The 144,179-nt window shown below is 38.5% G+C and overlaps 2 protein-coding genes and 2 long non-coding RNA genes across 4 annotated transcripts in view; 2 read left to right on the forward strand and 2 right to left on the reverse strand.

The window, feature by feature from the left end:
• SAYSD1 (SAYSVFN motif domain containing 1) overlaps nt 1-2,512 on the reverse strand; it is a 5,154-nt gene extending 2,642 nt beyond the window's left edge. The window contains exon 1 of the mRNA XM_083359695.1: nt 2,267-2,512. Within this exon, the coding sequence (XP_083215821.1) occupies nt 2,267-2,398 (132 nt within the window). The 5' untranslated portion in view covers nt 2,399-2,512. The remainder of the gene's footprint in view (nt 1-2,266) is intronic.
• Nucleotides 2,513-35,275: 32,763 nt separating this feature from the next.
• LOC310632279 lies at nt 35,276-62,793 on the forward strand. The gene is made up of 3 exons (XR_014490824.1): nt 35,276-35,414; nt 61,036-61,116; nt 62,727-62,793. It is a non-coding gene; the product is annotated as an uncharacterized lncRNA (long non-coding RNA).
• LOC310632276 lies at nt 38,510-45,891 on the forward strand. Its single transcript, XR_014490821.1, has 3 exons — nt 38,510-38,658; nt 39,515-39,667; nt 43,471-45,891. It is a non-coding gene; the product is annotated as an uncharacterized lncRNA (long non-coding RNA).
• Nucleotides 62,794-77,829: 15,036 nt separating the features above from the next.
• KCNK5 (potassium two pore domain channel subfamily K member 5) lies at nt 77,830-113,742 on the reverse strand. The gene is made up of 5 exons (XM_083349345.1): nt 112,927-113,742; nt 87,259-87,370; nt 82,248-82,414; nt 79,948-80,116; nt 77,830-78,985 (listed from the first exon to the last, which is right to left on the reverse strand). The coding sequence occupies exons 1-5, from the start codon at nt 113,110-113,112 to the stop codon at nt 78,165-78,167; spliced, it is 1,455 nt and encodes a 484-aa protein (XP_083205471.1). The 5' UTR covers nt 113,113-113,742; the 3' UTR covers nt 77,830-78,164.
• Between the last annotated feature and the right edge of the window lie 30,437 nt (nt 113,743-144,179).

Consider the following 144,179-nt stretch of genomic DNA (forward strand, 5'->3'; position numbering starts at 1 on the left):
TGCACGATGTCAGGTGACGTCATGAGTTTGACATGCCTGTTATATAGCATAATGAAAACAACGGCCTTACATCTGATTCTTACTTGCCTGCTCAATAACCATGAATTATTTAAATAGTCATGAACTTTTTTGCCGGACAAGCGTTAATCAAGTACAAGGCTAAGGTTATATTCATTCAGCATCCTTTTAGCCACCAATATTAAGTAATAGACTATCAGTGCCTTTAAACCTTTCACAACTTCTCATTTAAAATTTTGCTAACTTGTTTTCCAAGCAGTGGCTTCTCAGAGCTACTAATAAAGATTAAATACAATAAAACAAGTGGAAATGCAGATGCCCATGATTTTGGAATGTCTCCACACATGACATTCGGATGCAAAGGAAGCAACTTACATACTTATCAGGTGGGGGGATTCAAATATGTGAACAACCGGTTCTCTGTGTGATGCCTCTTCTGGAAGTCCATTGTGGGCCTGGGCAACAAAAAATTAGCTACCAGTTCTGCCAAAGTGGTGTGAACTGGCTGAATCCCACCACTGTACTTATCTCCTGCAGACTGACAGGACACCATTTTTGACATGTGACCATGTTTTGTGTAATAGTGTGGATTGCTGTGGACACTAATATCTATAAAAGACAAAAATGCTATATAAAACCAGACCATCTAAGATGTCTGGGCAAAAGACCTCATAGTAGGCATTAGATCAGATTCCTTTAAAAAACAGGCAAAAACTATAGACCACAGCTGATAAGAACTACCTGTATTCAGTGCCAGAAATCCCAAGAAACTACAGTATGCCACCTAGCTGTTTTCACAAGTACACATGGTCTCAACACCTCTTTCTTACCATAACAATACACATTTAATAGCTAAAGTAATACAATGAATGAAATATAACTGTATCAAAAAGATTCACATCTGGCCAAGCTGCTTGGCCATAGGCAAATTATTAGCAATCAAGCCTATCCACCCTCACAGAGTTACGTGTAGATGTAGTCCCAACAAAATAGGGAAGAACAGCATCACACTCCTCTTGTATCTCTGGATGAAATGTAGAATTAGCAGAAGCCCCCTTGCAAGAAAAACAAGTACATGTGCATATGCAGAAGAATTAAGAATTGCAAGTTTTCATGACTTCTGCAATTTCCAACTGGAGCCTTTGCAGGCACAATCACCATTATTATTATTTTTTACTGGCATTGGGGAAAACCACAGGGAAAGACAATTTCAAAAGGTGGCAGTTACCTGGCTGACCTGTACTGATCCTGAAAAAAAAATAAGCAAGGCTGGACCTGGTTAGTTCTGGAGAGACCACCAGGGAATCAAAGATGACTGGGAAAGTGAAAAAAAAAGGTCCAGCAAAAATGTGTGCTATCGTCTACCTGTCCATTATCAACTACCTGTTGACACAGTCACCAGGTAAGGGAGACTTTTAAGGCAGCTCTAAGGTAGATGGATGAAAGCTGGACCATAAGAAAGGCTGAGCGCCAAAGAATTGAAGCCTTTGAACTATGGTGCTGGAGAAGACTCCTGCGAGTCCCTTGGACTGCAAGGCGATCAAACCGGTCAGTCCTAGAGGAGATCAACCCTGACTGCTCTTTAGAAGGCCAGATCCTGAAGCTAAAACTTAAATACTTTGGCCACCTAATGAGAAGGAAGGACTCACTGGAGAAGAGCCTAATGCTGGGAAAGATTGAGGGCAAGAGAAGAAGGGGACGACAGAGAATGAGGTGGCTGGATGGAGTCACTGAAGCAGTAGGCGTGAGCTTAAATGGACTCCAGAAGATGGTAGAGGACAGGAAGGCCTGGAGGAACATTGTCCATAGGGTCGCGATGGGTCGGACACGACTTCGCAACTAACAACAACAACAACAAGGTAGATGGGGGAGGGAATTAGACATGTCTGGGCACTGTCGTTATTGGGATTCTCTCCAGAAACAAGGTTATAAGCGTGAAAAGTTATCTTATACGCAAGATCGCCCCTTTCGCGTATGCAGAAAAGGTGCCATCCTAGGACTAGCCGGCCTTTGGTAGCTCCAATACAGGGGTCTTCAAACTTGGCCCTTTTATGACTTGTGGACTTCAACTGGGAGTTGAAGTCCACAAGTCATAAAAGGGCCAAGTTTGAAGACCCTTGCTCCAATAGGAGAAAGGAAGCAGCTGTGAAAAGCGCCTGGCCCAGTCGCCCAAGTCTGCGGGACTGGGAAAGAAACAGCAAAGGGGAACTTGGCGACCCCCGTTCTCGGAGCGTAGAAACGCACCGACCTCCGTCGGAGCCCGGGCTGAGGCCTGCTCCCCGGCCTCAGCGGCGGCAGGTTTTCCCGAAGAGGTTGCAGGGCCAGTCGGGGGGCTGGAAGTGCGGCGATTCGCCCGGAACTCGGCCAGCCTCTGCTCCATCCCACCGAGGGGACAAAGGGAACAATCGCCGCTGCCCAAAGCCGACAGCGCCCGGTCGGCTCCGCCGTCGTTCACCGGCGGAAGAGGCGGGCACAGCCAAGTGGAATGGCCGGCTTAGAGAGGACCGCCCCTGGGCGGCTCGGCGACTCAACGGAGAGAGGAAAAGGGGGACGGGCCGCCCGTAAACCGGCTGCTATTCGGGGAACGTGACGCGGCTTTCCGCCCGAGAGCGAAAGGCGGGACGCTTGGAGGCGGTTGTGGGTTGTACTTCGAGGAGTAACTGGTTGCCTCTGCCTCTCCGCTTGATGAGCAACTTGGCCTTCTTGCGAGCGACCCCAGAGGGGCAACAAAGGAGTAAACTGCCGCTGGCCTCGCTTGCATTGCTTGTGCGCTGTCCCTGGAGCGCGAGGAGAGCCAGCTTCTCTTCTTTAAGGTTACCCTAGTTCAGTTTTCAAAAAGAGGGCGGTCAGCAGAGATCCCTTTTCTTTTCCTCCCTTTACAACTCTCTTGCAAATAACAGTAAGAACAAAACAAAAGCCCTAAGGCAGGGGTCTTCAAACTTGGCCCTTTTATGACTTGTGGACTTCAACTCCCAGAATTCCTCAGCCAGCGTGTCTGGCTGAGGAATTCTGGGAGTTGAAGTCCACAAGTCATAAAAGGGCCAAGTTTGAAGACCCCCTGCCCTAAGGGTATGTCTTCGAATGAGCTCCTGTGCGGTAAATGTCAGTGTTGCCCAAATGTGCGTGCCTATTACAGAATGGGTTAGAGAGCCAGCTTGGAGTAATGCTTAAGGCAGGGATATGTGGGCTGATTGGAGTAGATTGCAAGGGCGACTCCGGAATATAATGTTATCATATTTTGCCTATATCTTAAGTTATTGTACATTATTACAATTTCATTTTAGTTTGTATTTTATTGCTATTTCATCTTAAATTGTATTTTATTTTAATTCCATTTTAAATTGTATTTTATCAAATTCCATTTTGGATTGCTTTTATCAAGTTTTGGTGACGGTTTGTTGCTGGAACTTTGCACTTTGATATGGCCCAAGGGCTAATCAATAAAGTTGTTGTTGCTTAAGGCAGGGATTCCCCAACCACCGGTCCGTGGACCATTACCAGGCCGCGGCATGCCAGCAAGTGGTCCGCACAAACAAGCAAAGCCCCATCCTTGGGATGCAGTCAGTACACAAAACCATGCACCCTCTTTCCACAGAACCGGTCCCTGTGCCCCAAAGGTTGGGGACCTCTAGCTTAAGGCAACAGACTAGAAGTGAGTTCTAGTCCACCTTAGGCACAAAGCTAACTGGGTGAGCCAGTAACTTTCTCTCAGCCATATAACATTTTCCTGAATGTTAGGTTAAGACACATCAATCACATTCTTTTTTTTAATCATTTCATTTCAGTACTAGGGAGATTGGAAGCACCAGAAATTTTTGAAGTTCATGTTTGTATTATTGCCTGGCTTTTTAATCTGTCGGAGCAGCTTGAGAAATCAGTTGACATCATCCTTTGCTATTGATTTCCGTAACTGCACTGATAAAGGACAAGAAAGCAATTAATTTGCTTTCATGTACTGCTTTGGTGGGCTTTTAGCCCAGTCAAAGACAAAACTATTTAAGTGCTTGTCTTTTGAAGCTCTGGTTTTGGAATAATATTAATGATGTGAAGAGATTTAATTTGTTTTCTTCAGGACAGATTGATCCATTCAATATATTAAGGAATTGTTTCCTCTGTGACACGCATATCACTATATTTTGAATTCTTAAATGATGCTAATAAAACAGCTTGGGCCAATCATTGTGTCTCCGCCCAACTTACCTCACAGAATTGATGTGGGGAAAGTAGGAAGAGGAAGGTGTGTTGGATGCGTTTCCACCTTGAGTTATTTGCAAAAATAATAAAGGTAAAATAGAAATAAATAGCAGCTGCTTTTGGCTTTCTCAATTCCCAATTCAGAGGAGCTGATGTAACATACAATTAAAAAATTGTATGTTACAAAAAAGTTGTACATTCTATTCTTTGCTACAAAAATACCAGCACTTTAAAGAAATTGATTTAGCATAAAAGTTGTTACATTTTTAACAAAATATTATTTAATGAAAGTGTTACAAATCTGTGCTTTTTACTACTATTGCTAGGAGTGAACATCAAATATTATTCTTTTGAATCTGGCATATCTAAGAAGAAAATTATTGAACCACTATTTGTTTAAACAGTGACATTTTACAAACATATTTGTACACTGACTGATTTCAGAAAGCAAAATGCTGCAAAGTCCCATAAACTCAAAAAACATTTTCCATCCTTTTGGATGAAATGGTATATTGAATAATCATTCAGGAATGTAAGTAAAATTACTACTATTACAACGATCCCTTTGCACCTAAAAGCATAGTTTACGATGCTGCTTGCATAGAGATTTAACTGAGAGGGAAGTAAATGAGATACTTACATGGTATGATGTTTCTTCAGGCTCCTGATAGATCTATTAGTCATGTAGGTCTGACATATTGGAAATGGTAAACCATTTTCTGCACCCACTTCTGCTAACAATAAACAAATAAAGAAATCCCCAGATGATTCTACTGATTTGGCAAGTTTACTTTAAACAGCCCAGTCCTTTGAAGTATTATGGCAAGGTAATAAATAATAATAATTCCAAAATGTATAAGTATGTTTTTACTGAAAACAACCTAAATATCACCACCAAAGTGTAAAACCTGAGTTTTTCAAAATGCTTCATCAGGTGAGAGTTCCAAAATCAGAGAATAAGGTACTGTAGAAATAGAAAAGTTAAAATATTAGACTATATGATGTGTGGTTTAGAGTCTGTTTTAAAGTTTGAGTTGTGTATTGACTGCTTGAGATGTGAATAACACGTTACACCTAGCATTCTGGAACAAAGAAGAAATGGGTCACCTCGCATCCACCCACCCTTGCCCTTTTCTAATTCTTAAATCCAGCTGTACTTTAGATCTGTATTTTATTCTGGACAAAGTATGCAGTGTTGTAGGCTGGAAGAAAACAGACAAAAACAACAACAACCCATAACCACCATTAACACTAGCAAACCTGGAAATCAGCTTTTGTAGAATATGGGCTCTGAAGACAGTATTACAATTGTAATAGATCTCTGGCCCAATTCTGCAGCATGCATTTCACATTCATCCTCTTCATATTTCAGCTTTGTGGCATTGGGAGAAAGAAAAAGAATGTCCAAGAGAAAGAGAATGAGGAGAGCAAAACCCCAGGCCTCTCATCTTCTTGGCTACTATAAATAACTATTGCTCTTTGGTGACAGAGGTGAGCATCTCAGTTATGCTTGGCAAGCAAGAAGCTGAGTTTGCTTTTTCTTTAAGTTAAAGTACACTTGCCTTAACTTAAGGCAAGATTTAGGTTTAGATTTTATTAGATTTATATACCGCCCTTTTCCCGTAGGACTCAGGGCGGTTTACAAGGTGTTTAAAACATCAATACAAAAATTAAAAAACAATTAAAAATGATTAAATTCAGTCCCTGAAGTAGAAATATAAAAACCCTAATTAAAACTCTCAGCCTGGGCCGGGAAGCTCAAAGAGCCAGGTCTTCAGGTCCCGGCGAAATGAGCGAAGGTCGGGGGCAGTCCTAAGCTCCACAGGCAGCTGGTTCCAAAAGGCAGGTGCACCCACAGAGAAGGCCCTCCCCCTGGGTGTTATCTGCCGGCAGTCTTTTACCGGCGGCACCCTGAGAAGGCCCTCCCTGTGGGAGCGCACAGGACGAAGGGAACTTCATGCCGGCAGCAGATGTTCCCTCAAATATCCCGGACCCAAGCCATTTATTTTTGTTTATTTTTGTTCTAAGAAACAGTGCTCTACAGGAACCAGAAAAAGTTATTCTGATTTCTTTGAAAAGTTGGACAAATGGAAAGATGGCCTGTATTGCCTCTTTACTGAACAGATGTTATGGATATTTCATATCAGATTTCCATATGTTAAGGAGAGCACATTGCTACCAATTACAATATGTACAGATTTTAAAAGTTAAGACTTCTCTTCAGTAGTATTTCATAACAAAACATTTGGCTACTCATTTCTGTTGGAAATCTGAGGTCTAATTCTGAAACTAGAAATTGAACTGGCCTGAAGTCTGGGGATTTTTGCAGAGACCATTTTGAATCAATGCATAATTATATGTTGAATATTAATGTTTGCAGGGGAGGAAATATCCCACATTTGCCATCTGCAAACAATTATGTTAACATTTGAACTGATTGGAAAACTCTAGAAAGTGAATTTTCATTATGTCTTTGGGTTCTGGCACTGGAAAAAAAATTTTATGTTCCTCTTTGGCTCTGAACACACAAAGAACTATATATTCTGAAAATGAATTATGAACATTGCCCTAGAAGAAACCAGTTTTATTGTAAAATCACTCATAATTTACTTGGAGTTTTATCCTAATCTCCCCAGTTTTTTAAAAAGAGAACTTGTATAATTTCCTCTTGCTCCATTCAGAAGGTATGTAACGATTGATATGTTTTTTTATAAAGACAATTTTATCAAATGAATATTAACTTGTTATGAGTTGACCCTTATAGCCCATTTATCATAAGGAGGATCTGAATCCAAGACGAGCAAAGCAAACTAAGCAACCACTTAGCATCACGATTTTTAGAAACATAAGGATACAGCAGGCTATCAAACAGATTTATTCTAGTTTTCCTCAGTATTTCAAGAAAACCTGACATTGTGCACTTGTTTTTATATATATATTTTATTTTTATTCTTTACATACATATGTTAATTTTCCAAACAACGTGTGAACTGAGTTTATAATTCATTAATACATATACAAATTTCACTCTTTGGTTCTTTTTTCCAACCACTTATAAAATAAATCCCAGCTTTCATAATATTCTGTTTCTCCTTTGTCTTTTAGTCTCCGAGTTAATCTGTCCATCTCTGTGCATCCCAATATCTTCTTTATTAGCTCTTCTTCTGATGGTACTTGTTCATTTTTCCAGCATTGTGCATAGCTTATTCTTGCTGCGGTTATGATATGTAGAACCAAGTATGTATTTTGTTTATCAGTCTTTTCTGGTAATATACCTAATAAAAATAGTTTGGGATTAAATGCTACATGTTCTCCTAATATATTTTCTAGCCAAACATGTATTTTTCTCCAATAGGCTTTCACTTTATCACATGTCCACCAAATATGGTAATATGTACCTATGTTGTGTTTACATTTCCAACATTTGCCTGATACATTTTTAAAGATTTTTGCTAATCTAGCTGGAGGTAAATGCCATCTATAAAACATTTTATACAGATTTTCTTTATACGCAGTTGACATTGTCAATTTATCATTTCTCTCCCATAGTTTTTGCCATTCTTCTAACTCTATAGTATAACCAGAATTCTCCGCCCATCTTGTCATTGTCCCTTTAATTTGTTCACTTTCCACCTCTAAAGTTAACAAAAAGTTATACAATTTTTTAATTAATTTCTCATCAGATGTTAATATCTTATCAAACACATTTTGTTCTTTATAAAATCCATACATTTTCATATCTTTTTCATATCTATTTTGTATTTGTAAACGTACCCACCATGACACGTTGATACCCTGATATTCCAGTTCTTGCTTTGATTTCAATAACCTAGAATTGTAAGATTGCAGCATGATGTAGTCAAACAAGTATTATGACACATGACAGCACCTTGAATAATGGACTTAGCTTAGATACCATACTGCATCATAACCTCTTAGAAATTATGATAACTGGGTTCAGGCAACATGATATGTTTCAAGGAAGCAATATACTGTCCCTTTTGTATGATATGTGACACATATCACAGTTTTCTTATTCTTTTGTTCTTGTGGTGGAATGTAGTCTGGATTCCCAGGAGGGAGGGGGTGCATTCCAGAGGAGTAAGAGGCAGCTTGGTTCAGATAGTTTGTGTGAAAAAAAGAGGTTGAAGGTGGCCTCTCCCTAATCGTTCTGACTATATGCTTGTTGTAGAATGCTTCAGTATGGCAAGATCATGTCTTTAGATGTGGAGCACTAAACTAATCTGCTTGGAAGAATCAACATGTGTGTCAGACCCCCAAAACTCCCCATCTGTTCTCTCCTTTCTTCTATCTTTTTGGGGTCTGCCATTCTTGTTGGGGGGATGTGTTGCATGGGGGATTCATAGTATTAATTTTCACTTTCTCCTTTCTTTGTCTCGCCTCCTCTTTTTGAGTATGGAATGTGTCTCCTTATCTGGGAGATAGTTACAAGGAAACGAAAGCTGGAGAAGACCTTGAGACGCACGCCTACCATGCCAGTCAGCTGCCCAAATGGACATTATGAGTTTGGTGGGAGGGGGCATATTGCTTGCTTAATTATATCGTTCATGTGGGCTTTTCTTCAGATCTCGCCTTAAATTCCCTGCTATCACTAGTCCTTAATAAAAGTTTCCTTTTGAGACAATGCCTGTTTGAGGAGTTCTGCTTTCTTGGGTGATTAGTTGAAGTGGGTCTTGACAATGTGTCTTTCTTGTTTTTTGAAACCTGACAGTGCTGATTGGAATCATGTTAATGATGGTGCCACAATATAATCTTTCAGTAAGGTTTACTAAAGAGACATACACTGACTTCTATAATCCCTAGTTTGAGTTACAAGTGAAAACCCCACTGTCTGCAAAGTACATGCATTTTTATTTTTAAATGTTTGATCTATTGTAAAATCAGTTGTTTCCATCCTTTCAGGATATAATCCATAAAGTCATGTTTTCCTGAGTTTGCTGGGATGGATGTATTTATTGGAGCAAACTTACTTCTGCTTAAACATAAAAGCTAATATTGCAGTGGGGAAATAGTACAATTGTATCAATGGTCATCTGAATGAATTTTCTTCCAAATCCAACAGTGTTTGCTGGCTGCTTTGACAGCTGCCCTGAGGAGCAAATAACACACGTCTGAGTTAATACACCCTGCCATAAATTATCTTTTAACTGGGTTCGTGATAAAAGTAAGGAAGAATTAGTGCATAAAGAGGAATATGTGGATTAAGCTATCCTTGCTAACATGATTCCAATGGCACCCAATTTATGTGCTTTAAAATGTGTCTGCTTAAGTACAGACATAGAAATTATCTTAAAAAGTTAATAGAAATTGTTCAGGGGGTTTACACTGTTGAATTCCAAAGGATGTTTCATGAAGCATCTTTTAAAACTCTAAAAATTAAGTTGCTGTAGATTTACTGCTTCATTTGGTTTTTGATGGATTTATATAGGTTACATTTTCAGGCTACTGTTTGTCATGTTAGTTTGCTTGAAATTTCAAAATGAATAAATGTCTGTGCAAGGGCAATACAATCAAAGGATAAAGGCGTTAATTGATAAATGAAAAGCATTTTATCCATATTCATGGAATGAACAAAATCAACAACAACAAACACCATCTGCTAGCCAAATGTCTAACAGATGTACTTTAATTCATCTTATTTGGTTGTGTCTGCTAGTGCATTGCAGTTAAAGGTAAAATAAATGTTGCAATTAAAGTACATTTATTACAATATGCATGCTTGCATCCCAGAATTCCAAATGTTCAAGGTTAGGATTACTTCAACAGTGAATAGAACTTTTTATTTTTCTTTTCTATGTAATTTAATAGTTGTCATTCAGCTCAAAAGTCAAATGCTATATCTGCTGCCTACTGGATAGGTGAGCAGTTCATTGCATTTCATCTGCCTGCTGTTCACCTGGCAGATCCTCCAAGTGTCATGGCCCTACCACTGAAGGATGAAGACTGAGCCCAGGGGGAAATAGTGTCCCTGCCAGCCTCTGTCTGCAGCTGTTGTTCACCTTGTCATCTATGACCAATTGCAACTAACACTATAAGGGGTACAAAACCCTCCTGGATGTGATTGTGATGTATGGCTTTCCCTTTAGACCATTTCGTATTGACAAATGCATCTGTGCAAATCCATATTACCTTTTGTCTTCATGGGGACTATATGTGTGAACAGCTTTTTGCATCTATGACTATTTTAAAAATTCTACTGACTGTTGAAAATTTGGAGAAAACGTTGTGGCTTATCTCAGGATGTGACACCAAATATTGTGTTCTGTTAAATGAAAAAAAATATTGACATCTACAGTAAGTCCCAAAATGAAATGATGAAAAATCTTTCATAGTAATTTATTTTTATTTAATAAGCTTATATTCATGATGTACTATCATGTTCTCCATTTTTAACTCATAGATTTTTTTCCATTGATCTATGAAAAGGCTTCAGAACCGCCATCCTTGAATTAGATCTTATGCAGGCCTTGATGATTTGTATTTGAGACCCTTACCCTCAAAGTTTGCAAAATTTTGCAAAGTTTGCAGAAATCATCAGCGTGGGGGCAAGGCAAGTGAACTTCATATGCACAACAGCATTGAGATTGATACTGGGGTGTCTTCAAAAGCATAGAAACCTGATTCAGCCTTTTTTGGGGGGGGTGGGCGGGCTGAAGAATTAAAAACCAGATGGGGAAGAATGAAATGGAGTAGTTAAAAAACTGAAAAGCCATAGGTATATGGGAGATAAGACAGATCATATTCGATGCTGTTGTTTATTAAGAAGTGAGCCTGGTTCCACTTCCACTGTTTGGAACAAGAAAGTAGGAAGGGAACAAACACTAGTATGACTCCTAAGCATTTTGCACTATATTAAACATACACTTACATTTTTGTTGTTAGAACATAAAATATATATTACCCATTTCCCTGTATAATCTTTGTTCTGTGTACCACATAAACTAATGGATACTAATATGCAGAGTCTGAATTAACAGACCATAAATCTGACCTAATTTGGCTTTACTGGTTGATGGTAGGTTTAGGTCTGACTACAGAAGGAATTTATATTACTTGAACAATAAAGCTTCTTTTTCAAGGATAGCTTAACATTTGGCATGTTTAGTCAAGCAATGTTGTTTTCTGAAGGATTTTTAAAGACTCTTTTTCTCTCCCTTCAGTTTTAATACATTCAGCGCATTCTGCCGTCTTTTAAGAAAGTTTGTATATAAGAGCTTAAAATGCTAGTTCTAATGAACTTTTTGAAAACTGAATGGATTCTGTTTCCGCACAGGAGATGACTTTGAAATATACTGCATTTGGATTTCAGCAAAACAAATTGATTGTGCAACTGAGGCTTAATATTAAATTAATACCAAAGACAATGAAATACAATAGAGATGCACTCATTATTCCACTGCTGTCCAGTTTCTAGCTTTAGCTTATTGACAGGAAAATATTAGCAGTTTTCCATGCATTATATTATTTCCATGCATTATGTTATTTAATTGAGAGGACCAAACTAGTAGGATAATTCTAAAAAAACTGTCAGTTTATATGATCCGAGAGTGTGGTTTGTTATTCATTATTATAGTTATGTCAGGACCCACCCCAATCCATGTCTCAGGAAAACAAAACTCTTGGAGTCAGTTCTAGTCCAAAAGGAATCTTTACTAGGACATGCTTGGTTGTGGGAATACAAGACAGGACTTAGTATTGTTTTACAAATTGAGATTTTATAAAGGGTACCCGGTTCAACCCCACTTCCCTCAACCCCATTTGGTCAGCCCCCCTCATTCTACTTCGTGTCATCCCTTTCGTGGGGAAAAAAAGGAACTTCAAATCTTCATGGTTATTGCCTTCTTCCTCTCCAGAATTAAAAGAAGACACGGGCCAGATGCCTTCTTCTCTAACCCTCCCTTTTGTTCCCCCCAGTTCAAAAGGTTCCCTTGGTCCTTGAAATAACCTAAGGCAGGCTGAATCCACATGCGCTCCTCCTTCCTCGGGAGATGGCAGAATCCATAGGGGGGGATAATGTTTTAAACATACATTTATGAATGTGATATACAGTAAATGGATTCTGACAAGTTAACTTTTTGATGTATAAAAGTTTAAATTTGGGGGGGGAAGTGTTTCTCTCCCTTTTTCAAATATCTTGAAATAATTCCACAAAACAAACAGGGTGCCTTATTTTTCCTGGGCCATGCAGTTGTCCTATTAATGTTGAAAGTCAGCCAATGAGGAGAGGAAGCTAGTGGCAGAACCCGCCCCCCCAACACACACCCACTCCCACCCCCCACACACAAAACAGAAGGAAAGAGAGAGAAATAGAACGCTGTACAGGTAGTCCTAGGCTTACCACCACAATTGATCCCAAAATTTCTGTTGCTAAGGGGAGACATTTGTTAAGTAAGTTTTGTCCCATTTTACGACTTTTCTTGTCGCATTTGTTAAGTGAATATCACTGCAATTGTTAAATTAGTAACCCCGTTGTTAAGCAAATCTGGCTTCCCCATTGATTTTGCTTGTCAGAAGGTTGCAAAACCCTGGGACACTGCAACCGTCATAAACATGAGTCAGTTACCGAGCACCTGAATTTTGATCATGTGACCATGGGGGATGCTGCAACGGTTGTAAGTGTGAAAGACAAGTCATAAGTCACTTTTTTCAGTGCTGTTGTAACTTCAAACAGTCACTAAATGAATTGTTGTAAGTCAAGGACCACTTGTATTCCGTTGTGACATGTCTCTTTCAATTCAAGTGCTTCAGAGCTTTTCCAGTAGGTAGTCTGTTCAGGTGTGTAGCACAGAAGATGAGAAGAATCTCAGTGGAGGCTGAATCAAGCCCTAACTTTTTTTTACCCTTAGAGATATTTATATGTTGAAGTTTCAGTAATACATCAATATAAAAACACCCTCAAGTTGAGTATTTTTGGTTATCTAGTAAGTTCTAAGCTCGGACATTCAAAAGTAAAGGTATTTTTCATTAGCGTTGCCCACAAGGTGGCAGTGGTAGGATGTTGTGGCAGCTACAAAGTTTTTTCCATTGCACTGCTGCTGCACTTGACTTACTACTGCACCTTGCCCTTCATTTTTACATAAATCTCTAGCTCTCTTGGATTATAGCTCTATGATTTAATTGAATAGGCACTTTAAGCCAGCTACTCCTGATTCAGGATGTGTCTTCTGTATTAGTATTATTTCTGATTTTCACCAACAACTCTTGTAGAATCTAGCCAACAGGTTTGCAGTAAGTTTTGTAATTATGTTCAAGCATGAGATATAATTCCTTGATAATAGCATTATAGTCAGGTCTAACTCTCTCTTATCTCTTCTAGGAGCTGGCAAGACAGAATGAGCTTTATGCTAAATTCCAGAATCTTCAGCTGTATGGCTAAACTTCTGTAACTTTGTACTCACTGTATTCTGCAAGTCAAAGAGAATGTGGTACAAAATAGGGAGAATTTTAGTAGATTTTACTAGAATTAGACTTGCCATAACAGATGGATTCAAAGGTGGAGGAGGGGTAGCCACATTTACCATCTGCATTAAGGAGAATGCCTTCATTAATTTGGGATTAAATGCATCATTATCTTGGTGACACCCAATTTTACACTTCAAGCTCTGGTAGAATAGGTGATGTGATGGAAGTGTTGATTATGGCTGCAGGCTGTGCTGTGTACTATGATGGGCAAAACGGTCTATGGCTAGGAAAATACAGAAGCCTATTCAACCAATAGCTCTTGATGTGTAGCACTTTCCCCAAAGGACCTAGCATGCAGTCTGGGGGTCTGGATTTACAGCTCCTGATAGAGCAGCAGGTGGAAGCTGTGGTCAGAAAATCTTTTATGCAGCTTCAGGATATCTGCCAATAGCAATTTTTCTTAGGGCAAGAAAAGATTCATATCCTTGTCATCTGCCAGACGACTGCAATTAAATTTACTTGGGCTGCCTTTGAAGATGACTTAGATGCTACAGCTGGCACACAGAATGCAGTTGCTCATTTATTCACTTACTGAATATGCCATTGCAACCCTGCAGTCATCAAAATAACACCAATTTTGTTGAAACTGTATTTGTTGTCAATAAGTTCCTTATGCCAGCCGATATAAACAGAACACCATTTACAAGGTTGAACATCCTTATTGCCTTATCATAAACTTCCTGATAGAGGCAGGAATTAGGTAACTTGCCAGAGAACACTTAAGACTTGGAAGGGTCACTGAATCTGTGTGCCTATTGTGATCTGCTAGCAGGAGAGAGCAAAGACACAGAGATACAATAATCCTGGATTCTAGTGCCAGAAATTCCATTAGCCAGTCTTCAATCCTAAAGTCAGAATGAAGGACAGGGAGCAATGTACTTTCCACCAGAGGGGGAAGGACCTTGTGGTGCTCTTATATAGTCCTAGCTGCTTGTTTGGCTTGGCTTGTTGCTTTCTTTCCTCTCAAGGAGTGTAGTTATTGTCGAGGCACTCTGCCAGAACCTTGATCTGAGTCAGCCCTCACATGCTCAGGTTATTGAACCCTGGGGTTGACCCTGGTGTCAATTGCCTTAGGTCAGGGGTAGGCAACCTCGGCTCTTTTATGACTCATGGACTTCAACTCCCAGAATTCCTGAGTCAGCATAGCATAGCTGACTCAGGAATTCTGGGAGTTGAAGTCCATGAGTCATAAAAGAGCCGAGGTTGCCTACCCCTGCCTTAGGCTGACTCCCCTGATGTGATTCAAATGAGTCATAGGAGGCCATAACAGTAGGCATAGCTGACTCAGGAATTCTGGGAGTTGAAGTCCATGTCATAAATGAGCCGAGGTTGCCTACCCCTGCCTTAGGCTGACTGTCTACCTGATGTGATTCAAATGAGTCATAGGAGGCCATAACAGTAGGCTTCTAGCCCTACTCAAGGTGCTAGTGATTGTCTATACAGCTTTATATGACCATTGTTACCTGCAAGAACATAATCTCCAGGTAGAATCTACTTTCCCCACGTGGCCTAACAGAGGAAGAATGTTTGACTTTTTGCTGAAAATGGAAAAATGTTAAATGGTGATTTGACAATTCTGGATTTGACAGTTGAAAAACATTTGAACAAGGGATGGAGGAGATTATTGTAATGTTAAGGAGGGATAATGAGTTTATCTGTAATTGCTGTAAAAATGGATGGATTTTTACTGCATTTTTTCTTCCTCTTTTCCCTGTTTTTCCTTTCCTTTCTTTATATAGTTCTGTATCTTTTAGCTATGTAAAAACTTTAAATAAAAATTAGAAAAAAGAAAAAAATTCTCCTCTTCTCAAACATCCATTCCGTTTCTGAAAAATCATTGATTTCACATGTCAGAAAATAAATAGCATGAAATAATATGATTCAAACAAATAGTATCCAAGAATGCAAAAATACAATAAATGAGTGACTAATTCACGTCTACTGGCTTCCATTCTCAGCAACGTTTTATTCCCCCAAGGAAAATATGACTTCTATTGTCGAGGTCCAGCAAGATCCCACAGGATATTTGTTCGTGACATAATTTCATTTTTTTTTCTTCCCATCTCTTTAATATTTGGACTTTTCAATCATTTTCGTCCCGCCTTTTAACAACAAAAGAAAACAAAAAACTTTATATACACTTTGACCTCTTTTTGGTTTATACTTTTTCCCATGTCATGTTCCTCATCTAACTTTCTGCTTATTAAATAATCTTTCTTGAAGACAAGCAACCTGTTTTTCATAATTTGCAATATAGCCTATTAGATTTTCATTTCTTTTTTATTTATGTGAAAACCTGGAGCTTGTCCCTTAGAGTCAGTGGTATTTCTCTTTCAGTATTTGAAGAAAGACGGAGGGTGGCAATATTTTCAGTTTGTAATTTTATAATCTTTGAATTTATTTTGAATGCTTTATTGTGATGCCATTTTACATTTCATTATGAACACTTATTATCAGTGATATGGAAATTTTTATTTCATTCCATATTCTTCCAAAAATACCTCTTTCTTTTTTTACATATCAGAACCAGATGTTCTCTATTAAAAAGCATTGCTACGGGCTATATTAAAAAAACAAAAAGAATAAAAGAGAGTATGTGTCATTTAAGAACAACTTGGAATTTAACTAGTGCTGAACCCAACTCAGTTTTATACTAATTTTGACCATCTGATGAAAGAGTTCTGGGCCCTCTGCTCACTGTTGACTAATGACATCATGATCTATCACAAACAATGATGGCTTTGATGTTGCACCATGTGCCAACCTTTGTATTGCTGTGGCAGAAGGTGCTAAGGCAGTTGTTTACCCATCACCTTCTATCTTCAGAATTTACCACGTCACCATTCCCTGCTGTGGAAAGGAGATCATGCAATTTATCCTTCTTATTTGGACTCTCCTGATTGCTCTCTGCATTTTTGGAAAAGGTTATTTATTGTATCTATCTGGTAAATGCCGGAAGGTGAAGTGGAGTTTTTTTTTTTGCAAAGCATAGATACTCACATTGAGCTCTGAGTCTAGTCAGATTTAAATACATTTGATTATTATAGAACATCTGGTGAGAAGTCTTAAGAACAATTTTTTTAAAAAAAAAAACCTATGCAAATGTATATATCATGAGTTCTGGATACCTTTTTGTTTCACTGAAATTTCAACATGCAATTATACGTTCTTCCACGCCAGATGGCCAAAACTATGCCTTCTGTAGATTTCTATAGTGACTATGGAGTTCTGAGAAAGCAATTGCCACAACTCAGTTACACAAGCCCACCCACATGAATGGAGAAATGGCAAAAGAGTCAGGAGGATATATATGCACAGTTCCACAAAAAGTAAAGCCTTACTGTTTACACAAAGCATCACGCATTTCCCCTCTTGCCACTTGTCCATCTGTCCCTACTGGAGCCAACTGACAATGGTGTTAAAAATTCCGATTCTGTATATTTGATGGCAAATGGTCAGCCCAGATGTTGATATGTTAAAAGAGTATTTTCCTTCTGCAGCATGAATAATCAGGAAGTCCAGCAGAATTCATAAATTGTGCAGTGCCTTTGCTTTAAAGTGCCTTTGCTCACTGCCTTTGCTTTGCAGATTAGCTTGTCTAACATATTAACATATGTCTTAAGCGTTTAAGAAACAGAAATATTTTGTTTTGATATTGGGATATGAGCATCTAATTGAGCATTTATGCACTAAAATTTAGGACTATCATTTCTATTCTACTGAGCTGCAATTATTTATCATCCAAGGGCACTGTAATAACAATAATACTTTCTTTGGAAAAACTTGTGACTATTCAAAACACTACTCTGCTAAAAAGAAATGTGTGAGTGAATATAAAAGAGTGGTAGGACTTTAAGTCCATGAGAAAGTATGGCTAGAAAATAATTAGCATAGAGCCTATGAGATAAGTAATTTGGTTTTTTCAATATCTATGCATGCTTATTTTCATCCCTTAGGAAATAAAGTCATGTTCAGGATTCTATCTCACTGAATGAGCTGAGCATTAGAATGGATATTGCTGTTAAACTGGATTAACTCTCACCCCTATTTTCCCCTGCATGCCCTAAATCTCTTGTGAGTTCAAAACATAACAAGGAGCTACTGCTGCTGACAGACAAGGAAGGGAAAATGATATTCTACATTGATGTAGCCTTCCCTTTTAATGATTTATAATCTGTAATTTTCTTAATAAAGTTTCCTTTCCAAAATATATATCTATGACAGTCCTACTATATAATTCAGGGTAGATGTTCAGCATTCCTACTTGGTGCAAAAATTATAATCAAAATAACTATAATTATAAATCCATAAGCACAGAATACTATTAAATGATTGTGATACCATCTAAGACATCAGCATTTGGATATCACGGTGATTTTGGTTCTAGGTCGAATACTATCTAACATTTTCATATCGATTTGGAGGAAGAATTAAAAGGTTGTATATTTCAAAAACCCCTTCATGGATTACTGCCTTGTCATGGCAAAGGGGCTTGCGTAATTCAATGAAGCTATGAACTATGCCGTGCAGGGCCACCCAAGATGGAAAGGTCATAGCAGAGAGTTCTGACAAAACGTGATCCACCGGAGAAGGAAATGGCAACCCACTCCACGAAAACCCTATGGACAGTACCAAAAGGCAAAATGATATGACGCTGGAAGATGAGCCCCTCAGGTCGGAAGGCTTCCAATATGCTACTGGGGAAGAGCAGAGGGCTAGTACTAGTAGCACAAGAAAGAATGAAGTGACTGGGCCAAAGCCGAAAGGACGTTCAGCTGTGGTGAAAGGAAAGTCCAATGCTGTAAAGATTTTCTCTCCATAGGAACCTGGAATGTAAGATCCATGAATCAAGGAAAGCTGGATGTGGTCAAAAAAGAGATGACAAGACTGAACATCGACATCTTAGGTATCAGCGAACTAAAATGGACAGGAATGGGTGAATTTAATTCAGATGACCATCAGGTATACTACTGCAGGCAAGAATCTCTCAGAAGAAATGGAGTAGCCTTCATAGTCAATAAAAGAGTAGGAAAAGCAATACTGGGATACAATCCTCAAAATGACAGAATGATCTCAGTTCGAATCCAAGGCAAACCATTCAATATCACAGTAGTCCAAGTCTATGCCCCAACCACCAGTTCTGAAGAGGATGAAATTGACCAGTTCTATGAAGCCGTACAGCACCTTATAGAACTAACACCAAAAAATGATGTCCTGATTATCATGGGGGATTGGAATGCTAAAGAAGGAAGCCAAAAGATAACTGGAATAACAGGCAAGTTTGGCCTTGGCCAGACATCCTAGAATGTGAAGTGAAGTGGGCCTAAGAAAAGCTGAGCAACAACAAAGCTAGTGGAGATGACAGTATTCCAGCTGAGCTATTCAAAATCTTAAAAGATGATGCAGTAAAAGTGCTACACTCAATTTGCCAGCAAATTTGGAAAACTCAACAGTGGCCACAGGATTGGAAAAGATCAGTTTACATTCCAATTCCAAAGAAAGGCAGTGCCAAAGAATGTTCGAACTATCGCACCATTGCACTCATTTCTCATGCTAGTAAAGTTATGCTTAAAATCCTACAAGCTAGACTCCAGCAGTATGTGGATTGAGAACTACCAGAAGTACAGGCAGGATTTCGAAGAGGCAGAGGAACTAGAGATCAAATTGCAAACATACGCTGGATCATGGAGAAAGTTAGGGAGTTCCAGAAAAACATCTACTTCTGCTTCATTGACTATGCTAAAGCCTTTGATTGTGTGGATCATAACAAACTGTGGCAAGCTCTTAAAGAGATGGGCGTACCAGACCATCTTATTTGTCTCTTGAGAAACCTATATGTGGGCCAAGAAGCAACAGTGAGAACTGGACACGGAACCACTGATTGGTTCAAAATTGGGAAAGGATTCCGGCAAGGCTGTATACTGTCGCCCTGCCTATTTAACTTATATGCAGAGCACATCATGAGAAAGGCAGGGCTAGATGAATGAAAAGTTGGAATTAAGATTGCCAGAAGAAACATCAACAACCTAAGATATGCAGATGATACCACTCTAATGGCAGAAAGTGAAGAGGAACTAAAGAGCCTCTTGTTGCGGGTGAAGAAGGAGAGTGCAAAAGTTGGGTTGAAACTTAACATTAAGAAAACCAAGAGTGCGTATAGTCAAGGCGATGGTCTTCTCAGTTGCAATGCATGGCAGTGAAAGCTGGACCATAAAAAAGGCTGAGCGCCAAAGAATTGAGGCCTTTGAACTCTGGTGCTGGAGAAGACTCCTGCGAGTCCCTTGGACTGCAAGGTGATCAAACCGGTCAGTCCTAGAGGAGATCAACCCTGACTGCTCTTTAGAAGGCCAGATCCTGAAGCTAAAACTCAAATACTTTGGCCACCTAATGAGAAGGAAGGACTCACTGGAGAAGAGCCTAATGCTGGGAAAGATTGAGGGCAAGAGAAGAAGGGGACGACAGAGAATGAGGTGGCTGGATGGAGTCACTGAAGCAGTAGGCGTGAGCTTAAATGGACTCCAGAAGATGGTAGAGGACAGGAAGGCCTGGAGGAACGTTGTCCATGGGGTTGCGATGAGTCAGACATGACTTTGCAGCTAACAACAACAAAATATTTCAAAACATAAACTCCTTCTTACATTTTAAAGATAGCTGTGAAGTAAGGCCTGTCCATTTTTTAATGTCATTTCAAAAAATAGTTCATAAAAAGTTAAAGATTCCTTTTTCCTCTCTGTTTCTAGAGATTATCATTTCAGACTAATCCATCTGACTCAAGCTGGTTGATACCCCGCTTCATAAACCCGCCCGGTGTTTTTTTTTTTGTAATTAGAATAGAAGAAATGATGGTTCAAACATCCATACTCTCAATTTCACTTCAGTGAAATTCACTTCAGGAAAAATATGCGGGTGTTTAATTTCCCCCCCTCCTTCCTTTCATTTAAATAATCAAATATAATAGCAGGGTCAAAATGATGTGAAGTGGGATATAGGGAAGCTGTCATTTTCTTGAAATGCACTTGATAATATTTGTTGAGAAGAGATAACAGGCTCTTCTGTGCTTTGGTACTGCATTGTGTTTCGGTAGCTATTGCTAATGCTTCACGGTGCTTTTCCCTATATCCCATGCTAGGCTATTTTAAAGTAATTTATAATCAAATGCATTGGGTCGCATCCAGTGTTAAGTGGGTGTCAGTTTGCTTCTTCTCATCTGAAAGCACTCCCCTCCCCCCAATTATTTAAAAGACAGTGAAGATTAAATAGGTAGGTCATAAAATGTAACCAATACTTTTAAGAATACTGTAATTAAAATTATTTGCGGGTATAATATAGTTCTGTTTTGGTACTGTCCTCATGTCAGAACCCTACAAAGCTAACCAAAGGAGGCTAAAAGAAATAAAATACAGGTGGTCCTCGACTTACGATCACAATTGAGCCCAAAATTTCTGTTGCTGAGTGAGACATTTGTTAAGTGAGTTTTTCCCCATCTTACAACTTTTCTTGCCACAGTTGTTAAGTGAATCACTGCAATTGACAAGTTAGTAACATGGTTGTTAAGTGAGTCTGGCTTCCCCATTGATTTTGCTTGTCAAAAGGTTGCAAAAGATGACCCCATGACCTCCTGGGACACAGCAACGGTCATAAGTGTGAACCATTTGCCAAGCATTTGAATTTTGATTGCATGATCCTGGGGATTCTACCAAGGTTCTAAGTGTGAAAAATGGTGGTAAGTCACTTTTTTCAGTACCGTTGTAACTTTGAACGGTCACTAAATGAACTGTTGTAAGTCGAGGACTGCCTGTAGTGTTCCATTTTGACAAACTCAGTAAATAACATGCATCTATATTCTTAAGAGGGGCTTTTTAGATATGTCTCCCTCCTAAGATCCAGGTAAGGCTTTTCCTACCTCATTCCCAGGCTATGACATTCACACTTGCAGGAGGTCTGTTTAGACCCCAGTATTTCTATTTTCTAGAAAACCATGCTTTTCATCCAGGTCTTTTCAGCTTTTTTATTGGATTTTAACAGGTTGCATTTTTCTTTTTAATTGCCAGGTACTTTACATCAGAGGATAGCTGAGATCAAAGGGGACATTTAGGGCATCACATTTATCCTTCTGCTTAGTGCAAGAAGCCAAAATAGAACATAGTTGGAAAATAGCTAAATCTTAAGTTGAACATATACAGTGAGAGAGATATACATTTATCCAGGTATTAGGAGTGCAATACAGGTAAAAAGTTTGAAGTATTTACTAATACTAATATCATGAAAAAAAAATATGAACTGCAGGTTTACCCAGAGCACAGTTGCATCGCAAGTGCTCATTCTTATGCATTTATGGCTGTTTCAGATTAATTTGAATTTCTGTATGGGAAGTTGTTATGTCACAGTGCTCCTCATAACTCTCCTTAATTACTGGAAAATTAAATATTTAGGTAATATAAATTAAAAAGCTGAAAGTAAAAGCTTTAAATCAAACAATCTAAAGATTAACTATTTATAAAAAAAATTCTCTTAGTTCTGCAAAGCAACTGAAGTCTGAATGACATTTCCCAGTTTACAACCCAGATTGACTTCTGGTATTTGGCTTGCTTTAAGTATCAAGACTGTCTTTTAAAAAAAATCTGCCCAAACTGTTTCACATGGAAAAAGTTTCCATTCTTTGAAGATAAACAGGTTAGCAAGCTTTTCTTTAAAAGAAAAAAAAGTTAATGAAGTAAGGCTTGAAGAATATTTCTCCATCCAGCATAAACAATGATTATGCTAATATCTCAGGCTATTGCAGAATAGCAATCATAAACAGATCTCAGCCAAGATGCTGTGGGAAAAAATGGAAGACAACAGCTGGAAACATTTGGCTTTTACAATTAAGATGTTAAACTCTTCAAATGAAGAATTTGAGAGCTGATGTTTCCGGGAAATCCAATTATGTGGGAATCTGAAGGGGATGTCTCAAGGTAGTTGTAAGCTTGTTTTTTAAAAAATTTATAGACAAAAATAAATCTTATCAATAGAAAATTTTATCATATTACATCATTATGGTTCTAATATAACTTTGATTATCTATCTATCTATCTATCTCTATCTTTTATTGAAGATTTTAACTACAGTAATAGAAACTAATATAAATTAATCTCAGATAGAATGGAAAGTGAAAAGAAAGAAAAGAAAAAGTAAAATAAGAAAAGAGTGAAATAAATAAAAAGAAAAAAATATAAAAAGTGACTTCCAATCTTAATCATAAGAAGTTCAATCAAGTTTGACAGCTCTTGACCCCCTATAAGGTTACAAAAAGATATGTCTTCTTCCCATAACCAATTCCTTATCTATAAACAAATCCATAAGACATTGAAGTTAACCTTGATGTTAAAATGAATCTAAAAGTTGTTAATACCTGGGCTTGGGCAGAATGTTTTTCTTATTTTTTTATCACTGATTATGATTCACGTGGTCCTGAAGACACTTAAACCTCTCTCTGGAAAATGGATCTACTCATCATCTAGATCAGGGGTCTTCAAACCTGGTCCTTTTATGACTTGTGGACTTCAACTCCCATAATTCCTCAGCCAGTGGCTTGGGTCCGGGATATTTGAGGGAACACCTGCTGCCGGCATCAAGTTCCCATCGTCCTGTGCGCTCCCACAGGGAGGGCCTTCTCAGGGTGCCGCCGGTAAAAGACTGCCGGCATTTAACACCCAGGGGGAGGGCCTTCTCTGTGGGTGCGCCTGCCCTTTGGACCAGCTGCCCGTGGAGCTTAAGACTGCCCCCGACCTTCGCTCATTTCGCCGAGACCTGAAGACCTGGTTCTTTGAGCTTTCCGGCCCAGGCTGAGAGTTTTAATTGGGGTTTTTATATTTTTACTTCAGGGACTGAATGTAATCATTTTTAATTGTTTTTTTAATTTTTGTATTGATGTTTTAAACACCTTGTAAACCGCCCTGAGTCCTACGGGAAAAGGGCGGTATAGAAATCTAATAAAATCTAAATCTAAATGTGACCATAGACTGTTGCAGATGGCTGTAAATATGGGTTGGTTGCCAAGTGGACTAAAATTGATCATGTGACTGCAGTGGAGGGCAACCATTGGAACTTCAGAATGAGGTCTTAAATACCTTTTTTATTGGGGTGGGGGCATCCAGCATAACTTTGAACAGTTGCTAAGCGACCGGTCATAAGCTGAGGACTACCTGTAATCATTTGATCACATAAAGCAATAAATAATCCTTCCTCAGCCTGTGCTCATCTAATCTACGCATGTTGGACTTGATTATTTGCCATCAAAATGGTGTTAATTATTAGTGACCACATGGATAGATTTTCTCCAGGAGCATCTCTGTATTCATTGCTTCTCTGACTCCATCCACTTTGCTGCTGCTTGTTATCATCTTCTCTTTCCATCTTTCCCAGCATTATAGACTTCTCTAGAGAGCTAGGTCTTTGTATAATGTATCTGAAGTAAGATGATTTAAATCTGATAATATACATGTATCCAAATTTGAGCAATTGTAGCCTTTTGCCGTTTGGGAAGGCTGCAATAAAGCCTCAAAATCCATACATGCAGTACATCAAAGTAATATTCAGTACATTTCATGGTACGATGTGGAAATGTGGAATGAGAAATTCAGCAAGAGATAGGGAAGAACACACTGGAGTAGTTGCTCCTCACTTCAGGAATAGTTAACTATTGAAATGTTCTGCTCTTAGCTGTAAGGAATCCAGGCAATGTTCTGCTCCCATGATATCATCATATAACGAGATTACGAGAGGGCAAAAATTACCCAGGACCAGCTCTTTAAATGCATTTAATACAATATTTAAATAGTAACTTGTGTCCCAGGCTTTAGTTTGAATAAACTGTGATATGTTTTATGAAATGTTCCAAGCTATTAAATAAATAATCTTGTAAGGAAAAAAAATTGTATAAACAAGGGATGGAAACTTTGTCAATTTGCCAGCTCTGTTTTGTTTAAAAGGAAACAGAATGCAAACTATTGACTTGGTCACTTATTCCATTGCAAACAAAGACACCAAAATAATCAAATAAAGGGCTAAAACTAGGACTGCAGACTTGCTTTTTGTGTTGTTAATTTTTTTTATTAGAGTGGTGCATCTGGAAATGCATAGCATAATTTTACAGTAATGTTTGGTCTCAGTTCCTTGAGTAGAAATGCATAGGATGCTATTCTTTAAACAGTTCTCGAAAATATGAAGCATAGAAATATAGAATTATTCAAGACTCATTAAGTCAGCAAAAATACAAATATCAAAAGTAAATAAACAAAATGAGTCAACATCTGCTTTGAAGTTTCTCTGACAGATTTTGTGAAGAAGCCCCAAGAAGTTTTCATACTTTTCAAAAGTTTGGATCAAAAACTAATGCAATGCAATGAATGAGCTATTAGTATAAGTCAATCTTTGCTCATCCTGGTTATTGTTATTATGGTTGGCCATAGTCAGGAGATATTTAGACTAGAATTGGTATTTTTATCCACCTATCGATTCCCTCTCCATGACCTGGGAGAGATAGATGTATTGTTTGATGGTGTTAAAGGTGTTGTCACAGGATATAAGCTGTATCAAATAAAGCTGTCACTGATGGTAATTTTGTCACTGCCAATGATGTTCAAGTGGTTTTGGAATTGTATTCAAGGTAACTATTACTATTGGTAATATCTTTGCTTTCTTTTATCCCAGTCATTCTACTCCTATTTGTATTTTGTGATATTCTCCAAAATCCCTGCCTCAAATGAATTATTTGGCTATTATTGTTTCCTGGTGTCCACAGCAGCTAAAATTGCAGGCTCCACAGGCTTAAAAAGCTGATATTCTCTTGCCTAGTCTAAACAAGGTCCTGTACATTTTTATTATTTTGACAGGCATGGAAAATCTTCAAGGGTAAAGAAGAATAGGATAGTTGCTTTTTTGCAGTTTAAAATGTCACAGCTAGTAGCTAGTTAGCATAGTCACAAAGGATAACCAGGTTATTCACTGAGAAATTTTGAAGTGATCATTGCTAGATTTTCACCATCTCATTCCAACACAGTAGGAGGATAAGTTGTCCACCATTATTTTGATTACTTTCCTATTGGCTTGTTGCTTATTTTTTTTTCAAAATTATGTTTACTCCCAGTAGTTCTGGACTCCCATGAGTCAGAGCTATACTGGGATAATCAAGATGGTAGCTGCTTCAGGGACATTTCCTGACTTTTCTCTCCTCAGAGCTGGGCTGATGCAACAGTAACTCTACACTATTAAAAAGACACAGTGAAAATGCACATGGAATTATGCAATGCATAAAAGAAATACAAACACCCATGAGTCAAACTCAAATCCTAAAGACCACATCCATCCTGTCTTGGAAAATGGCTTGCCGTTATAGGTAGTCTCTGCTGAACAAGAGTAATTGGGACTTGTTACTTAGTTGCTAAGTGATGCAGTCATAAAGCACAACTTCACATGACTGCACCAACTGGCAATGGTAGTTACAGTAATTCCAGTTTCTGTCCTTAAGCAAATCCTGCATGGTCATTAGGCACAATGTCATGTGATCACCATTTGCAACCTCCTTCCAGCTTCCCCATTGACTTGGCTTGTTGGAAGCTGGCAGTGAAGGTTGTAAATGACAATCACATGACAGTGGGCATGCTGCAGCAGCCGAAATTATGAGGACCAATCATAAGTCTCCTTATTTGACACAGTCACAACTTTGAATGGTCACTGAATTGTTAAGCAAGAATTACCTGTATCTTCTTCCAGCGGTTCCTCCCAATCTGGCACACAGCCCTGAAATTCCTTGGTGGCCTTCCATTCAGATGCTTCCCAGGACCAATCTTACTTAGCTTCTGAGGGTAGCCAAGATTAACTACCTGCTGAGGCAATATAGCCTAGGGATTGACCTACAGTGTGCAAACAGTGGAGAGTTAATTATACATTAATCTTTGTTGTTTTACTTCATTTTGCTGGGTTTGTAGAATACTTGATCTTACAATATTCATAACTGTGTAGAGTGGTTTTTAGTCTTCAGGATGGCTGAATTATAATGGTTTTGCATTAGGACTATTTGGCTTTTTAAAGAAGAGGTGTCTGACAGTTGAATTGCCTATCATTCCCCCTTTATTATTTTTTCCTCTTGCCTTGCTTGCAAGTTTGGTTACAGCTGAAGCAGTCGGGAATGCTCATATAGCACAACAATGTGACCAGCTGAGTGGCTGTCTTTTCAAATGCCCCTGGGAATGACATGTTACACTGTTAAGATGAGTTCTTAAGGATTCTTAAAACTCATCTGTGTCCAAAAGTTTATGAACTTTCCTTCCTTTCACTTACACAGGAAATAAACAGTCCAGTGAAAGAGGAGTGTTTTCTACTTTTAATATGACCTTTTAGTCAATTAAGCAGTTTTAAATCATTAGACCAAAGTAGATTTAGATAAAATCTAGCAAAACATTCCCCCCAAAATACTACTGTGGTACTATTTAACAACAACCTGTCTCACTCAAAGTGATAATCAAACTGGTGATAACCAAATCATTGTTCTGCATTATTCAAGTACTTGCAGGATTTTATCCTTAATTCACTAAGTCTGCAATGGAAGAGAAATTACAGTTAAGGGGGAGGTTGGGGCTGATCTTGAACAGGCTTTTAAAAATATCATGGAACTTTATAGCCTTAGAAAAAGGTTGGAACATGCTGTCTGGTTTTTTGTATCAAAGGCCCTTGCATATCTTGCATCATAATTATTTGTCCCGCTTACTCCCCCCCAGGCCCCCCTTCTCTCTCTATACCAGGCTTTTTAAACATTTAAGGCTATATGAAGACTTATGGGAAGCTGAGTTTCTGTGCAATCTCCCCTTTTTTCCATCTCCAAAAGTGGGTTTCAGAAAGCTGTTTAGAACATGCCTGCCTGTTTGGTGTTATCTTTCAGCTCAGTCATGGAAACATTTCCAGGACAAGGCCAAGGAGCAAAGAGTTATCACTGCACCAACTGAACTTTCACCAGAAAAATAAACAGAAAGCAATGCAGAGCCTGTGCAACCTTGAAGGTGACGTGTTGGCACTCAATTACCTGGTCAGGATCTGAACTTTTAAAACTGATTGCTATGCTATGTTATGTCTGAAGTTCAAACTACATATCATGTGGCATTCCATGAATTTTTTCTTTGGTGGTTTTCTTTTCATCCAAAGCCTTTTGGGCAGGCTGCAAATTAGTGTCAAGGAAGAGCACATTGTCCAGCTGATTAATTCTTTGCTTTCTCTTTCAGCTTGATATTATTTTTTCCCAAGAAAATTTGTTACTAGAGGAGGAAGGTTGTGGCAGTTACAGAATTTTTCCCCCACCAAGGAGGATGCTTTACCAAATGGGAGTTAAACTCTCAGGCTATCTCCTCTGATATCTGCTCACACATAAACCTTTCATATTTGGAGATATCTGTGCTGTAAGAATGAATCTCATTACTACAAGAGTGGCAATTTTTTCATGGCCAAGAATCACACTTCACCTTCAGAAGAGAATGGCCAACTAGCAATGATGTAAACTTATTCACCTTGTCACATAAAGCTGGACAAAGTTAGGATTTTCTGGAGGGAGGATTTCCTTGAAGTTGGAATGACCTCTATTTCCTGAGGTTTGTGGATGGGGGTGAAGGATTCTAGGATGTGTCATTCTATTTCCAAGAAGCAGTCTGGAAGATATATGGGAACCAAACTATGTAGGGCTTTATATGTTATTAGATTCAGAAACCTATTAGAAGCAAATGGTGATACCCATAAAGATGGTGGGCATGCTGCATTGATAGAAGCTTCCATTGATAGATAGCTCCATGAAACTCCCAATGCAATATCTAATTGAGGTGATAAAGACATAAGGCATCTGCTGTCCTGCTTTAAATAGATCCAATAGTAGCTACAACTCCAGAAGAACTCCAAAGCGCTTTCTGTCTCTCTCTGTCTCTGTCTCTGTCTCTGTCTCTGTCTCTGTCTCTGTCTCTGTCTCTGTCTCTGTGTCTCTGTCTCTGTCTCTCTCTCTCTCTCTCTCTCTCTCTCTCTGTGTGTGTGTGTGTGTGTGTGTGTGTGTGTGGTCTAGGTCCCTTCCAACACTGTTATTCTATTTCCTGCCCCTATTTGTATGCCTTTAATCAACATCTATACAAATTCATTTATATAGACCTATCCTTCAGTGGAAGTGCCATTTCTCATTATTAACATATATTTTATATTTTGTGTCACTTGAGAGATGTATTTTATGTAGGATTTATAAATTTGGTTGTAAACTGTGTGTTGTACTTGTCAATCACTACAGTAAATGCTATTCATTCAGTGGGATCTGCCACTCTGTCCAGAGTCAAAGCCAGAGCTGACAGAATTGTTTTTGATAGTAGCACCAACATCTTACTAGGGTTTAATTTCAGCTTCTTTCATTCTACCCAATTGTCACAACCTGGATAACTGGGTGTGTATAGGATGGAGGATACTTAAGTATGATAAGGTTTTACTTAAGTTATATCATAGGCATTCTACTCAATGGGTGCATAGAATACCTATGACAGAATTTTTGAAAACATTATATTAAACCAAGGTAGGCCTAAAAAGCCACAAATTCAATTATTTATATTTATTGTCATTAAGCCAAGGAGAACATTCTTTGCCATGCTCTGCATTTATATCTGTATATTACCTCTCCAGAAAGGTTCAGTCCTATCTATTTGATCCTAGGAAGATTTGTTATTTTCTAATAAAAGGATGACTATATCCCCCACAGAGCTATATTATGGGTACCAGCTGCCTGGAAATATGGTACAAATACATTAAGCTCATTTTTTTCCAATTTTCCATTTTATCATCTAATTAGAGATTTTTAAAAATTGTATCTGATTATTATGTCATTCTTTCTTAAGCTTGTCTAGTATAGTAGTGTATTCCATTGGACAATTGGTTTTAAGGACAGGAGATTCCTCCTGACATTTACCTGAAATCTATGGCCTTCCACTCTTTAACCCATTGGTTCCAGACTTGTACTCTGGAATCAGAGAGTAAGCCCATTCCCTCTTTAGTGAGACAGCCCCTCAAATATCTGATGGCTATTATCATAGTCATGTTTCCTGTAGGGTAAACATACATAGATCCTTTAACCATTCACCATAGGGCTTGCTTTCGAGACTCTTCATTATCTTGGTAATCATCCTCTGAACTCACTTTATGTTGTCCTTTTTTAACCTATAGTTTCCAGAAGTGGGCCCAATATTCTAATATAGTATGATCAGTATTGAGTACAATGGAGGTTATTATTTCTCATGACTTGAAATTTGTGCTTCTCTTAGTGTATTCCAAGATAGTAGCTGCACCACACTACTGGTTCAGGTTTAATTTGTGTTTGATAGAGACACCAAATTCTTTTCATATATATTACTGTTAGATCAGGTCTTTACCATTCTATACTTGTGCTTTTCATTTTTCATAGATTTCTCTTTGTTAAATTCCATCCTACTTATTTCAGCTGACTGCTCAAAGGAATCCCACATAATCTTGCAAGAAACGTGGCCATCTGGTATCCATCTTAGAGTAAATATGAATAACACCAATTCATACTTCTGCATGCACCTAGCCCCTTCATTCATAATTTGAGCTATACTTTCACTTTTATACACGTATTTGTCTTTAAAAACTAATGATCTCAAGCTGCAGATGGAGTTAGAACAAATTGCTTTGATTGCTCCAACACATACAGAATCTGAATAATTTACCATCAATTTTAATTCATTACACTGCTGTGCATTAGAGAATCTCTCTCTCTCTCTCTTTCTCTCTCTCTGTGTGTATGTTTGTGTATATATGTATATGTATCCAAAATTTTATATATATTTTTAATTGCTGAGTCTTAAGAGAAACTAGGGAGAGATGATGCAAATTGATGCAGTACCAGGACTTCTTTTCTGTTAGCATCTGGATGACAAACATATGCAGTCTCAGAATAAAGATACTGTGAAGGTCCTGGTCTTCCAGCCATCCACTGATCTTGGCCAAACAAGCAGAGAAAGGGAGTTACACTGCCTCTAAGCCTAAGAAATTCAAATGTACATGTAACATTTAAACAATTTTCCATGCATTCCTTTAGAGTTGCATCATCAAGGCTTTCTGAACTGTCCATATTTTAGCCTTACCATAAACACTACAGACACTGACAATTTCTTCAAAGAAGCAGGCACTGTGGAACAAACAAGGCATCCCACCCTTATGGTGCAGTTAACCCCAGTGGAAAACAGGCCAGTGGAATGTTTACTGTTGCTGAGATTCTGATGATATTTTGCTTCCCATCCTGTCCTAAAGTTCAGCTTTATAAACTCTGGATGTTCATTTGAAATGTCTGCCCCAGGAGGAGCCAGGACATTTAAACAAGTCAAACGTGAGAGCCATGAATCACAAATTCAAATTAGATCCACCAAAGCCAGCTACCTTGCTCTAGCCTTGGTAATACTTCCAGGGAGTTGTTCATTCAAATGGCATAGCTTCTTTCAGTGGCACATTTAATTACAGAAACTAATATATGCTTGATAGAAGACATATTTGTTTAGTAAGATACATATAAAGAGGGACCAAAGCTGTTTAAATGCAAAGCATAAACTGGACTCCAATTCACTCTGATAAAGGCCTAGAATAGTTCAGTGCCATGGGTCATAACTGTATTATTGGAAGAGATATCAAATAATAAAATGGATGTGCAGGGCTTTACACACAGCAAATCTTATTTGTGTCTACAGGAAATAATGGCTCAGGACAGCTTTTGGGCATACTGAGCTATAACAATCAAAATGGCCAAAATAAATATTTCTTTATGAGTTGGATTATTATACACACAGATGACAATGTGAGTTCTGAAAGAGATGCACAAGAAATGGTGTCTTGAAAGAAAAGCATGATCCACTGAATCAAGTAACTTGTTTATTTGGTTTACCTTGATATAATTTTCTTTCAGTGTTTGACCATCTTTTCCACAAGGCAAGAAAATCTCACCCCGTAGTGGATAAAGTAGGTATGGAAGCAATAATGCATTTAATTTGTCACATCATTGATAGCAGGATTAAAACTATGCATTTTTACTTCAAACGTACAGATACTTTATTGCAGAATGCACTGATGGTCATATTTAAAGGAGACCCTTGTCTCTCACTGAAGTCCAATAGAAGTCAATGGGAGTTGCAACCCAACTAAGAGGCTACAGTAAAAGGCCATCTGTCAAGGACACTGTAGTAGCTGATTTCTGCACTCAGTAGGATATTAGATCCAATTTGCTTAAAGATCCCACCCAACGCTTATGTCAACGCTGTAAACATTGGATGTTCCTGCTCTGACAACTGATGAAAATTGCAGCCATTTTCTGTTTGCTTTTAACATGCTTTTTCTTCTATTTAGAAATCAGGTGCAGAAGGGAGGGGTTGGGATGAAAGCTTGAGCTCAGTTAACCATACCAATAACGCTGCTTTGTGGGAACCCAAGGATGAATTGATAATGTTTTGGCAGGCTGAGGAGCTGGGGAGAAAGCGCACGTTTCAGGCTAATTGGAGAACGTCATTTATGACTGCTTATTGGGGGTGGGAACTGCAATTTGTTACTTTGTATTCAGGGGAAGGGAAACTAGTTTTGGGTTCAATTATGTAGTGCTGATACTTTGTTTCCTGAATAAAAGGTTCTTTGAGGAAGAATTCTTGCCTTGAAGTTCTTTTGATGGGTTTCATCTATTGGAACCATGACACCTTATATTCTATGATTGGGTGGCACCTGGAGATCATCATGCTAGGAAATTATACAACAATTTACAATGGCCTCAAAAAAAGATAACTCTAAATTTATTATCAGAAATATTCTAAATATTTCTCTCTGTAATCACATCTACTAGTCCTATTAGGTTCAGCAGGAAGAGTACTTTGAAGGTCCTTCCATGAAATAATGTCATTTAAAAACTCTAATTAAAACATTCCAAATAGAAAAAAATAAACATTAATATATGAAAACTTCAAAAAGTTTTTTGGGGAGTATGTTTTTATCACTTATAAATTATTTCAGTGAGCTGATTTGTTCCATAGGCAAATCAGAATTAATTGCTGATATCAACATAGTCATAATCATAGAGGGACCCACCACATCTTACTGACGTTCTAACAGTGCAAGGCAAACTACAGTAGATATTACTTGGGCTTAGGTCATGTAAGGCTTATACCTTATGATGAGTGTTCTGAATTGGACTCAAAGGGCAGCTAGCAACCAGAGAGGGTCTTTCAGCAAGGAGTTATGTGAAGTACTGCTTACCACCTGGGTTAGCTGCAGTTTCCAGATGATCTTCAAGAACATCTTATGAGAATCAAACCTTGAAGCTACATTACAACTCACTAAAGGCAAGTATCTGCCAACCAATCTATTTGCCATTCATATTACGTGTCTGTCAAGAATCACCTGGAACCCAAGCTATGCTAATGTTAACAGAGATAACATGTATGGTATATATTAACTATGTCATAGTGATCTATATATAATTAAGAATGGATAGAGCCAGGCCATGAGCTGTAACTATCAGAGACTTGATAGTAGGCACAGAAGAACCCTGAATGATTAAATCAACGGCTCATTAATTGAACATTCACTGTCATACGGTGAATATCCAGGAAACTCATAAGTGAGACACAAGGTCAATATTCTTCTATTCTTGATCCTTGAGGGTTGCTATTGAAAGGCACCTCTGCCTTTAAATTTGAAAACAATATACTATAATCAAGATTAGCTATGTTTGATAATTCTCTATTGATTTGTATATTTTAAACCATCTGAATTGGTTTAACTTTATAATTTTAGCTGTTGGGAGCATATTTCATAGCTTAATTGAATATTGCGTAAATATATACAGTACTTCCTTTTATTGGTCCTGAATTTCCCCACATTTAGCTTCAAGAGATAAGTTGTAATAGTATGAGAAAGGTAAGAAAAAAGCTCTACATTTGTATTTCAATCTTTACAAGAGTGTATTAAAACAATTGCCAGTTCCAATGACATGCATGGAAGAAGGAAACAAAATTGGCAAGATGATTGTAATGTAAGCTCCGCCCTTTTCAACATGCACACAATATCAACACTTGTGTAAAAGGAATATTGATTCAGGGTTGATGTGCTCCATATTGCTTATTATGACATATATGCACTTCATGGTAAGGTCCTCCATTATCCAATTCTTTTTAAGACTGTTCTGTACCAGCCTGCTACCGGCCCTGCAGAAAAGGCAGGGACAACCCCTTTACAAACGGCAAGAGGCTGGAATTACGCCTGCCAAATTTATAGCTACAAAAACAAACAAGACACGAACCAAGAAACAGGAGCTTTAAGAAACAGGAACTATCCAAGCGGTTGCCTTCAGCAAACCAGCCCTCCCCACACATTCCCCTTATATAGAGTTCAGGGTGTGGCTTCTCTCTGCCTCCTTCCGAGAAGCCCCATTGCCTTCCTCTGTTTACTCCTAATTGACTGCCTCCTGCGTTGGGCGTCCTTGAACAGGGCCAGCTGTGGGTCATCTTCATCCACGCTGTCAGGCTCACACAGCTGGGTCTCCGTGGTGACCAAGTGGGAGGGGCCTGGCTGAGGGCTCTCATCAGCAAGATCTTCAACCCCCTCAGCAAGGTCTTCAACACCCCCCTCCTCCTCCTCTGAGTTGTCCGACCCAACTGCCGAACCCACAGGCTGACCCTGAATCACAACAAAGACAAGCAGCCTCAGATACTGAGGTCCTTCCTAACTGAAAAGATGATCTAGATTATTTGTGTGATTATTTGCATGATAGTAGTCTTTTTCACCCCAGTATTCTCCAGTTATCTTAGTAGTATTCTCCAGATATGGAGGGTGCTCTAACACTAGAGGTTTTTAAGAAGAGATTGGATGGCCATTTGTCTAAAATGGTATAGGTTTTCCTGCCAGAGCAGGGGATTGAACTAGAACACTTCCAAGGTCCCTTCCAATTCTGTTATTCTGTTATGCTGCCAGTAGAAGAGTAGGCCATTATTTCAGAAGTTCTCAGGGAAGGCAGCAACTTGTGAAAAAGTATATATTGTTTGTATGTCTAGTGCAGAGCTTCTCAACCTTGGAAACTTGAAGATATGTGGACGTCAATTCCCAGAATTCCCTAGCTAATCTATGATGGGGAATTCTGGGAGTCGAAGTCCATGCATGGTCTAATGCAGGGGTGTCAAACTGCCAGCCTGCAGGCCGGATGCATCATCCCATTGCCGGCAATGGAAAACAGTCATGATATGTCGCGACACATCACGTGACGTTACGAGTTTGACAGCCCTGGTGTAGTGTATATCTTAGGACTGTGCTGTATGCCTAGAGTGGATAAGAACTCTGGAGAATCTGATATTGCACTTAGTATGAATTTAAAAACTAGTAATCGGGGTCTGTATGAGACTTGTTTCAGATATTCAATTCAACTGGACTTTCTTAATGCCACAGGAAAGCTGAAAGAGCTTTCTTGGAGGAATTTTGCTTAGAAGGTTTAGGGAAAAGTATACAGCTAGTCTCAGAAAAAGAACATTTTTTTTGCCATGAATGAAAATCCCATCAGTTAAATGTACATTGTCACACCTTGTTCTCTTGCAGATGAGAGAAAACCTGCAAACTGCTTCCCAAGAGCCTGTCCTTATTTCAACAAAGGAAGAGAAAAAAACCCAAAAAACATCTCTAGAACCAGAGAGGTAAGCACAATAAAAGGAAATAATATTCAGGCAATTGAATCCTCAAGGGAGGCAAACTTGCTGATAGACTGTAAGCCATTTTGTTCTGAAGCTCTCTGCCTGCACATACAATGCATGCATGTTAAAAGAGATGCCGAATTGTGTGAGTGTAGGAAAAAGTTGGAATTTGGAATTTGGAATCATACAAACATTTGGTTAGTCAAGGGCCCATCTAACTTCCTCCATAGCAAATGCATAATTGCTGTGGCAGAAAAAGAATGAGGGTCAGTAGAAACATGCTAAACTGAGGCTGTTTATAGGCTTTAGTAAGGACAGTTACTATCTGTTTTGTAAAGAGAGCTGAATTGTTACAAAGAACAGCAAAGGCAGAGTTTTATAAGGTCTAACCAGGGCAGAGGCCAAAGTCAACAAGTAACTAACCTTTTAGTTAGCCAAATGGGCATCTGTGGTGGAGGGAGGTATGTGTCAAAAATATCATGTTGCATGTTGAAATGGCACAGAGCTTTGATCTTGTAGTTGCAGTTGACAGTTTGGCTTTTTTAAAATCCTCTCTCCCAAGATGTTCCCAATTAGCCATTAAGCTCATAACACAGATCCCAAGTGGATGTCTATGGAGATTCTCAGTCAACCAGGTTATTCAAGTGATTTTTCAAAAGGCAACTGGACTGTCTTGTTTTTTTTCTTTTTCTCTTCCTTGATGATGTTTTACTTCTCGTCCAAGAAGTTTCTTCATTTCTGACAGAATGATAGGGTATGGAAGGATTTATATTCCTTGCAGTTATCTGGTTGTTACCACTTTCTCTGAGGAGCATTGAGGCCACTTGGAGGTTTATCTGTGACCCTGGGTCACCTGAATAATGCAAATGGGTGTGAAATCTTCTTGGAAGGGCTGAAAGGAGTTGTGTTGTAAACAGGAGATAGGTGATGTCATATCCTTCCCCCTCTGTTGAGAAAAGGCTGTTCAGTCTTAATGTAGATGGCCTCTTTGACCCGTCTTTCAAACCAGAGGTCCAGAATGGCCATCAGATAACTGCAAAAAAGATAAATCCATTCTCCAAGATTCAGTCAGAACTAAAGAAGAAAAACCAAGAAAGTCCAGTTGTCTTTTTCTTTGGGAAAATCTCTGGTAGATTCATCTTCGATGGATGAAGCTCAGATACAGGAGGAGGACAGAACCTGCCCAAGGCTGCCTAACAGAAGCCTTTTCTCAGAAGCCTGAGCACCTGGTTTCACACTGTGTCATAGACGAAGCAACTGACACAAGCCCCTGCTTGTATAGAAGCGTATGAAGACAAAGCAACCCTGGGAGCTGCTCAGTGAAGATATGCTTATCCAAAGAGAAGACTCTTTAATGGGCTTGCTTGAGAGTTGGCTGAGCCCCAAAGCTGGGTCCGCATAGGATATTGTAAACTGGAATATAATCTCTCCCTTTGCAGTAACCCAGTACTGAAATAACAGTTGTCTCCTGGTTTGGGTGCCTATTCTGTATATTAGATCTTCCTACATTATTAGATTTCTACTAGTTTGAGTCTAGGACAGACTTTGGATCCACATTCCTGCCTGTGAGTTTGATTTAATTCCAGACCTGCCTTTTAGGCTTAGCTGCCCAATAATGTGCTGGCTTTCTTCCTTTCTGTGCTTTGCTTTGGGCATCACTGCCCAAGAGAAGAATACCTGAGGCTACTTCTGTAGCATAAGAAATCCTTCTTGTGTTACTTACTAATATGGAAAAGGGAAAAAAGTTTTCTCTCCCAAGTGATCAGCTGATCGTTGCTTTTGCTGATGAATTGCAGTTGTGTCATGAAAAAGGAATGTGAAATTGGTGCAAATGACAACAACAACAACAACAATAATAAAAATTTCTAAAGGCTGAGACCTGTCCCTAGAGTCCTTATCACAAACAGGCCTAGTTTTCTTTTTAACCAATAATTTTCTGATTAGACAATCCCACTGATTATCAGGAAATTTGCATAAATAGGCAGGAGAGACTGTTATATGACATAAAATTTTTGAAATCAGAGACCTCAGAAACAGCTATTATTGTTGTCATTGCTTCTATTGCTTCTAATTCTCTTTAAAAAAAATTCAAAACTTTAAAACTCTAGATATACATTGGTATATGGAAATGTTCCGCAAGCTAAGCATAATTTTCAAGAACAGTCTCCCTCTATGCCTGAAAAGAAAAGTTTTCTATCAGTGTATTATTATTTTAATAATAATAATAATAATAATAATAATAATAATAATAATAATAATAATAATAATAATAATAATGTGTGTACCTGCTGTAACCCATGCCGGTAAAACATGGACACTAACCTCACAATTGATACAAAAGCTATGAGTAGCCCAAAGAGCCATGGAAAGATACACATTTGGCATCACAAGACAAGATAGAGAGACCTGCACATGGTTTAGAGAAGAAACGAAAGTATACAATATCATCAGGAGAGTAAAAGAATTGAAATGGAAATGGGCTGATCACATAGCAAGAAGAATGGATGGCCCGTGGACCAAGGCAGTCATAGAATGAATCCCACTTGATAAAAACCGTCCACGAAAGAGACCTAAAACTAGATGGATCGATGACATCAGCAAGCATTGCAGGCCCAGTTGACAAAAGAAAGCTGAAGACTGTTGGAAACATGAGGAACAGGCCTTCATCCTGCAGTGAATAGACAGTGGCTAGAATGATGATGATGATCATGATGACGACAATGATGATGATGCAAATGTAGGGGTATATTTTTCCTAAGACCATGGTTGAAAGGAATGGGTAAGCCCATTGCTTCCCAACATTGTCCATACCAAGTCAGTACAGAAGGAAGGAAGGAAGGAAGGAAGGAAGGAAGGAAGGAAGGAAGGAAGGAAGGAAGGAAGGAAGGAAGGAAGGGAAGGGAAGGGAAGGAAGGAAGGAAGGAAGGAAGGAAGATCTTATCACTGCTTTCCACCTTTTCGTGGTTCATCAGCTCCTCTCACTATGCAAGCTTAACATAGGCCATTTTATTTTTCCCACTTACTTTTTTTCAGATGTCCTGCCTATGACCATGGATATTCTAGTTAACTAACATGGCCACCAACTGTTGACAAATCTATGTGAATTTTATCCTATCTTTGTCTAAAATATCTACAATGCATATTGTTAGAAATATACGTCATTGCAAGAATATTGAAGTAATACAGTTTTCTGGGAATTTACAAGAAGAGCAGAACACGTCTGGCATTTGGACAATGCCTGAGAATGGTAATAGGGCTGTTTTTACTTCTTCATAAACATGGGTATGATTGAACTCTGCAGTGCAAGATAAGGTTTGCAAGAGTTAACACTGTCTGAAATAAATGAATGTTTAGAAACTGACAAGAACAGAGCAGGTTTGCAGGCCAAGTGTGTTTGAATAATAGCTAGGCTTTTATTGATGAATGTGTATTTCTATCAGCCTCATTACCTCATTATATCCCTCAGTAGTTTTTATATTCAGGAAAGTGATTCTGAAATTTAAATGACCCTCACCTGGTATACCAAAAATAATTATCAACACATATACCAGGCATTTTCTTTCATAAACCCTAATTGTGTTCCCTTCAAAAAGAACATATAAGACACTCAACACAACTCTCCTTCCAATGGAGATGAGGCTGACGTTCCCTGAAAAAGAAAAGCAAAGGGGTGTGTGTGTGAGTGAAAAGCTGGATGGAGATGAGGAAAAAAGAAAAGATAATTAGAGGAAAAAAGAAGAGAGAAAGTCCTGGGTTGGGTTTTACTAAAATTCACCAGAAAATGAACTCCTATGCCTCCATGTCAAAAGATTCAGGCTGTGTTGCCCAAATGTCTGAGTCATTTGCACTACTTATTCTTACCAGTAAATATGAGATAATCCCAGCCCCTTCACAGGTTCCTCATTTGAGGAATTTTTTTTTTGTCTGCCTGTAGATTAAAGGCTATAATTTTCCATTTAAAAATAATGATTCTTCTCTGAGTTTAGCACTGATAGATTTCTATGTTGTGTTAGCTCTAGATTTTTTTTACTGGGAATCACAATCTATGACTTCACTACATCATCCTTTTCATACATATTTTTTCATACATATTAAATCATTAGTGAGATGTTGTTTATGAAATAACTGATTACGGAGACTTCCTCATGGTGACATCCTGCAGATATATTTCAGAACAATTAATGTAACTAATGACTATAATGAACTGGTTACGATCAGAACTAAAATCCAACACAAGCTGAGGAAATCTGCACAAGGTATTTTAATCATTTTTAAAGGAATGTCTAAAGGGCTGGGAACAATTTATAGAGAGCAGAAATGAATGGTTATCAGAAATGATGGTTATCACCATCAAAGAGACTAACTAAAGGCTTGTTTTTCAATTGTACTTCCAAAATACACTTTTCTATAGTGGGTTGCTTCAAATGCTTCTGTTCCTTTGGGATATTGGAGACTAACACAGCAGATCATTGGCTATCTTGTAGATGAAGGAACATAATATTTACCAAGTTCTCTAATAGTTTGAAAGCTGCCTTTTACCACTAGTTCTCTAATAGCACAATGTTCGCAACATATGCCTTGTTAACAGAAATCTCTTGGTTTGAAATCCAACAGAATATTTTATTGATTTTTTTTCTTTCCTAAAACTTGTTACTTTTCATGTTGCTTTTTTAAAGCCGAGTGGAGCAGTGTTTTATCAATTTTTCATTCACATAAGACAAAAGGGAAATGATTCATATCATATTTTAATAGGGCTGTATTTTAAAAATAGAGCTGTAAAAGTTCTTTAGAACAAGTGCTTTGCAATGTGAAAGAAACACCTGTCTTTGAATCATTAAAGCAGCCATGTCTATTTCCAGACTTGAAGCTGTCTATGCATGTATGTATGTGCACAGCCACTTGGCACATTTATACGAATGTATATAAAGTAACTTCTTCAAACTCTTAAGATCTTTTACAGGAAGATGATTCACGGTTGGGTTGGGTTGTTCTCCTTTTAGTTTTGGTATCTTTTTATATAATTACACAATTATCTTGTCTCTGGAAAAGAAAAAAAAGAAAAACTTTTCTTAAAAAAACAATTATAGGTAAAACACACATTATTCTAAGCTTTATATAAAAGCAAATATTTTTGGTTTCACAAGTTTATCTTTTCCTTAAAAGTATGTGAGCAAAAATATTTTCTTCAGTTTCTCTCATTCATCTAATTATTGCTGCTCAACTCGCTTTTAAAACATATTGTGCAATAATGTTTTCTTTCCATTCTGTTTTTGGCCACTTTTTAAAAATATGTAGTTTCCTCTATATTCTTATATACATGTTAGCTAATAAAGTTTTGGCAGCCACCCTATTTGTAAATAAATAATGTAGAAATTCTTACTATTGGAAATCTACTGAATTAATCAGCAATATGATTACAAGGAGAAATGGGCATCTTCTGATTAGCTCCATGGGCATTTAGAGTCACTTCCTTACAATTAAAGTATAGTTTGGACAACAATTGCAATGGGCTAATGTTACTTAATTTTAGTTAATTTGGTTTTAATTATTTTATTTATTTAATTAATTGCCTAATAGCTCAAGTCCTCTGAACAGTTTACACTAAAACACACACCTGTACATATCCACACTCATAAATACAATTCAGCTATTGTGTTTATTCATTATGGCTCTGGGTGCCTACAATACTGCTAAGCTTGTAAGCCGCCCTGAGTCTTCGGAGAAGGGCGGGATATAAATGGAATTAAAATAAAATAAAATAAAAAAATATGGAAAACTAGTAAAAAAAATATAAAGAAAAAAAAGCAGTGACTGTCACTGGTTGACAAGATTGAGGACGGATTGCTGATCCTGGTCAAAAGGAGTTTTTACTGAATGATATGATTTGGACAGATCACTTGTTACATCTTCTTTATGTCTTCATCTATTACGACTTATTGGAGAAAGTGTTAGGCATAGGGCTGAACTCATTCTGAGGAAGCAGAGCTTGACTCAGCTTCTTTTCTAGTACTGGGTTCTCCATTAAGAACAAACAAGTGGCTTCAAGGATCTAATGAAGTTTGGGCATAGTAGCCCTATACTCTGATGGCATGATGACTGATTGATTGGTTGACTTTGGGCCAGGAAGTCCTGGTCTTCCCGACATTAGGAGTAGGCAGCCAAGCCTGAATCTGAATTCCAAATCTTACTGTCTGATAACTAATAAAATTGGAAATATCTCAAACCCACTTTGGTTAATTGTAAGTTTATTGCATGCACCTTACTCTGTTTACTTGCAATGCTCAGTTAAGCACCACGAGTCCAAATCAAACAGGAATTGTAAACTTACGGTGTTCAAAGATGCTTATGTATTAAAAATAGCACCAACTTTGCAATCAAATAGAAAGAGCAACAAATTTAGAAAAGTCCTGAAACTTATAGAAAAAAACTCTCTTAAGAATGAGGAACCACATAAACTATTTGAATAATGGCAAAACTTGTTCACTGGATTTGAAGGATTGGCTGCTGGAAGAAGGGACAGAAAATTGGGGAAAAGAATAGAATGGCATATTTTGCAAAAAGGTATAACTAGATGGTTTCCTGTTATGAATGTATTTTTATCAGGGTTTTTTTCTGGCCTCACTAAATACTCCTAATTTCATTTTCTATATGAAATATGCTACTAAGAATTCAGTGGCATTTTCTTATGCAGAAATGCACAAAAGTAAATATAGTGTTAGTAGAACAACTTAGCAAATTTTTGTGTATGTTATATTTTTATGTTGTTCGCTTCCTTTTCTTGTTTAACTGCAAATAAAAGGGGGTGAATAATTATTAGGTATATTTATAATGCACTTACAATCAAAAAAGGTTGGGATGACATGACTTTTCTAAACCAAACAGCTCTGGGAAATATATGCAGGACAGTGATTGTCCCAAAATCATTGATCTTGACTTTGTTGTAATGTGAACAGAGGTTTCCACATCCTAGCTGGGTGGTTTATGATCCAGTCAACACAGATTCTGTTGAATATAGAACATTATACTGCAGGATAACAGCACTTAGCTAGGACTTGGTTGATCTCAAGAGGATTGGTTCTCATACATTTGGATGGGAGACCACTAGGAATTGTAATTCAGATTGTACTGATAATAATTCTAGAAGGTAGAAATTGAATTTTCAGTTATAGAACTCCATCTTGCTGATCTAGTAGAGTTCAGCTTTTGGCTAGAAAAGAATCAGAATCAGGATAAGGATAAGGGAAGCAATCAATCAAGTCTTTACTTGAAGATCACTTCTTGGTTGCTCCAGGAAATCAGAGAAGTGATCCATGTAATTTTCCAAGCAAATTGTCATTAACAGGTTGGGCAGGTGTTTTGTGTGTTTGTGTGAGGGAGAGAGAGAGGGAAAGAGAGAGAGAGAGAACTGGAATGGAATCCACAAAAGCCTTCCATTTCACATGGCTTATTTTCTTTTAATATTCTCTTCCTTCTCTTTGTGTAGAAAGGCATAACTCCAGGGTCCAACAAGATGACATTGTTTGATGACGGATTCAGAACGAGCTTTCTTTGCTAGGTCTGGTCAAATGAGCAAAAGCAATGGGGGACAGGCATTCCCAGAAAAAGCTTGGCCCTATGCCATGTAGGGCTTTATCCATCTGCAGCTTCTAAAAATTGGGGAGAAATTCTAGGGGGGAAAACCCTTTCCAATATTTAGCATCTTTAGTGCTAAATCTTGTGTAGGATATTTATATGTAAGATTATACTCTCCAGTCATTGCTCCCAAGCAAATGTTTTTCTTTCTTGCCAGTATTTCATAAGGCCTGTTCAAGAATCCAAGCAATAAAAAAATTCTGTGTACGGCTAAAATTGAACCTATGGCTTAAGGTTGTGTAATGGTCAATGGGAATTTCCTAGAGAGACAGAAGGAAGAAGCTTTTCCCAGATGACCTTGAAGGACTAACACCAATCTTGCAACTCTGAAAGCCTCTCTCCCCCCTTGCCTTTGCTTTCCAAGGAACTGGGGTGGGGGTCCTTTCTCAGACATTTTAACATGTCCCCATTTCTTCCTGCTATACAGATGGCCCACTCAAAGGATGGTTCAGAGGAAGAGGAGGAGGAAGAATTGGAGCTGGGACCATCTGACAAGGAAGACATACCAGGGGCTTAGGACGATGCTGTCCTAGGCCCCTCAGGTACTGGAGGAGGTGGTCAACCAGATGGAGAGCTGCCTGCCTGCACAGACACAGGGGAGGATTGGCTAATGACCAGCAGTGGGCTGATAGGTAGCCAATCTCCTCTGACGAAGAACAGCTGACTGCTCCACTCAATCCAAGGGCAAGGAGAGTAGAGCGTAGGCAAACCCAGTGAAGGGCTGCAAGGCTACTTGGGAGGAGGTTACCCCACCCCTCCTCACAAGGAACGCCTGGAGAAGAGTAGCTTAAGGAGAAGCCATCAGGAGCTAGTCTTTGGCAGGAACAATTGTTTGCTTTGGCTTACACTTCCCGGCTTTTACTCATGCCTGTTGCTGTTTGCCTTTCCTCACTTGGAAGATTGCCCTTTGCATTTTGTTTTGGACCTTGCCCTTCTGTGGTGGCCTACGTTGGGCCTTTGCTTCACTGGGGCTTTGGTACTGTTTCTTTTCTGGGACCTGTTTCTTTTCCTGAGAGCTGCCCATGTCTTGTGCCTGGACCCCACCTGATGGATTGGACTTGGAATCCTGGACATTGCTCTTACTCTGGGGGCTTTCTTGGGGGCTGTTTTTTGGGGGACTGAGTGTGGCTGCCTTCAGGGTAGTGTGAGGGAGGACCTTTACCAGTTGTTGGAGGGACATTGGCTGGAACATTAAGAGAAATAAAGAACTCTTTAGAGGCCTGCATTGCCTTGACCACCTGGATCATAATACCATCATTCCCTGGAAAGACTTATATGACTGCCCATATTAGGTACATAACCCTGGGTGGCTTGCACAAAGAACAATAAAACCAACATCCTCCACTCAGTATTTGTATTTAATAGCCTCCAGCTTCACCCTAGTCTAGGATTCATGGGAAGGAAGGCCTCCAGCCTTTCAGGGCCTTCTAGAAGGCTAAAAGTGAAACAGTTGCTGGATTTTGGGATATTTCAGAGGGTTTGGGCAGCTATGGGGAAAGTGCATCTCCTAGGTCCCATCCGATGACAATATTTTAAAGAAAGGACCTGAAACATGCCCATTCTATCCAATCTAGTGGAAAAGGCAGATATCTTCTGGAAGAGATGGTCTCACTGTATGACACATAGGAATGCACATACAGTTTTATTATTTCCATAATGAGTGGTCACCAAACTGAAAATACTTTCCTAGAAAATTTTTTTAAAAATGCTTTCATGTTGAAGAAAAAATCTTCATCAGGATCCAGGCCAAGCCGGGAATAAACAACATGGAGACTGCTTTAGAAAGAAAGTTGTAGTTTATTGAAGAAGAGAGCCAGACAGAAAGATGGCTTCTGTCTTTTTAAAAGAACTTCTCCATTCTTCCTTTGGGGAAATATATTCTGCCTTTTTAATATTTCCCAAAATATTTCTTTCTCTGGATTCTTCCCACAATATATTACCTCATGAAAAAGCTCTTCTCGGAGTAGAACATTCCCTTGCAAATTACCAGCCTAGGATGTGAGGAAGGACTTGGAAAAGTTGAATCACTCATATATTGAATTACTTGCTGTCTTCTGTTAAAAGGTTTATAATTGGGTTGTTTTAAAAAGACTTCCAGAGGTACAGAATAATTTCACCGTCTAACAAATCAATAAGTATAACAGGATAATAGGCACCTAATTGCCTTGCTTAGCTAGAGGATATTATTTATTTCTATACAAGGTTTTCATTAGAAATCACTACAAGACCTTCTTGTTAGCTACCTTAGATGTGACTGAAAATGCATTAGATTGAAAATAGCACAAATGGCTAGAAATCCATTATTTATTACCAACTGTATTTTTAGACTTCAGAATGAAATACCTCTCTCAAGCAAATATGACAGCTGATACCTGCATGTGTCGGTATACACATGTGTATATACAGTTTGAAAAGAATGTGATCAAATTGGGAGGGCAGGAAAAAAAGCTCTCTTTTTTGCAGTTAGGTTTGCAAGTGAGAACATATGCCATGGCTCAGGAATTTGAGTTGAAGTCCACAGGTCGTAATGTTGCCATAGTTGCCCACCCTGGTGTATGCCATAGGACTTGCTGTCAGCAAAAGTAGATCCAAGAAAATAGGTGAGTTTATTTTGCCCACCTGTAGGAAGGAAATATTCTAAAAATGCTGATATATGAATGCATGTTTGCACCCAAGGAAGTGTGATGCTCTCAGTATGAATGAAACCACAATGAGTAGTAGATGCATTATTTCGGATTAGTCTTGTACTATACTGAAATACTTAGAATGAATATGTCCTGCTCAGTTATGTATGTGTATTTTTTTAAAAGAAATGTCTTATCATATTGGAATTTCTAATAAAGTATCTCAGTCCAAAATCTCTTTGGTAATGAAATATTAAGCAAATGCATGTACATTTAACAACAGGACTATCTCCTTATACATACTTTCACTTTCCAAGTTTAAAAAGTGCACTAAAAATGCTAAAGTCAGAAAGGCTGCAGATCTACAGAAGCTAATAAAATTCTGCTATACTTCTTTCTTGCATTGAGGAAATTATGGTTCTTTGCTTGATTGAGCTTCTGGTTTTATTGAACTAGTGTAGACCCAGTGTGAGATGGAAGTGCTGTTGAATAACAGGAAACAGCCAACTCAATGGTATAAGATTTAATTTACTGTAAGTGAAAACTTCCCAAGGATAACTGGGGGTTACACTGGACTTTGGGGGGAAAAAATCTTTTAAAATTCAAGTGGATTGGTAAAAGGAAAGTTGAAAGAGAAGATAAAGGAGATGAAATATCCCCAAAATACTTGAAGTTAACTCAACACCACAATAATATGCCTTCATGTAGATTATACACTGCAGATCGAAAATGATTTAATAAAGGCAAAGAGTGTAGCTAAAACAAACTGGGGCAACGCACCCATAATGGGAACGAAAGCTTCCTTAAGATACTGTGAAATTATTACATTAAGAAGCATTGTACTAAGAAGCACTGAGAAAACAAACACAAACATAAAAGTACATAAGAGAAATGCAAAATAATTGTGCTGAATACTAAAAAAAATGCTTTGAGTTGCACATCATTATTAAGACATGCAATAAAAAATATAGATCAGAAGCAGAAAAGTAACTAACCCAGCAGTTGAATTGAAGAGTGTGACCAAAAATATCCTTTTAAGACTTTTCTTAAAATTCAGCCATGGTGTTACTAAAATTAAAATTGAAAACTAGTTCATGTAAGCACCATTTTTTAAAAAAAAATTCTTGGGGAAATTAAAATCTATTTTAAGTAAATTGATGAAAAATTTCACATATATATGAAAAAGCAATACAGCTTCTGCCAAGGTAATATTTTCAGGGTCCACTAGAGTTCAAAAACATATCTGGACAGTCGGGGACAGATTTTTGTACTAAGAGACCCACATGGCACCTTCACTAATTTTTTTTTCCTTCCAGGTTGAGACGTTTCTTTTCTCTAGGATAGATTTTTTTTAAAATTAGATTTTAATTTTAAAGACCTCTTCATTCAACAGAGTCTTTAGAAAGTTTTGTAATATCTTCTGGTACTATTTATTAATTTACTTTTCTGTTTTTATTGTTTTATAGCTCTTCTGTTTAACATTTTGAAGTAATTTTGCAATCTAACTGGAGGACTTTGACTATTGAGTGGAGCATAATAAATAGTTATGACAGCCATTAAGATGTTCAAAATAAAAATCATATGCAGACAGAAAGAATAGGTACTGAAAGGCTGATATTATCCAATGCACTTTATATATATGTAGTTATTTTTTCAAGACCAATGTAGTAAAAATATATGAAAAGAAACACAAACTTCATTCTTGTGAACATAGGGTGCTCTTCTTGTACTGATTCAATAAAACTATTAACTAAAGATCACAAATTATGAAAACAAATTATGATCTAGTAAAAAAAACCTAAGACTTATAAAAGTATCTCTTCAACTGGAAACGTATTTTGTTGTTGTTGTTGTTATGGGACAGACTGGAACGATTACCCATATTCCCATAAGTATAATGCCCTTGAGATATTTTTAGAGTCTGTCCAAATCCTCTCACCAAATGCTTTCTCTACTTCAACTGGCAGTTTGAAGCTTCCATGTCTTGTATTCTTAAACAAAAATTTATGTTGTAGGTAGATATATACATATATAGATATATATATGGAGGCTAACTCAGCATAATACAGGGAAAGATCTCCCCTTTTTAATAAAGTAGGTCGGATGCATTTTTAAATGGATAGTTCAGCATTTTTAAAAGGTTGCAATGAAAGAACACATAAGTACGCTTTGAATTCAGGTGTAACATTTTCATAAGCAAAAAGTGGAATGAAGGCTGAGAAGCAAGTTCTTATTTTTTAAAAAATATAATAATAATAATAATAATAATAATAATAATAATAATAATAATAATAATAATAATAATAATAATAAAAAAAGTTGGAAGGAACCTTGGAGGTCATCTAGTTCAACCCCCTGCTCAGGCAGGAAACCCTATACCATTTCGGACAAATGGCTGTCCAGTCTCTTCTTAAAAACTTCCAGTGTTGGAGCATTCACAGCTTCTGGAGGCAGGTTGTTCCACTGATTAATTGTTCTAACTGTCAGGAAGTTTGTCCTTAGTTCTAGGTTGCTTCTCTCCTTGATTAGTTTGCATCCGTTGCTTCTTGTCCTGCCTTTGGCTGCTTTGGAGAATAGCTTGAGTCCCTCCTCTTTGTGGCAGCCCCTGAGATATTGGAACACTGCTATCATGTCCCCCCTCGTCCTTCTCTTCATTAAACTAGACATACCCAATTCCAGCAGCCGTTCCTTATATGTTTTAGTCTCCAGTCCCCTAATCATCTTTGTTGCTCTTCTCTGTACTCTTTCTAGTGTCTCAACATCTTTTTTACATCGTAGTGACCAAAACTGAATGCAGTATTCCAAGTGTGGCCTTACCAAGGTTTTGTAAAGTGGTATTAATACCTCATGTGATCTTGATTCTATTCCTCTGTTAATACAGCCTAGCACTGTGCTGGCTTTTTTGGCAGCTGCAGCACACTGCTGGCTCATATTTAAGTGATTGTCCACTAGGACTCCGAGATCCCTTTCACAGTTACTACTATTGAGCAAGGTACCACCTATACTATACCTGCACATTTGGTTTTTCTTGCCTAAATGTAGAACCTTACTTTTTTCACTATTGAATTTCATTTTGTTAGATAGCACCCAGTGTTCAAGTCTGTCCAGTTCCTCCTGTATCTTAAGCCTGTCTTCTGGAGTGTTGGCTATTCCTGCCAGATTCGTATCGTCTGCAAATTTGATGAGTTCGCCATTTATCCCTTCGTCCAAATTGTTGATGAAGATGTTGAAGAGCACTGGGCCCAGAACAGAGCCCTGGGGCACCCCACTACATACTTCCCTCCACGTAGATGTGGTTCCATTGAGGACCACATGCTGAGTACGGCTGGTCAGCCAGCTACGATTCCATCTGGTGGTGACTCTGTCTAACCTGCATTTTTCTATGTTATGAAGTAGTATATTTTCCAGGTTCTAGGGATGATGAATTACTGCAGGCTCAAGTCCTTGTGCCAAGCCCCACAAAGGCATCTTTAGTTGTTTGAAATCAAATAAAATAGCTGAGCCCTGTCAGATAGTCTAAGAAGAAGATAGTCTAAGAAGAAGAAGTTCAAAACTGCTGGAGGAATAGAAAAAGAATTTGGGAAAATGTAGTTTTGAGTGAATTCTGCTCTAGAAAAGTGTAGGAAATTGTTCTCCATACCGTGACAAAGAGAACAATCCCTTCTACTGTATCTGAAAAGATGCATTATGTACCAAGAACTATTTTTGTATCTTAGGTAAGTAGGAACAAATTATACTGTGTCCACTCCATGACAACAGTTTCATGGAACACTCTGTGTTCACTGGGACTTATTTATGCTTTTATTTTGTATTTTTTTTAACTGTTGCACCTTTAAAAATATTGTCTGTAAAATGTGTTGAGCAATACCTTTTGTTTTTGTTCAGACATATCTGAGGGACTTTCATTCATTTTTGTGTGTACACTTGCTACTTTTAGTACATTCCTTAGCAAGGCACATCAAAACATATTTTCATACTGCACTAACTTTCTGTAAGTAAACAGTATATACATTTTGGATTGCTGCATCTCAGGAAGAATATTAGAGTTAGAACACATTCAGAATCAAGCAATTAAAATGCCCAAGGGACTAGAGCAGAGTTGTCAAAGTGCATGACTAAGTGATATCTTAGACAAAATGCTTTTCCCCCCCTTTCTAACATTTTCCTGGAAGCACAGGATCTGTTTTTGGACCAGCCCACAAAATACAAATTGAACAAGTATAATAGTAATAATTGTATTTCTTTACCTGCCATGAAACCGTAATTAGAGATATAGTAAGAAGATTACCATCTTCTTATTTGTTTGATTCATACATGGGTGCCAAATTGCCCTGAAGAGTCAATATTCAAATTATTTTGCTGTGGTATAATTTCTAAAAGAATTGTAATCAACAAGATATTCTTTATGAAGAAAACAGCTGTGGCCATCTGCACATTATAATAATACTTGTATGGAATCATATGTAATTCACATTGTCTTCTGATAAATAGGTAGTTGCAAAGCATTCACAAGAGCACTTCACAAGGAGAGTTAAAGCAATCAAGATGCTCTTTCTCAGCCTATTAAAGTAGCTGCATCTTTTGAAAATCTTGTACAGTTGCCTCAAAGTCTGTCTCCAGCTGCTATGGATGTATTTCTGCTGGATCTGTTCACATACACAAAACCTTCTAAGGACACTGATGCATTAGGGCTGCAAAGAGCATTTCAGCACATATAGTGCATCTTTTGAATGTTTCCCACACCTTAGACAGTAGGTCTGGTGAAACTGCAGCCAACCACCCTTCACTGGATTCTTAGAAACAGTGTTTTTAGCTTACAACCTAGGCTATACAGTATCTGAATCTTATATATTAAAATTGAAAGTGATCCAGGACAATTACAATGTCTTACTTACTCCTCATGTTGAATTTTGATTGTGTGAAATTATCTAAGAAGTCTTGCAATTACTCAATAACCCAGTAGAGGTCACCGAGTTACAAGTAGAGACTTTACATGTAGCATGAGGCTTTGGGTCAAACTACATATTACACATCACCAGAAAGGTGTTTTTTTTAATTAATGTTATTCTAATTAAGAAAGGGGGGGAGAACTGAGCTGTTTCAAAATGAAAAGGGGAAGTAGATAATAACCATTTAGTGAGGAAAAATTGCTGAACAAGTTGATTTGAAGTGTCCCTCACACCACTGCTCTTGTGTTTAAACTAAACACAGATTTTAAAAGACAAAATTAATATATATATATATATATCCCTCTACAAATCCTCTACTTTAGATCAGATGTCAATATTTTAATGCAGAAAAAATATTGTTTGCATACTATTATTTTCTTCCTAAGACCAGTGAAACCAGTATTGTTATTACTCAATTTATACATATTTTTGTGCAGCTATCCTTATGCACATATTAGTAAATGGCTTTCCCTGATATATGCATTTAACACAAGCTTTCAAGTCTACACTTTCTTTAAATGCTATTTATATAATTGTCTTAAATATATGCTGAACTAAAGTTGTAGCAAACTTAACTTTTTTCAGCTTGTACTGGTTAGGTGCTTATTCTGACAGAGAGTGGTAGATTACCTGAAAAAAATATTCCACAGTGTGAGACCACAACAAAAATCTAATTCATGGACCGTTGGAAAGGTGATAAATAAGATCAGTATTATAACACCTTCAGACACATCTGTGGATTGATTAAATTTTGGATGGCAAGGTATAAATCATTTTTTTTGCACATCAAGGAGGATATCAAGGAAGAAAAGGGAACCAAGATTATCATGGTGCCCAAAAACTTCTTCCAAAAATAAAGTTACCATATTTTTGGCTATCTGGTTAGATGAAAAAAAAACTATAATAGAAGGACTGAGGATGTTTCCATCCTTCTATTTCCATATTAAAATCTAAATTCATCCTGTGAAGTTAAATGATGGAAGATTCAGGGCAGATAAAAGAAAGTCTTTCCACTGCATATAGTTATAGTGTGAAATTTACTATAACATGTAGAATAAACATTAATTTAAGCAGATTTAGAAGGTAATTGGACAAATTCATAAAGCATAATTCTAAAAATAATTATGAATTGTGATGGGTAGTGTATATAACCTCCATGTTTAGAGGCCACATGCCTCTTAATACCAAAAAAGAATAACTCTGCTTATGTTCCTATGTGCCCTTTAAATTGGTTTCGCATTCTGCTGTTGTTCTACGTCTTACTTTGATCTCAAGGTTGAAGACAGAATGTCCAAGAGGATGAAAATATCTGCCTTGCATGCTCTGGTTTATAACATTCCATTTGTGGCCATTCACTCTCAACAGCTGCAAAATGTTACAGGGAAATGATGCTGTATTTTTAATTTAATTTAATTTAATAACATTTATATACCGCCCTTCTCCCTGAGGACTCAGGGCGGTTCACAGGGCAGAATAAAATAGTGAATACAAACATTAAAAAAGATTAAACAAATTGCCCTAATTAAAACAGTATAAATACAACACTAAAAACCCCCAGAAAAGTTAAAAAAACAAAAATAAAATAACCCCAACACTCCCCCTCAGGCTAGGCCGGCTTGTACAAACAGAAATGTCTTAAGATTGCGACGAAAGGAGCGAAGATCGGGCGCCATCCGGAGCTCAACCGGTAGCTGATTCCACAGCTCCGGAGCGCCCACAGAGAAGGATCTCCCCCTGGGGGCCACCAATCGACATATATAATACAAAGCAGTGTGTAGGTTAGGAAAATGAACCCATTGCAGTGCTATTGATGATATTAAGCTCATTTATCTTGAAGGGTTTAACAATGCAGGATACAAAATTTGATTTGTGTGAAAAATATTCCAAGATTTCATTGCTCAGTTTTTCATACTGGATTTAAGATAGAAACATTGATGCTGGAGGAAATGAAGAGATGGTGTAGGGCTTCATTGCAAAAATTGATCCTTTGATTCATGCTAATCTTTTATCTCTACCTGTTCCTATTAGGTAAAGGTAAAGGTTCCCCCGCACATGCATGATAGTTGTTTCCAACTCTAGGGGCCGGTGCTCATCTCCGTTTCAAAGCCGAAGAGCCAGCACTTGTCCGAGGACGTCTCCATGGTCATGTGGCCAGCATGACTAGACGCCAGAGGCGCACGGAACTCTGTTACCTTCCCACCGTAGTGGTCCCTATTTTTCTACTTGCATTTTTACGTGCTTTCGAACTGCTAGGTTGGCAGAAGCTGGGATGAGTAACAGGTACTCTGCTACGCGGCACTCGGGATTCGACCCGCCAAACTGCCGACCTTCCGATCGACAAGCTCAGCGTCCTAACACACTGAGCCACCTGTTCCTATTAAATGATGCTTATTATAGAACCTGAAGGGACGTGGTGGCTCAGTGGGTTAGGACGCTGAGCTTGTCGATCAGAAGGTCAGCAGTTTGGCAGGTCGAATCCCGAGTGCCGTGTAACAGAGTGAGCGCCTGTTACTCTTTCCAGCTTCTGCCAACCTAGCAGTTCGAAAGCATGTAAAAATGCAAGTAGAAAAATAGGGACCATTACGGTGGGAAGGTAACAGAGTTCCGTACACCTTTGGCGTCTAGTCATTACAGCCACATGACCACGGAGACGTCCTTGGACAAGCGCTGGCTCTTCGACTTTGAAACAGAGATGAGCACCGGCCCCTAGAGTTGGAAACGACTAGCACCCATGTGCAGGGGAACCTTTACCTTTACCTTTATTATAGAACATTGCTTATAAACAACAATGTTTTGATTGTAATAGTTTAGTTATTTTATACTTGTTGAATATAGGGATTGTACCAGTTCTGCTAATTTTCAGTCCAGGCTGAGTTCTTTTTTAAAATCTTCCTGGGTGTTTTACATAAGCTTCTAAGTCTCTTAGTTCCTTTCTGAGCAAAAACTAAACAGAATGACTAAGTGGAAGATAGCAGCTAATTTTCCTACTTTGAACAAGAACAGGAAATAATAAAATGAACTGGAGCAGAACACAGTATCAATATACTGCCCATAATGAAGGCTAACATGTAGCAAACCAGAAGCGTTTATCACATACCAACATAGGTTTATGAGATAATTATCAGAGCTTTACAAGAGCTTTACAAACCAAAAGCTACAGTGCACCAACAGAATTGAATCTGCATATATCCTCTGATAGTTGGGTTTTTATCAGTTTAACTGATGGATATCTAAAATAATCCAAACATGCTGCTATGGACTTACTTCTTATTTCTAAAAGTTCTATCAGGACAATCAGAAATAGCAGTAGTGGTTTATCGGTTTATTTACTGAAGCTTCTTAAGAACCATGAAGTAATTTTCACGGCATTTCTCCTGCAATGCTCCTGATAGGTTTTTAAAATTTGTCTTAGGGGTCCATATATGAATGATGGCAATTCATCTATTGTTACCTTAGGGTATTTATTCAGTAAAATAGTTATTCCATGCAGAAAGTCTTTTTCTAAATGTTCTGGCTTCATGCAGAAGTGCAGTTTAATGTGTGCCTTAGGGAGAAGTACACACCAGCAAGAACCAGTCTCAAATTATTAGCATAAGAAAAGGCTGTTAAATTCTGGAATTCCTCTGTGATCTTTCAATGGAAACTTACTGACCCTGGAGGCTTGCTTTGAAAAGCCATTTATGGGAAATGACATACAAGGTTTTATGTGTTTAGTGATTTTTCTCTAGGGTTCAAAAATAAAATGTATTATGTAAAGATCTTCAAACAATTATTGTACAGTAATCAAGGGAAGAAAGAACAAAAGCTGCACCCTGGCTTGCAGTCTAAGGTAAAGTTCTCAAAAGGTTAACAGGTTATTTTAATTATTTAAAGGAATCTTTAGATTTATAATAAAACAATTCCCATCCATTTGCATGTTTATCAGAATGTAAAACCAGTGAAAACGGAGAGCAAATGCGATATTACTGACAATGGATTGCTGCTGGTGGTGATCATAATTGAGCTGGCGGGACAGCCTATTCTACCTTATAGATCAGGGGTGTCAAACTCAATTTCATTGAGGGCCGCATCAGCATTGCGGTTGCCCTCAAGGGGCCGGGTGGGTAGGGCCATGGTGGGCGTGGCCTGCTGGGTGGGCGTGGCTAGAGTGCGTATGCCCTACTGGGTGGGCATGGCCAGCTCCACATTGTTTGCATCAAGGGTGCCTATGGGGGCCTGGGCAGCAGTGGGACAGATCTGAGGGTCTCTGGCAGAAGGAGGGTCTCTGGGCCAGGGCCAAGGCAGTGGGGGCCGTTCCCTTACTGTTTCCAGGATGGCTTCGCGGGCCACAAGAAACCACTTCGCGGGCCGGATCTGGCCTCCGGGCCTTGTGTTTTACATGTCTGTTATAGATGTTTTACTTTTATTGTAAAATAAGGTATTGTAATTCATTGTAAATAAGGTAATGATGCCCTCAAGTTGTATCACTTCATTATCTGATGATGATGTGGACTGCTCCATGCAATCACCTGACAACAGTTGGGAAGTAGTTTGACATGAGCTTGTTCTGGGATGTGGTTTATATTCCTCATCTAATTGACAGTCGTGGAATTCCCTGGATGCCTCCCATCTCTTCCCATATTAACCAGGCCCCATCAGTGCTGAATTTCAGAGCCCAGGCAAAGTCAGATTGGCATTTAAGACCAGAACTTTAAAATATGTGTATTATGTAATAGAAAAAAATGCCACCTACAAATTAAGAAAAACTTATCTAATACACGGGTCTGAGGAATTCTGGGAGTTGAAGTCCACAAGTCATAAAAGGGCCAAGTTTGAAGACCCCTGGTCTAATATGTCATTCTAGATGGCAAAAAAAACCTAAAAAAGAGGCTAGTGCATTTATTTATATTTTATTTTAAATACAGTAAATGTTATAATGTTCATTTGTTGATTTATGTCTAAGATAGCCTGCTCATGTTGAAATCAGTCATCTGGATTTTCCTTTCTTTCACCTTCTAGTCCAACTCTTCTCATAGTATATAATGCTGGTTTTTAATCTACCAGAATTATACTGGTTTTGACAGAATATACTTGTAAAGCTTATGTTACTCTGTAAGAAGTCTTATCTGTGTATCAGTATCATCTATCTATAAGAATGAGCAACCAAAATTATTTCAGAGTAAAAGACTGCAGTGGATAGGGTGATAACTAATTAAACAGAGACACCATGTAAATGGACACTGGGATTTGAAGTGAGAAAAATGTTTAGGGAAAGTTTGAAATTTCTCTTGAATATGTTAAATCTTCTATGTCTTTTTGTGCTTGCAGAGACTTATTTCTTAACCATTGTACCATCCAAGGTTCTCGTCTTCTCAATCTTCTGGAGTCTGTCTTTGCATGGTGGGATACACAACTCCCTGTCACACCAAAGATTAAAATGCCATTGACTATCTTCACCTGGTTTAGCTGACTTGTTGAAGCCATTGCTGAGAGTTGGCCATTGTTGCATGCAAGCATCCACAAGGAGCCACAGATGAGAATTGAGTGCCAAATAGAGACCCCAGGTGGGAAAACTGCTCTAAGAAAAAAAGATGGGATCTCTCCCCCACCACACACACACTGGTGGTGTTACCCAATCTTGGTATCCCATATACCCCAGCAGCATTTCATTCTTTGAAAAGCAAGGCTGGAAAATAAAACAGCTAATTTCATGTAGTCTGAAGATTGCCCAGACCTGCTGTAGCAATAATAATTCTTACAATTATATTGGAAATTGATGTGCTACAAAGTACATCGTCAGCCTCCAGCATCATCTTAATTCTGAACTGGGCATCTAGAATATGAGAAAATAAACACTGCGACCCAGTGCTATCTGTGAGAAAGTACCCAGGGGAGGAAAAGATGAAAATGAAAGGGTCTAATAAATGAGTGTATTTTGATTAGTGAAATTTCCCTATAATTAATTTGTGAACTTGGAGCCCTCTGGAGCAATCATTTTACCCATTGGCACATAAAGACTGACAGGTCCTAAGTCTTAGTGAGGTACTAGGGTAGAACCCCAAATTCATATAATAATAACAGGGCTATTGTAAGAACACATCCACTAGATTAAGCTCCTTGTAGAAAAGGCACTGAGTGCCGATGTCTCTCCGTATGCACACTTATAAATAAATTAAAGTTGGCAGTTGTGCTTGCTTCAAGAATTTTTTGGACTGAACACTGGAAGCTGAACACTGTCACAAGAGTTCCTTCTTGGAAAAATCTGTGATTGTCTTTAAGGGTGATATATAGATAAATAGGGCCAGATGTTCTCATTCACAGGTGTTTTGAAACCAGTAAGATGTATCTAAGCTTCCTTTCAAAAAATCCAGAATTCTCTAGTGAGAAATTTTCTTTCTGATTTGATTCCCAGACTTTCATAAATGATGATGACATTTTGATCCACTGGAGAGGAAAGGGATTGGTAGACCAGACAGTGATCAAGGTCATTCATATTAAGGAGCTGGAGTTTTTTTTTGTTGTTGTTGTTCTTTCCTGGAAGATAGACAAGCAAAACAAAAACTTCTGAAATAAAAATTGGCACTTGGTTTCGAAATAAAGTGAAACAATTTTTTTATAATGATACCTTAAAGTTATAATGTTAAATAGCTGCATTGCCTGTTTGTCTTTTCATTCATAGGATAATCCAAAATGAGGGTCACATTAGGGTTCATTGTAGTTGATGAAAATTGGTGGGTAGCATGAGCTCTCAGTCACACATCATAGCCCAGCTGTTTCTTGTCATGAAAATGAAAACATATGCCATGATGGGATTCAGCCAGTTCTCACTGGTTTGGAAGAACCAGTAGCTAAATGTTGTTGAGTTCAAAGAATCGGCTGAATGCACATCACTTCCGGAAGTCTGTTCTAGACCTGAGAGGCCTGGAGGAGGCCTCCCAGGACTAGAACAGCTCACCACAGAGAACCAGTTGTTCAGGGATTTGAATCCCACCACAGTCCATATATGAGGGCAGGCAACACATGGCCAATATTTATACATATGGTCAGGGACAGGGCAAATGCAATGGTGGGATTCAAATATCTGAACAACTGGTTCTCTTTTTGGATGCAGGCCTGGGCCTCTGAGGCCTAGAATGGACTTCCGGAAGTAGCATCCACACAATTCTGGTAGGCTGTTCTAGGCCTGGGAGGCCTCCTCCAGGCCTCCCAGGCCTAGACTGGATTTTCGGAAGCAGTGTGCATTCAGCCGGTTCTCCGAACTTAGCAAAATTTAGCTACCGGTTCTGCTGAACTGGTGCAAACTGGCTGAACCCCACCACTGGGCAAATGTATAACCAAGCCCTTAAAATATTTCTTTTTAAACAGAGCAAACCTTTAGAATGAAATAAAATCCATTATAAAGAAGGCACCACTAGCAAGTCTATACACAATAAAAGTAGGAATCAGCAGAATGAATGAATTACTGTATACTTTTAAGATATTAATGTGCATAGTTTTAATTTTATTTAATTTTTTCCCTACTTCTTCCATAACCAGTAAGTGCCCAAAATTATAGGGGAGATGGCAGCATAAAACTTTAATAAAATAATCAGATTTTAAAAATAGATTAAAATGTGTAAAACTTAAAGTGATGCCCAAATAAATCAGGTAAATGCCACTTAATTTAGTTGGAGAAAATATCTTAGATTATGCTGGGACTTTAATATTCACACTGAAGGCACTTTGGTATTATTTAGCTGATGTTTTCATGGGTATAGTATCTTCAATACCTTCCTCTGAACAGATTTCAGACAAACCTTGAAATATTCAAAGCTACATCCTAGCTACGATTCTCTTTGTGACTCAGAATTATTGGAAAATGAAATCAAATATCCAGCATCTGGGTGTAACTAGATCATATCCACTTCCTACAAATTCAGGAACCAGGTGTTATCAATGAAACCAGGTGAGAATTACACAATTAAGGAAAGGATAGAACAAATACCAAATGCAAAAAAATGGAGCAATCTGAGGTTGGATTCATTGCATATAAAACAAATGAAACAGAATCATAGTTTGTTTATGTTATGCAAAAATAAGCAATATGTCTCCACTTTACAGTAACCATTAGTGCTGGATTGAACTAATGATAAAGGATGCCATAGTTAATCATTATTTAAATCTCAAAGGCAACCAAGGGAAGGAGAGAGGAAATGTAAAGAAGGTGGAGAACCAGAGAGGTAAAGGTAAAGGTTCCCCCGCACATGCGTGCTAGTCGTTTTTCGACTCTAGGGGCCAGTGCTCATCTCCGTTTCAAAGCCGAAGAGCCAGCGCTTGTCCGAGGACGTCTCCGTGGTCATGTGGCCGGCATGACTAGACGCCAAAGGCGCATGGAACGCTGTTACCTTCCCACCATAGTGGTCCCTATTTTTCTACTTGCATTTTTACGTGCTTTCGAACTGCTAGGTTGGCAGAAGCTGGGACGAGTAACAGGTGCTCACTCTGTTATGCGGCACTCGGGATTCGACCCACCAAACTGCTGACCTTCTGATCGACAAGCTCAGCGTGCTAACCCACTGAGCCACCGCGTCCCTAGAGAGCATAATAGCATGCAGCTAATTTCTAAAAGGGAAGGAGGGTGGAGAGAAGTCTGAAACATTCTACGATGACAAAACCTCATGAAACTGAAATGGGATGTTTGCTGTCTTCTGAGTTAAGACAGGAAGAATTTTGGCAAAAAGGACAGGAACATTGTTAAATATGGTTTACTGAAGAAACTGCAATGGCTGGGCTTTCACAAAAGTCAAAGACAAAAATGTACAGGATCTTACTGCTCAAGGACCACCACATGTATCCAGCATGTTGAAAACCATATTCCAAAAATGTTATGAAACTCTGCTTGTATCTTCTTAGCATCTGATTCAGACTATACAGATGGTGAACCAGTATCAGGGTTAAGAATCAGGATTAAGATTTTACATAATAAGATAATGATTGAAATGAGGGATGGTAATAGTCCATGAAAGTTTTGTGCATTTTTCTATAAAATTTTATTATATTTTCTATTTCTTTAACCTTTCAATTATCTTCTTTGCTAATCAAAATGTCACATGGTACTTTGATAAATGTTTTCGTGAAATCAAGATATATTATGACTGAAACATTCCTACAATATGCTAAAGAAGTTACAGATCAAAACAAATGAAATAAAAGTAGTTTGGCAAAACCTGTACTTGACAAATCCATGATAACTTCACTGCATTGTTTTCAATATGCTTATCAACTGATTTTATATAATTTCTTCTAGAATCTTGCCGGATGTTGACATTAGACTAACTGGTTTTATCAAGATCTTCCTCCTTTGTCCTTTAATTTTTTTTACAGTTATGAAGAGTAATATGATGTTGAATTGCAATAGATGATAATGCCTAATAATTAGTATAAAGTTGACAGAATAGATTTATAATATGTTTTGATATAGCAAATCATAAGAAACATTGTAATTTATATTAATCAGGAATAGTTAGGTTGCCCCTAAAATCAGAAGAATACTAAGCTCTGTATTTATTTAACAATCTAATTACATATAACTTTAAGGAAAAACAGACTGAAAGTTTTTTTAAAAAAAAAACTCTAATGTTATTAGTTCACAAAGGTCCTGAATCTTACCAATGTTTTTTACAGTTATTTTGTGCCTAGTTTTTGAACTGCTGATTCTTAACTGTTTTAGAAGGCAGTGGATATAAATTTCATTAGAATAATATAATGTGTCCCCCAACTGATCAAATCTGTTTCAATTGCTCTACTCAAAATCAGTTCCTGAGGCTGTTGTGAAGTGTCAGTATTGCAAAATGGGGATGGAGATAAATGGGGATCATGAGATCCAACATCTCTCACTTGATTCTGAATGAAAGGTGAAGGTATTAGCCTAAAATAATATCAGCACTTATGAAGTTTTAAAGACAAACTTGCGGAATCAATCTTAATAGACTTTGCTGCAAAATCATGGTAGCTAGGGAATTCTGGGAGTTAAGAGTCCACCCATCTTAAAAGTTGCTAAGGTTGAAAAACATGGTTTAGACAAATAGTAAGCACTATCTTCCTAGTGATTATACATTAAAATTAAGGTTGGATAGTTAAGCTCTAAGTAGTAAAGGATAGGGGCAATCTATGCTTGTTTCTCAGCTTACATTGAGACTCTGAGTGCAGATTACTGCCACTTTTTCATTTTGATGGCCTTTTTTGAAAAGTATAACTCACTTTGGCACTTACTGGGAGTTCACTTACCTTCTTGGTCCCTGCTCTTTGTTTTCCTTCCCAAGGTCACTGCCTCCTTTAGTTACACAAATGATCCTACGCCCTGGCAGTTCAGAATCTTTTCTTTTGTGGAATTGCAGCTGATTGGGAGCCAAAGCCTTATTTGTACAAGTGACTGGCTTAGTTTTCTGTTTTCCATTTCAGTGCTAAGCGATGACAGGAATGACCTGCTGCGTCAGGAATGATAGTGCAGAATGCCTGGGAATCTGCAGCATTGCTCTGGAGGTAAACTCCATTTACACTGATACCTCAGTTTGGGGAAGGGGATGAAACTTAGCTGATAGTATTCCAACATGCAAACTGGAAAAAGAACTTGACAGGCAGGAAACTGCTGGCTATGAATAATTATCAAATGTAATTTACAAAACTTCCAGGAAGATTGCTTGCCACAGCAGGAAATAAGGATAGAAGCTTCTCTGCTGGTTTCCAATTTATTTTTTGAAAAGTGCCTGCCTGGATAAACACAAGATAGGAAGATTCTAGTGAGACTTCAGTTCTGTTCATCCTTCTTGTTTGCTCATGATGAAGACATTAGCTGGCCCTGGTTCAAATGGCCATGTCTCCTGTTAGATTTCATTGGAGTGTATTGGAGGAGGAGGCTACAGCAGGAAACCAGCTGAGCCAATCAGACGTTCGGCTTACTCCCGCCTGAAAGCTGGACCAATCGGCTGCGTCTGCATTTTGACAGCTAGGGAATCCTCGTGGCGGTTGCGCCTGCGTGGTCGGTAGTCGGGCTGACAGCTGAGAGCTGTCAGCTGCTGCGCCTGCGTATTTGCCGGCGGCAGTTTGACAGCTGTCAAACTGCCGTGTGTGTTTCTGTCAGCCGTTATTTACCTCATGCAACAGTTGTTAACTTGAACTAATATAACCATAACATTAACATATAAATATCTAACGTTAATATATAACAACAACCATGTATACATTGAGATTAGCTGAGCCTCCCTTCGTGCCCCCACCCCCCAACTTACAGTGACACAAACCCTCCATCTTATTACACCATGTGAACTAATTGCACAACACACCGGCCTCACAAGTCAATTATGCATAAAGTTTATAAAAAATATTTCCCGTTCAAAAGCCTAACAGCCCGTGGATAAAAGCTGTTTTTCAGCCTGTTGGTGCGGCTGGCTACACCCCTATATCTCCTACCCGATGGTAGGAGAGTAAAGAGATACCGTCCAGGGTGTGAGTCACCCCTGAGAATTTTCCTCACTCTTCCAAGGCAGCGAGCCCTGGCGATGTCATCCAGTGGTGTCAGGGGACAGCCCACAATGTCTTGTGCTGTGCTCACCACCCTCTGTAATGCTTTCCTATCTGCGGCTGTCAGACCAGCATACCAAACCACAATACCATACGAGAGGACGCTCTCTATAGTAGACTGGTACAAGAGGGTCATAAGCCGTTGTTCTATCCTGTTCTTCTGCAAGACCCTGAGAAAGTGAAGCCTCTGTTGGGCCTTTCTGGCCACCTGGGTTGTATTAACTTTCCAGGTCAGATCTTCGCAGAGGTAGACTCCCAGAAATTTAAAGGAGGAGACTTTCTCCACACAGTCCTCCCCGATGTAAAGTGGGGCAGGTTCCTCCTTTTTCCTCCGGAAGTCTAGCACCATCTCTTTCGTCTTGCCGATGTTCAGGTGCAAGTTGTTGTTACAAAACCATATGGATAGTTTTTGTACCTCCGCCCTGTATGCTGTCTCATCCCCACACTTGTGCAGTGTCTTCCCATAATAGGGTTAGTAGTTATGGTATGTATAAAAGATTGCACAGCTGAACCTGAGAATCTGGTTCCTCAAAGTGGCTTGTGTAATATGGTTTTTTCTTTGTTTACAACAGAAAGAAGCTGAGGAAAGCTTCTTCTTAGCAACAAAAATATAAGCAACCTCCATTACTAACTGTACACTGCAAACTTAAGATTCATCTGCATGATCACTAAGCATTTGTTAAACTTATGCACACACATTGTGTCAAGATCCCTCAGCTCACCATCTAGGAAGTTCCTGCTCATCTTTTGCTTTACATCAAAAGCTGTGCTTTCAGCTTCAGCTGAAACAAGCTGTATGGAGCAGTGAATCATTCTTATGTAAGTTGAGAAACATGACTTGCCATGACACTAAGCTACTGTGGGCAGGCCCCTCTGTCTGGTCGATCACCAGTGATTGTTAGGGATGTTCACATTTTGGCTGCAGGAAAACCCACAGTATCAAAAAAAGCATCTATTCCATTTGCCTTGCCAATTGACAATAATAGGAGAACAGGAGGAAAGAAGGAAGAAACATGGAGATTTCTAGGACTCAGAAGACCCACTTTCCCCTATATAGTAGCCCACACCTCCATCGTAAGGTCAAAACAGCTCTACTGCAGGAGTTTGGCTGCCAGGTCTTTGACTTTGCTGTTTCCAAAGCGAAAAGCAGCACCAAAGCAAAAGATGAAGTCCCCTGGTCTTCTGATAGGGTCTTGGACAACTTGTCACAGCCAACTTGCCACAGGACAAGAGTTACACCAATACAGAAGAAACGGTGGAATAGAATAATTGAAGAAAGGATGCAAAAGTAGGGACAAAATAAAATGTGAATGACAAAAATTAAAATGATTTTAAATAAGTAAATTGAATGCTTGAATTGTCCCACAACAAAGTTGGCCCATGACAAGTTGGCTGTGGTGAGTTCTCCCATTCTGCTTCTGATAGACCACTGCACATGTGTCTGAAATGCCTTCCATCCTCACTGGGTACATTAGCCCCTTTCCATGGGTTTAGGAGTGCAGACTTCTGACAGCAGATCTGTGGGGGTCTGCAACTGGCACCAAAGGAATTATTTGCCTACCCTGCCTCTCTCTTCCACTGGATTCTCAGTGCAGGCAGAGCCCTATCCTGTTTTCATTGCTATGGCAGAACAGAGGTTTTGAAATGCAGTTAACTTTTTTTTTGAGCTGCTATATATTTGTGACAGCTCAAGCACAGCATTTACGACTGGTTGAAGCGTCATGTTTTGTGATTGTTTTTTGCCATTTACCAGCAAAAAACACCCATTGGATAAGCTGGATTCATACTTATAACGTGTGATTCACTTAATGACCCTCATAAAAACAGTCACATGACTCAGCTTGTGACCACAACAATTTATGATTAAAATTCTGGGCTCAGTTTCGAGGGTAAGTCAAGGATATCTGCACAATTCTCTTCCTTACTTTGTCAACCTTGATCTAATTTCAAGCATTTCATTGAGCTGTAACATTGCTTTTAATGTTTCTAAGTAAAGCTTTTGTTGTAATTTTGGACACTAGTGACTATTGTTCTATTTCCGTGATCCTTTTTCTGACCAAGGTTGTCTGCTTGGTGACATGTTCTTGATACCAAGTTCTGTAGAGAACAGCTGACACAGAGCTGTAGCTGGCTGCTTCTCCCCATAGGAAGAGAAAGTTTTTCCCACTCATGGATACTTATATACTCAGTGAAATATAACTGAAGTCGCAGCAGAAGTGATCAACAATATGTTTGTAGAAGAGTAAACCAAAGGAGTTATCATTCTTTCTGATTCACAGTGGTAACATGCTTTGAATCATCATGAGAGACAGAAGGCTGGGGACTTATTTACTGGACTGAATGCTGGCAGTGACAGGCATAGTGTCAGTGGCATAGAAAGATTCTTCTGCATTGTGTCATCTTTAGGATTTACTCCTACAAATAAATTTCAAATTTGTCTTCTGTGATGATTAATCACAAATTTCCTGAGGTAATATTTCTATTATGTTTTAGGAGGAGCAGCTCTGTCCTTGATTTACACTTCAGGAAGACTCACTTGTGCTATTACATTAAACAAATCTATCTTTGTATGCATTTACAAAAGGTGAAAATGCAATCAATTGCAATCCATCGTAGCAAAATGGGACAATGAGGAGAACAAAAGGCAATTTTTGAAAGGGCTGTGTTGTCAAATTTCAGAACTATAGATGTTAATTTTATTCTGACTCTGTTTTAATCTTCCTGGGGTGGGAAAAAGTGCAGAAATAAATATTGTTTATCTAGACTGGCTACAATTCTACACAAACATAGATGGCAAATTGCATGCATTTTGGGCAAATAACTATGCGTTCATAATCATAATAAAAAAATGAAATGTAACTGCACTTGAATTCAGTGAAAAAAATTCATTTTCTCCTGTGAGTTACCATATCTGGGCTACAAAAATTCAGACAAGAGCTGTGTGATAGCAAAGAGTGGTTATCTGCAACACAGATAATAAGAGTTATAATTTATTAAATGTACATAGCCAATTCGTAGTAATAATGGTACCTTCTCTATGTATGCAATTTACTTAAATAACTGTTTTAAGGTATGTTGCCTTTATGATGACTATTCAAGATAAAAAATTTATCTCAAGAAAAACATATTTTATTTTTGTCATTTTTTTCCTCTGTGAGCCTTGTCAAGTTTAAGTTGTGTCTTTCTTCACACAAATACTTCTGCTTCCCCCCAATCCCCAATACTTTTAAAAACTCTTTGGTTGATTCTATAATTTTCCTTCTTACTATGGCCTTTACAAGATTTCTATTCTCTTAAACTTGCCTACAAGATTAGCTGAATTGCAGCTAAAGCTTTCATTGGTTGCACAGTCAGATGTTTAGATTGGATTTGGCATTTTTTTCTATCTACCTGAAGCTGTTTTTCACAGACCCATGAGTTATCAATGAGATTCATATATATATTCATTCATATATATATATATGAATATTACAAGACCTGCACATAGATTAGAGAACAAATGAAAGTGTACAATATCATCAAAAGAATTCAAATGGAAATGGGCTGGTCACATAGCAAGAAGAACTGATGGAAGGTGGACCAAGGTAGTTGTAGAATGGATCCCACTTGATAAAAAGCATCCACAAAAGAGACCTAAAACAAGATGGATTGATGACATCAGCAAGTATTGTGGGGCCAATTGGCAAAAGATTGCTCAGGACCATATTGGTTGGAAACATGTGGAAGAGGCCTTCATCTGAGTAAAGTTACCTCTCATCTCTACAACGAACCTGGCCGAAGCCATCTTGCTCATCCTGGTTGCCATGAGAATGGGAGAGGGGGGGAAGTGGAGGTTTTCTGCTAATCTAAACAATTTTCTGCCCTGTGGGAACCAAGGTCATTTCTACCAGTCAGATTGGGTGATTGGGAGTACTGTTAGAAAGCCCACCAAACTATTCTATTGGGAAGCGTAGTGGATTGCATCATATTGGGGTGGGAAGTTTAACTTTGTAATACTGTAACTCTTTGTGGGGGGGGAATTTCAGACTTGGTTTTACTTTTGTTCATTCTGATACTTTGTAACCAATAAACATGTTCTTTGAGGAAGCCTCTAGCCTTGGGGTTCTGATTTATGTGGTCTCATCTACCAGAACCATGACATTAAATGAAGTCTCCTAAAATCTTTTGCCTTGGGATCCTGAGCCCCAGTCACATACCCACTACTTTTGGGAGGATGGCAAAGACTCAGGGAAGAAGCCGAGATGGAGAAGAAGGGAGAATTGGCCACTAGCCTCAGCACAGCTCTGACTGCCAGAGCACAGGCTCCTGTTCAAGTGGAGAGCAGAGCTCCTGCAGCTGGAGCTCAGCCAAAAACCTGCATAATTCCATCTAAAAGGTTGGAACAACAACAAGAGATCCTGACCCTTGGAGAGCTAAGCCACTCTGAGGAGGGCCCCCCCATAATGGAGCACCCCCAAGGCTGCCGAGGCAAAATTTCCTCTGATATCATCCCACAGCCTTCAGTCACCTGTGCCAAGGAAGATGAAAAGTCCATCTGGATGGGATGATTCTGAGGATGGAGACACCTGACGGCCATCCACAGCCACTCAGTCAAGAGATTGAGAGAGAAGTTTGACTGGCTCAAGGTTGGGGAGACGGAGCCAATTGCTCGTTCTGTAATCTCTTCCAGACGGGACACCAGATGCTCGCCAATGCTCATGTCTCCTCATCGGAGCCCAAGACTGATCACAATGGCCTGAGCAGCTTCCTCGCAACCTCAGCCAGCTTCGGCATCGAGTCTGGTATCCAGCCGAAGCCCAGAGACTGGAGTCCCGCCAGTCCAGAGACCCAGCTGAGGTGGTTCCAATGGGTGGTACCTCTATGACTCCAGAATCAGTAGCTAGTGTACCACCCAGCATACTGGGGACACAGCCAATAGACCCACCTCTGATCAAACCCACATTTGATGGAGACCCTGAGAAGTTGTCGTTTTTTCTTAAACCAGGTATGGGCTCACCTGAATTTCTAGCCCATCTACCCTGATGATACTGGGATAGTGGATGCAGTTGCAGCAAACCTAGAGACGGAAGCCATGGAATGGATAACCAGCCTACATGATGAGAAAGCACCAGAGCTGTGGGAGATCAATCTGTTTATGGCAGAACTAAAAGCCAGATTCAAGGATGAATCCCAGGCCCTGCAAGCTGAGAAGGACATCCAAAGCCTGAGGCAGAGAGGATGACCAGCCAAGGACTATGTCTGGGAATTTCTGAAACTTGCTGGCAAGATCAGACAATGGCCAGAATGATCACTGATTCACCATTTCAAAGAGGGACTAGATTGAGATTTATTCCAAGCATGCACCTACCGTGGAGTCCCTGATCAGCTCTGGGGGTGGTACCACATGACTGTGTCCCTAGACATCAAACTGGGTCATTACCAGAGACCCACCATCACTGAATCAAAGCCAAAGCAGAGCCAAGAAAAGCGCCCGTTTGGCAAGCATTCCCAAACTATTGTAGCCGCCAGTTTTCTCCAAGCATCCATCGGTCCTCCGATCAAATGTTTCCAGTGTGAGCAATCGGGTCATCAGGGTGCTGATTGTCTGGTTTCTGTTCCCCAAGCTAAAAGTGTGCCTGCCACCACTACAAAGCCAAAGAGGAACCCACAACCTTGACGTGAGAAGTTGCAAGCTATTCGGGTCACTTCCCTCTACAGGGAGAAAAAGAAGCTCCACCAGAGTGCCTACCAATGCCTGCTCTGGGTGAAGATGACTGATGGTAAGTCGACCCATCTCAACTTTCTCCATCTCCACCAAAATCATAGTACCCAAGAGAGGTGCCCCAAAAGATTTAAATTTTCTAATTGACTTGGGTTGCACCAGATGCTTAATCAATCTCTCTATGGTGCTAAAGTTGGGGATCCATGCCAAGCTAATGCCCCTGGCCATGAAATTTGAGCAGGCAGATGGATCTTCTTATCAGAGGAGCTCCTGCCATGACTGAACCAGTGCATTTGGAAATGGGGAGACACTGGGAAATCATCTGTTTCATGGTGGTTCCTAAATTGACTGGGGCTGTAATCCTGGGTCTGGCTTGGCTTGATAAGTGACACCCCATGATTTGGTGGGAGGATTGAGTGAGGACTCTAAGGTGAACCCCTTCCACCCACATCAACCAGCAAAGTAAAGTGTCCTGCTGCAGCTGAGACCCAAGGAACTCTTGAGACTCTAACAGCTGTTGTAGAGCACGTGCCAGGGATCCAACTAATACCAAGAGAATATCGAGACTTGGTGGAGGCATTCAGTGAAAGGGAATATGATGTCCTCACCCCACACTGAGCAACTGACTGTGCAACTGACTGTGCGACTGACTGTGCCTGCCTGGAGCCAAGATTCCGAAGCCCAAAATGTACTCTGTGATACCCAGAGAGATGAAAGAACTGAGAGTACATTGACAAGAACTTAGATGTGTTCATGCAATTGATCAATCAAGTACTGCATGATCACTTGTTCAAGGGGGTCTTAGTCTACTTTGATTTACACCGAGACCATGGAAGAGCATGCCAAATTAGTGTGCGAAGTGCTCAAGAAGCTGTTGAGAGCTAAACTGTATGCCAAGCTCTCTAAATGTGAATTCCATCAACTGCGTCTCGATTACCTGGGGTACAGAATTTTGAGTGAAAGGGTGGAAATGGACCCTGCCAAAGTTAAAGTGGTGCTGAAATGGCAGCCCCCACAGACCCGCAAGCAGCTTCAAAGTTTTCTAGAATTCGCAAACTTTTACTGGCAATTCATTCCCTTGTTCGCTAAAATAGCTCTGCCGATCACTGAGCTACTGAAAACTGGAAAAGGAAGGAAAAAGCCCTAAGCTTGTCAACCTTTACATTGATCTATGGAGTGCCAAGCAGCATTTGAGCACTTAAAGAGGCTGTTTGCAGCTGAACCATTCTCAAATACCTTGACCCTGAGGAGCAATTCATCATCCAAGCTGATGCAAGTGATGTAGCCATGGGAGCAGTACTTTTACAAAGAAACCAAAATGGAGACCTACAATCTTGTGCCTACACTTCTAGAAAACTAATGGACACTGAGAGGCAGTGGGCTTTATGGGAGAAGGAGGATTTTGCAGTGAGGTGGGCAATGCTAACTCAGCGCCACTTTCTTGAGGGGAGCAAAGTGCCTTTTGAAGCACTGAAAACCCCTCAAAAGTTGTCCCCTACACAGGTCCGATGGGTACAATATTTTAACCATTTTAACTTTACTTAAATATTTCTTGGGAGGGAAGATTTTTTTGGCGGGTGCCTTGTCAAGAATGCCCCAATACAAGAGCCATCAAGATGAAACCATTAATTCTATTATTCCGCTACCGCAATCAATTTCTCAGGTGATCACAAGGGATCAGACACAGGGGCAATCTACCGAGACAGATAGCCGCATGACCCAAAAGCTCAGGGAAGAATTGAAGACTGATACCTGATTCCAGGAGAATAAACCCCTGTTGACCTATTGGGATGGTTTGGCCTGGAAGGGGTCCAAATTATACTTGCTGGAATCCCTCAGAATTCAAGCCTTCAACACAGAACATTGTTAAATAAACCAACCCTCCACAAAGTGAATAATGTCAACACAACTACAATAATACAGCATTACAATGTCCACAATCAGAAATAAATTGATAACAGTATGAATAAGTTAATAAGTTGCTAAACGTATGAATTAGAAGAGGGAGTTTGGCTAAATGTCAAATCTAAATGTAATGTGTGTCTATAATTGCTTCATTTATGAGCTCAATTTTGGGGGAGGGGGATACCTATATTGTTAAACCTACATTTATCATTTTTGTCAAATTATTTATTTTCTAGAATGGAAAATGGAGCAAAAGTAATAAATCAAGGTAGAGTCTGAATTAATGTAAGAACTAAGCAGATCTAATCTTGAAAAGCAAAAAAAATCATTCTATATAATTTTTCATATGATATGCATCTCTCACACTATTGTCTTTCACAGTAATCAATGTTATGTAAAATGCAAAAAGGAGTAAGAAACCAAAAGTATGATAAAACAGATAGGAGAAAGAAAAGGTGTAAGTAACTAAAAGAAATTAAAGTCATGCAATAAGAAAAAAAAGGAAAAGTAGTTAAATAAAGAAGTTAGTTCTACTTTCCCATAGCTTTTATCCTTGCAAAACATCCTTGCTTCTTTCATGTCCATACATTTCTTTGTATGTTCTTTTGATCTTTGAACTTCTTACCTATGTATTTTAGATTTCATTACCTCTATCCAACCACAACTTTCTTGATTTTTCCCATTCATCCATCATTATATGCTTGTTTTTCAATTCAGTCCTTTAATTCTCTACTGTAGATGATAAAATTAAATTTAGAGGACCAAAAGTTAAGTTCAGTATTCTTCATATATTTATCAATAGTTCCTACATGCCTCATGTCATCTATGGAACTCAAAGGAGTATATATCAATCTATTCTCCACCCCCTTCATCATAGTAATCCTAAACAGGTTAAACACAGAGATAGTAATATGATTTACAGTTTTCAATAAGCAGTAGCTTGTTGGGTAAGCCACAACTGGTTTGTTTCAATCAACACAGTAGCCTGTAAATCATGACTGGCTCTCTATATCGTGTGATGTCAAAAGCAAAATTCAACTTTATTTACTATAGCTTGTATTTATTACAATGGATATACTGTGTGGTTCTTGCCAATGATTGATACAAAATAAATCAGGATTTTTTTATGGCCAAGGGGTAGTCTGTATTGAGATTTTTTTAATCTTAATCTGACACTCCACCTGGTATACTGATTCAGCCCAGGTTGTGGTTTATGTAGGTCACGTTGCCAATCTTGAAAAACAAGACAAACATAGCTCCTTTAAACTGTAATCAATGTTAACAATCATTAGAGAACATTGTTTCCAAATACTCCCAGAAACTGATTACAAGGAGATAAAAGCCATAAACCTAAGATGTTTTTACTTCTTAAGAAGATACAATAGATAATTATAAAGATCCATAATTACTCTGAAATATTTTTAAGATACATATTGAGGCCATGCATATTTCCGAGCTTACTATACACTGATAACACAATCGATGAATTCTCTGAATGTAGTTCTTTAGGCATTTATCTGCAAATATTTAGTGCTGCATAATTGGAAAATAGCAACAAAATCTAACAAGGGCTTTGCAGAGTCTGAAAGTACATACTCTATAAAATTACTACACAATGATATAGCAACCCCTGTCCAAATTTTTCAACCTTTATACTCCAATCTTTCTGGTTTTGCAGATGGGTACGGAGGGGGAGACGATGGATGGTTTGCGTGAGCAGCCTGCAAGCATGAGTGCGCAGCTCCATTTGTGCTCACGCAAATGGGGTGTGCATGCATGCACTTAACTGCTGCTCGCATGAGGATGCGCATGCACACACATGCATGCATACTCGCCTGCCATTTTCATGGCCCAGTTGCAAACAGCTCATGGCCCACTAGTAGGCCGCAGCCCAGAGGTTGGTGACCCCTGCTTATACTATTTAAGAATTTTAATTGGCCCAAATATGTTTAGTCTTCCTCTATGTGTCACCTATGCTTTCAAAAATGGTAGATTTAATTTGTGAAGTTTTTTACCTTCTCTGCCTGAAAAAAAAAAGTCATTTGATGGCACATACTGTAGATTTGAGATTGGCCTGATTTACCTTTTATGGTGGAAGGAGCTCAAGATTTCTAATTTCAAAATGTAGGTTTCTAATGGAAGCCCCGCCCTGTAAAAGAATGTGGTCTGATTGGAGCCAGCCCAGCTATGTCCTAAGAGTTGCCTGATGGAAAAAGATACACATCCACATTTCCAAAAAGTATCTGGCAGTGCTTCCCATCATCCCTCACCTTTGGCATCTGTATGTGCATATGCAAATAAATTAATACTAATCCAATGACATCTTTCTAAGAAAATTGAATCTCAAATAAGGGCCATCTTCCAAATTCTCACTCCTTGCAAGTCACATTCACGCACAAAATTGTGCTTATAATACTTTGTTTTATGATTTTAGTTTTACAGTTTGTAATTTTATTACTGCTATGAGCTCCCCAGAATTGATAATCATTGCCACCCACTCCTTGACTATATCCTTCGTTCTGAAGGCTTGGCTGAGATTCAGGCCTGTCAATCTCCTGCTTCCTGCCCATCAATTTGTAGCTCAATGGATGTACAAAAAGCGGTAGCAGGCCAGATTTGGAATCTTTGCTTTAGCCAACAGACATTTGTGAATTAAAGTCTATGAATTAATGTCCTTTCCAGACACTATTATTCAGAATTTTTCTCTCTCTGATGAATTACAGCTCTCTCCTGCATTTCTAAGCATGTCCCCCTTTCTTGAAATGTGCTACTGTAAAGATTTTGTATATGGGAACACCCAATATAGTTAGGATCATGTAGCACAGGGGTGTCAAACTCAATTTCATTGAGGGCCGCATCAGCATTGCGGTTGCCCTCAAGGGGCCGGGTGGGTGTGGCCTGGGTGGGTGTGGCCTACTGGGTGGGCGTGGCTAGAGTGCGTATGGCCTACTGGGTGGGCATGGCCAGCTCTACATTGTTCGCATCAAGGGTGCCTATGGGGGCCTGGGCAGGAGTGGGACAGATCTGAGGGTCTCTGACAGAAGGAAGGTCTCTGGGCCAGGATCAAGGCAGTGGGAGCCGTTCCCTCACTGTTTCCAGGATGGCTTTGCGGGCCACATGAAACCACTTTGCGGGCCGCATCCGGCCCCTGGGCCTTGTGTTTGACATGTCTGATGTAGCAGGACACACGCATGCCAGAACAAAGGTAAGTACTGGGATGGCTTAAATGAAAGTCATTAGAATTCATGGGAATGAGCCTTGTACAAAGTGGGGCTCTAACAAAGGATACTTAATTTTGAAAGGAGATACATCTGGAGCAGACATCTAAGACATGAGTGTGGTATGATGCTTATGATGTTGGACTAGAATCAGAGACAACCACTGCCATGGAAGTTGACTTTGGATCAGTCTTTCTCGGTTCAGTGTACCTCATAGGTACGTAAGTTGAGGAGAAAAAAATGGACAGGATTCTATGTATACTGGCTTTGAGTTCCTGGAGGAAATGTGAGAGGTAAATAAAACGCTTTGCAAGCAGTGGTTAGTCAATACATTTTATTAATCTTTTCCTGCTTTGAGATATTGGGAGTTGTTGCTTACCAACCATTCAGCAACTGAAGTTATGATGGCACTAAAAAGGAGACTTACAACTGGTCTATGAAGTTGAGGCTGTCACAGTATCCCTATGATCATGTATTCACAATTCAGGCATTTGGCAAATAATGTGCATTTACAGTGGCAGTGTCTCATGGTCATGTGACCATCATTTGTGACCTTCACAGCCAGCTTCCAACAAGCATTACGAAGCCGACAAGAAGTCACAAGTGCTGATCACTTCTGACATCACGTCTAAAAACCAGATGCAGAACTGACATCATAAGTCAGTCATAGCCAGGGCACATTTCAGTTTGTGTTGCTTAGTGATGGAATTGCTGGTTCAAATTGTAGTCAGTAGGTGAGGACTAAGTGATAATGGTTATGTTAGCCAATACTATAGTGAAAATCCCAAAATTTATCCCAAATATAGAGCATGCCGCCCTCAAATAGCAATTTTATTATGTTATTTATGACAAAATGGGCTTCTGTCCAATTGTATGGTGGTCTAAAAGTACATTTTAAACACGTATTTTATGAATGTTCAATGTCAATGCTAACTTTCAACAAAATGTTAATTAAATAGAAGAAAACAATTACAGTTCATTTCTCATCTAGTCCCTTAAAGAATGAAGACATTGGGTGTTTTTTTTTAAAAAAAAACCTTCATTTTTTATTGAAAAAATGTTAAAATAAATTACATTTTATAAAGTTTAGTATTTACATACAGTGATTCCAGTGACAAAGTAGCAAAATAGAACAGATCGAAAAAACACTTGTGTCTCTTTATGTGATGGAGTGACAGATGAGTTCAAGCCTGTACAGAATTTGTGAACTATTTGAAACAGTGATGCCTTAGTTCTAGGAGTTCAGTGCAACACAGAAGATGTAAAAAATAAAGACAGGTCAAACTGGTAGACAACATTTATGTCTCAATAGGAATTTTATGTATTGTTTTTTTATTCCCAATTAAAACAAGATGCAAAGGGTAACATCCTATAAATGAAAGTGATAAACCAGGCCACATTTAGGGATAGAAAACAAGAAGAATGGGCTGTGATTTTGTTGTTTTGATATATCCATTGCCAGCAATGGAGTTAATCATATCTGCAAAGAAAGAGGACCTTTTTCAAAATGTTTCACTCTTGCTTAACAGAGTACTATACTCTGTTCTTCCAATGGCACATTTTAAAGTAAGTGTGAGTAGTATGTGCTTTACATAAACCTGTTACGGAAGCTGTGAATCAGTTTTGTATTAAATATACTTGGAAATCAATAGTCAGAGTAGTTTCCATTCTTTATCATTTTGCCATATAATTATTGGAAACAACCCCAGGAAATGCTACCCAGGTTTAATTAACTGTGGTTATGGGAAAATTCTACTGAGTAATACGAAGAACTCACCTCATTGCTTCAACTTCTGAAACAATTTTAGTTTCCAACAACAACACAGTGACGTTTACCTAGCTAGGCTCTAGGTTTCTCTGATCCAACTCACAATATTGGTTATAGGGAAAAACAGACAAAGCAGTATTAAGGCTTCATGATCAACAGTTTATAGAGATAACTAAGAAGAGCCCCCCCCTCTTGTATTGAAACATATGAATAGCATTGATGCTCTGGTGCTTTTGATAGCTAGCAACCATTTTTAAAAAATGTCTTCTGTAAACAGCTACATAACATGAGCCCAAAGCTAATCTGGTTAGCTCTGTTAAACTGTACACTCCTCCCTCTCCAATAAAAAAAAAGCAGTAGTGGTTTGTAAATCTTACATTCCAGAGTATTTCATCTTATGTAAATTCTTTCCAAAATGTAGTCAGGGAGCCAGAGAATCACAGATACTCCAGCTACTATTGTACCTCCTTTCTGAATAAATGTGGTTTTTTTTAAATAGTTACTTCGTCCAATTCCACAGTCAGTACAAAAATTGTCTCCTTTGTCATCATCTTTATTTGTCTAGGGCCATAAATAAAGACTCAGAACAAAAAATCCAGCTTCTCTTAAAACATAGAAGACAATATTTTCTATCAGTAAGGAAGATCAATTCTCTAATAGGGCCAAATTACCACCAGGTAATGCCTGCTGGAAAACTGTACTCAGAGAAAGGGCAACTGAAGACATTACGCAGCTAATAAAACACTTCATACATCTTTTTGCTAATCACAGTGAGTAAGTACATTTTGTCATTTCACCTGTAGCAAGGCACAAAATGGAATTATTAAGAATTAAGGCTCTTGTCGATGGTCCAAGCACTTGGAATAAATCTCCACTAATGAGATCTTCCCCAAGTAGCAAATCAAAAGTCTAGCTATCCATTTTATCTTGATTTCAAATTTAAAAACACGATGCTTATTTGACAGCTAGACAAACACTTTTAAAGGAAGGTGTTAATACCTTGTGCATCAAACCTGAAGAGCAGCACCAAGCCTGAATTTTATAAAGGACCTTATCTCTAGATGCAAGCTGTTTCAAACTTGTATCCTCTCACATCTGTCTACCTGTGCAATCCAGCACCTAAACAATCCAACACAATAGTCACCCTAAAAGCAGCAACATACACTTATCGTGCATTCTCACCTTTCTGTTCCTGTACTGTATTTAAAATGCTGTAAAACTTTAATAACATTCATTTTACACATTACTGTGTGCTTCTTTAGTGCAGAGGCAAACTTTTATCCACTCATTTACGAAATATATCCCAGAATACATCAGGTTAAAAAAGTTACTTTCAGGAACTCCAGATATAGTTTTGTCACTTACACATGACACAAGTGGTACTCATTACTAAGAACCGCTCAATTAGAAATGTAAATTGAAGACAGCATCTCTGGGTGTTTTGAGTTGTTTGATGATAAAGATGGTTTACTGTATAGTAATAAAAATCAACCTTGTCTTTCAAGGAACCATCTAGTCAAAATAGCTACCATGTTTTAGTGAACAACAAGAATAGCCTCGAAAGGGTAACGCTGGAACCTTCAATGAAATAACTGTATGAAAATACAACTGTTGGGTTCCTTAGTAATCAAGTTTCTACAAACATTTCTGCACAAACTGTATATAATTCAAAACAGGAATGGACTTTTTCCCAGCAAATATTTTAAAACTGTCTTTTCAAGAAGAGTTTGCTAACAGGAGTGTTCATCTAGTTAGAGACATGTTTCTAAAGATAATAGAATACATCCACTCTCACAACAGAGTCAAAATTACAGCAATTGAGTAGATTTGAATGTATCTTATTATTCACAATTAGTACCACAAAATTCCACTTGACCTTATTACCATTTTCAATTCCAAAATCCTCTCCCCAAGTTTTCAATCGCCATAATTTTCATTCCATTTCCAGACTGAAGCCACCGAACTATAACATAAAAGATTTACACTGGAGTGTAAATCATCCAAGTAGCTCCAGTACTTATACTGCTAGAATATTATTGAGAATTTCAATAGAAAGTTACAAATCATAGGCAGTTTTCTACCTTAAAAATAATCCCAATCATTGTGACAGTTTCATAGCAATATAAAGATAGATAAATTTTGATGTGACAATTACATTTAGTTGCTTCTGTAATACTTCTCATACTCCTTCTTTTGTGTTAAGGGAGTTCATTAAAAATAAGCTAATACTTTATTTAGAAAGCCAGCTGAAATACTATAGTGGTATTTCAGCTCATAACACAATATTACCAACTCTAAAGTACTAGATGGAGTGGAAAACTTTATAGAAATGGAGCCATTGACAGAAGAAAGAAGAGAGTAGTTATTAAATCCTTCAAATGGAACTTCAGCTATTCAACCAATTCAATAAGATACACTGATTCAAAAGCAGAGTTCCTTTAAACTTCACTTAGACCTATAAATGAAGTTCATTCAAGTATAGAGTATGGATGGTGAAAGGGCACTTCTGATGCAAAAGAGAAGTTTATCACTGTGCTTTTCTTCATTTTTAAATGTCCTCTATGTATCTTCTTGCACCATTCTTATTTCAATCAGTTATTTCAATCAGTTATATGTGCTTTTCATGAACACTGAGAACATTTGGAAATATTCAGCTTCTTGTCCATACAAGATCCATACTTCCAGTAGATTGATCCTGTGTTTCAAGTTAGTATTTTTGTTCATGAACTTCTGCTCATAATTCAACTGAGCTATATTAACTTAGACAGACACTAGTCAAGCCACCCATGTATCTCAACTCTGGCCTTCAGAATACTTTGCTCTTCCAGTTCAAGCATCCCTTAAAGGAGAATGATGAGAGTTTTGTGGTGTGATTATGATAAATCTATCAATAATTTCCCCTCTGAACCGTCGCATGATTTGTATTCAGTTTCTTCAGAGCTGAAGAGTTAGTGCAGTAATCCAATGCAATCATGGCCTGCAATCAACCCAAAACCAGTCTGACTGCAATCTTAAGAACTTTACTCGAAAGAAAGAAAGAAAGAAAGAAAGAAAGAAAGAAGAAAGAAAGAAAGAAAGAAAGAAAGAAAGAAAGAAAGAAAGAAAGAAAGAAAGAAAGAAAAGGAAAGAAAGAACGGACGGACAGGCCCAATAAGTTTAGGCTTTTGCTCTCTTAAATTCAAGAACTACCAAATTCCTAGAGAACCTTCAAGGTTTTAGAACAATTATTTCATAGTGAGTAAAATTCATCAAAAGACAAGATCCAGGCAACACACGTTTTCAGTCAGCTAATAGAAGGAAGTAGTGGAAAATATCTCATTGGATATTCCTTCTCCTTCACTTATGGTTGTTGATTCAGATCATTGTCTATTAAATTTTTTTGCATCATATGATTTCAAGAAACTCCCTCCCACCTTTTTCACGTTGCAGCATTGGCAGTATTTGCTGTGTTATACTCATTGATAAGCTGTTCATAAGGCACTGATATCTCCATCTCATTACCGGTAAAAGTAGATTCATCAGAGGATGAAAATTTCACCAGTTTCTCAGGGGTTTGAGGCTCCTGGGCAAGATTGTCGTCCACTGAAGACTTTGAAGTTTCTTCATCATCTGAAAGGTCATCCTCTTCATCCTCATCCTCATTTACAAATGTTATGTTGGCATTTTCAAAAATCAAAGGTCGATAATCCCGCGAATCCCAGGCTTCCCCTTCTTCTTCACTGATCCGGTCCAGCTGATTTACAAACACATTGCCCTCCACTGGGTTATCCCCGAGACGTTTGTCAGTCAAATGCCTCATCACATGGTAGTTCTGCAGTCCAAGAGAAACCTTGTCATAGTCAAACACATTGTTCCTTGTGTACATCACTTTGAGATCTTTATTGGTATGTTGTAAGGTTGGCTTGGTTTGCTCTGAGTTGAGAATTTTGTCACTGCTTGTTTTCAAAGCCTTCTTTCCAATCTGCTTAATGAGATCATTGTAACTTTCTTCCTTTTTGGAAAGGAAACTGAATATGTTAATATCTTTTGTGTTAGGCATCTGAAGAGCTTTTTTGGTGGGAGAGTGATTTTCAAAGGATTCTTTTCTTTTTTTCCTTCGTTTCTTGATTGCTTTGTGAACTTCTACAAACATGCTGACCTTCCAATTGACAAACAGTGAAAGCCAAGCAAGGCCTAGGTAGATCCACACCTCCACAAAGTATCTATAGAGGGAGTGATAGTTCATATTTGGATTCACACCTAAAAAGAGGAGAAAAAAAGAGTGCAAGAAATATAAATTCAGCTACTGCACATCTGTAGGTGTTCCATTGATCCAGAAATTTGTTTCCATTACTAAAAATTCAACATTTTCATGGATAAGTTATGCTTATGGCACATTTACAGGAAGTTTCAGCAAATGTCTAGAAGCCTAGCTTATCCCCTTTCTGTGACCTCAGTAGTCAAATGAGGCTCAGGTACTAAGCTGATAACAGTCTACTCTGAAAATTACAAAGAAAAACATTCAAAGTTTGTTAACTGAATGATTATTTCAACATCAAACAGACACAAATAATAAATAACATTTTGCAATCTAGGCTTATTTATTTGTCAAGCTACCCATAAGCCTTGGTGGAGCAGTGGGCTAATGCCTCCTTAAGTAACACCAGCTGCCTGCAATTAGTGCAGGTTTGCATCCCACCAGGCTCAAGGTTGACTCAGCCTTCCATCCTTCCAAGGTAGGTAAAATGAGGACCCAGATTGTTGGGGGCAATTAAGCTGACTTTGTAATAATGCCGCTTGGGGTGTGTGTGAAAGCCCTAATAAGCAGGCATATACATAGAATGAAGGCTACTGCTAAGCTTGTAAGCCGCCCTGAGTCTTCGGAGAAGGGCGGGATATAAATGGAATTAAAATAAAAATAAAATAAAAATAAAATAAGTTTAGACAATGAAAGCATTGTAGATATCATCTGTCTTAGAGGAAGCAGAACAGCAAATACACACAGTTCCATGGTTGTTCCCTGAGATAATTTTTTTTTCATCTTATCTTTCCCTCTTTTTTTGTCTTGACTCTGCATAGCACAGAGGCCAACGTATTACTTAATCTTGATTGTAATTACTTGTAGTACTGCTCATTTCTATTTGCATGTTTTAAAATCTTTAAAGGCATATTCACAGAATATGCACGTTAGAAGCTATTCAAATGACAGGTTTATTACTGACCAGCAACATAGTCTCCAAATCCTATTGTGGTGATGGTGATGAATGAGAAGTAGAGGCCTTCAATGTAATCCCATTCTTCAGTCACCGTAAAAACCAAGGGAGGAAGAACTAAGTGGACTAGAATGCCCCAAACGATGAAGATAGCTGTGCAAGTAATTTGTGCCTTTCTCTGTAATAAATGGAAGGAAGAAGGATCAATCATACAGTGCAAACTACATTTAGTAGATTTTTGCTCATATTTAGAAAGTCCATCTTGTCATATTTTTTGATATACTATCTTGCAGTAACAACAGAATAAGTAACTGTAAGCTATAAGGAAGTTGCTATTATTTTTGGCTATTTTGTGCAGGCAGAAACAAGGTTGAAAATTTCTACTTTACTTCCTGTTTCATGTGTGCGCACAAAGTCCTATATGGTAGATTAATAGCATGTTATTTTTGCTTGGTGAAGTGTTCTCTTTGATTCCATCCCTACTCCACCAACTATAATAATAAATTGTAGAAATTCCTTGAAAAATGTCCTTTTAATAACACTTTTATAATTTCTAATTTCCCTTTAATGGCTCTTTAACACATTTCACAACTGAAAAAAAATGACATACCAGATGCATTTTCCAAGACTATAACCATATAAAATATGATCTGTTAAAACAATATTCAGGCCTAGAACATAAGCACTGCCCTGCTGGAATGGACCTCTGTCAATCTAGTTCAGCAGTGCATTCTCACAATGGCCACTCAATTGCACAAAGAGACTGCTGGTTTCCAGGAGATGGCCTTCAGATGCAAAGCCTCTGATCCTCGTGATTTTTATGAATTGGTCCAGCATTTTTTTTAAAGTAGCCAAGCTGGTAGTCATCATGTCATTCCAAATTCCAAAGATCAATGAAGTGTTGTGTTTAAAAAACAAACTCTTTTTTTGTATCCTGATTCAATTTCACTGGGTGAATGAGGAAATGAATGAGAGGTAAGACAACTGAGGTGCACAAAATTTTGAATGGTGTGAATAAAGGAGACAAGAAGAAACTATGTTCTCTTTGTGAAAATATAACAACTCTAGTTTCTATATTTTGCCAAAGGGAACATAGTTTCTTGTTAAATCTTTATTAACACCATTCAAAATTTTGTGCACCTCAGTTATGTCACCTCTCATTCATTTCCTTTCTAAATGAAAAAGGCTCATAGAGAAGCAGCTATGGCTCCTTGATCATTTCAGTTGATTTTAACTTTCTCTGACTATACTATATCCTTTTTGAAGTCTGGTAACCAGAGCCAGGCATAATATACCAGATGCAGCTGCAACACTGATTTACATCAGGGCATTATGATACTGACTGGGTGAATGTTGCATTAAAATCTAAATGGTTAGCTTATTCTGGTTTACAGTCAGCTTTCTTATTAGTCAAGGAAGCTATAAACAGCACCAAGGAACAGGAAACAAATAACTGACATAGCAAAATGCAGAAGTTGCATAAGATGGGCAGAACATAAGTACTCTGTCTAGTTGAGAAAGCAGAATTCTCAAATCTAGGGAATTTAAAAGAAAAGAGAAAAAGTGAAAATCCTATGAAACCACATACAGGAACAAGAAAATGACACATACAATTTAAGCAGATTTGTTTTAGGTAGTATTCTGCATTCTTACATTAGAGATGATAGTGTTCCACTCATCAAATTCCTTGCTATAAAACAGTTAATACAGAAAACCTAGTGGCAGTTCTGGGCCAAAAATCCAAAAATTATGAAGATTTATGCCTTTAATAGAAATTATGTTTTGGGTTTTTTTTAGCATTGTTGTCTAGGGGCAAAGGTGTGGAACTGGAGAATGGATTTTTAAAAAATCACATTAACTATTAGTTAGGGTTTAAAGATGCAGACATGTCAAACACAAGGCCCGGGGGCCGGATCTGGCCCGCGAAGTGGTTTCATGTGGCCCGCGAAGCCATCCTGGAAACAGTGAGAGAACGGCCCCCACTGCCTTGGCCCTGGACCAGAGACCCTCCTTCTGCCAGAGGCCCTCAGATCTGTCCCACTCCTGCCCAGGCCCCCATAGGCACCCTTGATGCGAACGATGTAGAGCTGGCCACTCCCACCCAGTAGGCCATACGCACTCTAGCCACGCCCACCCAGTAGGCCGCGCCCACTCTGGCCATACCCACCCGGCCCCCTGAGGGCAACCGCAATGCTGATGCGGCCCTCAATGAAATTGAGTTTGACACCCCTGAATCGTTCCTTAAATTGGACTCCATATAATTTCAATAATTTTCATGTGCTGGAAGCAAATTAAACAGAATTCCATACCAGGCTTACTCCTCTCTTTGTCAGGAACTGGCCCAGCCTCTTGGCACGACCACCAAAAAATTTCCCCAAAGCACTGATCCATGTTAAGCAGAGTGGAACACCAAAAAGTCCATAAAAGATACAGAAAAGTCGCCCAGCTGAAGTTTTTGGAGCAACATTTCCATAACCTGAAAAATAATATTGTGATAAAAAGTTAACCATGCCAGGACAGTCACATGTGATAAAAGGTGTAATTTGTCTTTTAGGATTAGGTGCTGAAAAAAAATTATAGAGCTTATTCACAGATGACAGTTTTATGCATGATGTTCTCACGTTGGATTTGCTTCTATCATGTAAAACATGATCATTTAGAATGTGTGACTAACAGCACTGCCAATGTCTAAACCATCACACACTTGTGAATATTTACAAGGAGGAATAAAAGAGAACTGACCTGAACAAAGAATTCTATTATTTGCATTGTATAAATTACTTGAACTTTTTTTTTTTAAAAAAAAATGCTTCTGGCTCTGAAGATATTTTTTTGAAATGAAAAGTGATTTAGACAGCAGTCAATAAATTTGCAGCTGCAAAGATGCTGACTGAAGCGTTCCTGCTTTTCTCCCTACCTTCTGTGGATTTCATAGACTTTCCTCATTTGATTTCCATTACTAGTCCAATTCTCACTACCAGCTTCTCAGTGAAAACCTCTAATTGTTCCACAGTGCAACTGGAGGGAAATCACCTATTATAAAGGACACGTGTTTTATTACATTGTTTCAGCTCTCAACAATTTCTCAGCAAAAGAGAGAAACAGGGCAGAGGCAAGAATGAAAACAAGACCCAGTGAGTATTTATTATTAAGAAGTTGGTTATGAGTAATTAAATCAGTGTGGACTCTTAGCAATCTCATAGTCAGAGATTTTTTTTCCCATGTCCCTAAAATGGTCTATCACAGTGGTGGCGAACCTATGTCACATGTGCCAGAGGCGGCACACAGAGCCCCCTCTCTGGGCACGCGCACCGTCGCCCCAGCATAGAGTTCACCAGAGTAGCTTCCGCCTTCACTTTTCCTGTTTCCGGTCTTGCCCTCCTTCAGTGGTAGAAAGGCCTGTGGGGGTGATGGTGGCTGTACAGGGCCTCCGTATTTCAGTGAAGGCAACAGAGCTGGAGCCCATGGTAGTGGAAGAGGGTGAGCTGTTTCTTCAGACTACCCGCTACCCCCTCGCCTGAGCTATGGCATCAACAGAGGAACTAGTCGTACCGGTGGGGCACTCACTGAGGGAGCTGCTACTGGTAATGAAGCCGGGGAAATGGGCCAGGTGGGGGGAGAGCTGCCCGTGCTGCTGCCACAAGGCGAAGCCAGTGGGGGAAGAGGGATCGGACCCATGTGCCCTACTACCTGGTATCCTTCCACAGCCATGATGCATTGCAGAAATCGGCCGCAGCACCAGTGGGGCGGCGTGAGATGCTGCAGCAGGACACCAGGAAATGGGTGCATGGGTTTGATCCCCTATCGCCTCATGGCACTGGCAGCTCCTCCATCCCACCCAGCCTGTTTCTCTGGCTCCACACCGGCAGATGGAGATGGAGGCGAGGGGCTGGGGGCGTGCACGGGACAATGTGGAGCAGCAGTTGTGAGGGGTGTGCGCATGCCTGAGCCCGCCCCCACCAGCACAAGGATGGGCGGCACAGCTTTGCTTCCAGAGCTGCTGCTGGCTGGGCCTGGAGATGCAGGGATCACCATCACCATCTCCTCCTGCCTAGCCTGCCACTTAATAAAGCAGGCAGAACAGCAACCATCCCTCTTTTCAACCAACTGCCCGCTGACTCGCTGAGGTTCCATGTAGCCGGATGCATCCTAGCATGGTTGGTTTCTCTCCTCCCCATCCCATCCCTCCTGGCCTCACATGCTCTCCTTTTCCTGGGCATGACCCACTGCATCGCCACCTCAGCTGTTAGCCGGCTGTCCAGCTCAGAGGTGGCTACTCTGAATTGCTGGAGGTGGGCAAGGTGGGACTGCTTTTTGTCTTCTCCTCAGGACAGCTTTGGCAGATCCCCCCTCACCTACCTACCCACCCTCTCCCCTTTCACTCTGCTTCCGAGCCCTCTTCACAGCTCTGCCACACAGCCACCGAAGCGGCAGGTGGAGCGCCTCTGCCGATGCGGAGCTGGAGAGATTGCCCCACCCACCACTGCCCAGATGCCCTCGCTTCCCAAACCATTTCTTTTCTGACCTTTCTTCATCACACACCTCCCCCCTCCCCTACTCCGCCTGTTGCTAGAGGGCTAGCTCAATATTGGCAGCGGGCTGCGGAGCCCCAGAGTGCACCAGTTGAAGGGCCGGCAGGCTGTGGCTGCTCACAGACACCGTCAGCCCCCATGCGTTCGCTGGCCTTTGTGTGTGTGGGCCGATGGTGTCAAGGTGGCCCCTGCCTCACCTTGCCTTGCCCCACAGCAATGGCACCCCCACCCTGCCCCCTGCCTCGCCTCACTCTGCAGGACGAGCCTCTGGCCAACTGCCCCACCCTCCAGAGAACCCCTGGATCTCCCCCAACCCTTCCAATGGTGACCATTTGCCACTACAACTGAGTCTATCCACCTTGCTGCTGATCATCTTCTTTTCCTCTTTCCTTCCATCTTTCCTGGAATCACAACCTTCTCCAAGGAGTCTTTGGAGATAATATATCCTAAGAATATATTTTTCATAATATATCCTATTTTTTCATAATATATCCTAGTCATTTGTGCCTCAAGTGACAACTCTGGATTGATTTCTTTTCTTGCCTGTCCATGATATTTTCAGGAGTCTTCTCCAACACCTTTCCTATCCTGCTCCTTCAAAGTCCAACTTTCAGTTTCATGCAGTATCACAAATAATATCATCGCCTTTGCAAATCTGAACTTTATAGTTACAGAAACATCAGGGTGTCTGAACATCTTTTCCAAGACTTTCATGGATGCTCTTATTCTGTGACATATTTCTTGACTGCTTGTTCCTTTACTACTGATGGTTGATCCTAAAAGGCACAAACCATCCCACCACTTTAACACAGTGCCCTCATTGTTAATTCTAAGGGTAGTTGTCTATTCTAAGGCCTGTTCTCATTAGTTTGGTCTTTATGTTTAATTTAGTTCCATTTTTTTCACTGAGCTCCTTGACTTTTATTATTAGAGCTTGCGGATCTTTTGCTTTTTCAGTTATCAAAGTAGTGTCATTGATAGTAGTTACTGATACTGATACTTCTTCCTCCAATTTTAAAGCCGTGCTCATCTTCCAAACCAGCTTCAATATTATATTCAGCATATAGGTTAAATAAATAGATTATAGAGATTATGTAGTCTTGCCTCATTCCTTTGCCAATCTGGAGTCAGTCTATTACTTCCTGACCGGTTTAAAGGTTTCTCACAATGAGATGTTTGAGATTCCCGTTTTTAAAAGCACATTCTACAACTTAACATGATTGACAGTTCAAAGGATTTTTTATAATTATTCAACACATAATGACATTTTTTGGTATTCTTTGGCTTTTGCAATTATCCAGCGTGCAGCAACAATGAAGTCTCATATTTCTTTTCTAAAGCTTGTTGAACATTTGACATCTATTTTTCCATGTAGGGTTCTAATCTACATTGGGTGGCCCTAAGCATTGCTTTGCTACAAAATGTGAAATTAAGAATATTGTACAATATTTCTTCTAGTTCTGTTGGCCACTATATCATCCTCCTGATTGGTTGGTTATAGCTTGGTTATAACCTTGACTGATTAATTTGTATACATTTTAATCTTATATTTTATGTCATATGGTATGCCTTATTTTAATTGTGATGCTTCTGACCTGAAGAAACAAACAGATCTTGACTAATTCTTCTTCAAGTTGCTTGCCATATTTCAATGGATAGTCCATTAGTTCCTATAGTCTTTTTCGTTAATGACCGGAGTGCTGATCTAAATTCATCTTCTAAGTACAGAGTTCCCCAACATTTCCAGCTTTGCAGAACGGTGAGGGGGAGAGGGGGTGGTTCCGTGCAAGTGGCCGGCAAGCACATGCGTGCATGCTGCCCCATTTGCATGAGCAGTGTGCACGTGTGCCTGCTACTCACACAAATGCAGCGTGTGTGTGCACTCGCCGGTCCTTTCCGTGGCCCAGTTGCAATCCCCTCATGGCCCAGTAATGGGCCACCGTGCACAGGTTGTGGACCCCCGTTCTAGTAAACATTGTGAAAGCCATAATATAAAAATGTTGTATTGGTTTACTTGAGTTGCTTATGGGAAAAATTGGAAGAGAAGAACCATCATATATATTTCAAATAGATTTTAATAATAGTAACAAATAAAACATGGTGCTTTATTTGATTTAGCAGCAAGGTTTCTAATTCCCTTTCCCACTTTCCCTGGTCAGTTTGTTTTCCAGCACTATGTGTGTTCTGCATCGGAACAAACAAACATTGTAACTCATGTTTTTTCTGTATCTTACAGGGATAGCACAAAAGCAAACCAGAAAAAAAAGTCATCCAACAGTTCTGTTATCATATTTATTCTGTAATTTTTCCATCAAAGTCAGGAATACCTTGAGAACTGCGGGGAAAACATTTCTCACTGTGGTATTGTAAAACCACCATCTTGAAATACATAGCTTTTGAAAAATAATCTGCTTTGTATTCAGGAGAAGCTTATGGGTTTACAAATCCAATTATTAGGCATTTCTATGGAAGAAAATATTGTCATAGAAATCTCTAATTCCTCTGTGCTTTCTTCCCCTATATTTTACATAACAGATTGATTCAAAGTCAGTAAATAGGGAATCTATTCCTACTAGGGCAGGTACAGCTATTCATGATGCCAATATCTGAGTCTCTAAACTGCCAGTCTTAAAAAGGCAAAGAGACATTAAAATATAGAAGACTGCCAAACTAAGACAGCTTATAATCAATCCCCTCCAGCTTCCTCCAATGTTTTAATTTTTCATTTGATTAAATAGTATTTCCCCATATTATGAGTGGACCCCCATATGGACAAACTGATACTTGCCAATGGTTGTAATCACTGTAGCAGCAAAGATGACAGCATTAGGCCAGTTCCAGTAATTAAATGTATCATTAGCATCAATTGAAACTCCTTGCCCAGCAGCTTCTGAGACCACCTATTAAAAAAAATGATACAAATCATTCAAAACACAGCAAAATATATTAAAAAAGAGAAAGAGAAAGAAAATGTGTTTTTCCAATTCTTCCTATGTTTGTTGCATAATGATAAACATGGCCATAGTAGATAGTTTTAAATTACAAAGAAAATGTACTTACTACCAGCACAAATATACAATGTTCAATAATTGTGGATTTTAGAAACTAGAAAAGCAACAGTACATGGTAAATGATTTAATTCTGAGGTCATTTGGAAAAATATAATAAAATTCTTATATGCAGAAACTAATAACCTAAATTTGAAAGGGTGGGTGGGTTGATCCTGTTATAGTTGTTTAAAAACAACCCGTGTCATCATCTCTTGCAGGGCAGAGTAATGCTAAAAAAAAAATCAAAACAATAGAACCACAGTGGAACGCCTGTATGTTCACTCTGTTTGGATAAGCTTACATGAAACTGGACTTCTCCAGTTATTTTTCTTTGCTTCGTTTGTTAAAATCAGTTTTATACTATCAGGTCAAATCTCAAAGATCAATCTTTCTATATTTGTTACTGATTACTGAAATTTGATTTTCAGTATTAAAAGCAAATTAGATTCTGTGATTGTTAAAGCAATTTTTCCAAGCATTTATCCAGTAACATTATTTAAGAAAATCAACTACTGTTCTGCACAGTCAGTACTTTGAGGCAACTTACACCTTTTCTTATTGGCCTATTTATTTATATAGCCCCCATTTCTCCAGGAGCTCCAGGCACATGGGGATCAATTATATTTTATTCACACTAAAATAACTCTGCGGGATAAGATACGTCACTGACCTGGCATCATCTAACGGCTGAAGGTGAGTTTGAACCCAATCCTCCTGGTTTTAGTTTACATCATTGTGCTAACTCTTTGAGAGAAGCTGTGTGCACACATTCCAGCAGAGAGAAAACCAATGTAAAATAGTCTAGCAATTGAAGCATTTGACTGGGCCTGCAAAGACCATTTTTAAGCCTTATTCAGCCACCTAGTTTACTGCATGACTTTGGCCAGACATGTACCTCAGCACAAGACTTTTCTTCTGGTGATAAAAATAAGGTTAGACCTTCACGTACACCTCCTTAGGCTTCAGGAAATGGTGAGACACCAATGCCACAAAATACACAAACAATGAATCCAGCGAAAAGGATTCATTCGTCCAGTGAAAAGGAATGAAACAGACTTGTATAATCTCTTCAATAAACAAACTGTCTTTGCTTTAAGTAGATATTTCATAGAAACTGAAACCTAAAAGGTTGATCTGAAAAATTTGGATGTGGCTTGCAAAATAGGCCACATCATCTGCCCCATAATACAGCATGTATAGAAACTCAGGCAATGCCTATAACAACATACCTTATCTCTTATACTTCCTGTATATGTTAAATAATACCATCACTCTCTGTTAAACCATGAATAGGTAACATTGATTGTAATGCCAAGGCATTCGTGCAGAAACATCTGATAATTATAGTCAGTCTCATAGTTCAGGGTCAGATAGAACATTGAGCACAAAGGTTGGCTTTATAAAAAGACAGAGAAGAGTAAGCAGAAGATAAGAATAAAGTTAATATCAAAACAAAATGCATAGAGATTGTAGTTATAGCAGGTGAAGTCCAGGTCACATTGTTCAGTCCTATGTCCTCCACTGCAGATGGAATGGCCAATGGGCAAGAGGTGTGGTCTAGTATCAGTTGAAATGGTCTCAGCTTCCCCCACTGTCACCCCACACTCAATTCCTGATTCAGAAAGGATATCTAAATAAGCAAATCAATGGTGTCATGGCTTTGGTGCCTGTCATCGTGCACCTTTTAAAACAACTATAGCTGAAACAATGATTCAGTTTGGCATGAACAATTGCTTTGCATAAGTGACCTTGCTTTGCACAACGGTATCCACCCAATTACCACAAATGTTTTTGTTGGGTATTATCACTGATTGTACTGCTATAGAAACTAAATTGATGCTGAATTTAATAACAGCTGCAAGACTTTTGGTAGCGCAATACTGGAAGAGGGAGGACCTGCCTACAATTGAAGTTTCGAACTTGGCAGAAATGGCTAAAATCTCGGCATATGTGAAAGATCACTCGCAACAGAGATATATAGTGGAATGGAGAAGATGGATTGATTTTATTCAGAACAAATATGGGACTACAAAGTATCATTTAGCATTTGAATAGTTATTAGTTATTGTAATTAGAGGCTATATTATTTTTCTTTTCTATGGCTAAGGAGAGTTAAAGTGCGATAGGGTTTAAAGAGTAATTATAGTAATTAGAATATTTTAGAGTAAGATTGTACGATGTAATACCCTGTATTCGGCTCTGGGAAGTTGGTGGGGGAGGGTGTTGGGATGGGAGGGATGGGGAGGGGGGTGGGGTAGATGGGGTATATGTTTCAAAAATGTATTTTAAAACTTTTCAATTTAAAAAAAAACAGTATCCACCCAATTATATTAATTCAGCATACTACTTGCATGTGTGAATGGCTAGAGCTATTTTTCTGAATCTATAGTTATAATGACACAAAAATATAAATTTAATCAAAAGATGAAGAAAATAAAAGCTTGTGAACTTGATTGTGGGGCAATCGTAGTTTCCCCATGATTGCCCCACAAAACAGGTCGGCCGGCCTGCCTGCCTGCCTGCCTGCCTGCCTGCCTGCCTGCCTGCCTGCCTGCCTGCCTGCCTGCCTGCCTATCTATCTATCTATCTATCTATCTATCTATCTATCTATCTATCTATCTATCTATCTATCTATCTATCTATCTATCTATCTATCTATCTATCTATCTCTTATACGAGACATTTAGACATCACTTTGGCCAATTCAGCTTCTAAAGCACCAGGACCAGCAAAGTACATACAGATGTAGAAAAGGATCATTTTCTGAGAAACACATGTCTGTACCTCTGCTTTTGTTTCTGTTTTACTGCTAGCCGTTAGGTTAGACTAGAGGAACTGTGTTAAGCAGAAGTAAATTTCACTGGGCTTCATTTGATTTATGTCATTTTTAACCGTTAACAAAGTTTCCACCCAAATGTTTACTCTGATTTCTTATCCATGAAATAGCTGAAACAATCTTTAAGTGTTTGTGTTGCAGGGTGAGAGGGGAAAGCATTAATCAGCAGATGGAAAGGAAGAGCCCATCATTTCAATTCATATCCTGAGGAGGCTGCAGGGCCAACTCTTTTCACTGCTGTGTCAACATTTCACAAGTTTACACTCATAGCTGTTCCTCTGCCAAAGATGCACCTCCCTCTGGTCCCTATTGGCAGGCTTTGACTTAGGATGAGCTGTGGCCTTGCTTGACACCGCTTTCATTATATTTCCCCCATACTTTAGTTATAGTACTTCTTAACACAAGATTAAATCAACAAAAATAATTTCGGAGATCACAGACTAGCCATAAAAAAAATCAGGATAGTTCTGACAATTTGAAGTGTGAAACAGAACAAGCATTATCCTATTGTTGCTTTTAATAGAGAATTTAATTGTTATTATCTACATTTTTTTCCCAAAGGTCCTTATTATCTGGAAACTGCAAAACCAAAAGAAAAATCAAGAGACTACATTTATGGCAATTATAAAAAGTCATAGAGACTTAGCATTCTTGGCTGAAAGTTTTTTCTCACAGACTTCTTGCAAATTTCATGCATTGCCTAAGCCAGGGATGTCAAACTCGCAACGTATTGGAGCTTTTTTTCCATTGCCGGCAATAGGGTGGGCGTGGTTTCCTGGTGACGCATCCGGCCCGTGGGCCGGCAGTTTGACACGCCTGGTCTAAGCCATAGCTATTTGTAAGAAATTCCCTACTGAAAACCATGCTTTTTAACATAATATATCTAAACCTCTTTAGATTTTCAGAAATTTGAAACTATATTTTGCTATTTTTGGTCTGATCAGGAGATAACTGAAGGCACTGTTCTCTAGATTTTTAAAGTAACTGTGTATTATGGGAAGCAGCAACAAAACCACAGGATACATCTATGAATATTTGTCCAACACATGTTTAAAGCCACAAGTGTAATCCATTCGCATAATTAAATCATACAGCCCTTATAATTTGGATTTCATGCTTTATAATTCTTTATTAGCCACCCTGTGCCTACAAGGAAGTATATTTTAAGTTTAAATAAATTCTAGTTACAGAATATAGTCAAACAGGATTCTTTTCCAAAAATAAAATAAAATAAATCTTGCCTTTTAGCTATGCTATACACAGAAAATACATATACAAGGCTTCGCATATATAATCTCATTACTCTGAGATTAAAACAAAAAAAAATCTTATAGGATAGAAAAAAATTACATAATGCAAAAGTATCAATTGGAGCTGAGTTGAAAAGGTTCTGCACTGTGATGAAAGAACATAAAACAATTGAGCATTCATACAAGCAAGCACTGTATGGAGAGACTTATTCTGGTTCTGTGAACTCTCACCATACAAATTACTGAAATAATAAATCACAGACAGTTTGGGAAGTGGCAGTGAGAGCTAAAACCTGAATTCTGGAAACATTGTTCAGCCTTCTGGGTGGTTTTTTAAGGTTTTAACAAAACAATAATGTAAATCTTCAATTTAACACACTAATGGAAAAAGGGGCGTCATCAGTGGGAGCTGGCTGTTTGTTAAATGGCAAATAGTATTTTTTGAATGTATAAAAGTCCATGCATTATCTGCACTGATATGCTAAAATAGGATTTTGATGGCTGCTTTAGACAAGTATTGTTATGGACAAAATTTAAATGTCTGTTATATCCAAAATACTGATTCAAGGTTCATGAAAACAAGGTTCCACTGTAAATATCTTCTGATTGTAAACTTCCTTGAAAGTTATGTGGCACATCCTTAGCACTTGGAACAATTATGTGACAACTGACTAAGCTCCATCAAAGTTTTGTTATGAATGGCTGCTATTTTTTCTAAATATACTAGGGCATTATTATCTGAAGTTATAGTGGTGCAGTCAATTTTAATCAACTTTGATAATGTGGAATATTACAATATTAATATTCAACAAAAATGAAACTGGTTACATTATAGCCCCAACAGGTTTCACTAGATTATGTTAATAGTTTGCCCCCTTGGCATAAGAGGTTTACATGCCAATACAAGTAGGATCAACAACAGAGGCAGCAATAACATGAGTATTTTTAGTGCCAAGAAAGAGCTATATTGAAAGCATAAAATAAGTTATTGACTCCAGAATTCGATATAGGATTGTCTGAATGTTTACCAGTAAATACTTTTAGGACAGTTGTACAGTATTTTGTGATATTTAATGTATAAAAGGTAAAGTTAAAGGTTCCCCCGCACATGCGTGCTAGTCGTTTCTGACTCTAGGGGCCGGTGCTCATCTCCGTTTCAAAGCCGAAGAGCCAGCGCTTGTCCGAGGACGTCATGTGGCTGGCATGACTAGACGCCAAAGGCGCACGGAACGCTGTTACCTTCCCACCATAGTGGTCCCTATTTTTCTACTTGCATTTTTACGTGCTTTTGAACTGCTAGGTGGGCAGAAGCTGGGATGAGTAACAGGCGCTCACTCTGTTATGCGGCACTCGGGATTTGACCCGCCAAACTGCTGACCATCTGATCGACAAGCTCAGTGTCCTAAGCCACTGAGCAAACCTCCCTCTCCCCATCCCCATTCCTATTCACCAGTGTTCTTTCAGAATTCAATTCAAGAGTTGCAAATTCACCACAGGGCTATCACAGCAGATGTGATATAAACCATCAGTTTCCTGGACGGCAAGTGGTGAATTTGTTCTCCAATATACTCTCCAATCCTCAAAATATAGTCTTTTTTTTCCTGGCAGATAGGGCCACTTCCAGAGAAAGCACCAAGCTGCACTTACATTTTAATTAAAGTGATAGGGGATCTGGGGACTCCACTTCATAACATCATTGCTGAGTACCTTTTTTAAATGAAGCAAATTTAGTACTCAACTAAAGTTGGAGATATTTTGTTTCCTATAGCTAGCAAAGTACACACAAGCCAAGACAAATCATGGCATGGGCTATGCCAGGGGTAGGCAACCTCGGCTCTTTTATGACTCATGGACTTCAACTCCCAGAATTCCTGAGTCAGCATAGCTGACTCAGTCATAAATGAGTCATAAAAGAGCCGAGGTTGCCTACCCCTGGGCTATGCCAAGCTAACTTGGAGTTGAAAAATGGGAAACACTTTTGTCATTTTAGAGATGATGGCTACAGCAAAAGCCATTTCTTCATACTGTACAAATTGACTTTGGGAGGGGGGAAGGGCTGGAAGAGTATGAACATTTTTGCCCATTTTTCAATCCTATATTAAACTGTGGTATTAGTTTTGCTTGTCTGAATTTGGGGTCCTTTTTTTAAACTGCAGACACAATTCAGCCATCTCATATAGTACAAATGCTATCCATTGTCATAAATATATCTCCCAATATTGGACAAATATTACAGGAAAATCAGCCACTTTAGTAATGGTTAATTAGTAGCTCATGTGGCCTGGCCCTCCCTTAAGTGCAAATGGTGTCAGTACCCTTCTAGGTATTTCACAAAGGAATGTATGTATGTATGTATGTATGTATGTAATGTGTACAAGCAAATTCATTCCCAGGCATTATGGTATGGCTCCCTCAAAGTATATCCAAATCATACACATATGATCCTCGATCACCGCCTATCTCAGTTTCCTATACCAGACCTAAGTGGAAATGTTATGTCCCTACATTTAGCCTCCTAGACCCCAGCTGTTTACATAGTAGCACATAATCAGGGTCAAGAGCAAGCAGTTAAGGAAGCAGCTCTTGTAAATAACTCAGCCACTTGACATACCAACCTCTCAAATGATTCTAGAAAATTAATGTAGCCTGGCTGATCATTTTTTCTCTCTGGTTCCCTTCTACCTCATAGTGTTATTTGAAGTCCAAGTTCACATTTTAATTTTCTGGAACATTCTATGACCTTTGGGTTAGAGAAAACAAAAAACAAACTCAAACTAGTAGGCAAGATGCTAGAAGTCACTGTCACCTATTGTTATTTTTCACTTTCATTTAACTGGCATTTAACACAGGATAGGACTCGGTATTCCTCTGTACTTCATTTAGGAAATAAGAGATCATAATTAAAAGTTGTAAAACTTCACAAACACTCCCATCTGACAATAATAGCAATATCAACACAAAATGTTTAAGCATATTATTGTCTAAAATATATTCAAGAGGCATTTCCTGTTTTGATCATTTGTTTCAGCCAAAAGCTTCAAAGTAACTTCTTGCTAAATTCAGGCCCGTAAATCTTGAAAACTTCTACATCAACTCTATCAAATGTTAGCTAGAGTTGGAATCCTTTTAAGTATTTTACCAGTCCACAGGTTACTGATAACCTCAATCAAATTGGAAATGTTTGTTTACCCTTAATTTGTTGTTATGACTAAGTTGAACTTAACATACTCTCTATATACTGTATCAGAGTTTTGCCGTTTCTTGAAATAACAACATAACATAATCTCTTATATATTAACTGGCATACACATTCAGTTCACTCATCTATTTTGATAGATGAGTTTTAGCTTTTTTTGGTAAGGATGTGGAATAGTTATTCAGAGAAACAGGGCTAACCATGCACCAGTGGCCATCATAAAAATGAGCCCTTCTTCACTGATATGTAGAGGTTATGGCAGAAGTGAAAAATACTTCCACAAAATGCACGTTACTGCCCCTTTAAACCAGTAATACCACTATTTTTAATGCTGTCATCATTTGGAGATTATATACCAGGGGGCAGGCAAACTCAGCTCTTTTATGACTCGTGGACTTCAACTCCCAGAATTCCTGAGCTGGCATAGCTGGCTCAGGAATTCTGGGAGTTGAGGTCCACGAGTCATAAAAGAGCCGAGGTTGCCTACACCTGGTATATACTGTAGGTATCTCAGAATATGTTTTTTATTGCTTTAATATGCAAAGAGGGTGAAATAAATATGGTCTAATCAATCAATCTTTATTCAGTCATGGACCAGCAAATAAAACACAAAAATCACAGTTAAAGTAATGAAGAAAAAAATATAATTGTTCTAAAATATCTAAAAATGATTAGAAGAAATATTACAGCACACCGTACGAAGTATAGAACAATACTGGTCAAGGAAATAAAAACAGATTGATGTTATAATAACAACTAAAGAGAAAACAAGTCAGAATGACCAGGATATTGAGTAAAGAACAGGGATAATTCTTGGTGAGTACCTGCATAGTGGGAGCAATACAGAATAACGTGTTCCATCATTTCAATTATTCATCCATCACATGGACACAATCTCTGTTCAAAGAGGATCTTTAGGTATCTCCTATCAGATATGGCTGATGGCGGGGGGGGGGGGAGACATTGGCTAAGGATAAAGTCCTCCTGCGTTTGGGATCATTATGTGGTTAAGATGTCTAGGTGGTTGGATAAGGTGCACAGAGTGGCTCAAGAAGGTGTTTCTGGGAAGAACTGGAGAGCCTGTTTGCAATCTTAAACCAATAGATAAATATGGACCACAAACGAGCAAAAACTACAACAGACAAAGGAAGAACAGAATGAGCTAAAACATATTATATATAAAATTATTCAGTCCAGTTTTTCAGCATTGTCCACTCTGAACAATATTGACCAGACTTTCCATTCCTTGGTTAGAATACCAGTTCATGAGCAGAAAATCACAATAGATTATTGATTCATGACAGGAAGTCTGGGGGCCACACTACCTTTCCAACACTGAGCAGTAATCCTTTCTGCTACACTCCATGCTCACTTAATCTATAGTTATTCATCAAATACAGTTAGTCTTTGACTTATAACAGTTCATTTAGTTACCATTTAACGTTACAACAGCATTGAAAAAGGCATTGAAAAAAGAAAGGTCATGAAATGGGACAAAACTCACTTAACAAATGTCTCACTTAGCAACATAAATTTTTGGCTCCATTGTGGTTGTAAGTTGAGGACCACCTATATTCAAGTTCAAAATTTTGGTATATCAATGAGATTATGGTCAAGAATTTCCTCCATTTCTACATGCTCTGCCTGTGGAGCTCAAACTCCTTAAAATAGTTTTGTAACCTTTTCCAGATGGGTTAGTACCAACAACTGTTTTTCTAAGTCCCCAGTAATGTCCTTTGTTCAAGCCATGCACACTTTCAAATCCCTTTGTTGTGAAGATCCAATTTTGATAGTTAATACCCAGAATTCTGTTCTTTAAATAAGGGAAATCCTCTCACAATGAGCCCTGATTATCATCTCATTGATTGAATTCCCCTTCAAATAAACTGTTAATTCCTAGAAATCACATACTTTTGCTACATATAGACATGTTACTTTGGATCTTTTTCCTCAATGAACAAACATACTGTTTTTGACTCATAGATTCAGTTAGGTTCTCTTTATTTAGTTTTAAGATTTGTGTGGAGAACATCTCAAGTTTCAGATCAAATTTATGCAGAAATACTGACAATTCAAACTTTTAAGGAGCACTATAATTTACCTTTAGGGCATGGATGTTAATTGGAGTAAAATTGAGAAGTAAAATCAGCATGCTCATTCTCATTCACTAATTAAAATGAGAGTGATTCATTACATGGACCTAAAATTCAACCACTTTACATCACATAAATATGAATTTCTACCCTTTGCACTATAGGTCTTTGCAAGAACTGTCTAAATAACATGCTTCCATTTCTCTTGATCCACTCACCCAAAGAAAAGTGAAAAAAAATGTTCAAATTATATGTATTAACTTTGTATTCTTTGATAACTGTTTAAATTTGCTAAGGCTTTAGTCAAGTTTTCCCTGTATTGTCTTTTGTATAGGACTGATTGTTGCCAATAGATACAATTTGTTCATTTCAGCAACTGACTGCTGATTCCGCAATTCTTTCTTGTGACATGAGCAGCCATGTAAATTTGATGAATAAATAAGATAAAACTGATTCCTTTTGTAGCTATCTTTGCAAAGAGTGGCAACAAAGTTCACTGTGATATTGCAATATCTCTGCTGCAGTATGAATATTTCAAAGTTGTACAGGCTTAGTTAGATAATTTTATGCACAGCACTGGATTATTTCTTGAATCAAGCTATAATAAAAATAAATGTAATCTTTTCTTATTATCAGGCTACTTATACAATGCATAGCATTAAAATGATATTGTGGAAAAAGTGAAAGTTAATTTTGCATTAAAAATATAAGGACTGCAATCTGGTTAAAATCAATAAAACAATCTCTGAGTAAATGCAAATAGGGATTGCACAGAGATTAAGAAATTACAGATATGTACCATTTTGAACTCAAAAATCAGCACGGGTACATTGAAGCTCTTTTTAATATAGAAAAACATAGATCTGATTATGGTTTTATTGTTCTTTCAATATTTATATAACAGTATTGCTGTTTATAGATATTTAAGGCTATTTTTGAGATGGAATATGGGATAAATCTGTATTGCTGTGAATAATGGAATGATTCAAGCTTCAACAAAGAGAATCAACATAAATTGAGGTAAAAAGAGTTAGAAATACCAGGATAAATGGCTTCAGAATATGCATACAAAGGTAAAGTCTATTCAACAGTCAAGTTTAAGGATGCCTAAAAGTCTTTAATCCATGGATTATTACCACTGTTTAGTGTGGGGAATACAAAACCTTATAGTTATTGATAAATTACCTTAAAACATAATTGATATCTTAAGCAAACTATCCATATATGTAATATACAGATTTGTAAAAAAAAATTGTCCTTAACAGAGGAACAAAATATGATAGCCTAAGCATAGTATGTGGTTGGAATCCTGCTTATACTAGTCGTAAACTGAGTACTTTTTCATGACAAACTAGGACTCAGACTGCTGGATCACACCCAAGGTAAATCAGTATCATCTGTGAACTTTTAACCTACCTGCATTATCTCAGAACAAATAAGTAGAAGCTAAGAAAAACAAAGTTATCTCTGCTTTATGTTTCTCAGTAAGACTGAACTTGCTTTCTCTCCCTGTCCTCAAATCACAGAAGCTAAGCTACCTCTTGTTAATAAATTACAAGCCTTCTTGAAGACAACAGCATCTCTTGATAGTGAGTCTTCTTAACAAGATACTAATTTTAAAGTATTTTTTAAAGGGCAGAATTTATTATTAATGGTTCCGGTAAGTTATGGACCATGAATGGGATTCTTAAATTTATGAAATTTGATGGCAAGGAAATGGAAAACAGATCCAGTATTCTATATTGTACAGCATTATATATATAAACCTTCTATAGTTTTCTAGGTTCCTGCAAGCATTTCTAAGAAATTTGTTAGCTTGACGGATTTTTTTAAAGCACTAGACCACCTGTTTTATCATTACAGTTTTAGATATATCTTTTAAGACAAACCATCTTATGCACATTTCTCTGGTACTAAGCTTCCTTAATTACAATAAATTTACTTAGGATTGGGCTATAAATTCCAGAAAGCTAGACACACAAGAAAAAAGTAATATATTTTAAATGTGATATGTTAATCTGAGAAACTGTTTGTATGGGCCACTGTCAATACAAACACTTTCACAGAAAACCTGCATCTATCTGACCTATGTAGATCAAGCAAGATTAAAGAAAACATATTTTCCATATAATTAAAAAGGCGACATGTTTGAACCAACTATAAAAAGCAAAGTTACGCAAAACTGTTTGCTGTTTCATGGAGTTGCTCTTCATAATTCTCTATTTTATGGCCTTTAAAAAATTCTACTTGGAAACATTTTTGTCAACACAAATGAAATTACAGCATGGGGAATAGGCTTATCAGTCAATATTCTCATACTGATGTACTTATATACATGATTAACAGTAAAACTGCAGTTGTATTATTGTACATTAGCACAAATGCAATCAATTTTAATCCATATTTGAATTGCTGTTCACAGGCCGTTTCATTTTTTTTCTTCTGTTGCTTTCATATTTTTATAGCTGCTCTCATTTGCCTTCTGAGGACTCTAATAAAATATATTATTCTAAGTAAAATAATTTCAACATAATCTTTTCCCAGCATTAATCAGCATCTTCTCTTTTCCCAGCATTAATCAGTATCTTCTTCACAGAGAGATATGTACTAGAGATAAACACATCTAATTGTTTTCTTGAACTTTATACTTCATGGCCTGTATACATGCAATATGTGTGTGTGTGTGATATGTGGGTGAATGCAGCCAAGAAAGAATACCTCCAAGTCCTTCATAAAATAAATAGTTATTCCTCATCGTCTAATAAATTAAAAAAAATGTAGGATATATTGTCCAAATGATGGCACTTGCATATTCATAAAATTACAGTGTTATTGTATACAGAATATAGTTTTATATATAACAGAACCTTTATTACCTTTATAATGACTTAATTTAGGTAAAAAAATTATTCCTCATTCAGTTGTTCTGTGTTCATACACAGAATTACAGCCAATAGAAATAAGCATAGGACAGGTCAATGAACTGTATTCCAAGCCTTTTGTGTCCACATGGGAATCAAAATCAGCACCACACCTAGCATTCATAATTAAATTTTAATGAATTAGAAAGCTCATTGTACTTTGCTACCCAGGATATTTAGATGAAAAAAATTAAAAGCAACAGGACTCTAAACGTTTTCTTTAAAGTAACTATTACACCAAACTCTAGCCATGCTGCTTTAACAAAACTACATGCTATTTACATCAGAACCTTTCAGCTCATATAAATATACGTGTCCTCTGACAGATTTTAAGGGTGTTCAGAGAAGAATGGTCAAGGAAAATTATTTTTGTTTTCCGAGTTCATGGTTAGCATTTAATATGCAATTACTTTTGACAGTTTATGCCTGCATTTTACCAATATTATTTAAGTGGTTTGAGGGATTCATGAAATCTGACATCGTCTAAAGGACTACTGTATTCAATCTGGGCTGCAAACACTTGGAAGACCAGTAGATAATAGCAAAGAGGTACGGGAATTTAAATCCTTGTTGTTATTGAGAGGCTTTCCTGATTTTTGCAGCCCAGACATTCTAGCCCTAATGTCCATCTAGTAAAAGCTCCAAGTTTTGGTAAATGCCTGCAAGAAACTTTCCTGATAAAACTTTTTGGCTTCTATCCGCTGCTACCATTTGGTGGAATTTCAGTTCAGACCAAAGGTTTTTTAGCGAGTTTCTCAAAATTGTGCATTACCTTTCACATTTTTTGACTGAGATGTTAGAAAGAAATAGCAATAAATAGAAATATTATAAGTTGGATCTCAAGTTCTCATCCATGAAGAGAATATAGTTCAAGGACACTAGGATATGGAGGCAGAGATGACAGGACAACAGAAAAACATGCCTGCTCTATAGTACTGCAAATCATAACTATGAGCAAAACCTCTTCAAGTATATGTTCCCACCAACAATCCAATTAGAATTTAGCTAATAGGATATAGACTGGTAATAAATCTGTTAAAGGAAGCATGGACCTTTAAAGCAGTTTATAATGAAGAAATAATTAACACCCCACTTTGAACACTGGATTATGACTATATATAGAATTTTTTGGCACCAAAACTTCATGCTTCATATAAATTATGGTTGGCTCATTAAATAATTAACATAGTTGTATGTTACACTGATAAATCACATACAATCAGATCTTACCAACAAGTTTTCCAAGAAAGGAGAGCATATTTACATTAAGAGATATTTGCACATATGATGGCATGGAAGGAAAACCTGCTATTGTTCACATTTTTTTAACAGGTTATTATTTGCTCAAAGCAAAAGATTTCTATTCATTATTCTTTTTCACCTTGCCCCCATTTTAATATTCTCCATATCTATTTATAAAGAAAAAGTAAACATCACATACTTCCTTCTCTTAGCCAAGTTGCATTTTCAATAACCACTGAAAATGGAACACCCTTCTTTTGAAACAAGTGCAGCTGCAAGTGTTATTGCATCATAAAGCCTGAAATGTGATCATCTCAAAAGTTTGGTTACCAAAGGGACAGCAGCTGTTGAGACTTCAGTCCAAGAAGCAGATGTCCAAGTTGGATGAGGTTTGGATATAAATTCTTAAGATGTCTGCGAAATCAAAGCTTGAATACTGCCTAAATGTTTCATGGATTTACTACTGTCACACACATTTTATACTAGTTTTACATCTCAAAGATAAAACGTATCACTGTTTAACATTGCTTGTATAAAATTGGGAAAGTAACATTGAGAAATCTCTCTAGAACAGCGTTTCCCAACCTTAGGAACTTGAAGATGCGTGGACTTCAACTCCCAGAATTCCCCAGCCAGCTATGCTGGCTGGGGAATTCTGGGAGTTGAAGTCCACGCATCTTCAAGTTCCTAAGGTTGGAAAATGCTGCTCTAGAAGCTTAGCAAAGCTGCCCTGTGATACAACATTTCTTCAACATATTGATTATACATAATCAAAAGAAATGGACTTCATAGAGCAGATGACAGAAATAGTAGTTCACTTAAGTAGTTGTCCTTAGTCAGAAGTTTTCCTGATTACTCTTTCCAATTTAAAAATGGAAGTTATTCAAGGTTTGGTTTGGAAAAAATATTCTGCTCCAATTCCAACAAGGAAATTCAAGATATTTTCATGATGCAACACACATTTATTGGGACCCTGACTTTGTGGTTTTTAATTTTTTTAACAATATCCAGAATATGTAGGGCAGAAGAAAATGCTTTATCAAAGACAGCATCCTCTTCTTTTAAAACTACGAATATGTTAACAGTATTCATATTTAGAATTAAGTGTAGCTGCTGAAGCTGCTTTTTCTCCACCCTGTAGTCTAATCCAAATGAGACAATGGTATGGTATACTGTATCTATCTACCTATCTTAAAAGGCTGTGAAAACCATTGTCCTTAATTCACTGTCTGTAATACAAATTGCTCTGCTCTGAATTTATCTAGCTTAGTAGGTGACTGGCAGGAGCCGGTATGAAGGGTTTCCTAATGCTTTAAAAGAATCATTTCTCTTTGAAAAATTAGATGCTTCTCTTTAAATTATGTCAGCAAAATAAAACTCTGTAACTCCTACGATGCACATGCTTCCAATTTGGAGTCGGAGAAGGCTCCAAAGGAGACGCAAGATCATCTCAGCCTGACCTTTCAGTGGCTTGATTTCATGCAATACACAAGGATTCTCATGACATCAGTATATTGCATGATCCATCACAAGATTTCTCGTGGGCTTTATGGAATCCAGAGGTTAATGGAAGATAAAGTTATATTCCCAGTTAATTTCATAATGAGCATAAGTAATGGAAGATATGTAATTTTTCACCATAATGCTAGGATTAATTTCTTAAGCACAGTTGCACCATAGAGAAAAATCTACATTTCACTACCCAGCTGCATGGTAAACTTAAAGCTTACAGACTTTTCTCTGCATGAATTTATGTCAAACATGTAAGGAGAAGGTGCCAAATGGTCTTGGGATCTTGGCTCCAATACCCACTTTCCACATGTAATCTGCTTTCATAGGAATCATGGATGAACCAACCTTTTTTTAGATATAGGGCTGAAACAGACTTATGCATGCCATCAAATCAAACTACTACCTATCTTATGAAATAACCTTGTAACAATTCTAGAACAGTTACTTATTGCCCAACTCATACAGAGTAAAGAGGATAAGATCTATGATAGTGCTGTTCCTTCCTGGCCCCGCCAGATAACATGCACTCTAGCATGTGTGAGGGGAAGTGATCATCCAACAATTGGTGGGCAGATAGTGGGACTGAAGCTGATTATCTTCACTGCAAGTTTAACAAAGAACTCAAGCTGTACAACTGCTGGATGGAGGATTCTGTTCCCATCATGCATGGAACATGTACTGGAGAAAGGGATAGCCTGAAGGAAAACTGGTCCTTTATAATGCTTCTACAATTACATTTTGACAGAATTCTGAGTTGCAATGGTCTATTCCAAGGGTAGGCAACCTTGCCTCTTTTATGACTCGTGGACTTCAACTCCCAGAATTCCTGAGCCAGCTGGCTCAGGAGATTCTGGGAGTTGAAGTCCACGAGTCATAAAAGAGGCAAGGTTGCCTACCCCCTGGTCTATTCTGTCAATAATGTATATTTGCACCATGTCAGTATCAGACTATTTGAGCACTAAGAAAAATGCCAGTAGTAACCATCTTAAGATATTTGACACCTTACTCAAATAAAAGAATGCATTGGTTGTGCTATGAACTGATCAAGTTAAGAGACAAATTCACATTTTTCTATGGCAATCTCATAACTGTTTTAATTTGGACCTAATGCTGTTCACTACTAGCCTGTAAAATTTAGACATGGGGTTTTTAAAAATGGTTCAGATAAAAATCTAGGAGTTAGGAAGTATAGAATCCTATCAACATTTTTAAGGCCACAAATTGCATGTTTATGGGGGGAAATGAAATTTTCTGTTAGCTGTGTAAGGTGTACATTTCATATAAAAATTCCCAGAATATTTTAATAACAAAATCATTATCAACAACAACATCTTCAAGTCTTCCGTTAGGAAACCTAAGAGGTGAGAGAATATAATCAGATTTACACTCTCCTGTCTGTTGACATGTGAATCAAACATTTCTCTTAAGGCACTGACAACACATTTTGACATAAGACTGGAACCATAATTATAGAGTATGCTTTTAAAAAACAGAACAATAGTCAAATATAATTTCCTGAAGGAAATACAGTGAGGTGTGCTAAAATAAGTTTTCAATGCTATGCTACTTTAAACAAGACACGGCTTTCTGTAAAAATTATCAATTTGTAAGTCATGACAATATGATAATTTCTCTCCCCTCCTTTTTTAGGGGATGTCCTCCCATTCCCATGTTATTCTGATTGACACTGGGATCCTTCCTTTTACAGTGCTAATAAAGATGCTTTCACCAACTTATCCAACTGAGAAAAAAAATCCTCCTAGCCTATTCATTTTTGCTAAGAGGGAGAGAGTCCCTCCCAGCTTGCCTCCCAGAAACTATGGCTGCCTGTTTGCTTGTTTTTCGACCAGCACTGGTGCAATGCGTTTAATTAAACACTAATACTATATTTTTACTTCTGTAAAATTGTCAGAGCACAATAAAAAAAGTTGTCTAAACTTAAGTACAGCCTTTTTTAAAAAACTAATTGGCAAACATATCCTTATTTTAAAATTACAAGACAGGAAATGGAGAGAAAAGAGTGCAATACTGTATTAATTTTATGCAAGATGTAATGGGAAGTGTTGCAAGATGCAAATGAACTGTGACAAAAAAACTGAAGCAGGCTAAAGTGCTTTCATGGCATATTGCAAGTTTCCTATCAACCAGACAAAGCTGTGCGCTAAGATAGATGGGCGTACATTCAACTTGTTACTATAGAAGTGCAGAAAATTTATTTTACTCACATTCTAAATAGGAGAGTATGTCAGCCCATTAGTTAATCAATCAGAGATACCAGAAAAAAAGAAAGAAAGCTCTATTTTCCTAGTGGTTGACTACCGACAAAGTGGAAATTGCATTAGTTTATCAAGTGTGAAAAAAGGCCCTGGTTAATTCATTTGATATAAGAAAATATAAACCCTCCATGATATACTCAACTTATGACCACAACTGAACCCAAAATTTCTATTGCTAAACAAGGCAGTTTTTAAGTGAGTTTTGTCCCATGTTATGTTCTTTCTTGCCACAATTTTTAAGTGAATCACTGCTGTTGTTGAGTTAGTAACATGGTTGTAAAGTAAATCTGGCTTTCCCGTAGACTTGGCTTGTCAGAAAGTGGTGAAAGGTGATCCTATAGTCCCGGGCACTGAAACTGACATAAATACATGCCAGTTGCCAAGTATCTAAATTTTGCTCACGTGGCCATGGGGATGCTGCAACAGTTGTTAAGTGTAAAAAACTGTCCTAAGTCACTTTTTTCAGTGCCGTTGTAACTTTGAATGGTCATTAAACGAATGGTTGTAAGTCAAGGACTACTTGTATGCTAAGATTCATGACTAAATGATACTGTTCAGTAGAGTATGATATTACTAACCTATTTTTGAATTGTCATTGTTTTCATAAGCATATTTCTAAGGACAGCCTGTCACTTCAGTTTCACAAATGATAATTACATTTGACAATATGAAGTAATCAGAGGTTGCAAGGTTGCATTTATAATCATCTTTGATAGAAGGCCAACGAGGTTCTGGAGAAGCTTTTATTCCAATACTGTTACTATATATATATATAAAACACTTCAATCTTCAGAAATATTTTTTTTTAAATGACACCTTTGATTTTGACAGGCTACATGATGTAGTTTGATTGAGTTGGGGGTTAACATGTTCCCATTAAGGCAAGAAAGGAGAAAAAAAGTATAAACAAAGAACCGCGGGATTCAAAAGGACCCAGATTGTTGGGGGCAATTAAGCTGACTTTGTAATAATGCCGCTTGGGGGGGGGCGAAAGCCCTAATAAGCAGGCATATACATAGAATGAAGGCTAACGCTAAGCTTGTAAGCCGCCCTGAGTCTTTGGAGAAGGGCGGGATATAAATGGAATTAAAATTAAAAATTAAATTAAAAATGTAGGAACAAAGTTTTAATGTTTTTGTAGGGAGCCCAAACATACATCAGGTACTGTGACCCATTCAGAGTATCAGTCAATGTAACTGTGCCCAAATAAGTTAAATTAAATGTAACTAGAAAAATAACATTAGTCCAGTGGATAAGCTGTGATGTTATCTTTCATACATTATTTATTTATTAAATTTATATGCCACCCATCTCACTCTGCCAAACAATTCTGCATTATTGTTCTGTATAAAAAAAAGTCATGGACCAACAATTCTCATATTTTTGTGGTTTTGTTGCCCAGTATTTGCAAAACACAAATACACTCCTGTACCTGATACATTTAGTTAAATAATGCTTCATACATCTGAGAAAACATGAGCTAATCTTCAGAAGCTCTTGCCCAGAAAAGTTGCCACCCTATGCACACTTGTTAGATAATAAGTCCTAAAATCAGTAGATATGTTCCAAAATAAACATGCATAAGATTATGCTATTTTAAACCCACCCTTGCAGAAATACAAAGAAAAAATATCTTTTCTAACAGTCCCATTCAGAAGTTCATGACATCTTTTAAGACAGAAATGCACCTGTGGTTTTAAAGAATAAAAAAGTTTCTTATGTACTGTGTTACAGGAAATGAAAACCAGTTACTAACGGTTACAGTTTATGACTCAATGAAGCAACAAAAAAGGAACATTTTATCATTACAAGCTATGTCTATGTAACTTCACTGCCAACATAAAATGTAAAAAATTATTAAGAAAAATTTAGCAAGAAAAAATCAATTCATACAACAATTACAAATCTATACACACTAAGCCAGGGCTTTTCAACCTTTTCACCCATTGTACCACTTTTAGGATATGGCAACTTCCGAGTACCACCTAGCAAGGTGTCAAAAACTTGATGAATGACCAAAAAAAAAAGGAAAAAAGTGATGAAGTACAGGTAGTCCTCGACTTACAACAGTTCGCTTAGTGACTGTTCAAAGTTACAATGGCACTGAAAAAGTGCCCCCCAAGCCACAGCCGAGCAAGACACCTGCCTGCCTGCCTGGCAGTGCTCTTCCTCCTGTCCGAGGTTTTCATTGTTGTGAGCATTTCTGTTGAGGATTGGCAGCGGAGATGGGTGGTGGTGGTGGTTGGTTTTTATTCCCCCCATATGCTGGGTGGTTGCAGCAGGTTTTGGTCACTTCACATGACCCTGGGACACTGTGACCATAATAAATATGAATCAGTTGCCAAGCATCTGAATGTAAATCACAAGACCCTGGAGATGCTGCAACATTCCAGCTGATCGGTGCTTCTTCTGAGCTCAGAAGCGCCAGGATCAGCGCCGAGCTCCAGCTGGAGCCTGGCACTGATCCTGGCGCTTCCAACTGAGCCCTGACAGCCCTGAAGAAGCACTGATCCTGGCATTTCCGCTGAGCCCTGACAGCCCTGCAGCTCTAGCCATCTCTTGCTCAGGCTTGTGTGGTGCTGCCACAGATTCAGTTCATTCCCCTCCCCTGCTACCACTTTTCTAGGATGGTTGTGTACCACCTCCCAGGTGCCAATGTACCACATGTGGTATCCGTACCACTGGTTGAAGAGTCCTGCACTAAGCTCTAGCAATACCTGCTGTGAAATAGAAAGCCATGGAAATGCAATATTTTGTTACATTTAAACACCATCTTTCAGATTTTCAAGGTATAGGATTAAAGACTAATTAGGAGTGGATTCTTTTTTGTGTGTGCAAAAACTCAGAATTGGAAGAACACCTCACTATATTAAAACTAACATCTTCTAGCATTTGATTCTGAACATATCCCTTTATGAAAACTACCATTTTAAGGGGGGGAAAGGAAAAAGAATACAGCTTATTTGTAATGTCCAGGAAATTGAGAATAAAATAGGAGGAAGAGAAGTAAGATTTAAAAAAGAGAATATGTAACTGGAAACCTGATACAGGCCTCACAGAATTTGAGGGAGTGAAGAAAAGTAGATAGAATTTACAGTACATGCAGAACAGAGTGCAATTGTGCAAAACAAGAAACAAGTTGTGTCCAAGTTGCATATGAGAGCTACTAGGATTTGAACACGGGAGTGGCACAAATAATTTGAGCAAAGAGAAAAGGAGATAGTCATACCAGCAGAATTTTTGGAGTCACTTAAGAACTTTTAAAAACAAGTTCTAGATCAGGGGTCGGCAACCTGAAAAAGCAAAAGAGCCACTGGGAACTGGTTCCATCACACATAAAAAAAGTGGGAGCCGCGTGCGTGCGTCCATGCACGCGCATGCACAAAAAATGTTTTGCGCATGCGCAAAACGTTTTGTTTCTTGCGCATGCGCAGACGCGCACGGTTGCGCGGCGGCAACGGCCCGTTTGCAGAGCCGACATTAATCTGGCACCCAGTCAAACAGTCACCTCCTTATTGTGATGCCATCTTTCAACCACCCGCATAAAATTTTCTGGCAAAGCTTCCGTAATCTTAGAAATACAGGGAAAAACAAAAGCAACACAGAGCGTGAGCCTTTTGTTTTTTCTTTACGAGAAAAGATCCTGTTGTTAAAGTGCTCTTTTCCCCACAACATAAAAGCCCAAACCTTACAAACTGGCAGCCCTCCTCCATTGCATCAGCTCTCCACACAGCCTAGTATTGTGCTGATTTAATTTAAAAAGTCCCGGAGAGTTCCGAGGAACTTGCTCCCCAACTTCGACGTTTTCCCATTTCGACAAAATGGCAGAACCCCACCCCTCTTCTTGGTGCCATTCGATGCTTTAATAACTACGAGAAAGGCAGAAATTTAGCACGATCAGCCCTCAGGCAGCGCTGGCTGCCCCAGTATTTCTGCCTCCCACACAGCAGAAAGAACACAACGAGACTGGGTGGAGGGGGGTGGCAGAGATACGACAAACCCTTGAAAGAAGCCCGATTCCCTTTTCCTTACCCGCCGTGATCGCGATCGTGGCCTCGGTCACCGAAGCCTCGCATTCCCCCAAGCAGAAAAAGGGGACCTCTGTGCGCGACTACGTGAAGGGTAGCACTGAGAGGCCCAACCGCACCTACTCTGAACTTTCCTGCTGTTTTGTGGCTATAAAAAGAACTCCCGGGACTTAATTTTCCCAGCTAAACAGCCGACGATGGGTTTGGTTTTTCTGGAGCCTCTGAGAGCCGAGTCGCGTCAGGAACTGCTTGGCGCTCGTTAAAAAGCAAACCAGCCTTTCTTCTCCGGCCTCTTAAACGCAATGAAATACAGAAGTGCAAGTCTATAGCATTTCCATTGCCATCGCTTAGTTCAGCGCCACATTTTGAGTGGAAAAATTGCCCAGTTTCCTTAGAAACTGGCAAGTTATGTGTGCTCTGCAATATGTAGAGTTTAGTAACGGGCCGCGGCAACTTTCCATTCGGAGAGGTGCGCGCGCACCTTCGCCTGTTCGGTGAGGTGCGCGCGCACCTCTCGGAACGGCAGTGGTGCCGTCTGTTGGAAAAGCTGCCGCGGCCCGTTTGCAGGCTGCCGCCTTCCTCTGAAGGCGGCAGCTCTGCAAACGGGCCGCGGCAGCTTTCCCAATGAGCGGCGCCACTGCCCATTCGGGCGGAGGTGCGTGCGCACCTCTCCAAAGGTTTGGAGAGGTGCGCGCGCACCTCCGCCCGTTCGAAGAGGTGCGCGCGCACCTCCACCTGTTCGAAGAGGTGCACGCGCACTGGGCAACTGGGAGCTGCAGGAGACAGCTCAAACAGCCGCATGCGGCTCCGGAGCCGCGGATTGCCAACCTGTGTTCTAGATAGTCCAATATAAAGTGACCAAAATTTTTCATTAATAGAAATGGAAAGCAAATGATTGATTTGTACTGCAAAAAAAAGACAGAAAAGAAACCTCTCAGAATTTACTAAATGAAAAAACATGCTCTGTGTGAAAAAGCATACTTGCAACACACATTTAAAGGTCTTAGTAATCATAGTCTTAGATGATCATTCCATGGAATTAAATTATATGGACTCCTCACTTCACTTAGAATGATACAACACGTGCAGTAACAGATGTAACATCAGAGCCTTGGTGGAGCAGTGGGCTAATGCCTCCTTAAGTAACACCAGCTGCCTGCAATTAGTGCAGGTTCGCATCCCACCAGGCTCAAGGTTGACTCAGCCTTCCATCCTTCCGAGGTAGGTAAAATGAGGACCCAGATTGTTGGGGGCAATTAAGCTGCCTTTGTAATAATGCCGCTTGGGGGGGTGTATGAAAGCCCTAATAAGCAGGCATATACATAGAATGAAGGCTACTGCTAAGCTTGTAAGCCGCCCTGAGTCTTCGGAGAAGGGCGGGATATAAATGGAATTTTTTAAAAAAAAGTGGTACTGAAACTTAACTTCAGGAACTCTTTCCCCAACTTCCTGGGTACATTTTAGGTACAGTTTGTTAAACTGCAATGAAGAAAGGGGAAATGCTAAGAAGCAGAAGTTTCTAAAGAATGTCTTGCTTTCCAGGTAAATGCTTACATTTCAAAGTGTATAGACTTGCCTCTTAAATAGAGCAAGCAGCTTTTCTGAAAATTTTGAAATAGCCACCAGCTGTGTGAATGGTTCTGCATATGTGCCCCAATCACTTCACCAGTTATATGCAGTAGAAGAGTTTTAATTTGGAAGTTTACCAAGCATCTTCCCACGTGGGTGTAAGACAAGAAAATACAAGTCTATGAAGAACAAGCAAACAGAGTAGCACTGTTTGATGCATGAACGTTTAATAACTTCTCTGTCCTGAAATGAGACTGTTTCAATTACAAGTAGACAAGAGGAAAATCCAGCTGTAGAATAATTTGAACAACAATATGGAGACACAGAGTATTTGAAATCATGGACTGAAATAGAGGTTATATACATCGTGCTAGTTAGGTCAGTTCTCCCAGATCATGACATACCAGGATATATTTATTTGGCTTACATTATAGGTTCATCCAGTGAATTTTGCACTAATTTCTCCCAGTCTCAGTTAACTCAACTTAAATAAGGTATTAATGGCCATAATGACATAAGCCAAATTAAAGACAATTCAGTGATTATAAAGCACTGTGCAAAGTGAATGATGCTACTTGTAAAATGCAAAATGTGATATACAAATGCATTGTAACAAAATTATTGGCCTTTTTCCCCTCTTAACTCCAGAAAATTTGTCTCATTTTAAAGAAGAGTGGAAAGAGGAAAATATATAATATTCCAAAATATGCAGCCTTGGATAAACTCAGTAACTGGTTCAGATTGTACCCATTTGTCACAGTTCAAAAAAGTTAAAAGCACAGGTGGAAGACTTCCTCTGGAACTGTATTGTGTCTGCCTCTCTCAAACACATGATCTTCTAGAAAGTAAGGCATACAGTGCACATTATTTTTTTCTATAATTTTAAAAGCAGACCCTGCACCCACAAATGCTAGGAAGGAAAAAAACATAATGTAATCCATATATACACAAAGAGTAATGCCAGTATCAAACAAGCTACTCTTTTACAGGAAATTTCCTTGAAGACTGTAACATCTTCAAAAAAAGGTTTGCATTCTTTAAACATTGCAAGAACTGGGTTGTAATCCAGAAAAACTTCCTTTAAAAGGCTACTGCACAACAGCTTAATATTTCTATGCTAAAGACTAACATTTCTACGCAAAAGGCAAAAGGCTAGAAGTGCAGCAAGGACTTGGCCTAAATTGTGACTCACTCAGTCATAACAAATATACTGCATTCTTTATTGTACTCTCTGGCCTCTGTGCAAGACAGAGCTTAACACAAGTGCCAGACAAACTTTCCTACTTAATGGAGCTTAACAGATAGATAAGAAGGGGCAGGCACAACAACGACCAAGGGAAGGACACATTCAGCACCCTCCTTTGTTTTTCAGATCCTTATGAAGTTCAGCCAATCGGGTTCTTAACAGTAAACTCTCTTGAAGTCTTCAGCCTTTCTACCCTCTCTAGATGTATCTCACTGAATCCAAAGGCAGATTTTTTTTTAAAAAAAAACACAAATAAATGAATGAATAAATAAATGTTAAAGGAACAAAAAGTTGCATAACCCATACCACACGGAGGATAATTTCCAGTGAATTATTTTACAGCTCACCTTTGACCTTTTGAGAACCAGAGATGCACCAGCAAATTCAAGGGGTTAGGCTGCATTCAATGAGGCATTTTACTTGCCTGTTGACATATAACCCTAACCTTTTTGGCAATAATCTTAAAAGTCACCATTCAAGAACTGCAAGAAAACTTACAACTAAAACTTTGGTTACAAAGTAGGCCTCCCTTGCACATTAATCACATACATTTTCACCTGCTCACATGGTAAATTTTGGAAATACTACTGTGCAACAATTTGGAAAAAAAGAAACTGCAAACAAAGCACCTGCTATTGAGATAAATGCTCCAATATGGTACTCGGTATGTTCTTAGCAAAACATATAATAATCACTGCTAAAAATATGACCAGCTTGGTTTTTCACAGTATAAGGGAATGAATCAAGTGAATCTGAATATTTCAGATACCTGCTTTTAAATGTGACTTCAGAGATCAATATTTGTTCAGCAAATCCATACTTTCCACTATAGCAGAGTTCAGTGACTCTGGATATTATTCGTGCCTTGTTAAGTTTGTGCGATTCAGTGCAGGAAGAGGCACATAACTAGCAGGAGGCCATCAGAGTTGAACAATGTTTTTACTGTATTCAAAGACCTGCCTCCAAGAGAAAACCAAAGGTGTCTCATTTCGGGCACAATATCCCTCTTTTTTGCAAGGGGTGTGTGTGTGTAAGAGAGAGAGAGAGACAGAGAGCAATGAGTGGAGGGGCAGGGGCGTATTTGAATTACTGCAGGTGCCATTTGCTTCAGCTTACAGTGTTAACTGGCGCCCTTTGAGATCTGCAGCAATGCACTTTTGAAAGGAAGACAACCCATTTTGTTCGAGTCGAAAGAGATGGCGGGAAAGAAGCTTTTTTCTTTTTTTTTTAAACTCACCCGCAGGATCTTATCTAGCCCCTCCTGGCCCAGACAGGGAAACTCTTTCAGGAGCTCCGACTTTTTCTGCTTGTAACGCTCGGCGGCATTTTGCAAATGAGGATGCTCCAGGACTTCGAAGATAGCTGCTCCGATGGACAGGTAGAAAATAATCGCCGACGTTAACAGAGGACCCCTATCTACCATGGCGGTGCCCAGCAGGTAGCCTCAGCTCCAGTGGAAGGGAGAGGAAGCGACTCCTTCAGGGGTGCCTCGGCTGGAGAGCAAGGAGAGCCCCGCTCCGCCGGCAGCGAATGCCACGGATCCTCGCCGGCGCGCTCTCTTTCCTCACCCGGCCTCGGCTTTCCTCCTCCTCCCCCGCTCCAGTCTCCCGTTTTTATTTTCCTCTCCTCTCCTCTCCTCCTCCTTCCCGCCGCCGCCGCCTCCTCCTCTTTCTTCTCCCCGGTTATTGCTCTGCTGCTCTTCGACCGCTCGGCTTCGGGCCGCTCCTCCGGTGTCCTGGCTGCCACCGGGGTTTGAATTTGGAGCCCTTCTCTTCTCCCACTCGCCTCCTCGAGCGGCGCATGCGGAGCGTTTCCCAGCTGGCGAGCCACCAGCGCGGCGGTCCCCGAGAGGCGGCGAGCGAAAAACAGCGAGGGTCCGGCTGCACGTGGCGGGGGCGCACACCCGCACACGTGTACACACACACACACACACACACACACGCACGCACGCACACCCTCCTCCGAGCGCTCTACGTGGGCTTCGCTCGAAACCGCCGCGGCTCCTGAGCAAAAGCCGCGCTTCCGCTTTGACTACTTCGGCCCGCGCGTTCGCTCGGCGCTCTGGCAACTGAAGCGTGGCCCTTTAGTCTTGCGCGCTTGTCTTTCGTCCGGAACGCCCACCCCGCGGTGCCAGCTTTGTGGGACGGCCTGAGCCTTGCTGCTGCCACCGCCTGGGTGGGGTGAGCTGCGAAGAGCGCGGATAACTGGAGCTATATCCTGATTCTTACCTTGGAGTAGGTGGGGCCCTGCGTAATTCTCCCGGGCGAGCGGCACCCACGCCCGCGTTTACATTCCCCTGCCCTCTGGAAGGACTGCGTGGAGGGTAAACGCCGGTCAGGCGCTTGGAAAAGGAGCGCGGACCTTCAGATTTTGGGTCCCCCTCGGGTGGACTCGCTGCCTTGTGACTGTTGAGACTAAGAGCCTGGCGGATGAAGGAAGCCGCTAATTGTGCCCTAATGAAGTTGTTATCAAGGGGAAGACTCCCTATCTGAAGTATTTGAGGGGCTGTCACAAAGTGACCCGCTTTATTGTGCCCTAATAAAATTGTTATTAATAAGACTCCGTATCAAAGTGTTTGAGGGGATGTCACGAAGAAGAAGGGGGTGTGGGGGGGGGAGTCAACTTATTTTTCAAAGCACCGGAAGGCAAGATCAGAAACAATGGATGGAAAACTAATTAAGGAGAGAAGCAATCTGGAATTAAGGAGAAACTTCCTAACCCTGAGAACAAATAACCAGTGGAACAAGCTTGCCTCCAGAAGTCGTGGGTGCTTCATCACTGGAGGTTTTTAAGGAAAAACTGGACAGCCACCTGTCTGAAATGGTAGGGTCTCCTGCTTGAGCAAGAAGATCTAGAAGATCTTTGAGCTAGAACAGACATGTCAAACACAAGGCCCGGGGGCCAGATCCGCCCGCGAAGTGGCTTCATGTGGCCCACGAAGCCATCCTGGAAAGACTGAGGGAACGGCCCCCTCTGCCTTGGCCCTGGCCCAGAGACCCTCCTTCTGCCAGAGACCCTCAGATCTGTCCCACTCCTGCCCAGGCCCCCATAGGCACCCTTGATGCGTAGGTCATACGCGCTCTAGCCACGCCCACCCAGTAGGCCACGCCCACCCTGGCCATACCCACCCGGCCCCCTGAGGGCAACCACAATGCTGATGCGGCCCTCAATGAAATTGAGTTTGACACCCCTGAGCTAGAAGATCTCAAAGGTCACTTCCAGCTGTATTCTGATGGACTGATCTACTTTTAACAGCTCCAACTCTTTGCTCTTCTGGGTTTTGTAGGAGAGAAAATAGTGAGCCAAAGCCAGGTGCCGTTGGACTGCAATAATAATAATAAATAAACCTTTATTGTCAAAGTACAACATGTGTACATTGAGATTAGCTGAGCCTCTCCCCCCCCCCCCGTGCTCTCTCCCCCCAACACACAGTGACAACAAACCCTCCATCCCACCACACCATGTGAACCAACTACACCACACACCGGCCTCCCAAGTCAATTCTGCATAAGATTATGTCCCATTTAAAAGCCTAACAGCCCACGGATAAAAGCTATTTTTCAGCCTGTTGGTACGGCTGGCTATATTCCTATATCTCCTACCGGATGGTAGGAGAGTAAAGAGATACCGCCCAGGTTGTGAGTCATCCCTCAGAATTTTCCTCACTCTTCCAAGGCAATGAGCCCTGGCGATGTCATCCAGTGGTGTCAGGGGACAGCCCACAATGTCTTGTGCTGTGCTCACTACCCTCTGTAATACTTTCCTATCCGCGGCTGTCAGACCAGCATACCAAACCACAATACCATATGAGAGGACGCTCTCTATGGTAGACCGGTAAAAGATGCATGGGGATAAGGGGTCATATTATGAGTGATACTGTAATAATTAAGGCTCTGATACTTGAATTGGCAGAATGGATCACATGTTTTCTCAGTGTTTTTTTAAAAAAATGTTGCAATGATAAGCATGAGTCTTTTAGAGTGGCTCAAGACTTGGTTCTTGCTGTAATAGATGAACATGGCTGGAACTTGGTAAAAAAAGGTTTTAGAGCTAAATCTCTAATGTTGACAGAGAGGATGGATGGTCTTCATTCCGCATTGTGGGTGGCCTTTGGCTTTGATGGTGTCATTGTTTTCTTTTCTCAATGGGTTTAATTTTCCAGCCACATCACTGACGGATTGGATACACTACAGTAAGAGGATCATGTACTGTCTTTTGTTAGGCAGTCTAGTAGTGGGACAATTTGGGCTGCTGACTTTGCCTGCAGAACAGTATCATGCCAATCTGTTTCCTTGTCTGGGCCACTCAGTCACCACTTGTGTTAGGAGTAGGTATTTCATTTACTTTCCTCCTGGCTGATGCAGCATCATCTCTTTTCTCTCTCGTGTCCTCAAATGCACTGGGACTGAAAGAGCCTTGGTGGAGCAGTGGGCTGATGCCTCCTTAAGTAACCCCAGCTGCCTGCAATTATTGCAGGTTCGCATCCCACCAGGCTCAAGGTTGACTCAGCCTTCCATCCTTCCCAGGTAGGTAAAATGAGGACCCAGATTGTTGGGGGCAATAAGCTGACTTTGTAATAATGCCGCTTGGGGGGGGGGAAGCCCTAATAAGCAGGCATATACATAGAATGAAGGCTACTGCTAAGCACATTTGATTTGTGCTTAGATTGTAAGCTGCCCTGAGTCTTCGGAGAAGGGCGGGATATAAATGGGATTAAAATAAAAAATAAAAATAACATGCAAAAGCAATGGCCATTTCTTTTACTTCTGCTCACTTTTTTTGCCCTTCATAGTTAAGAAAAACAGGTGAGTGATAGCAGTGGCTGCTTCTTCTGATTAAAGGTAAAGGTTCCCCTGCACATGCATGCTAGTCGTTTCCGACTCTAGGGGCCGGTGCTTATCTCCGTTTCAAAGCCGAAGAGCCAGCACTTGTCCGAGGACGTCTCCGTGGTCATGTGGCCGGCATGACTAGACGCCAAAGGCACATGGAACGCTGTTACCTTCCCACCGTAGTGGTCCCTATTTTTCTACTTGCGTTTTTACGTGCTTTCGAACTGCTAGGTTGGCAGAAGCTGAGACGAGTAACAGGCGCTCACTCTGCTACGCGGCACTCGGGATTCGACCCGCCAAACTGCCGACCTCCTGATCGACAAGCTCAGCGTCCTAACCCACTGAGTCACCACATCCCTTTCTTCTGATTACTGTCCTGTAGTTTCATTTCTGTACTCGGTGGTGACTTGGAAATCCTGTAGATTTTATCTATGTTAATAGAATAATTAATAATTAATTAATTATGGAAACATGTATAAAAGTACTAACTCCCTGGAAAAGGCTCTAATACTGGGAAGGGAGGAAAGAGAAGAGGATGACCAATGCAAGGTGGATGTACTGAACTCAGTCAAAGTGACAATGAGTGCCCTGAAAGAAGAGGTTTGGGAATAGAAGAACACCGAGGAGAAAATGTGTTTTTACAAGGTCACTAGGAGTCAAAAATGACTCGATGGTACATAATCAACCAACCGATCAATACAAAAGTAATTTCTGGTCTTGATCTCCACGTAGAGCTCACCTTTTTTTCATAGCAGTTTCCAGTTTTTGCTGTTGCAATATGAATCTTTAATCAAAGTAATAGGATAATGTCATTGTGGATGCAAAACCTGAACTACATGTGTACATCAAACCAGCATGACACCGAATGTCAGGCGAAGGTGAGGAAAAACGCAAGGCAGAAGCTATAATGCACAGGAAGCAAGTCACACACATACGGAGAACCAACATTGCCAGTCATTTAAGGGACACCAGGAAAATGAAGTGCAGTTTCTAAAAATTTTCCACCCGACTATCATTACAACATTGTTGAAAGAAGTGTAACTCCTCGAGATAAAACAAATCAGTGCTTAGTAACCCATGCTTCTTTCTATCAGTTTCTGCTGTTTTTTCTCATGTACAATATAATGCTGCAGAAAAAAAGAAGCATATGCAACATTTGAAATAATTATTCAGTGCCTAAGCCATTATGTGATTTGCAGAATATTTTCTGTTAGTTTAGAAATTATAAAACTTTAAATATGTTGAATTATCCTGACAAATCCCATACAGAGAATACAATATCTAATTTTATTAACTCTGTCTTGATAGCGTTACATCATCAATGTCTGCTTGGATCGGGCTAGCAATAAAACGTGCATTATGACATATACCTTGTGACTTAACATATTTGCATCCAACAGCAAACACAAAAGGCTGAGATTTATTGTGACAGGAGAACAGATGTTACATAATTTTTGCATCATAGTTTGTGTTGGATGTCTGTGTTCTCCGCGTTGTTTGTTGCTGTGTAAAATCATACAGGTGATTCAGTTCTCATACATAATCTTAACTTTTCTGGAGTAATCAAAGAACAATACCGGTAATTAGAACTAAATTTTGATTTGTATCCTATATTCGCAGGCTCAGGCTGTCAGTGACTTGTCCTTAACCTCTATCTACTTTACAAATATTGTATTAGGCAAATTATATATGTGTGAATAATTCTCATAACTAGTATGTATCATCCTATATATGCGTTTATTATGGGAAGGCTGTCGGAAAGTCAAGTAATTTTAATGCTTACTCTTGACCAGTTTCTCCATAATCAAAGCTTGACAATTTTTCCTTCTATCAGCAGGATGTGCTTTTTTATTTAACTGTGGAATTCATACATTAGTAGGCAATTCAGTGTTATTAATGTATTCTTTATTGTTTTTTTCCTTCTGAAAATTTAGTTACCTTCATTATTTTCAGATAGAATTTTCAGATAGTCTCAGAATTCCTCTGTCTTTAGAAATGGAGAATTTGTTCTTGGTACTATAAATATCAGGTTACCTATATTATTTATATGAAATCTGTATGATACATACCTGGTATCAGGTAGGTAAATACCTGTATTATTTCATGCCTTGACTTATTCTCACATATGTGCATGGGAATGCAGCCTTGATTATAAAGTAATCCATCTGGATTGAGGCAGCAGATAAATTCCATAAATAAATCCTTTGTTCTATTTAATCTCTTCCTTCATATGTTGATGTTTAAATATTGGTGTTGCATTTAAAATATTTTCCATAGCTTTCCCTAATCATTTAAAAACCAATTCTTATTCCCAGTTTGTATAAGAACTAAAGGGTAAAGCAGTAATGCTAAGGTTCAAAAAGATCTCAAACTCAAATTGCCTCAAGTGCCACATAAGGAACGGGCCAATACACCAATAGAAAAATCTCTAATAAGTAAAAAAAGGAATAAAATGAACCAAACTGCTATACACAACACCCCCAGGCCTTTCACAGAGCTCCCCACTCCTACCAGCCCAAGGGAATACCTGCAATATGCACCTGAATTTGGCAAACTGCTCTCCCTATTCTGTTGCCAAACCACAAGCTGGGGGTTTGAGTTTCCTGACTTAAGTCTCTAATTTACCTGTGCTGCAAAAAATAAATAAATCATTAAATGCCAACAAAGAGATATTGGGGGGAGAGAGGGGGGGAAGATCTCTGCTGCCATTCACTGATTATCCATACTTTAGCAATCCAGATGTGGTAAGCCTAAGAACCATACACAATGATATAACTATAATGTAAATTGGCTATTGTATAATGAATTCTATGGTTGTAAATTGTTAAGTAATACAACAAAGGAATTCCATCTTAATATGTTAAGAAAGTTAGAATTATAGCAATTTAAGAATTCAGAAAACAAGTTCAAGTTAGATATTGACTCAGATGGTCATGGAATATAGACCATAGGGTAAATAGTATTAAGGAGTATAGAAAATGCATAGAAATAGGCTTCCATGTAGAGATTATCAAATGTTTCGTTTATTTTAGTGGCTTTTATAGAGTGAAAGCCAAAATAAATTTATATTATGGACAGGATACGGGGAGGATGCCAAAGCTAAGAGGAAACTGATGGTGTTCAGTTGTATCTATTTAGGCTTAATTTCATTCTACACAAAATTATATTGCAATTTAAATAAGTAAAATTTATTAATCTTTGTTAAATATTACAGTTATACAGATAAAGACTAATATGAACTACAAAAAATAATAATAATAATTAGAAAGTGCATAAAAAAGAAAACTTTAAAATTAGAAAAGGAAGAAAAAATAATACAGCAAAGAAAAAAGAAAAGTATATGAATGTATAAAGAAGAGCCTTGGTGGAGCAGTGGGCTAATGCCTCCTTAAGTAACACCAGCTGCCTGCAATTAGTGCAGGTTCGCATCCCACCAGGCTCAAGGTTGACTCAGCCTTCCATCCTTCCGAGGTAGGTAAAATGAGGACCCAGATTGTTGGGGGCAATAAGCTGACTTTGTAATAATGCCGCTTGGGGGGGGGAAGCCCTAATAAGCAGGCATATACATAGAATGAAGGCTATTGCTAAGCACATTTGATTTGTGCTTAGATTGTAAGCTGCCCTGAGTCTTTGGAGAAGGGTGGGATATAAATGGGATTAAAATAAAATAAAAAAGTAATTTCCCTCTTTTTCACAAGTATAATTTTAACAACTTAATAACTTCCCTTAGAATACAACAATAATCTCTACTTTTCAGTCATTCAGTCCTGCTCAATAAAAGTCCATTAAGGGTTATCAGAAATAATGATATGGCTCTTTTAACCTTGATCATGTAAACCTACTTTATATTCCTTCCTTTTACTTTTAATAATCTTTAATTTCTTCAAAGATTGTTAAATTTAATTTTAAAATCTTCAATTTTTAACTTTCTAAAATCAATGTTCCAATTATTCTTCTTCTATAATAATAATAATAATAATAATAATAATAATAATAATAATAATAATAATAATAATAATAAAGTTGGAAGTCCAATCCCCTGCTCAGGCAGGAAACCTGATACCATTTCACACAAATGGCTGTCCAGTCTCTTCTTAAAAATTTCCAGTGTTAGAGCATTCACCACTTCTGGAGGCCGGTTGTTCCAATGATTAATTGTTCTAACTGTCAGGAAGTTTCTCCTTAGCTCTAGGTTGCTTCTCTCTTTGATTAGTTTCCATTCATTGCTCCTTGTCCTACTTTCAGGTGCTTTGGAGAATAGCTTGACTTCCTCTTCTTAGGGGCAACCTCTGAGTTATTGCAGCACACCTATCATGTCATCCCTCGTCCTTCTCTTCATTTATCTTCCCCTAGTTTTTCCTTAAACTTATATTTAAATGTTCTTTCACTAGGGATTAAAGGAAACTCACCCAGAGTGACTTGTTGATTAAAAGGTTCTTAATAGTTGAAGAGCAGTTAAGCAAATTCTAAACTTGGTTAAGAAATAAGGATCAACAGAACTTTGTGTATATATGCTACATTCCAGCAATGAGCTTAGATGGAATGTCCCATGATGTTCACCATGATCCTCATCAGTAGACTAGACTTAATTTCATTGTAGAGTAAATAACATTAGACTTTTTAGTTGTTCTTGATAAATATCCTCAGTCTTGACCATGATGACTAAGGCTTATAGAACATGGAATTTGTGCAAAGCCTTCACGCAAAAATTAAGCTCTGCAAAGAAATGTGAAGAGAAATTTTAAAAAGCAGAATGATGTAATTCTGTTAGGGAGTTCCAGGTATAAGTTGAAGCAAGGGAAAAAAGGCAAAAGAAGTAAAAAGAATAAGGCACCTTAATTGGGTTTGTAGAACACAAAAAACAAAAGTGTTTGATTAACTTGTGGCTCAATATGTTGCAGTAATCTAGTTCATAGTTCAATTTATTAATTCTATAAACTAGGGGCACAAAAATGTGTGCAAACAATCTGAAGGAAACCAAGCTGAAGAAGTCAAAGGCAGAAATATGCAGAAAATGGGAATGCCCTACTAACAAATACTATGTGCAATCAGGAAATTCATGATACCAACAATTGTCTATTGGGAATATAGGAAATATTAATATTGGAGGCAGCTGATTGATACAATTACCTATTTAGTTATTTAAATGGCAAAGCTACATGGTCACAAAAACCAGATGCTGCAGAACTGCAGGTGAATTCTCATTATGGGCTGGCACAGTTTTTTAAATTGTGAAATTCAGTTGACAAAGTTGAAACATGTAAAATGTGATTTTAGAAATATTTCTTGCATTGGAAAAGTAGAAGAAAGAAGTATTAAATATTGAAAAGTGGCTTTAATTGTCAATGTTAGCCACTGCCTCTCTTTGTATGGTACTTACTAGCTATATCTGTATGACACCTTCAGTAATATAAGCTTTGGTTGGATTGTGCTGTGCTGTGCATGGGATCCTGAGATTGCTGCAGTAGTGAAGGATAGCTATCTATGGGATTTCAGGAAAAGATCCAAATGCTCTAAGGAGCTGCCAACAAATACTTGCATGGATCTCCAAAATATCCTTTCCATAGTGCATCCAAAAATTTTCTGCACAACTCTAACATATAGAGCCCTTGTGGTGCAGGGGTTAGTATGCAGTACTGCAGGCTACTTTTGCTGAGTCCCAACTGCCAGCAGTTTGGCAATTCGAGTCTCACTGGTTCTAGGTTGACTCAGTAAACTGGTAAAATGAGGGCCCAGATTGTTGGGGGCAATACGCTGACTCTGTAAACTGCTTAGAGAAGGCTGTAAAGCACTCTGAAGCGATGTATAAGTCTAATTGCTATTGCTATTACTATATAGTGCTACTTTATCAGGTTCATTCATGTATTCATTATATTTTATACACTAAATATTATTTTTAATAATCCCAAATCATGATAAAACTCAAGTCTGCAATATTGTAATTTTGAGGTAACCAAAGTGACCAATTTCAAGCTTACCATGTCATTTAAACCTGAAAGAGCTTCTGTCTTGCATCATTGATAAAGGGAAGCATCCATGGAACATCATTCTTTCCTGAGGATTAGGTAGTCCCATTCCTTCTGTTCTTCTGCAGGGACCTAAAGACAGGACTCTTCCTCGGAGACTACAATGTGCATCTATCTAGAATGTAATGAATGAATGAAAGTTGTGTAATTTGCCTGTGATTGCTTTTGTCATTATTGTCATTTGTATTATTCCATTAAAGACTTGGTTTTTATGTTCTGAAGTTTTATTTTTTTTATTGTATTTTGTTTTATTTTCAATTCCTTTTTTTTTTTGCATTTCGTTCAACTGCAACTCAGCCAGAGTTGCTCTTGTAAATTGAATAGCCCCATCAATCCAATAAATATATAAATCCTAAGACTTGTAAGTCTAGGCTATGGAAAGAGAGATCATATTTATTATATAGAGTAAATACATTATATCTGATTAACATGATAGTGTTTTACTATAGTAGGTGTTTACTTCTATAGAATATGTTACATAATTTTAAAAAGAAAGCACAGTAAAGAAGGTTTCTGCCTTCTTGTTTTTGCAGCTTGATGAAACGGAGTAAGTTCATCAAGTTCATCCAAGTTCATCAAGTTAAAAACAGCCTAAGATTTTGAAATTAAATATAACAATCTTTGAAGAGCTCAATTCTACGGTAGGTTTCAAAATGGAATTCAAATCTTGATTTAATCTATAAAGCCCTTTATGACTTGACGCCATCTTCAGGACCACCTCTTCCAGTCATATTTAATCCATTTGAAAATCTCCCAAGAGAGACTGCCAATAGTGCTCAATCCCAGGGGGGGGGGTTGTCTAATGTTATTCCAGTAAGATCTCTCTAGTCTCTGGAATGGATTTCCCTTGGAGGTATGATTACCTCCATTATTAATAGTTTTCCAGAAGCTGGTTAAATGGAATTATTCCAGGGAGGGGTTTGAGATAAATTGTGAATTACAACCAGTGCTTTTTTTCTAAAAAAAAAAAAAAGGTGCCGAAACTCAGAGGTGCTGTCACTGGGAGCAATGCCGGTGTCCTGCTATGGTGTCGCTGCCCGTCCTTTGCATCCCTGCCCCTGCAGCTCAGAGCCACAAGCTGTGGGGATTCCCTTCCCCACAGCCACCATGGGGATTCCTCTCCCCGCAGTTGCCACGCCGCGGCCCATGCTGAGCTGCTCTGAACCCCGACCCAGAGCTGTGTTCCTCGTGGCAGTGGTCTCCGGTGCCAAACAGCTGATGTCCTCTGGCACTGGCACTCGTTCACTTACTGCCCTGTCACTTCCAAATGCAGTAAGTGAGTGAGCGAGCAAGTGGCGTTTGGAAGCGTTTGGTAGTGATGGAGCAGTAAGTGAGTGTGTGAATGAGCAAATGGCATTTGCAAGCAACAGGGCAGTAAGTGAGTGAATGAGCAAATGGCGTTTGGAAGCAACGGGGTAGTAAGTGAGTGAGTGAGCAAGAGGCCTTTGAAAGAGACGGAGTGAGTGGGGGAGAGATTGAACGAGGTGCCTTTGAAAGAGATGGAGGAGTGAGTGAGAAGACTGGAGGCTTTTGTGAACAAAGTGTGACTGAGTGGGGGGGCTTTTGCGAGCGAAGGGTGAGAGAAAAAGGGAAAAGTGAGGGGGAGAAGGGAAAAAGAAAAGGCACTGACTTCTGACTTCCTCTGTTACAGGAGTAGTAGGAAGCATTAACACTGAACCTCAACTTTTTACTTTTCTATATTATAAACTTGCCTTTTCTATAACAATAAATGAATCTAACCAATGAAACCCAAAATAACCCCCCCTTTTTTTAGTCATCAAGTTTTTGACATCTTGTTAAGCACTGGTGGTGCTTGAATATTGTCATGTCCTAAAAGTGGTACAATTTCTGAAAAGGTTGAAAAGCCCTGATGTAAATGCAGCCTAAATTGTTTATTGACATCCTATTTGCAAATAATATCTTACTTACCTAGTTGAGATGGTGTAGTTGGGCAGCAGGGAGGGGTGCAAAGTTCCTGCCTTCACTGCAGACAACTTTATGACTTGTGGACTTCAACTCCCAGAAGAGGTTACATAACATAACATCAACTGGAAGATGTCAAACTGTCCTTCTGTTTCTTTCCTTCCCAAAAATTGTGTTAATGAGTCCTCTCTAAGCTCTGCTGATCAGCTTGTCCTGGATTGTTTTGCCGCAAAACGGAATGGTTTGCAAGTTGCAGTTGTGACAGCCCATCTCATTTTAGATATATCACATATAATTGAAGATTGTAATTAGTTGCGTGTGCACATTCAGCAAGTGTGTTGTATTTGTGCTGGCATTTCTAGGCCTCTTTCCAACCATATCCAGAAAAATTTGTAACAAACATTGGAATTCTCAAGGCCATGTTTGGTATTTCCCAGCAATCTGTTACTGGAAGGAAAAAGCAATCCCTGCTGTGTTACTGATCCCAGAGAAGCATTTGCATGTATGCAGGTATCCTTAGGGTGCCATAGTTATGGATGAGAAATATTGTTTGCAAAGTTGGCATTTCTGGATGTAATAGATATTTTGGACTTATTTTTGTTTCTTTGCATGTCTGATATTTTTGAAAAGGCATATGCTACTGACTACGCTTATGCACATATGTAACATCTTTTGCTAGGATACATGGCCACTGCTTGTCCAGAATGTGAAAAGTGAAAGATTGTGACTAAACAAAATTTTAACGTACAGATAATACCACCAGAAATTATTTTAGCCTTTTTAATAAATGTTGTTATTGATGTTAAGCTCACCATGGAAAACATCATTTATTGTTATGTATATACTAGGTTAATTATTTAAGATTGAAGTGCAACATACCGTAACTAGTTTCTAAATAATCTATTTTTCAAAACACACAACAGTCCAAACAGTAAAAGTAAAGTCCAAATTAAGAATATTTCATTCTTAAGAATTGTTTAATTTAAAGTGGTTTAGTTGTAATAGATGGTTATAGATTGAAAATAGTTTTCAAGAGTAGGTACAAAAGATACTATTTTTTTCTAGCATCAGCTAAATTAGACATATTACATTGAGAAAAATGTTTCTCATTTCTTTCCTGTTACATTTATTGATTTCATTGCAGAGATGTTAACATAGGAAATAGATTATTTTGTTATCTAATTTTACCTTCCAAAAGACAGAAGCAGATGAAAAATGTGAGCTTCTGGCTTTAAGCCATATAACATCTTAAAAGAAGAAAAGATTGTACAAAATTGGTTTCAGTATGGGCAATTACAGGCAAGGTGGAAAGAGGACCAGAAAGTTGGTTTCTTGATGATTGATGACAATTTGGTGAAACAAATCAGAGATCAAGGTCAAGCACATATAAAAAGGATATATAATGCATTGATAGAAATTGATTCAGAAACGGAACTTGTTAAAGACTGTATGATAAAGTGGGCTCAGAATTTTCAAGAAGTTATAACAATGGATACTTGGGAAAAGATTTGGGTTAGAAATGTAAAATTTACACAGGCCCAAAATTTAAGAGAGAACTTTTATAAAATGTTTTATAGATGGCACTTAGATCCTAAAAACTTAGCAAGTATGTATCCGAACTGCCAGCCCAAATGTTGGAGGTGTGGTTGTGAGGATGCAATGTATTTTCATATATGGTGGACTTGTAAAAAGGTTAAAGCTTTTTGGATTAAAATTTGGTGGAATATGCAAAAGATATTTAAGAAAAGGATAAAGTTTTCTCCGCAATTGTTTTTATTGGGTATTATTACAGATACTACTGTTATAGATACTAAGTTGATGTTGAATTTAATCACGGCAGCGAGACTTTTAGTAGCGCAATATTGGAAGAAGGAAGAACTGCCGACTATAGAAGAGTGGAGTTTAAAAGTTTCTAACTTGGCGGAAATGGCAAAGATTTCAGCGTATTTGAAAGACCAATCGCAACAGAGATACATTGTGGAATGGAGGAGATGGATTGATTATATTCAGAATAAATATGGGACTAAAAAGTTTCATTTAGCATTTGAATAAGTAGTGGATCTATATGATGTATAATTAGTTAGTAGTTATTTTACTAAGAGTTAAAGTGCAATAGAATTTAATGTTTTATTGTTGTTTGTATTATGTTTGTTTGTATTTTTATACCTTGTATTCAGCTCTGGGAAGTCGGGGAGGGGGGAGGGGTGGGTGGGGAGGGGTTGGGGAGAGGGGAGGGGGAGGAGGGGGGTTGTATTCAAAAATGTATTGTAAAACCTTTTAATAAAAAAGAAAAAAGAAAAATGTGAGCTTCTTTCCTGTTGGCTTTTTTGAATTAACTGTTTTAGATTCTAAAAGTTTAGTTCCTAAAGAAGTAACCTTGTAAATAATTTTAATGTCCTCCTCTACTGCAGGGTAGGCAACCTTGGTTCTTTTATGACTCAACAACTTCAATTCCTAGAATTCCTGAGCCAGCATGTCTCACCTTGGAAACCTCTCTCTTTCCCCTCAGCGTGGCTGGCTCAGGATTTCTGGGAGTTGAAGTCCATGAGTCATAAAAAAGAGCCAAGATTGCCTATCCCTGCAATAGGCTTTTGAAAGCCAATAGAGGGAGCTTTTTTTCTTTTTTCTTTTGAAAAAAAAAGGTGCTGGAACGCCGTTCTGAGCGTTCTATGAGAAAAAAAGCCCTGATTACAGGTGTTGTGAACCACTAAGAGATTTCATAGCACATAAATTAAATAAATAAATGCAACTGTTCTTTGCAAATTAATGGCATGTTGGAAAGAAATTGCATAATAAATAAGGCTTAGAATTCTGTCTATCAACAGGATCACTCCCTGAAAACAGAAGAGACATGACCAAATTTGTAGGACAAGAGAAGCTAACAATAGCAACAAAAATACATGTACTTCCAGCAGGAGAAAAAAAAATCCTCAGTGCATTCCTAAGGGAGAGAGAATTGGACAATGACTTAGAATGGTGGTGTCTGCTCCATTCTAAGTTCCCTTTCCTGCTGCTCTTGTGCTCCAGAATGTTGCTGCTATTAAGAGGTGGGGGGAAAAATTCCAGAAACCTTGTTCTGCAATTTTCCCTTACTTTGTCATCCTCTCATTCCTGCTGCTTTTGGGAATTTTCAAGCACTGATTTTCATCACATTCTTCCCATGCCCAACCTAGAAGTCAACAAAGTTGTTTCTACCAAGCATGCACAGAATTTATATATGCAAAAGAAACTTACCTGCCTTTTATTTTATTTTTATTTATTTATTTTAATTCCATTTATATCCCGCCCTTCTCCGAAGACTCAGGGCGGCTTACAAGCTTAGCAGTAGCCTTCATTCTATGTATATGCCTGCTTATTAGGGCTTTCACACACACCCCCAAGCGGCATTATTACAAAGTCAGCTTAATTGCCCCAACAATCTGGGTCCTCATTTTACCTACCTCGGAAGGATGGAAGGCTGAGTCAACCTTGAGCCTGGTGGGATGCGAACCTGCACTAATTGCAGGCAGCTGGTGTTACTTAAGGAGGCATTAGCCCACTGCTCCACCAAGGCTATTTTTGTTTTCTTGGGAAGACTTAAACAATTTTATTTGCACCTCTGCAGAAATGTGTAATTTTACTTAAGCTCTTCGAGACCTTTTACATTCCTAATGAATGCCTTAATACTAAATCACCAGACATGCTAAGTTTAGAAAATATGTAAATTAATAAGAATGATTCCCCACAAATCACTGTTGTATTCAGGGAGCAATAATGAATGATTACATAACAATTTTAGGTAATCAAATGGTGTGCTAAATTAATTGTGCCTTCAAGTATCATAATGGTTGTAGCTGCCAGGTTTTGCTCTCTTTTTTTAGTTTTAGCTAACATTTGGCCTCTTTGATATGGGAGATTATGGAGTATTTGTGAAAGGAACTAAATAGTGCCTCAAAATAGCAAGCCCATTGTGTAGTAGAATAAATAGAGGCTAGATGAATTGTAAACAGTCTCCTTTCTGGCCAATAAAATGAAATAGGCTACTGAGTGTTAAAATGAATAATATGGAAATTATGGAAATATTTGAAACCAAGTGCTAATTTTATTTCAGTGGAATTCTAGAAAAATTAAGAATTTTAGACAGAAAATGTTTCAGTGATCAATCCGTGACTAGCATATCTGAAGAACATGGAATTGAAAGGAACTTTTGAGGTTAAGTTCTTTTATTTTTCTTTGAATTAACTGCTGGGTATATTTTTAAAATATTTTTTTAAAAGCTAAAAGTAAGCATTTGAAATATTTACAGGAAGACTCTACTTATTATATCTTTCTTGGATTATAATCATATACTTTTCTCCATTAAAAAAAACGTACAGATTTTGAATGTACTATGAAAACCAGGAGAGATAGAACTAAAACTGAGAGATGACATTTAATGGAATCAAAGAAGTTTAAATAATTACTTCGAATCTGGTTTTCCATTCTGAAACTGACATATAGTGTATTACATTACCTGTTTTCTATGTTAATTAGTTTTAGTGGTTTTAGCGAAATACAATGCATATATAATATTAAAATATAAGCTACAATGTTAATTACAATATTTTGCTATCGTTTGTTTATTTAATTAATTGTGAGGTTTAAATTCACTTTGAATTCAGGAGTTCAAGTCAGTATAGATATGGCTCCCTCCTGTTTTTCTCACAAGAATAATCCTGTGATGTAGAGAAACTGAATGGGGCAAAGTCACCCAGTGAATTTGTGGAATCTGGTTCTCCCTGGTGTCATTCCAACAAGTCCATCACTACACCTGCTCTTTTTCTTTTAGTATTAATATCCATTTCAATGTTGTTAATATTGTTAGCCAACCTGGACAGTTAGCGTAGTAGCTTATATAAGCTATAAATAAATAAATTTGAATGCTAATAAGTTTCAGAGATGGAATGATAAATAGGAGAACCAGGTCTTTTTATGACTGAACCGATTGATATTCTCAAGATCCAGCCTAGGACAAGTGATGATTGCTGAGCTAAAGGTTAAATAAGATGGAGGATGACAATATATCACTTATTATGTCATCTATAAAGTCAAACATATGTAGAAAGTTATATAATAGAAAGTTATATATTTTTTTCTGGAATTAAGTCTCACTGAAATTATTGGGACCTACTTCTGAGTTGGCTTAAACAGGATTGTGCTACAACTGTGTCTAGATTCACACAGTGCACTGTACTATTTCATTTTGCATTTATACCAAAATGCAAACAACAGTGGTTGCATTCACTTACTGCACTGGGCCACACAAAAGATATTATGTATAGTTTGCTGTATGAACACTATCAATAATCTGTTTTGTATGGAATTATGATTCTGTTCATAAGTTTTATAAATTTTATTTTTGCTTAAGCTTTAGCATGTTTGTACTAAATAAGAGTACTTTAAAAGAGAGGCAAATTTAATGTTTGAAAAAGTGATTGCAAAATGAAAGCCTTGCATTGACTAGCATGCCCTCTTCCTTCCCTTTGTCTGTTCTCCTGAGACTTTAAAGTAGCCTGAAAAGCACTGGATCACAAATGGTTTCCAGTTATAAAAGAAACATTCCAATAGCACTGGAGAGTGGATAGCGTGAGTATCATGTGAGAGAGAAGAGAAGAATTTTTATCCAAGGGAGTAGAGCAGCCATTAGCTCAGCAAGTGACTGATGGTGAAGAAGAAGCTGACTCAGTGGTGGGATTCAGCCGGTTTGCACCACTTTGGCAGAACCGCTAGCTAATTTTTTGTTGTGGACTTCCAGAAGTGGCATCTGCACAGAGAACCGGTTGTTCACATATTTGAATCCCACCACTGAGCTGGTTTAAACTTCAGCAAAACAACAACAGAGAAGACAAAGGGGGAAGCAAAGAAGCTGAGAGCTTACAGCGAGCTGCTGGTAAATCACCTTTATTTCCCTTGTCCCTAGTCCAGAATGAGAAGCTGCAGCTAATAGTTGCAGCAGCCTGCTAACTTGAAGCTTGCTAAACCATAGCTAATGACTTGTTGCAAAATCAGGAAGCAAAGAAGAACAGAATATTTCCTAAGACTATTTAAGAAAAAGATAAACATATAGCCACAGAGATATTAGTATAAGTACATTATAACATAGACCAGTGATGGCAAACCTTTTAGAGACCGAGTGCCCAAACTGCAACCCAAAACCCACTTATTTATCGCCGGGTGTCAAGTGGGCATGGCCCACTGGGTGGGCGTGGCTGTGGTGGTCATGGCAGATTGGGTGGGTGTGGCCAAGGTGGGCATGGTCAATGTTGCTCATGGGGAGAGATGCCTGTGGGGGCTGGGCAGGGTTGGGGGAGATCCAGGAGGTTTCTGGCAGGTGGGGCAGTAGACAGGAGGCTTGTCATGCAGGGTGAAGTGAGGCAGGGCAGGGGTACCAATGCCATGGGGCAAGGCAAAGGCCAGGGCAGCTGCTGCCTGACACCATCGCCCCCCCACACAGAGGCCAACAAGTGCATGGGGGCCGACAGTGTCCATCAGCAGCCATAGCCTGCTGGCCCCTCAACCTGGGTCTCTGCAGCCCACCAGCAGTTCAAAGAAACAGCCTCTAAGCTGGATGGCCAGCTGACAGCTGAGGAGGCGATGCAGTGGGTCGTGCCCAGGAAAAGGAGAGCATGCGAGGCCAGGAGGGACGGGACGGGGGGGGAGAGAAACCAGCCATGCTGGGATGCATCCAGCCATGTGAGACCTCAGCGAGTTAGCATGCGGTTGGTTGAAGAGGGACAGTTGCCATCTCTGGGGCATGGTGCCCATGCCCACAGAGAGGGCTCTGAGTGCCACCTCTGGCATGCGTGCCATAGGTTTGCCACCACTGACATAGACTTAGTAATGTGTTAAGATAGAGGCTGGGAAATAAATTGATTTATATATATATATATATATATATATATATATATATATATATATATATATATATATATATATATATATATATAATAAAAGCCTCCTTGAAACACAAGGAAGATACCAACAGTGTTGGGGATCTGTACCATTTCTCAAAAGAACCTTCCCACACTTGGTATTAGCGTCAGGATGGTGCAGCAGATGAGCCAACCATGCAAGATTTTTGAATGAAAGGAAAACAGGACCTGCACTCAGGAAAAGGGAGTTTGGTCCTAGAAGAGCTAGGGCAGTGCAAGGCATTGCCCAGGTTCTCTCCCTAGGCACATATACAGAGACCTGTGCTTACATAAGGAATTTGGAGGAGGAGAAGGAGGAAGAGGAGGAGGAGGAGGAGGAGGAAAGCAGACACTGATTCCCAAGTACAAGCAAAATAAAGAGAATTTCCTTGATTCCTGGTTGCAGATTATAAGAGACATTGTTAACAAGCAGGATGAGGAAAGAAAAATAATGGGAGGATGGAGATAAATTATGGAGAGAAGCTGAATAAAGAGACTAATTGGAGAAATAAATACTGGTTAGAGAGGAAAAGAGGAAGGTATTTCAAGAGATAATTGCTCTATTGAGGGAAGCTTGAACCCTTCTTGTTCCACAGTGCCCAGTATAAAGAAAGGACCTAAAAATTTAAGGATCCCAAACTTTTACAGAGATGGAGGGTATATAATTTTTTTTGTGGCATTTGAACGTGTTGCAGTTGCTTGCAAATAGCCTAAGGAGCAGTGGATGGTTCAGCTAATTCCATGCTGAACAGGAAAACCTTTAAGAGTATATACTGTACACGGCTCCTTCCAGAAGTGATCTCTGATTGTAATTATGTTAAGAAGGCTGTATTGTATAAGTATGGAGTGACCAAATATACCTTCAGATCAAGGTTTAGGCAGTATCCCTATGACCACAGGAGAGAGAGAGAGGGGGGGGGGAGGGAGGGAGAGAGAGTTATTGGCAAGGTTAGAAGATATAGGAAGAAAGTGATTAATATCAGAAATACACGATAAGGAGGATCATATTAGATCAAACTGTTAGGACAGTTTCTCCCAAGTTCTACCAACTTGTGTTAGATTCTGCCAGCATCACTTAGAAACTGGGCTGAAAGCTGTAACCCTTGCAGAGGAGTACCTAGCTGTACAAAAGGTAAAGAGATCAGAAAAAAGAGTTATAAATTGGAAAATGGCCACAATAGCAAAAATCTAGATTAGCAAAAGCAACACTGACAGGTGATAGGGAAAATAGAGTTAAGGAAATAGAAAGGACAAGAAACGTTTTCCCATTAGGAGGTATTCCCAATAACATACCTACTGGAGGTATAAAAGGCTATATCTATGGCAGGGCATTTAGCCAAGCAGGAGGTCACAGTAATTTTTCAAAAGGACCTAGTACAGCAGCAATAAAGATCCTGAAGGACAAAAGATTACTATGTTTGCAAAAGTAAATGAGAGACAAGTAGTCAGTCTAATAGACACTGTGAATCCCAATATGTTTCAGAAAAATTAAAGAAAATCTTTACAAGTGTATATGGATAGACAGCTACAGTGTCCTTAGAACACACTCCAATTGAAATAGAAGGAACTGCTAAGGGATCTTCTAGTAGAAAAAGTCCTAAGACTTCCTTTTGATTTTCTTACGGGAACCAATTTTCATTCCTACTGGAAGTTAATTAAAAACTTCAGTCAACAGAAGTCCTCAGAAGTAGTTTGAGTCACCACAAGAACTCAGTCCAAATGAAGAGAAGCTAGAAAAGATTGGAGTATATTTCCCACACATTTAGGGTTAGTGGGAGTAGGGGTATCCCCCAAAAAAGAAAAAACATTTGTTTAAGACAACACCCTACAAAGAATTTAACTGTGCCCTGAATATAAACATATGGGAGAAACAACAAAAAGGTTAGTAGGTATTATAGTAGATTTATCCCTCATTTTGCCACCCAAGCCAGGTTCTTACATATTTAACCTGAAAAAAGAAAAAAAAACACCAAAGTAAACTGTGGACTCCTATTCACCCAAAAGATTTTGACAGTGCCATAGATGAAACAGGGAATGGGTAAAGGTTTGTGCTAAGGAACTGAAACATATGGGAAGAAGTTTGGGTGCTTTTAATAAAGGAACTGGTTTCTATGCGCTGCATATTGCATTTGTGATTTTGTATATTGTGCACACCAGAATAATATTGCCCCTGATGCATGGACAGTGGATTGAGAATATTAATTGATTTCCTGACATTTAAAACAGAACCAAAATGTATTTAATTAAGTTAATTATTTAGATTCTGTTTTCTCATACAGCCTATATAATAAGGAGAACAAAATGCACTTTATGATATTAAATTAAAATTATTGTTGATTTACTTGTTATACATTTTCTTAACTCTTATCTTAACTCATTGCTGCTATAGTATATCTTAATCCACCATTTTCCTGAGGTTCAGGAATATGGTAGTAGGTAAAACTGAATGTGGGTATCAGTACTTATACATACACAGTATACAGGTGTATGTGGGCATGAGGATACACACAGAGACAATGCACACATATTTCAGGACAGTATTTACTGGCTTGTAATTGAACTTCTACTATTGTATGATTCTCTGAGCAATCAGTACAAATGCACTTCATCATAAGATCTAAACTTTAAATTACATACTCAGGAAAAGTTACTAGGCTACACCCACTGACGTGATCATGAGTATTCTGAAATAGTTGACTTGCAAGTTGCACCAAAGCTTCAAATTTTGATACATTATATTGGATTTCTCATCGCCTTTATGGAAGATTTGGAGATGGAAGACTGTGATTGCTTATCTACATCCTGAAGCTTTACAAACTAAAGGAAGTTTGGTTTTATACTGTTATAAAATGTACAAAAACCCTGATTCTTCAGAGAAAAATGTGCTACTGTACTTGCTTGTCCTTTTTCTCAAGATGGCCAGTAACTGAGTCAGTTGACATTTAGTAAAATGGGGCAATAAAACCCACACATTAAAATTCTTTTACTTTGAGGAAATATTATTAGATGCACCACACCTTGCCAGATTGTTTCCTTTGGTATTTTTTTTCCTCTTTTTTTAAATAGCCAATCCAGAGCAATTTGAAAAGAAATATTTAAAACATAATTTAGTGGGAAAGAAACTTCTCAGTTAGGAGTAAGAGTAATCTTATGATTATGTCAAGTATCCCTTTCTCTTCTGAATTTTCACTTCAGGCTCCCTTGTCATTTGAATTACAACTAGCTATTCCCCCCCTTCAATTCTTGCAAAATGACTACCCATGGCAAGGCACAGATACTTTTATTTAACATTCCTAGGGGTGGATTTTTTCTTAAGTAGTTTTCCATGCTAGCGACTCTTATTATGTCTGCTGAGTTTCTTTTCTTGACCTCATAAATTATCCATTCTTTTTTTTTTACCTTCTTTTCCACTCCTTGCCTCTTCCTCACCCATTCTGTTTAAACAGTGTCTTTATTATTCACTCTAAGCACCTGTCATGTGGGCCCCACCGTTTTTCCTGTTGGTTGAGTTAATGAAAAAGGCAAAAATGGTTCATTTAAATGGCTAAAAATAAACCAAATTAAGCAGAAAAACCACTGCGAAGAGACAAAGATAATACTGTTGTGAGCAATTCTGTGATTATCAATCATTCCTACTATTTGCATAGGTCATCAGTTGTTTCAGCCTGTCCATCCAAAAGGGAAATATCTTTCAGCCAAACTATATGTCTAAGACACATTTGCAGTACAGATGTTTCCTAAATCAAAGCTATGAACAAATAAGTGTCTGAAAAATTGTTCTAGAATCTAGATCAAGCAAACAGAAAAAGGGCAGTAAAGAAAGTCTGCATTATATAAGCCACTGCTTGAGATGTTACTAGTGGTGATAAATCGAAATCTCTGTTTAAAATGTTCATCTTCAAAATGCTTTATAACCGTATTGTGCTTAATCTGTCAAAGGCCACAAATGCTGGTTGAGGGGTTGCTACAGCTTTTCCAGAAACGGTTCTAGGGAGAGATAAAGTTTTATCCCACAGAATGATAAGCAGGAAATTTAACAAAAATATATGTTTTCTCATTTTCTTGATATAGTATTCAAACAACAAAAGTAATCATGAGAGAAATGATTTTGCTTCAGAACTGAAGTAAAAGAGTTTGAACAGATTTAGGCTGCATTGGTATTGCAGATGAAAATTTTGTGTAGCAGGAAACTTTAAAAATCTGATGAGAACTTGGTAAGTGGTGGCAGGTAGAGGCATAATGTTTTGCCCATCTGCTTAGTTTTCCAGAAAGCATTCTCCAGCACATTTTTATTCCTCCAACTGAACTTATTTCTACTCTCAGGATAAGAGATAACTAATAACAGATCAGAAGAGGAAAACAGAAGAAAATTAGCATGAAGAGGAAGATTAATCCTCTCCCCCTTTTTTAACTGATTGCTTTACTTTTAGAAGGATTCCACATACTGCTTTATAATTGTCCAGGTGGGATTGTTATAATTCTGTGGTTTTAAAGTAGCAGTTTTCTTCTGTGAGCTTCAGAATTAAAATAATAACTGAGTTGGAAGGGACTTTGAAAGTCTTCTAGTCCAACCACCTGCTCAAGCAGGAAACCCTATACCATTTCAGACAAGTGGATGTCCAAACTCTTCTTAAAAAATTTACAGTGATGGAGCATCCCCAACTTCTGAAGATAACTTATAATATTCCCATATGGGCCTGATCTATTCTAGAATATTTAGCTACTGGGACATGTTAAACAATGGGAGAATAAAGCTCTAGTATCTATGTGGCTCAGGATTCAGTTGGGAAGTCCTTGGTGCACTGGATAGTATTAAATGAATAGATTCAGTGAAATAGCTAGAAAGCAGCAGGCATGGTGGAAGTATGGAAGCTAAAAATGCAGAAGCAGATGCTAATCTTGTTCTGAAATAGAGAAGCTGGACTTAAAGTCACATCAATGACTTGCTTATTTTATGAACTATCTTCGATTACTACTTTGGTGTAGCAAACACCATACAATATTTTATTGTAATGTTCGGCTTTTTAAGTGAAAATAAAAATGGAGGAAAGGTGTTCAAATGACAGTATACTTCAGTACTATTCTACAAAGGCAAAGTACATGATTTCCATAATTACTGGAATATACAGATTTGAATACTATTTTTCCCTATTAACAAAGCAATATACAGCTTAGAATGCTGTCTATCCATCTGTAAATAATTGGTGTGTCCTAGGGAGAATACAACAAACTATTCCAAAGTATACATAAATGACAAAAAGGGTAAAGCAAATTTTGGAGAAAATTTGCTACAAAGGGGAAAATGGAGAAATTGAAAGGTTTAATTAATTTATTAAATTTTACAATATACAAATGTTGGCAGAAAGGAAATAGAAAGGTAATGGTCTGTTACTAAGAATGAATGTCAAAAGAGGTGGAGGTAGTTAGGTTTGCACTTGCTCACTTTGATAAAGCAAGAAAAAGATAGGAACAAAAATGAATTGGTACAGAATGAATGTGGATTTAATACAAGGATGAAAAAGAAGGATAATGAGGAGATTTTGGTGATTCTGAGGAGAAACACATCATGCAATATTTCATTTCTGACAAAATGTTGACTTTAGGACATAAAATAAAGAAAGCTGTCCACTCCAAACAGCTTATAATTTATCTCTGAACCTTTAAAATTTATCTGCATGATTTGATAGTACTACTTCATTTCTCTTCAGACTATTATAACTCAATAGAATCCATTTGTTAATGATTAATCCTATGATCTGACAGATTTCTCACTGGGGACAGCACTGACGATGTTTACCATTGGAGAAAGCACTCATTGCTTTCCATCCAAACTTTACCAAGAGGATTCAAAACAATAGAAAATATAATTAACATGATGCTATCCCAGTTCAAGGCTTTCAGATGTAAGATAAAATAAGATAAGATAACCTTTATTGTCATTTTTTTTACTATGGGTACAACGGCACACATCAGAAATGAAATTTAGTTGCCCGCTCTCAAAGTGAAACACATACATGACCCACACCTAACCATACTATATACAACATATGTGTAGACCCACACCCCTACATTACATAACAAATAAATATTAAATACTGTCCATTTTGAATATATAACTGAAGGAGGAAGCTAAAACAGGGACATTCCTCATTTTGTCAAAGACAGTGCCTCAATACAGAACACAAAATTAAATAGAAAACAACAATTATCCAAATATTAATGATTGATTAAACAGGCCAAAGTGAAGTTTTAGAAATGTTTCTACTTATTACTTTTTCCCATGCAAGACACAACTAAGAATGTTCCAAGAATCAAAATAAAATAAATGATTCTATATATCTTAATGTACAGAGTTGTTAAGTCACCTTCATAGTATTTTTTTTAGTGACCATAAAATGAGCCCTTATAAATGAAATGCAGTACTGCAGGTAAGATGCAGGTCCTTTTTTAGGGCTGGGTATTGCAGCCCTTGTTCTTAATTGGTTGGGATTTCCTGGATAGTATTCTGTCCGTACGAGGATGCTGCTTGTTCCATTTGGGCATATATCATCTGTCATCAGTATTGCTTTTCATTAGGAAAAAAAATGAGAGTAGTCTTGCTTTTAGAACATACATTTGCTATCAGGGTGCATGATGGAATTGCATTTTTTTTACACAAGGAAGCTATTTCCAAAATGTACACAAACTGTAGATGGATTTGCATTGCTAATCACAATAAAGTCATATCCAAGTGATAAACATGCCATTATTCCGCTTACAACTCAACTCTGTTGCTGTCAACCTCAAATTAAGGGTGTATTTGCAGAACAATGATGTTTGCTATAGACATTAAAAAAAACCTGCATGTCTAGTGTAAAACATCATTTCAATCTTCCATGAAAGCTTTTCTGTCTGGCAATGGGTCCATAAACACAGCTCCCCTCCCCACACAAATGCAGCTGCTTCAAAATCTCCACAATATCTGTATCTGTATCTGTATCTGTATCTGTATCTGTATCTGTATCTGTATCTGTATCTGTATCTGTATCTATCTATCTATCTATCTATCTATCTATCTATGACTCTGCTTCTTGATTGAGAAAGTTGACTTCCCACTCACCCCACCTTTACCTCCCAGCTTGCGGTTTTTAAATAGCAAGAGAGAGTGATGCAGAGGAAAAACAGACTGAGGGCAGCTTGTAATTCCAGGGACCTATGCACTGGCAAGGTTTTTAATACACAGACAATAGTTTCTACACCCAGTAGGAGCATGTAGATGCTTATCACATTCCATTAATGAATATCTGCTTCCACCTGGTTGAGCAGTAAATTGAATAAATGACATATCAAGGCTCCTCCATACATTGGAAGAATGGTAATAATTGTATATATTTTGTCAAAAAAAGCCAACAACCAGCAAACCAAATTAAAATGGGTTATGTAGAAAGCTTTTTAGTGCTTCAGTGTAACTACTGTAGCTGGAGAGATTCCAATATCTTCATTTCTAGTGATTAATGCATAGGCATTCCTTGTTTTCTTCTCTTCTAAAAGCATGATTTCAAGCTCAGTTTCAGGAACTGTATCACCAGGCACCAGGCTAGAAACTGGGAAACTGTGAATTTTAGTCCTGCCTTAGCTGGATGACTTTGGGCCAGTCTTTCTCTCTCAGCCCAACTCACCTCACAGGGTTGTGGTGGCAAAAGCAGGAGAAGGAAAGTGTGTCAGATATGTTCACCACCTAGAGTTAGTTGTAAAAATAATAAAAGGGTAGGATATAAATAAATAAAATATTCTGTCCAGACTTATTACACTAGCTTTAGAATTTCTGTAATCCCCATATCCTCAATATTGTACTTAATAATAATAATAAAGAGACCTTGGCGGTCATCTAGTCCAACCCCCTGCTCAGGCAGGAAACCCTACACCATTTCAGACAAACGGCTGTCTAGTCTCTTCTTAAAAACTTCCAGTGTTGGAGCAATCACCGCTTCTGGAGGCAGGTTGTTCCACTGGTTAATTGTTCTAACTGTCAGGAAGTTTCTCCTTAGTTCTAGGTTGCTTCTCTCCTTGATTAGTTTCCATCCGTTGCTTCTTGTCCTGCTTTCAGGCGCTTTGGAGAATAGCTTGACTCCCTCTTCTTTGTGGCAGCCCCTGAGATATTGGAACACTGCTATCCCTCGTCCTTCTCTTCATTAAACTAGACATTCCCAATTCCAGCAACCGTTCTTTATATGTTTTAGCCTCCAGTCCCCTGATCATCTTTGTTGCTCTTCTCTGTACTCTTTCTAGAGTACAGAGTATCTGAGATTAAGGAATCCCACCCTGGAACAGAGGGTGATATTGACAATTAAGCTACATTTACATATGTCTTAGTTCAGAAACTGTTAGCATTAACTGACACGTTTATATGTTTATATGTTAGTATATACATTTAGTATATATGTATGTAAACAAAACTTTTTTAAGATCCAAATTTTTAAATATTTTGTAAAGCTCTTGCAAGAAAACAAATGATTTGTGTAGAAAACCACTTGTTTGATTTTGATTTGGTATTGTTCTTAAGGCTGAAATCATAGACATGCTTATCTGGCCCCAAGTGTTCCTGACCATATGTAAGGTAATGTTGAATGAAAAGTCTTCATCATGGTTCAGTCCAAGCCAGGAATAAACAAAATGGCTTTAGGAAGAAGATTGCAATTTATTGAAGAGAAGAGCCAGACAGAAAGATGGCTCTGGAAGAAAAGAGAGTGAGCACATGTAGGGAGTGGGTTTTTATACCTTCTTGAGCCTTTTGTTTGGTGTTGTTGCCTGTTCCTGTTTTGAGGCTATTTCCTGTGTCATGTATTCTGACCTGAGTCTGGGTGTGCCTTTTGGCATCTGTGGGTTAATCCTATTGTGTCCTGTCTTAGAGTTTGGGTGGGGTATGTAGATTTTAGGTGTCTTTGTCTTCTTAATCTTCTAGCTGGGGCATCCAACTTCCTGGATTATTTACATCTGCATTTGTACAGAGCTGGTTTCTGCTTGGGGGAGGGAGACTTGGGGCTATTAAGAAAACTGGGCATGCTTTTCTGCCTCTTTAAGATCCTTTTAGGAAATATATTTTTCTGCCCTTTTAATATTTCCTTCTCTGGGGGGCTGACTTCCCACAGTAACTTAGAGAGTGATTGTCCTTTTCTACTGATTATTCAAAGACATTAGAGTCATGAATACTGTGCATTTTTCTGCTGCTTGCTTTATTGAAACTGTTGAAAATGAATTTCGTCATAGTTTTGGTGGCTTTAGTTTACCATCTTTGGTACGCTGCTCACAATCATGCTGTGATATACCTGATGTAGCTGAACCATTGCATTAATATGGTTTTGACAGTCATATCTGGCATGAACCACATTGCTGGTCTCATTTTACTTTTTTTGTAATAATTTATCTGTGTTTTTTTTTCCATTTAATTTCCCGCCCAATTATAGCATGCATCATTGCATTCATTTTAAAGTAATGGCTTGGCCGTTTTATCTTTAACAAATGGTTTGCTTTTTCCTGTGCGAAAAGGTTCTGTGAACATGTCCCCCTATATTGTATTTTCTTTTGATTTTCCCTTTAAATCTTCCTTAAATCTGCACTGAGTTATATGTAAATCTCCGCCTCAGTGATATAAAGTTCATTATGATCTGATACTAGATTTATATGTGACACTATAATTATACACACAATATTTGCTTTTATTCCTAACTGAAGTTGTATAGTACCTTTAGCGGCAGATTTCTTGGAAACAGCGACTTCAAATGCTCTCTTAAATGTTAAATCTGCCTCTGTTAAGAGCCTTTTTACATAGTACAAGTAAATCAGTCTCAGTGCAAAATGTTTTAGTAATTATGCAAAGCTGAATCTGGAAGGGCAAATTTTTTTTGAATCTGTATTCTTTATCTTCCATGATAGTAAAACAGATACCTTTTCCCAGCAACTCATTTTGTCTTTACTCTCTGCAACCAATTCAGTGATATTCCTCCTAATTCTTTGTTTGATTGTTTATTTTTCTGTCTCCCCTCCCCACCCCCCAGGAGATTAGGCAAGGCTCAAGAAGGTTCTTTTGTAAAATGTTGCCAATGTTGTGTTTCTTCTACTGATCAGATACAGTTTTCAGTTGCTTCTTTTGCTGAAACTTCTAGAAGAATTCATTCCTGTGAATCTTCAGAACAGCATGTACAAGCTGGTGAAGAGGATCAAATAACACTTAGATCGTAGGAAGTTTAATTATACAATATAGGTAGTCCTTGACTTGCAACAACAATTCAGCCCAAAATTTATGTCGCTAAGCGAAACATTTGTTAAGTGAGTTTGGCCTCATTTTATGACCTTTCTTGCCAAAGTGGTTCAAAGTGTTAAGTTAGTGGCATGGTTCTAGAATAAATCTGGTTTCCCCATTGAGTTTGTTGTCAGAAGGTCACACAAAAGGTGACCACATTAGCCTGGGAAACCACCACCATCGCAAACATGAGTCAGTTGCCAAGCATTTTAATTTTGATCATGTGATCATGGCAATGCTGCAATGTTCGTAAGTGTGAAAAAGGGTCATGAGACACTTTTTTCACTGCTATGGTATCTTTGAATGGTCACTAAACGAAGGACTACCTGCAATGATAACCCACTATATTGCAGAAGTCTCTACCTCAAAAAACATATTACTATTGTATGACCTCCACTGTTTGGCTTAAGAGTGAAAAGATTCTCTTTGCTCCAGTGTTGCAGAATTTGTATAACTGTATAACTGGCAATAAAGGTAATATATACTAAAGATAGTTATAGTTATTCAACACAGCAGCTATCTTCAAGCTATCTTCTAGTTCTGCACACTAGATAGTAAATGTAGCTTGTAGTATATATCTATCCTCTCTAATTCTCATTGACATATAAAGTCTTTGCACTTCACAAACTGGTGAAATTTATGTAAAAAAATAATCTCACATAAGAAGTCAGTTTCTTGTGTTCTTTTCTAGGGAAAAAACGAAACAGATGCACACTGGTGCTCTATTTTTTCTCCTCAAAGAGATAAGATTGTTTTATTTCACAAGGTGTTTGATCTACATCAAGGGTCCTCAACCTTGGCAACTTTAAGACTTGTGGACTTCAACTTTGCTGGCTGAGGAATTCTGGGAGTTGAAGTCCACAAGTCTTAAAGTTGCCAAGGTTGAGGACCCCTGCTCTAATGAAATGTGTTTTTATTTGCCTGGTTATGCTTTTTATTATTGCTGATATTTGTCCATTGTGTGCTTTTACTGTGTACTTGTTCTGTGTTTTGTTTGCTGTAAGTCATGTTAGAATGCTTTGGCAGAAAAGAGAGGGTACAAATAAACATCTGAATCTTTCACACTAAGAACCATTTACAGTACCTCACAAGGATAACTTATTGAATAGAGTGACAAAAATAAAAAGACAAACAAAGCTAATGTTTTAAGGTAAGAAGTTTTTTCTTAGTCCAACTTTGTAGTTGCTCCAGAAAGATTAATGATAAAATATAATCATAATAATTATTTATAATATTAAAAATTTTTAAGTATAAAAAACAAGAACTTGATCATATTAGTCCATGAGAGGGAAAATGTAAACCTTCATTAGATTCTACTTATTTGGTCAACTATGTGCTGGACTGTATGTCATCCTGACATAATCAACTATTGATTTTAAGTTTAAAGTTCAATGGCTAATCATAAACTAAACTGTAGCTAGCATTTTAGTTAATATGTTTCCTTTTATATGTAATTCTATTGAGCAGAGTTTTCCTCCCCTATTAAGTTTAAAAGAGTAGGAGGCGAGAGTGAGCTGAACACATTTACACAAAGGCTCAATAGCCAAAGACTAGTGTCCTTGTAAAATAACAGACAGCCCTTGATAAATAACAGACAGCCCAAATTTTTGTAAGAAATCCAAGGTTTCCTGTAGGATTCCTTTAGATAAGAATTTGAAGGGCATTGATCATTTCTGAAGATACATTTCCCTCTCAAGGACAAGTGTACACAATGAAACAAAGCTCTTCCGTCAAACCGAATAAAAACTTGACTGTTTTCTCTGATGGGATGAGGTGGTTCAAATTTCACAAAAGAAACTCTTAGTACATATTAACACAAGTTTCAGCCAAACTAGGTATAGTTTATGAGATGTTGCTCAGAAGAAGTAAGGATGCAGCAAAGCAATCCTCCTAATAACTTTGTTTAAAATACTCTGGATCAGTGTAAAATATCAGCGCAGATTCTGTCTACCAAGCTATGTCAAAAATGCTGTTCCTTAGCTCCATGTCTGTTCTTTCTTGCCTTCTGTCCTGTTTTTCTTTTTTGCTTTCCTGCCAGGCTCAATCATCACAACAGAGTTTAAATTGTTGATCACATTTAAAGCTTTTAAAAAGCTTAAATCAAGAATTCCTAGACACCATTTTTCAAATATCAGTCTGTTTTTGTCCCAGGTCCAAGGAAGAAATTTCTTTTCTGCATGTCTGTCAAGGCCGTGTTGATGGACAAAAGTGAAAGAGGTTTTTCAGTGGCCACACCCAAATCATGGAACACTTGTTTTAACAAGTTATGCATACATCTTCATTATTGTTACACTGCCTTGTCAAGACCTTTTGTTTCTAAGAATAAGCTTGTTGGATAGGAAATGGGAGGTTCAGTAACATTTTTTAGATGGGTTAGTTTTTGCCGCAGCTAAGCTGATACTTGTATGCAGCACCGCTGCTTAGATTATTTCAGCTTGTTAGTTAACTTCATTATTAGCTTTAGGAATGAATTTTTAAATGCAATACATTGCAATCCTCCTGTT

This window comes from Vipera ursinii (assembly GCF_947247035.1).
Source record: "Vipera ursinii genome assembly, chromosome: 1".
Taxonomy (NCBI): domain Eukaryota; kingdom Metazoa; phylum Chordata; class Lepidosauria; order Squamata; family Viperidae; genus Vipera; species Vipera ursinii.

Bases quoted from the DNA above. Each gene is read 5' to 3' on its own strand.
- KCNK5 (XM_083349345.1), bottom strand. From the start codon at position 113,112: ATGGTAGATAGGGGTCCTCTGTTAACGTCGGCGATTATTTTCTACCTG. The intron at 87,371-112,926 runs GTGAGTTTAAAA...TTTTTTTAATAG, and splicing joins GGCTAGATAAGATCCTGCGG to GTGGTCTCAGAAGCTGCTGG. The intron at 80,117-82,247 runs GTATGGAATTCT...CATTTATTACAG, and splicing joins CAAAGAGAGGAGTAAGCCTG to AGAAAGGCACAAATTACTTG.